This window comes from Mya arenaria, chromosome 15 (genome assembly GCF_026914265.1).
Source record: "Mya arenaria isolate MELC-2E11 chromosome 15, ASM2691426v1".
Lineage (NCBI taxonomy): Eukaryota > Metazoa > Mollusca > Bivalvia > Myida > Myidae > Mya > Mya arenaria.
This window is the reverse complement of record NC_069136.1, coordinates 51,087,814-51,231,992: the sequence shown is the minus strand read 5'-3', so window position 1 is coordinate 51,231,992 and position 144,179 is coordinate 51,087,814. Positions and strand designations below refer to the sequence as shown.

Below are 144,179 nucleotides of genomic sequence, written 5' to 3'. Positions count from 1 at the left end.
TAACCAAAGCGTAATTTAACATGAAACCTGCTGATAAATAACAAACTCGAAAGCACGTGGCAGAAACCAAGCAACCACCTCGGCCGAAGTGACTATCAAATTCGCGAGGTGTTTATGTGGTATTCATCATGAGTTTTATGACGTAAAATGAGTTGTTAAGCTTTGATTATAACATTATAAATTATTAAGACTGTGAAAGAATGAATGAAAAAGTGAAATTGCCATATGACGAATTATAAATTAAGTGGACAATTATGTCAAATAACAGAAGGTGGGTGATATATAATAGGAATTTTAGTTATTGTGAAAACAATTTGATACGAGTATCCGGATAGTATTCGAATACTTGATACGAATATCCGGATACCGATTTGGTATCCGGTTTCCATCCCTAGAACAGATGCATATTGAAGTGTAAATGCTGACTGCTCTAAAAGCTTTCAGGCCTGAATATGACTTTTGCATTAATTGTTCAAAAACAATATATATTTTCTCTAGTAGAGCTCAAAGCTTCAAATAATATCTTCATCAGAAAATTTCTTATGTGCTTGTAACATGAAATACTGTTATGATGAACACTAGGTTTTGCTGATCTTTTTTAGTTTTTACATTGTTATTTAATGAGTCATGGCGACTACATTTCACTTTGAATTGGCTAAAGAAGAGTTTTGCGCATAACTGTTAATTATTCTGTAGTTTCCTTATCAACTTCATAAAGCTGTCTGGCCTTGGCGTAATGTCATTCATAAAGCTGTCTGGCTTTGGCATAATGTCATCCAATATAGATTCTGCAGTGCAATAAATTCAAAAGGATATTAAAGAATTCCAGATTCAATCATAGTTGTGCATTGAATTTGTGTCTGTAGTGCTCACGATGCAAAACGGCATTTGATGTAGAGATATTTTCTCACCAACTCTGACACTCTATTGGCCTACGCTACTTTAATTTCGTTAAAGCTAGTCATGCAGGGCAATAAACATATTGAATGTGTCGTTGATTGCCTCATAAGGACCAAGTCTGTATATCTTGGGAACCTCATTTGCAGCTTTTTCTCATAGATCGCTGAGGTATTTTATAAACGGAGACAGGCTGGCATATTATAACTTATATTCAGTTATTTATGTATACTTGTTATCTGTAAATCTGTAGATAAATATATTATATGCATTCAGCAAATTAATTTAGATATTCCGTTTGCGTATCTTAGAAATGTATTCAAATCTGAATTAAGCGTGAATGTTGTTTATATATTTATTTGATTGCATATTATCAGATTATAATCGTGTATGTTGTATATTCATAAACTGCCTCTATTGCTCGTCATAGCATTATTGAGGAAATAAAAGTATATATACTTCTATTTCCTCCATTATGCATATTTACTTATATGGGGGTGAGTACGGGCGTGTGTGCGTGTGTGGGTGCGTTCGTGCGTTCGTGCGTGCGTGCATGCGTGCGTGCGTGCGTATGCGTGTGCTTGTGCGCGTGTGTGCGTGCGTGCGTGCGTGCGTGCGTGCGTGCGTGCGTGCGTGTGTGTGTGTGTTCAAAGACGTTAAAACATATTGAATATACTTATTTATTTCATACCTTTTTATATTGTATGATTTCAACATAAAATAACGACAACGGAAATACCGCCTGTGTTCCACACTGTGTATGGTTTCGAATCATAAGGAAAACTAGTGCGCATGCGCTGCTTTACTTCCGCAAAACCACTCACAAAAAATAACACGTTTGCTTTGGAATTTAACGCTTTTATAAAGTATTTTATTTGATTATTTTGATTTAAGTACACACACATCCTTAAAAATATGACATGAATTCACTATTATGTCAGTAATTGTTCCACTTCTCTTTGCTTGTGTAGAGAAACATCGCTCTCGACTTTGGTCCCGTGCAATAGGGTGCAACATATTTTGTTATATATGACTGTTTGCACCCTTCTCTCAATAACGCTGAACTTTGCGAGTAATTAACAATGCGCTTTAGTGTCATTGTTCTGTAGAGAAAACAATCTACTGTGGGCTCTTTTTCCCCAAATCAATCAGTCTCATTTCAATATGTATAAGCATACTTTGACAATTTGTTCTGAAAAAAAGTTTCTTCGATTTGTTCAACTCTGCCTGCTGTATACATTAAGGTGAAGATTTCTTGGCTTCCTTTATTTACCTGCATTTGCAAATCAGCTTTTATCGATTAATCACTTGTTTTATCTTGCTTAAGGTGAGGGGAAATCCTTTGATTACGTGAGGGACAAATGTCTGTTCAATCTTCGTGCACGTGAAAGAAGCATTTCCGCATCCTTGTTGTTGTGGATTACAGATTCCCACAGGGAAGGAAAGCAATGCGTTGTTCTGTCTGGAACTAATACAGATTCCTTGACAATATAAGCTAGGGTCTCTAAAGGATCAATTCTAGAGTAGTTTATTTCCTAAAATATATATAAATGATATTGTTCGTGTAAGACAATCAACCATTCGTGATTTGTGGATGTCAATACGTTATATATTGTTGTCGATGACCCCTCCGTTGCTGCCAGGCAACTCAATGAATGAATAGAAAGGATTTACGCGTTGGGCGAAAGTGGCTTGTATCATTTATACAATAAAACAGAGACTCTTGTAAAGCTAATAGACTTGTGCATCCACCTATTTTCGGGAATGACCTTTAAATTTCAGACGTAACAACACACAATCATTTTGATGTCACGCTTCCTAGTTATTGGTCATGGCATGAACATATTTAGTCGGTCAAACGGAAGGCATGGCAGTGTAACTACTTAATGCAATACTTTAAATAAGTCATAGATCGCAATTCAACAGACCATTGTTTAAATATGGTAACGAAGACGACCTCGAGAAAGTGCAATATTAGGCTGCACGAATTATCTCCGGTTTAGCACGATTTGTCTCCACATACAACATGTATACTTATACGGGGCCTACATCTCTGACCGAAAAAAGACATTAACTAATCTTTATTCTACAAGATGTTTCAATCTCTTACGCGCACGTATCTTACATTTCTTATTCCATTCCCAGTTGGAGATACTCTTAGAAACCCTCTTAACCTTCGGAATATCACAATTCCTATCGATCTCCTTTATGCCACCTACCATATCAATACTTTGAATGCCCTATCAAAGATGACAGTTCTTCTTCTTAGTTGCCTTTATTTAAGTATAACCTTCACAGCAACAGAACTTCGTGTACCCACGTTCTATCATGATGATGATCGCAATTCTAGTGTTGCTTACACAACACTGCGTATATCCTGAAGCAGTCCTAACAAACATCTATTCTCGAAAACCTTTGTCGATAACCCCCGCTGCCAACGCGGAGATACAGAGGGTAAATACCATTTCTTCACCTGTCCACTATACTATGCTGAACGACATTATCTCTTTGACCAGCTATCCGATACCAGGCTTTTGTCTCTACAAATACAATGTATTACTATTTTGATCAAAAGAAGCCATTCTTCAGACAAACATAATGATATTCAGACGAGTTTAGCGCTCTATTCAACTAACTAAACGTTTCTGATCTCCGAAATATTGAACACACTACATGAGCACCTTTATTTCCAACAATACTTTTTAAATTATTACCACAAGAAATATAATCCACAGAAAATAATTATAAATTTTCTAGCGCTGGTGAAATGTTTATAGAAACTTTAATTTTGCTGGCCTATATGATCATAGAAGTTTGCTCGTATGTTACAAATTAAGATCTTTCAGGACATATTACAAAATCCTCGAAATTTCTCTCAAATTCCATAAGAATGTATTTTTTTCTGAAGCGTCTATACACGGGCTAAATAGAATTTTCAGAACTTTCTAAACAACTCCTGAGTAATGCATTCTAAAAATACTCGAAACTTTATTGCAAAAGGGTACTAAACAGTTTTTTGACCAAAATTAACTTATTCATTATTTTTAGCGAGAAATTACTATTTCCGACCTTTTTTGAACAATGGCTGTGACATGGGTTCATGTAGTCTAGTACCAACTTCCTTTCTGCATTAAACCAATTTTACATATTATGGTCCATGTGGTTCCTACTTCCATAAACTAATTTTAACTGATTTTAATAAAATACGTTTAAAAAAGTGTGCATTAAGTGCCATCGTTGCATATGGTTTTTGCACATGTGGTTTAGACAAGAATGTTAACATCTTACAATATAACAGATGTTTACATGGTACCTTTATTTACTGAGAGTAATACACCTACAATACACCTATCTACGAATTAACACCGATTACTGTTGTATCAACTGTAATAAGTATCAGAGATGTAGTTATCATTTTCTGTGAGATTAGATTACACCAGATGTTGTTAACTTCACATTCGGCAAGTGTATTTTGTTCATCGACTGAGACGATTAAGCAGGAAAATATAATTACAAAAACAAAATTGAATGTAAGTAGTATATAAGTTACACTCTACTGAGTAAATAAATATTTTTCAATCAAATGATATAATTCTTTTGACGGAAACCTGGACTAATGACTTGAAATCCGGTTTCTTTACATACAGTACCTAAAATTATTCTCACCAAAGGTAGTCCAAACGTTCGTCTTAGTAAAATATAGATGAAGTTTGCACTTGCTTAAAGGTCACTGAGATTTAAATTATCCCAACCATAATAGTTCTTAAAACACATAGCAAGACTGAAGAAGTCGTATTTTACACACACTCTTCCCAAAAAATATTCAGATAACTAGTTATATTGCTTAAAATAATCATTGGACCACTGAAAACATATTTATATATGTGTTTGAAACTACATGTGAGTCTGATATTTTCGATATTCGGATATAATTAAAACAAATGAAATAATTATTTAGAAAAAATCTGAATAATTTTTATTTATTTTTATGTATATCAATTTCTTCTAAACTTTTTTCCTAAAAAGGATTGTCATTGGCGCAACAATAGACATTAAAAGTATTTTAACATATAAATTGAAGTCCGGGAATGATCTTCCCCAATCGATATTAAATGCCCCCAAAAAAGTGGTTTTATTAGTGCGAAGCCTCAAAAGTCTGGATACGAGAAATTAAAAAGGTTTGAAACCAAGATCATGATTTTATGTTTTTGTAAGGCCATATAAAAAAATAGGTCTGTTTCAGGTTACCCGACCGACCCTATTTTTTCCCGCCGACCCTAACCTATTTTCCCCTGAAAAAAAATGTGATTTGGGTACGAAAAGCATTTGTTACGAAATAAATACGAAAAGTTGACAATATTAGAGTTGGATTTCTGATTGTATTTACTCCGTAATTCACAATAGAGTTCGGACACCTAAAATATTTTTTTTCGCTGTCCGAATTCATAGAAAATAACCATTTTTACATTTTATCTACATGTATGTTAAACCTGCCTTTTTCTTCATGTCTGCATTTTACCACTTATTAATTTATCCGTAGTTATCAATAGTTATAACGCCTATAAGTGTTACTCCTTCAGCAAGTTATTTAAAATCCCATTCAAAACCATTTTATACATGCATTGAAATGAATAAACACCTTTTATCGGCTTCAGATCAAACAGTCACATCGTGTGACGTCACACAACTCACAGTTATACCCACGAGGATCTCATGGAAAACATGGATATTGTTATGCAGGATTAATGTGTCTGGGTGGTGTTTTCGATTGTAACTTTAGTATTGCATATCTAACTTTAATTCATCACATTAAATAGTTACCTGCATCATTGAATGTGTTGAGTTTTATTGTTCTATTGATGTTTCAATGAGTGTTATTGTACGATTATTGCTTCATAAAGTCTATATTAAAAGTGTGTTTCAAGTTTCAAAGTTTATTGGCGGATCGTTTTACAAACATGTCATGTCTGTGTTTTCTTAATCCCTTGATTGCCCTTGTTGTTTCTTTAAATCTCCATTAAATATACCACACTTCCTTTTCAACAGGCAATAAATCGTTTAGGATGAGTAGTAACTATTTAACTTGCCACAGTGATGTTATGCACCAGTCAATTGTAACCTCGCCCCCCCCCCCCCTGGTGGTATACCTGGGATAGCCGGGGAAAAGGGCCGTGTTTTTACTTTCCAAGTGGCCCCGCAGGGCCGGGTGACTGCGGTGGTTTTGTCATAGCGCAAAATTTAGCGGAGATTGGGCCTTATATAGAGTCTCTGGGGTGCGGGGGCATTTGGTCGGGGTTTAACCATCAGTTCGGGGATTTTACCCGAGGTTGGCTAGACCGTAAGTCAAAGTCCCGGCTATTCCCCGGACCTGGCGGGGGGGGGGGGGGGTACAATTGACTGGTGCATTATACGGTAAGGTAATCAAGCCAGGCAAATACATTGTAAGGATAAAGATCTATAATATTTGTCTGTGAGACTTAGTAACTGTGAAAGTTATAATCGATGTCCTTTGGGCGTCTGAAAATTAGGTGAAATTTAGGTACGCTAAATAAATTATTTTTGAAAATAATAATGGGTGTCCGAATTCTAAGGTGACTTACGGGTAGTTTGTGCTTGTGTGGCAGGTAGTGGCTGGTATATTTCAATTCTTGAAATATATTTTCTTGTCAGATACAAATGTGTCAGATACTGACTTTCGGATTGATATGTCAGACTTAAGTGCAATTTTGGCAATAAAACCTGCATGTTACTTGTTCTTCAAACCTGAACCCCCATGTTCTCTTGACAGCAATGAGGTTCCCTTGGCTGATGGCTTATATGGTAAATTTGCTGCCCCACTCTCCATGTAATTATGTAACAGGAAGTTTAGCATACTACAGAGGGTGATTGAAAGCAAAAGGGTGCATAAAGAAAAGTAAAACCGTTCCTGGAAAGTCTTTAATAATAGCACAGTGGTGTACCATAACTTAGAAATCCAACCATCATTGTCAAAGTATTTAACCAGAGAAATAAAGCATGTTTCCTTTGAAGCATGGAAGATGTTTAAAAACTGCTGATAAACCTGAAAATTGATGAATTTTATTTTTGTTACAGTGTGAGTCAACAGTTACTGAAATCAATATATCAAAACAAAATAAATAAAAAAATATTCCAACCTACCTACCCTATTTTTGGCAGCGTTACCTGAAACGCACCTATTTTTTATTTGGCCTAAGAGATAAAGCAGGAGCATTAATTAGAAAATATGTGAACGTGTTAACTGATACTTTTTAGCATACAGAACATAAAGAACATAAAAGGCGGAAACATTTTGCGTCGAAACTCAAATAACAGGGGCAAACTAAACTTGACCTTAAATGCAACAATTGTTTAGCTCCTGTTGCTTAATTTATGTTACTCACACCTTAACGCAAATATATTCATTGAAATGTAAGCTATAAGTCGATGTAAACAGAACTGGAAGCCTGCACAAATTGTAAGTTAAACATTCAAAACTACAGTGACAAGCCCAGTCGCCTAACTATCACTTAGATCCTGTTTAAATGCACATATTAGACACATAATGGCCTGACGTCCAGCGCATAACGTTAGGCTCATACGGTTCATGTGTGAAAGAGACTTTTCCATTTTTATGTTTTGGTTCAGCTAATGGGAGCCAGAAAAGCAGGTTATTCATTGTTAATATAAGGCGCGTGCAGGCCGGTAAGCAAATTATACATGTTCTGGACGGGGTCTGACCTCCGTAAACCAATAGCAATCAATACGGAAATACTTAAGGTACATTGTACTTTTTAGATCGTCAATGTCCTTAAATAGATATATACGATCGCTTATGCGTTTGAAAAAGTCCACTATTTAATTCATTAATGTATGATAGAGTATTAAGCGAACTTACTTTTGTCTTTTAAACTGCTTCTGCTACTGACGAGTTCACGAAGTATCGTTGAGACAAAATACTTATGAAATAAGATGTATGTGTAATTATCAGCAGTATATGTAACTAGTCGACATTATTCAATGAAAATATACGCTCATCCGCCATTTTCCTCCATCAACTTCACCTGCATTTTCTAGATTTGTGATTTTATTTTGTGGTTTTTCGTCTATATGGTTTTAAGATGCCACAGACAACGCGAATGTTCGTCGAACTTTCAGACATGTTCGGTATAATTCCATTTTGACCGACGAAGCCTCTGTTTTAGTCGGTCACAATTTTCGATGTTACATTACAGTCCACACCGTTAAAAAATCAGCAAATTTACTTTCTATTTGATAGTTTTTCAATGAGTGTGTTATTATTTATACCTATTATATCGTGGTTAATCAGCGCGTAAATCACCCCGTTTCGCACATTAATATCCGAAAATACTCGTAACGGAACGTTTTCATGTCGTTACTAAAAGGCTATATACACATTGGTGGAAGGAATTTTACCGAAATGTTTGGAAAAAAATACATGTCACACTCTTTCCGCTCTGTTTAACCTTGTCAGTAACATTGCACGCGTTATTCCTTCAAAGTCAAAGGTTGTATTTTCCTACTTAACTATTGTCTGTCCATACCTTTTGTGTTTGATTTTGACTTGTATCCCAGATCGTCATATTTTAACCAGTTCTTTAATTAAAAATATTGTTTATAACAGTTTGATATCAGTTGCTAGTGATTTTTCAAGATATTCGAAGGGAGCCATATGCCAGGTGAAAGGTCGCTGCTGTTTCTACTCGAAGCAACGACCCAAAGAAGAGACCTTCAATAGAAAGGATATTTACAAATTCTTGGAAAGCAGGGGTTGGGGGGCAAAGCTTTAGTTTAATGCCGAAAAGTCATGTTTTGTTCAACATGTGTACCATCCTATTGTTCAAACACACCAACAAACCCCAATTTAAAGGCCAAAATATATTTATAATGGGTTGCAGTAACATGAGAGTAAGTGCTGTAGTTGAACACAAAAATACAACTCGCACCAAGATGCTTGCATTCGATTGGCCATCAGTCAAAAGCAGGCAAACTCATTACTAAAGGCATATTTAAGAGCCACACTGGCCATGCTCTTTCGAAATGGTAATGCCATCGTGAAAACAACATACCTCTTAGAGACAATATGTCTGGATGTATGATCTTAATGTAACAAAATGACCTTTTTATTGGGGAAACGTATCGATCAGGAAAAAAATCCTGTTTAACTTTTAGTTCAGATACTGAACGACAGAAGACAGCTGAAACGGTGAAAGGGTAAACTTCCTCTCAATCCTCATGGACGGCTCTTCCGATATCTCAGGAGATAAATAGGAAGCCATTAACATCAGAGTTGCAGAAAATGGCGTAGTTAAGAAGCGGTTTCTGGCGATTTTCTCACCAGAAAGTACTTCCTCACATGACCTCTATGACTTCACTCGAGAAATATTCACAAGTAAAAATATTGCTACTGGTTATATTTAAACCCATTCATGTATACCTTTAAGACAACAGTTAGGTCTGTCTAGTAGCTTAGAATTAAGTTATCCATAACTAATTTATTTTGATCTCCATCACTCAAACATTCACATTACCTCATTCATATGGTTCATTGATTATCAACTGTTTGAAACTGAATATACCAGTAGCACTTAGCCCTTTACAATATATGTGTTGTCAACAGCAAATGCTGTATGAAAACTTGTTGGAATGGGGTCGGATGGGACACCAAACATGACTGCAAAGAACAAGGGTCTAGCGGCATTATATCGGCACAATATCAATCAAGATTTTGTAAATGGCCACTGTTTCGCCCTCAGTTTAGAATTATCATTTAGACATGTGGTGAAAACTTTTAAATTGCATAACAAACTTATGACCCTGTTGATTGAACTTCACTATTTATACATCAAACAATACAAAAACAAGCATGGCCTAATGGAATCAGTCAGTGCCCTCAACATCGAAGGAACACCCCACCTAAAGTAGCAGGAACAAGATGGATGGCCCATTTTGACAGGCAGAATAACATCTCTGACACGAATGTTTCAAGCCAGTGAGACCCACGTTTCTAGTTTGTCTCACACAATCCTAAAGGCTGAAGGCCTTTACAAGATCACGGTTGACAAAAGTCTTCAATCCTGTCACTTGCAGGTGCCGTACAAATTTAAGTTTATTAGTTGACCACGTGATGTTTATCTACAATCAGTTGGTTATGTGACCGCGAAAACGGACTTCTTTTCTATTCTGATATGTAAGAAGAAAAGTACAAGTAATGCTTCAGAATCTTGTCAACAGTCCGCATGCAACCGACCTCACCAATCACTAGCACAGAAAGTTTCGTCATTCTGCGTGACAATGACTCTTGCCAATAAAATCGGCCAGAAAATATACATTTGCACTTACCCCACCAGCAAATCATGAAAAATGTGCAGCATTCAACAATAGTTCATTCCATTTCTGTGGTGAACGACAAAATCCCACTTACAACAGAAATGATATCTCTCTTTGTTGGTGCAGTTCTGAACATCCAACACTTTATTCTTTTATACCAACATGAATTAAATCAATTAAGACACAAAATGACCTCCTTGTTGTTCGCCTCGCCTCGCCTCGCCATCCATATAGGACTTCAATCCTGATCAAGCGATTGACCACTGGGTGACAAGATGAACACTAAATTTCATTTAATTTCTATAATTTCAGCAACAACTGTATCAATAATGAGTGTTTAAGTATGACTTTAATATTTGTATGTTGCAGAATTCATCATTTGGAGGCAGGCGTTTGACTTACAAGCTGCGACGAATACCATAGTCACAGACTCAGGCTCTGATATTGAAATCATTGAATCTTCTCCAGAGCTGGAAGCACTGGATGATTGTGAATTAAGCGAGATTTTCGGGGATGCCGCGGAGGAAAATGACTTCCAGGAAGAAGAAGAAAATTTCCGGAATATTGAAAACATTTTTGTCGTGATGTCTAGTTTCGTGTTTGTTAAATAGTCGGAAATAATAAATTTTAGATTACTAGTATCCTATGTTACATATATATATTTGAAACATCAAATTGTTAAAGGAAAAACAGCATTTTAATTAACTTGTAAAATAAAATATCGACTTAAACCATGATTTAGTTTGTTTTTACTTGATACTATTTAAAACCTTGCAACAGGTAAGGAATTGCTGCGACAGATAAACTGTTTTGATTAACCTGTGGCAATGTCCTGTGAAGAAAAATAGTGTTTTTCGCGTTGTCTGCAATGCCATTTGGGTTGGGTTATTTGGATCTGGGATAACCAGATCGATTGGTAGGTTGGATGGGATTTGTTCCTTTCCCGAATCGTAAAAGAAAACTTGAGAAATGAAGGCGGTGTATCAGAATGTACAGAACAGTTCGTGTAAACTAATCCTTGACAGTGTCCTAGGTACGTATAAGGTTCAGTTTGTTATATAAATGACAATCTTAGCAGATGCTTGACATTTAATTTAAGAGTACTCAGGCTCTTAAGGAACCATTAAAAGCCAGCTTCGTCCTTCGACATGTAGTGTACTTTCAAATATGGTAGTATGTAAACAATTTTCGGCACATATATTTTAGACTTGTATCCGAAATCAGTGGATCTCACACGGTGCATTTATGTAATTTTATTAATTTAAATAGTTATTGATATTCATACTCGATGCCGACATATTTATTAAATTATATTGTTCGCGCTTCATACTTATTTCTGTTTCTACTATATTGTTAAAGAAACCGGCGGGAAATGTTTTATGCGGGAATGTTCTTATGCTCGGTGCTTTAAGCTCCGTATATAGGTAGCTTACGGGTCGTGGACCGCCACTCGAGGTTTTATTGGCAGCGTGATAGTTAGTTGATCCACCCACTCTCTCATTGTGATTGTTGTTTTATTGCTTCAAGGCTGCGAAAGATTCTCAGATGCTTTGTGCTAACATAAAACAGAAATAATTTTCAATTATCTTTTCAGAATCACTTACGTGTCTTGCAATGCAGTTTTATTGACTTAAGAATGGTTACAATGCAAAACATATCAGATAATTTAATTCAGATCTAAATATAGTGGCCTTTCAGTATCGGAATAACACCGTACCGGTGTCGTAAGTGACAAGATTTATCTCCATATCGGATTCCGAAGGGACAGGATGCGACAGGCGCCTGCTCAACATACGACAGGTCTGGAAACGTTAACAAAACAACAAAGAAGACACATATTCAATCTATTTATCTTTCAAATGTGAAAATAGCTGTCGATAATACAGCCTATTCCTAGTTTTGTGTTGGTTGATAATTTGGGCGTTGGAAAGAATTTTGAGAAGTGATTTTTTTTGTTCTCTAAAAAAGTATTAACTGCAAAAAAAAGGTTTGCAAATAATACCGTTTCATCTTATCGTATTTATCGATATCTGATATTTTATCGATATTAGTCCGTTATTTAAGTTATTTCCATAGTTCAGCACTTTCCAGAAAGACGGCCAACCGGATAAGTAAATGAAGTGTCCTGATCATGTTCTTGCTACCACGGCAACGGTTGGTACCTGTCATTATTTGCCCGTCTGAAAGTCGCCCTCTTACGTCAAACTTATGATGAACGATCAAAGGAAATTGCAATTTTTGCTTCAAAAATCTTAATTATAAGGGAGTTAACTCTTGTACCTCTAATCCCTTTCATTCTTTTTCGGTAATTCTACGCTTGATTACCTGTATTTGGCGCTCACATTCATTGTTAAAATTTAAGTCGCGGGGACGGTCGTCTAATATTTGGGATTCGGGAGCTCGGCCGAAAATTTCGCGTTCGAAGAGGCCCTCGTCGCTGGACGAACAAATTTCGGAGTTGGAACGTGAGGAGGATATTTTAAAAAGGGACTTGGAATTGTTGAGCCCCAGACAGAAGCCTATTCCGCAGGACATTGAATCTCTGAAGGTAGAAAGGGCTACCCTCCAACGTTTGGTTGAGGATCGTCGTAAATCTTCTGAGGCCAGGCGATTAAGGCGTGACATTGAAGAACTAAAAGGTCAACTTTCAGCGTTGGAAATTTCAGATACACGTGACCCCATCTCCCCATCCCGACCCATGTTTGGACATAGGGTTGCAGAAAATATTCAGCTGCTGCGTGCTTCAGAATCGCTCAACCGCAAGGTGGATTCAAAAATGCCGCTTGAAGTTTTGAACATTGTGGAAGGTAATGTTAAACCAAAGAAATTTAAATCAGGAAATGTACTGATATACAAGTTAAACGACCCCAATTGTGGCCTCATGCATTTGTACCTAGCCAGTTATGTAAACAGTCCGAGATCGAGTACAATGACTTATCCATGACTCAATTTATTGCGGGGTATTGTTCAATTTTAATCCATTTATTGCATGAAGGCTCGAGGATTTCTTTGGATAAAATAAACCGCAGGATTACACATTTACGATCTATGATGTGCTTTGCACATGTTTATCAATGGAAGTGCATTTTAAACATTCATCAAGAAATATTGCTGGACATTGAAAGAGGCAATCGTACATGGCAGGATAGTTTTGCAGACATTGAAAGCCTGAATCTGCTACTTGACCGGGGACCTGCCGTTCCCGCGACGCGCGCTTCCGGTCAGTCTGGTTTGTCACTTGGATCGTCGGGAAAGCGATCATGGTTCTGCTCCTTGTATCAGAAGGGTGAGTGCAAGAAATCTTCACCTCACGCAGCTCGTATTGGGTCGGATTTACGAACGGTAAAACATGTGTGTGCTATTTGCTACATGAAGGATCGTGAACTGCGGGAACACCCGGAATGTTCCAGTTGCTGTCCGCACAAGCAGGACTGACTAGATAACTTGTGTCTTACGTCTGAGTTTTCCAGTGCATTTTCGTCTGATTCGTCTATTAATCATTTGCTAGCGTCTGATGTTTACAATTCTGAGGTCTCTAGTTCGTCGCCGGACCCCGAGCCGAACTTTTTTCATCGTTTTAAGAAGTCGGCTGTAGTAAATATCATGGAAAACTCAGCAGTTGAAAACAGTGTATCCAAGACTGTTGACGTCTCTGATTCCGTTGATCGTTGTCCTGAATCGGAGGCTTCTACCTTGTGTGATGTCACGTCGTTCACATGTGATGCTAAGGCATTAAAGATTGTGCAAATACATGACATAGTGTAAAAATCAGGTGTGCCAAATTTTAAAGGTGCAAGGATTTCTTTAAAAACTGGTTGGAATATTGCTTATTTACGTGAAGTTTTATTTGAGTATGACGATTATGAAATATGTGATTTGCTTGAATACGGATTCCCTATTGGCTATTGCAAAACTGATCTACCGGTTTCTGACCCTATCAATCATAAAGGTGCGTTTCGTTTTTCTGATCACGTCGATAAACATATTGTCACGGAAATGCAGCATGGGGCTATGATAGGACCATTTAAGGAGAATCCATTGTGCTGTGATCTGTGCTTTTCTCCTCTTAACACTGTGGGGAAGGATGAACTTTCTAGAAGAGTTATTGTGGACTTAAGCTGGCCAGATTTGACATCTGTCAATAGTGGAATTTTTAAAGACTTTTATCTCGGCGAAGAGGTTGCGTTAACGTACCCGACTGTGGATTCTTTAGTTAACATTGTGCTAGATTGCGGACGCGGTGCTCTTATGTTCAAGTCAGACTTATCTCGTGCATATAGGCAAATATTTGTTGACCCTGGAGATATTCATTTTCTAGCAGTACATTGGCGTGATAAGATATATATTGACTGTGCATTACCTTTTGGATTGCGTTCGGCAGCGTATATTTGCCAACGTGTAACCAACATGATACGTTACATCTTGACGTTACAGCAAGTCACTACGGTCAACCATCTGGACGATTTCGGTGGCGCTGAAACTTCTAAACGTGCCGCTCGGTCATTTGCTGTTTTGTCCGAGACATTGGAACGCGTCGGCGCCCAGGAGAACATCAAGAAGGCATGTTTCCCTTCGACAATCATAGTATTTCTTGGAATCCTGCTGGATTCTGAGCTCATGGAGCTTCGCATCACCAAGGAAAGGTTATACGAGATCCGCAACCTACTTCCGGTTTGGATGCATCTGAAATACGCCTCCAAGTGCCAACTGCAATCTTTGTTAGGGAAATTGCAATTCGTCGGTAAATGTGTTAAGCCTAGTCGTGTGTTTATTTCACGCATACTTATGCTTTTACGTGGTCTCAACTTGAAAACTCATAAAGTGAGATTAAATTCGGAATTCAGAAAGGATATAGTGTGGTGGATAAATTTCATGGAAATATACAATGGTGTTTCTATGATAAAAACCGAAGACTGGTCTGATCCTGATGTTGTGTTTACAAGTGATGCGTGTTTGTCAGGATGTGGTGCCTTTCATGAGAGCGGAGAGTATTTTCATAGCATGTTCCCTGAATTCGTGTTAAAGATGTGCTCTAACATAGCCCAGTTCGAAATGTACTGCATAGTTGTTGCGTTAAAATTGTGGTCGAGTAAATTGATGGGTAGAAAGATTTCTATCTTTTGTGATAATGAAGCAGTGTGTTGTGTGTTGAATTCTGGTAAAACAAAAGATCCAGTGTTACTTCAATGTTTGCGAGAGGTGGCTTTCCTCGCTTGTACTCGCGAGTTCGAGATTCGTGCCATTCACCTGACTTCTGCGGACAACAGACTCGCGGATCTCCTAAGCCGTTGGCACATTGATGCACACTATAAGGCTCAGTTTCTTAAAGAAACTTCCACTTGAATACAACGGATATTAACGTGAATGAATCATTGTTCATATTTGAGAATAGATGGTGATGCGTGTATTGCATCTATAGACTTTATTCACTTGTACAGGTGTATGAGACAACTGTTGATTTTAGTTTGTTTACATTATCAGTATAGCTTATTTCTATTTGAAATCTTGTATTTGTCAAATATAGCTACATTACATTTGATAGACTTAATACATTTCTCGTTTTATGTATTTAGTTATTTAATTTGTTTGTTTTTTGTTCCTTGTGAATCCCAAAACGTTTTTTTAATAGTACTTTTTGTCATTATTAGATGTTGCTGACGAAGATACAAGTGGCCTTAGTTGTCTCCGTCGTCAGTTCAAAGTTACTCAGATTCAGCTTTTGCTATTGGAACTTACAAAAATCTTAAAACGCAAATTCGTTCCTTTTTATTGTTTTGTGAATATTATGACCAAAAAGACTGTCCTGTATCTGTAGAAACATTGTGCTTGTACGCTCAATTTTTAAGTAGAAGTATGAAGTCTGTACAATCTATCAAAAATTATATTAATGGTGTACGTTTATATCACATTTTCAGGGGATTTGTATTTCCCGATATTTCTAATATTTCTTTACAGATGACTTTTAGAGGTCTAGCTAAGCTTTTGTTTCATTCTCCGCATCAGGCACCTCCGATTACGCCTGGTATATTGCTAAAAATCAGAGACGTTATTGATATAGAAATTCCTTTTTACGCCACAGTTTGGTGTGTTCTTTTATTTGCTTTTTATATGATGTGTAGAAAATCGAGTATTGTGCCCCCTACAAAATTGTCTTTTGATGGCACTAAATATTTATGTCGCAATGATGTGACCTTGTCCGATTTTGATATTTTTGTTAGCCTTAAATACGCCAAGACAAATCAATTTGGAGACAAGAATGTTGTTTTACCGATGTATAAGAATGACAAATCTCCGCTATGTCCAGTTGCCGCTTATAGTAATATGTGTAATCTAAATCCAGCAAACTCTTTAGATCCTTTGTTTTGTGTCGAAGAGTCTCATTCTTTAGTTCCGCTTGACGCAAGCAAGCTTGACAGAACTTTTAAACGCATCATGAAACTCACTTCGGTGTGTGGATCCTCTGAGTATACCTTACATTCTATTAGAAGAGGAGGTGCTTCTTTTTACTTTAAGTGTGGAGTTCCTGGTGAACTTGTTCAATTATTTGGCAACTGGAAGTCGGACTGCTATTTACGTTATTTACGTTTTTCTGACGAATCTTTGATTCAGGCCGCTAGACATGTAGCTCTGTCAATTTAATTATTTATTTTTTTGGCAGAGTTTTTTGTTTTGGGTGATTTGGCTGCTATTGTTCTGTATCATATGTGTGAAATAATTATGCAGCCTTTTTTCGGCCAAATAAAATATGTTTTCCTATCATGTGTTTTAAATATTCCCGACATAATTTGCAATTTTTGCTTCAAAAATCTTAATTATAAGGGAGTTAACTCTTGTACCTCTAATCCCTTTCATTCCTTTTCGGTTATTCTACGCTTGATTACCTGTATTTGGCGCTCACATTCATTGTTAAAATTTAAGTCGCGGGGACGGTCGTCTAATATTTTTACCCTCCCTCCCGCCCTTCATGTACTGTATTAATTTTGTAATTTATTTGTAATTACATGTATTGTGTTTATTCATATTTCCCCGATTTAAGGGTGATTTGGCTGCTATTGTTCTGTATCATATGTGTGAAATAATTATGCAGCCTTTTTTCGGCCAAATAAAATATGTTTTCATATCATGTGTTTTAAATATTCCCGACATAATTAAGACGAATATGGGCAAATATAGCCACATTGTCAGTGACTAAACTATTGACAGCTACATATTTATTTTCTCATCTCAGGACTGTTCATAATAATAATCAAACATGTTTTGGCACTAGCAGCAGAAAACAGAAGGAAATTAGAAAATGTGGAACTGAGAATAAATAACTAAATATTAAAGAAAGCTAACGAACAGAGGACAGTAACATTTAGGGTATAGAGGTAATTTTTGAAGGTGTGACTTATTTAAGACTGTTATGAATACGAAAATTATGCAGATACAGTATCTGGTTTAAATTTTGCCAGTTGGCATTGTTTAACCGTAAAATATTGATGTTTAATGTTGATATTAGTAAATTGAATATTATATTAAATGAATTAATAATATTATATTCTTATATATTTTGGACAATTTAAAAAAAAATACATTCACTTTAAAAGTTATGATTGGAAATAGTTCAAAGGCTTGTAACTTTGGTAAAAAAGCCTTAATTTCAATTCAAAAGTAAAAATGGAGGGTTTTCTTTTTTACAACAAGCTTGAATTCAAAAATAAAGTAGGCACGGTCAAATGCCAATGGGTGCCACATATGCGCCGTTCTTAATATTATGCGTTTGTCAACGCCAAATTTTCTGACAGCAACAAGTGGCATTATCTTCATGTTCACACGATGCGGTACTTGGCTCATCACCAAGTTCTGACTTTTGAGACAGGTTTGGAGGTACCGGACTTGTGGCATGAGCCACTTTGTGTCACGTTGGAACACTTTAGTGTTGAGCTCCATTAGTTGAAGTTGGAATGTCAGAGATTTTTAAACTGGGTCTGTAGCATAGGCAGTGTGAGTATGTTCGGCTCTTTAACTTAATTGATAATGTTTGTTTTATTCCTAAAAGAGTTTGTCGGTCGTTTGCGGCAGCGGCTTTGAGATGATCATTTTCTTACAAAACTGATGAAAACAACCTCTTAGTAATAAAGGTATAGGCCATTAGTCTGTGTTGTGAATCGATTTACACATTTCGTTTGCTCGTTTACGCGAGCATTACATTCAATGGAACTTATATAAGCAATACAACAAAACTTCATATATATGTATGATACAGAATGCTACTTTATTTACTGTTCATTTGATTTTAGCTTAATGACAACACAAACAATTCATATTTAAAAAATGCTACCTTTCATTCATTAACTCATGCATACATATTCTATCGTTCATACATTCTTTCATTCAGGGCTTTTTTTAATTGTTATTTTTCTGAAATTTCTCAATGCAAAGGAGATAAAAAGTGTGCCGGTTACATGAAGAGTAGTGCATTTTCCCTCAATACACCCTAATTACACCAAAACACACTAAAAATGCCTTAACGACACAAATGTAGTCTTTATTTATTTTATTTTATTTTAATCTTTCAGCCTGGTTGCTGAAGCTTTAAATGAACTTTCAAGAATAAGAATCTCGGCTGGTCAAAGAATGGTCTTGTACAGTATCGCTGCAAGGTAAATGGTTTCTTAGTAAGGAGCAATCTTATGCAATCGCAGATTTGACTCCTCCAAAATGCTTTTTTTGTATTAAATTAGTGAAGTTTAACTTTGGAATTGTTAAAAACGTATTGCAATACGTCCAATATATTAGATACTTCATGATTTTCGTCTTTAAAATCTTTGAATATATTTACTTTTCTGCAATATTTGTCAAATTTATGACTACAGATCGAGTTTTGTATTCCTCAAATGATCGTTTACAAGCATTTTTCATACAGTAGTAGATGGTAGATTTTGTCTGTGTAAACATTACTTTTGCGTTCTATGCATATTATGATGAAACAAGAAGCCTCGGCATGGTACCGCAAGTGGTCAGGCAATCTGAAACCAGTAGATGAAGCTCTAAATCCCATATTTCTGAAAAATGAACATGTTAGTCACACCTGCTGGGTTTGTTTATGTGTTAGTTATTGTTTGGATAAGATTAAAGATTAAAGATTCAAACATATTTATTAAGTAACGTTAACATATTGTTTCTTGTTACATGATAATTGTAATTTACATTATATATCACGTGACATAATCATTTCTAATCAATTAAATGCATATTAAGATGTATATAAATGAGAGAAAATTAATTAACATATGCATGCATAAATAACAATATCAGATAAGAGTGAGGTTTGTGCACATAAACTGGTTTAAACCCCCAATAAATTTACTTTTTACTGACCTTTCCAAGGCGGTACCTAACAATCCTTGATAAACACACCTAGCTGTAATACATAACTTGAAAATTAAAGAATTCAATTTAAAACGAGATTATGGCAAAATCTAGAGAAGCCAATGTTTAAGATACACCTGAAAATTTGATGACGTTCAGGCATTTTCTTTATTACTTTATTCGGGATTGTTCGGATAAGAGTGAGGCTGTGCACATACTGGTTTAAACCCCCTGTAAATTTACATTTTACTGACCGTTCCATTTCAAATCGCGTTTTATTTCTTAGAAATGCGAGGTACCATTTACCAAGAAACATATAAAAACGTATAGACTTGAAATGCCAATCAATGCTCTTGCACATAGACATTAAAACAGTGAAGTTTCTAAGATTTTGACTCTCTATATACCAAATATCCAAGGAAGTGGCATTAAGCAGTTTATGCTTCACCAAAGACAATAATTAATCCCTAAACATAGAACATGCGAAAGCTATCGATGTTATCTGTGAAGAACGAAGACACTCATTTGTACAAAATGGACTAATATGGCAACATTAGTCGAAAGATTAAATAAACAATTTTATGTTTAATTCTAAAAGATATCGACACTTAAATTTGATTTTGTTCTGGCATTGGTTTAGGCGTTTAACATATATTTTACACTCAACTAGGCATCGACCGATGATTTTACTTCTGGGTCACATTTTATCACGTCTCCAGAATTTGCCATTATATTTTCAGATAATGTATATGTAGCAAACATGTCAAACTGAATCCCAACCCGAGTGTGGGGTGTTTTGTGAAAACAGATTTCTCCCATCTCAGTTAAACAATTTAAAGCTAAAATGTATTATTTGCTGGAACTCTTTTGTGCGTAGTGAAAATCATTCGTGTATAGATATGTGATAATTTGTTGTTGTCATAGATATACGAGAAGGGTTAAAATTATGCAATTAGTCACATCGTTCTTCAAAAAGTTCTGAAGAGAATGCAGCATCATTTCTTGAATGCAGTGTGAACACCGTGTAGGTGCCATTTGAAGCGAGAAGCAATTAATTTGGAGTTTAAATAATGCTACAAGACAAGGTATCAATGGTGATACAGACGACGATATTCAACAAGGAAGGTAATTGCAACATTAACAAAGTAGTTCAAAATGGGTATTGTCTTTGCCCTTGAGCAAGATACGGGTTTTCAGCATTGCCAAATATTTGGATCTACTTATCTGAGGGTGTCGTCATAAGATGGATACTGCCTGGATTTAAATTGCACAAAGCTGATAAAAAATAGCAAAATATTTACAAGTGATCACCGAAATGAAATATACCTAATGTATATATATGCTAGATGTAATTTCCATTTTTAAAAAATATTATCAGTTTTAGAAAAACGCAATCCAAAGTCGGCTTGCCCCGTAGGGATTTTAGCAAACCCTGTTTTGAAATGGCAACCAAAGGGCAGGCAACGGGCATATCCCCCGGTAAATGTCCGTACCGTGAATTGAAAAGCATTTCATTTATATACAAGAAAGACCATTGATGCAAAGCATCAAAGGGCGCCGTTTAATAGTTTATGCACTTGTTATATGTTGAAAAACAAGGAATGTCAAGGCCAACAAGCATATTATGGTGCATTGAACCGCATCTATGAAATTCTAAAAATGTTTGTAGTTTTCTGCATAACAACATAGGCAAAAGCATTGAAATTGAAGATTTTCAAGTTGAACATTTCATTAGGGGTGGGGTACATTAATGAACAAGACAGAATTAGGGTGCTTGTGCACTGTACTTTTTGTCACTGCCACATACCCATATACCAAGTTTTATTTCAATACCATAAGTAGTTTTAAAGTAATGCTCTGGTCAAGAAAAAGCGGCAAAGGGCAATAATTATGTAATTAGCTTAAAAACAGCTATAGTCATTGTGCACTGCACTTCCTCTCGTTGTGCTAAATACCATTGAATGATGTTTAATGAAATTCCAAAAAAGTAGTTTTCTAGTTATGCTCCGGACAGGAAAAGATACAAAGGTAATAACTCTTGCAATACGCTGAAATAGAGTTATTGTTCATGTACACTGCAGTTCTAATCATATAGGGGGAGGGGGCAACGTCACCATGCTGGAATGACAACTTGTAGGGAACAATAAGTTACCTCATTCATCATAAAGAAGTGATATGAAATAACAATTTAACAATTTGTGTAGTACTTTAATAAATATTATCATTTCGTCCGAAAGTTGCAAACATAAATAGAACATAATTATTGAACTGTAAAGTTGCAAACATAAATAGAACATAATTATTGAACTGTCATATAAAAAGTGAACATTGTTTACTAGATGAAATGCATTTACAACATAGCATGCCTTGTTTTTAGCTGTTTAATAATACTAATGTTAACTTCTTCATTTACATAGTAAAGAAGAGTAGAAAATGGATGTTTTAGTTGATATTAACACAAAAACAGCATGTGTCTTATTGGACAATGGCATTTTTTCAAATATAATAAAAATAACGCATTCAAACTGAATATGTATCAGACTATGTATGAAGGAAATAATACTGTTTCTATATTTCACAAAGGTTTTGAAATACAACAATACACATATAAGCATAAATAGGCATAATATGCAAAAAAAAAAATAATAGTAAACAATGTGTGAAAGTGATACTGAACACTTAAAATAATTTCTTTGTGCATTAAATGAATATATACCAGAAAAGCAATACTAAATCAAGTCCAAAATGTATAATAACATGAAGAACACCCCTTTATGAATATCTTCATAACAAATCAGAGTACATGTAAACAATAATCATTTATATCATTAGTATCAAATGTGTCCAGTTTAAAGTGTGTTTTCATTTGCATTAAATTACATTGTAATATATACCAGAAAAGCAATTATAAAAATCCTTAAATGTATAAGAAACTGAAGACAATAAAGAATAACACCCATTTATGAATATCTCCAAAACAAATCAGAGGTCACCTATATATAAAACAATAATCATTCGTATAATTAGTATCGAATGTGTCTAGTTTTTGTGTGTCTGTTCATTATCTTTAAATGAGCATCTTTAAAGTGAAACTCGTATTTGAAATCAATACATAAAATTGTATATATAACACACATCAAATTGAATGAAAAAACAATAACTACTTACTAAAAAATGCATTTACTGAAATATCGTTTACTGATAACAAACTTGTCACCCTGTTTATAATAGCAGAATGCATGACAAATATTAAATGATCAATTGTGATTGCTATAAGATTTACTGTGGTCTACTATAGTATCACAGGGCAGAAATACCATGTTTAAAGTTCATTCTTATTAGCAAATTGAACTCAAGATCCTTCATTAGAAACATTGTTGTTGACATCTATCAACCCATTTTGAAAAATGAAAACAATAATATTAATTATCATAAGTCTTATTGGGGAGTAAGAGTGCATCTTTAAAAATAGTGTGTGTGTTTTTTTCACTTAAATATGTAACAATTCAATTTGACAAATGAGACAAAAGTTAGGAAATAGAAGTAGTAATTGTACATAAAACAAAACATCAACACAAATTGACAAAGCTCAATATAACAGGAAATCTATATTATGAAAACACAAATCCTTAAAGGCCATAATTATTTGAACTGAATTAAGGTATAAGTAATACACACTTTTATAAAGCTTTTACGGACAACATAGTTATTATCATGGTACGTTATGGGACTTTTATCCAAATTTTGAAGAATTTTTACTGTTAATTAAAAATATTTTGTCTTTATTTGATTTTTTTTCACATTATCAGAGATTATGAAATAAACACAACAGTTTCTGGTAAAATAAACTTCAGTTAACAGAAAAATTACGTTCAACCGAACATATTATTGATACACATGGAAAAATTCATTTTGATTGATCTTGTGAGTCTTCGGAACAGAGCAGTATTTCGATGTTTGAAAATATATAGCAGTTTTATAAATTCATAAAAAATAGTTAATAATAAGACAACCTGGTGAAATCATTTAAATATTTTCTATGATGTCTAATGAACAATTCAAAAGACAATTTATGATAGTTTACCGTTCAGTTTTGAAGAAAATATACATAATGTCATGTAACTATACATTTTTATAACTAATAAAATGCTTAAAAATCAACCTTTTCCTTGTAAAAACCTCAATTGGACTTATTTATAAAATGTAATCATTCAAATAAATAAATTTTACTTATGATACTAACTCAGAATTCAGATTTAAAAACAATGAATGTACTTTTAAATTAAAATATGTAAAGAAACAAGAACACTAAGTAGGCGGTAATGCCCCTCCAAAAATGTCAGAGTGAAAGTTCTCAACTAATGTCTTTTGAATATTATAACATGTAAACAGTCTCCGTTGGTAATCGATGTCTATTTGTTTTATTTAGTCAATGGTATTCTAACATTTAGAACTTTTCACAATAATTCTTCACTCTTCAACATTTGAAGTTTGGTTTGTTCCCATGCGTTTGTACTTGTAGTGTATGCACAGATGAAAATTACTCCATGCTGAGTCAATGCTGATTTAACAGGTCTTTACCCATCTAGAATGTTTAGTGCTGTAAAAGAAAAAAAATACTTTCTAACTAATTTGTATAGATAATAATACTGCCATACATATACAAAATAAAATATAAACAGTTTAATATTTCTCAACATTATTTAAAAACAACAACAATAAGCTGATACATACGTGTATATAATATAAAGAAAATTACTAAATTTATCAATAAAATTCATCATCACCACCACCATCACCACCACCACAACCACTGGATTATTGAAAACAGTGAGTTTATAAAACAACAAACACCAACTCAAATATGTTTTATATGAAATACTCACATCATCTCTATCAGATTTGGATAGACATGGATGTCAAATCTGTCTCAATGATCCAACAAAGTATTTAATGCAGGCTGGAATTCTTCATATAATAGTAATATTCAGTCCTTTTCCTGCCTGAAAGAAATTAGACTTCTGATTATCAACCAACAGAAACTACAACCGTAAAATACAAATGCACATGTATTAATTATACATTCTGCACTAATATCCGTTTTAGCCAAGAGTAAGGGTTGGTAGGCACAAATGTGTAGATGTTGTGCATATGGTTGATAATGATTCACAACAGTATGGCGTTCAACGAGACCTACACCAAGCAAATGAATGTCGCTTGTGTCCAAGCTGTTGTGGCTTCCAGCCCGAAACCATGTACATCTTTTAATACAGGTTTATTTTGAAAATATGCAGTTTGTCAACAAATAATGGGTATTTTTAAGTCTAATATTTTTCTTTGTAAACAAATAATGGGTATTTTTAAGTCTAATATTTTTCTAAGATAAAACAATCAAATAAAAGATTACATACTCATATCATATACATAAATGATGTACATAAGTACATTTAGAAATATGTAACATGTACATAATTCACCAGTCAATTGTCACCACGGCCCTCCAGGTCTGGGGATATGCCGTGGATATGCCGGGGAAATGGGCTGTGTTTTTAACTTTCAGGTGGCCTCGCAGTGCCGGGTGAATACGGTGGTTTTGTCTTTGAGCCAGATATAGCAGGGAATATGCCTTACCTAGGCTCCCTGGGGTACGGGGCATATGGCGAGGATTTGACCATCAGTTCGTCCCCGCAGGACGAGGATTTTACCCGGGGTTGGCTGGACAGAAAGTCAAAGTCCCAGCTATTCCTCGGACCTGGTGGGGCTTTGGTTACAATTGACTGGTGCATTATAAGTAGATGTAAAGTATGTAACATGTATATTTATAGTACATGTAGAAATATTAAAACGCTGTCTTAACGTTTAGCAAATAAAAATGATTTAAGAATTCCAAAGAAATTAAAAAACAAACATTTTTGAACACATAAACTTACACAACTACTCAAGGATACTTACATGAATAGCCCTTTGATACGAATATCCCAATTCCATGCTGATTGTTGACATTAGTTTTTTCGACAGAAAATCTTCTCTTACGCGTATAATTCACTTATAATCCATGTTTTACTGTAATGACTCAAATTGTTAGATGTATCGTAATCAACTGTCAGTGTGCACTTTAGTGTTTACTTATTTTAAACGTATATTCATGACAAACCGAGTTTCCAACTATTAATCGACGATGTAGAAATTCCATTATTGACCTATGAATAGCGGGGAAATACCTTCTGGTTCTAAAAATAGCAACATCCGGATATGTGTAGTGTTCTAAAAAATAAAACAACTCGGGGGCAATCGTAATACAATTTTACTAATGTCACCTTCAACACATTAAAAAATAAAGTTAGGTGATGATTTATTCCAATATCGATTAAATTAAAGAAAACAGCTTAACTCATTGTTTATTAATGCAGTAAACATAACAAAACAACATAAAACATAATTATTCCCATTCACATAATTACCGGTCCACACATTTTACATTTCATTCGGAACTCCTCCGAATATTTACATTTCCGGCACATGATATTACAGTTAACCAATCGGAAAACGTAAACGAAACGGGAACAGTTATTAAACTTATTTGTCGTTCTTCAAATATAATGTTTTGAAGATAAATTGAAGACAATCTATTCAACCACAAATAGCATTTTTAACACCCATGCAATCGCCATCCATTTGCATTTTTTAATCATAATAAAATAACAGAAAAACCCAACTGTCAATCAACTTAAAAACCGCTCCTACCACTAACTAAAATAAATTCCCATTCCATAATAGGCGCGCTCTGCAGAGCGGCGCCAATAATTAGAATATGTATGACAATATCTTCACACAATAGTTAATATTTTGGAATCTGAAAGTAGCTTTTCGGTCATTTCATTTTATTTTTTTACATTATTTACTTTGGGATTTATAAAACATGCCTAAAGGTATTGTTAAAGGTAAAGCACGTGTAGTAAAATTACATACTATAATTGGAAATTGGCATCTTCAAATATCGCGGTTTCACTTTCCTTCAATTCTTGATCAGATGGGTTATTCCAGATTATAGTCCAAAAACAGCTAAGTAAGGTCAAATATTTTTTTGGATTCAACTAGTGAAAACTAAAAACACAAAAAAAAACATTTATTGGTTATTATTACTTAAACAGAAATTCTTTAATTGAGGACTTAAATTAACCAGTTTCTTCTTCGATATGAGCAATCGTCCGTTAATTTAGAGGCCCAACTTTGGATTTGTGCCGCATCCCCATGTGTCCGATTCATATAGTCATCTTGCCGATGTCCACTTCACTTAAATTGTTACTTATCTAACCGATATTGCCATGAAAGAGTGCTAGGAAAGAGTGTAGTTTGTTTTATTCCTTTTGTAGAAGAAAATATATAGTATTTCATGTTAAGAATTCCCTATTGTTGTCATGCTTCTGTTCGAGCGGTATATTTCTTTAACTTAATTGATGAGTAAAAAGATAATACAAGGACGTTTTACGCAAGGCACCGCTGGATAACTTCTAAAGTTTACCTATAACTTTGAAGTCATAAAATATAGTCATGTCGCCATGCACAACGAAACAACGCTTGCCAATGGAATTCTCATATAAGTTGTTTGGGGTGTTCAAGGAGTACAAATATTCAAGAAATAATTCACTGTGGCGAGCATATCACATCCTAAGTATGGAAATAGCGAACACAAGCAGAGGCTCATTTCACCTGTTGGATTTGAATGCAAAAAAAAGGTTAAATGATTTGGAGGAACCAAACATAATAACTATGCTGTAAACTTCACGCGAACTTAAAGCTGATTACTCCGCTTGAATTTAGTCTGTGGTTTTAGAAAATAATGACTAGAATACGGTTGTTCAGAAGTTCTTTCAAGCAAGCAAAGTTAATGTCGGCACAAGGGATCACTCTTGCTCATTCTCATCGATAAATAAAATCACTGGTAAAGAAAATATTGTTAAATATTGATGTGAATCCAGGTTCACCCAGAAAATTATACGATGTTCTGAGGACATCTCATATAATATTGCAGGAACACTCATGCATAAACATGTTATTTCCAAGAAAAAAACTAACTGTGTGTTTCTAATGTCCATGCACACTTAAGATTTGTCATTTGTATTCCAATCAATCCATAAATGTCCGTAAAATGCTCTAAAAGTACAAAGGGACAAACCAATGGTTATAAAGATTTACATGAATAGCACCTTGTTTAGTGGCATTAATATCAATGACTAGAATACCAGCGGAAACTTCAGATTGTTTAAAGCCTCAGTGTCACTCAGAAGGAATAATAAGAGAAAAAAGTAAATAACTATTATAGAGTCTTATATAATGTCTGATAATGCCAGTACAATTGATGGCAGTCATATTCAATACAGGATATTGCGTACGTATATATGTCGCTATATTAATATATTTTGTATTACATTATCATTTCGATTTCTCTTTTGGTCGTTTGTACATTCGTCGTTTATTACTTCCAAAGCTACTTATTTCAATATGGCTGTTGATACTCAAGATAATTAAAAATTCAACATCACCAAAGGATGACTATTAACCGTAGTTTATTTGAATAAAACATTCATTCGACGCTCATCCAATACATGTGTGCTTGTTTTAATTGGCGGTGGTCGTTTGATGTCTTTGACTATTGCCAATCAGTAGTTTGCGTCATATTGTAAATTCATTAGCAATAATGAAGAGCTTATCATTTAACAAAACGCCTTAAGATATACAAATGAGAAATAATTCCTTGGACGGAGTGACCCTTGACTAAAGAACAAATTAAAACAGTTAAATCAACGGAGCACAAGTAAATGTTGTACATGTTTCACCAGAGTATGAAGCGCTCACAATTATCTGATACGGACACTATTCAGCCTTTACACCAGAGCATACAGTGATTGCTATCCAGTGCCTAGGGATGAATAGCTGTGGTACTCAATCGTAGACTAATCCGGGTTTATGTTCTAATATGGCATTCAGTACATACATATATAAAAGAAACTTGAGTACACTTGAAACCCCGATAAAATAAACGACGGGTCATCTCAGCATGCCAAATGTTTGACCATTTGTGTATACCAACTACCTAAGCAATAGGAAAATACTGTCAAGAATAGAATTATCGTTTAAATCAGTTCTATTTACGAAAATCAAGTATCATATCTCTCATCTCTAGTTGGTATGTTAAATACTTTCAAATCTGTAAGTTTCGTAATTGGAATCTAATTATATAGTCTATTGAAGCCATTATATCGTACGTGTATAACGATATCAAATCTCCTACACATAATGATGTGTCTGGGATCTGCATTACCTTCCAGAATCGCCTCGATTTATGTATTTTTATCCTTTAACCGTGAATTGTCAAGGATACATGACAATTTAAGTTCCATAATGCCTGTTTGTCGAGGCAAACCGTTACGAATTTGACAACATTGGTATCTCTTAATTGGCCTTATCAAACAAACGGTTATAAAGATTTACATGAATAGTATGTGTAAAGTCGTGTATTATATTATCAATATCAGATCCATTTTGTATATTTATATTTTCCACTTATTGTTAAACACAGGTAATTAAGATATTATTTCCGCTCTATATTGATATTTTAATTCATCACATCATACCTGCTGAACAAAATTGCTCTGTGTTTGTCGCAGAAAGCATTATTATTGGTGTACTTGGTGACGTAGTTCGTCCTCTAAGTATTTGTTGCATTTGCTAGCTTTTATTTCGTCTTCTCTTTATTTGAATTTGTTTTCTAAAATTACATTTTGTTCTCGAGGAATTTCAATATTTTCTATTTGCTTTGTACTACACAATTGTAATTTCAGTCGAATGCGGACATTGTGTATTATGTATTTGAAATAGCAAATCACACTAAGGGCTTCAAAGTATAATTCAGGATTCATTGTTTTTGTGCGCTAATATGGCCATTGTAGTTAACGGGGAATAACTGGTAAAATGTAAAAATAATAACTGCTCCCTGAGTTAGCAGCCAATAAGAAACAACCAAAAGCAAATTAGTAAACTAAATACAGCTATTTCAGCCGTGCCTGCAAGGTATAAAATCTTCACATAAGCTAATATTTATGTGTAAAAATATATTTAATTACTTTTTAATGAAAATACAATATTAACTTTTGTAAAAAAAAATGTTAGCTAATGAAAACAAAGAAGAAAAAAATATATTTGCTTCTGGCTGGATTCGAACCACTATTTTGAAACCCTGAAAAGATTTGTAGTCCTGTGCTTAACAACATAGGCTAAAGCATTAAAACTGAAGAGTTTCAAGTGGAGGTTTTCATTAGGGGTGTGCTACCTTAAATGGTTTGTTGCTAAATTACGACCACACTTTATTTCAGAAATAGCGATAAGGGTAACAGAAAGGGACAGGGGGTCAACTTATACATAATTAAACAAAATAGGGGATCATGCCAACTTAATTAAGGGTTAATACTACTAGACAGAGGTGATGTGACGCCGGAAGACCAGGTTCTGGGGCGTAGGGGACATCTAGGTCTAACATTCTTTTCATTCATTACAAAAACACAATAGGTTTTCACTGCTGTGATTCTTGAATAACATTTCATTAACTTCCGTGATGGATTGTTTATGAAAAACACTTTTACAGAACAAACTGAACTTGAACAGTAAATAGGTAAACTTATTCATAGCTTAATCTGTACTAGGATGTTGTAAATATCATATTTCAACGATTGATTGACTGTCTGATTGATTGTTCGCTTGACTGATTAATAAATTGATTGATTAATAGATTTGAGTGCAGATGGAGTCATGTTATAACACACCCAATTTACACTTTCTTTTATACAAAAGACAGTATAATGAATGTCAACATTAAAACATATTAAATGACTGCAAAAGCGAGGGGCGGCAGCTTAGGGTGAAATGCGGTGCTCGGTCGCAAATGATGTGCGTTAACCGTATGGGCACTATCCACATTGCTGCAGATTGCCAATGCGTGTGTATTGGCGGTGTTATCCGGAATAAAAAAATGGCGGGTGGGGTAAGCGGGGGGCGGCAGCTTAGCACCGGGCCTTGTGATACTGCATACTTAGAAATAGTGATTATTATGAACATGTATGTATGTATTTCTTTAGACTTTGCGGTCAAGGATAACCCGTGAAAGTGCAAGCACTTATTTCCAACGTGGTCCTTTGTTTTTGCTGAAGGGACAGCACGCGGAAGAGACAGTGGTGGGATACAAGGAAGTCCGGGTGCGATATCCTAGCTCTTTTTTGAAGAGACCCCTTGGTTCTTTTACGTGCTCGGTGTAAAGCACCGATGCACGGGGTACAACTTTCCTGGGTTAAACCAGTACTGAGTACACCACTTTTCCTAGCACTGCCCTTTAAATGCCGAGCGCCAGGCAAGTGAGCGAGATGGTTATATATATATATATATATACGGCTATATTGCGTTAGATAGTGGTGGTATCTTGGAATTATGGTCATTTCGTAACCTTTCCATTTTGTACCCGCTCAATGTTGGTCATTTCGTAACCATTGAGGTAGTCAATTCGTATCCGTTAAGAAATCGAATGGTCATATCGTAACCGTTGGCTCATATATGAGGAATTAATTTAATACCATTTGAGTTTACAGAAATAAGTATACTGTAAGTATGAAACACAGAAAATGGAGTTAAATCTAGTAGTTTTATTCCTGCCAAATTCTTAATAGTGTAGTACGATTCGCCAATAAACTCTGAAACTATGACAAATTATAGAAACATTCAAACTAGCTAGTTTTTTATGTTGCAAATGAAGTATTATAAGTAGGTTGAGTATTAAATGTAATATTCTTTTTAATTCATAAATGTTTTACCATTGAGACGAGTTGTGATGCAACCTTAAGTCATTATTTTTAAATATATTGACCATATAACTTTAGATTTCTATTTAGTGTGTGTATTTAACATGTTTTATTGATCAAAGAACCCACGCTTTGGTCAATGATGCCATTTTTTTTAATTGCGTAGAAGTATTGTAAAATGTAATGAGTTTGCCGAATGAGAGTATGCGCTTTTTATATGCTTATTGTATTAAAAATGTGTTGATATGTTTAATTTCGTATTGTGTAATTGGAAATTAATACCATAACTAATCATTTTAGGCTGTTTTTGTCGGTTTCGGTTATAAAGTATGTAGAATGGAATATGGCTCGATTGAGAAAAGAACAGAACAAAATTGTGTTCGTTTTAAACAATTCAAACAAATACAGTCAATGAAATAGGTCAAAAATGACCCTTGATCATATGTAAACGTATACTCATAATACATCGCGATCAATCACAAATTATTGTTTATAAGTAAACATAATGTAAGAAAATAATCAACATATTTTAGTAGTTTAACAATTCATTTCGAATTTACCATGATATATATAATTACTATTGAATAACGTAAATTATTGGCTTGTTATTTAATAGCGAGAATTTGAGTAATGTCTCCCAATTGGTGTCTTGGTTGCTGTGCCATATACATTCAAGTTCGAACAATACACTTAACGAGGTGCTAATTAAGTGTATCATTTATCACCTCGTTAACTGATGGTTACCATATGACCAATTGATTACTTGACGGTTACGAATTGACTAACAGAATGGTTACGAAATAACCAAGATTTAGCGGTTACGAAATGACCAGATCCCGTATCTTAGACCAATAACATTCCTACTCCCAGGTGGTATTTTGCTCATTAAACAGTGTATATCGGAGAATTCCTCCTTTTTCTATGTTCAACCACTGCTCAGATTCATTGATTGTGTAAATTTGTAAGTGAGAAGTTCACACCGGTTTTAATTTGGCCGTTTTTACATATGCCGTTTACATTTCAGCAAAATGGCCGACACGTTGCTTCCGGGTATTGACCAACGTAAACTAAGAGAACGTCTGTCCCATTGGGATTCTTCAAGCGACCCTAAAGCACCATTGACAACATCGCAGAAAGATGCTCTTATCGAACTTGCGAAATTTTCAAACGAAAGACCAATGCCAGCTGAGGTACTTAGTTTGTCTCTGAAATAGTGACAAGTGTACCAGTAGCAGTTTTCCCGAAATTGTTAAGTTGTGCCTTAAAAAGGTCCATTAGGATGGCTGCCATATAATATGCTGATTGTCATCAAGAGCCTTTTCCCTGTTTTCAGTAAATATAAGGAGGGCACTTTGAGCCATATCGGGGAGGTTGGGTAGGGTAGAAGTGGTTGGGGGGGGGGGGGCGTGGGGCGAATACTGCTTCTAACAGTTAATTCAAACTCATCTGCATTGTAAGCGAAGTGGCGTCTAAAAAGTCTTCATACTAATTCTGATTGATATAAAAGCAGAGTAAAATTAAAATAGGCGTAAGCAATATATTTTAAAGTAAAAGGTTTGATATCTGCTGCAATATTATTTTTTGTTTTGATGACATGCCCATAGTCATAATTTATTCTTTTATTCCATTATAAAGATTAATGCTTAATGGCACAATGTTAAAATGATTTCAGCTCCCTGCTGACGAAGGATCACAATCAATGCTCCAAACCCGCACATCAGGGAATGAAACAGAGGATAAGGCCCAAAGCATCGTGCACAAGTACATGCAGGCTACAGATCTTGATGGGTCAGGCAGGATTGATAATTCACAACAGGTGTGTCTAGGTTTATAAGAAGATTCCCTGGTTTTCCTTATGATCGTTTTGCTTGCAAAATAGAGCAGTCATGGTTTATTTGTTTCAGGTATTCTGACAGATGTTAGCATAATGTTTAATACATGCTAGACATAATTCCCCAAATCTGATTATCGATAAAAAGATATTGACACTTGTACTTATGATAATATATTATGAGTTTCTACATCACTTTGCTACAAGTTTTAAGTTTTTCAGCCCATGTGAAGTTGTGTACTGTACCTTTCAATTACATTTCATATTTCAGTTTTTCTCCTGGTTTGCTGAGGTTGAGAATGAAATTGAGGAGGAAGAAGAGCTGCCTTTCAGGTAATTTCAAAGGCTTTCCTTTTTAAGGTTGAGTGCAGAGGTTAAGTTGTTTTAGATAATGATTTTAACAAATCCTTACTGAATGAAACATACCTGATAGTACATGCAAATATATCTGTACATCCCTGCTGAAGGATTGTGTTTTAACAATTATTAAAAATGTTTGATTTGTTTTGGTCTTTGGGTTTGTTGTTGATCTTAAGATACAAAACAGTTACATTATTAGAGAGGAGGATCGAAATGAAAAACTGTCTAAAATATTAAATTCAATATATGCATGCAACATTATCAATGAAAGTCACAATTTCTCTTTAATATTGTCCATGTATCACATTTAGGAACGACTAGGCCACTGTTGGACCAAGTCTCCACTGGGCTGGAGCATCCCAAAAATAATACACACTAAAGTTGAGCTATTATAATCTTGTCGCAAATACCGCATTGAAGAACTGTATATAGTTGGCTACCGTTGCCAGTGTGATTGAGTGTTGAACGAATTTTCCGCAGGACCGAAGCCTTTCATGAATAATACGGTACATGCTAATGTTCAACTATCTCGTCTCAGATACCACATGGAAGAACTAGCAGGCAACCATAGCCAGTGTGATTAAGTGTTGGACAATTCTCCGAGGGACTGGAGCCTTTCATGGTAACAAATGCAATAATTATACGCACTAAAGTTCAACTATCTTGTCTCAGATACCACATGGAAGAACTAGCGGGCCACCGGAGCCAGTGTGACCGCGTGTTGGATGAAGTCTCTGCAGGGCTGCAACACCTCATGGAGCTACAGAGTCAGTACATCAACGTATCAACGAAAACCAACGCCCTTCATGAGGCCTGTGAGCACCTCCTGGATGAACAGGTGAAATGTCAGATGAAACTGTAATGTCTTTTGCTGTGTTGACAGAGTACATTTGATGCACATGTATCCATTATGCTTACTTAGTTCCTAGGTCAGTGAACAATTTGGCTCTACATTTAGATTTTTTAATTTGGGCTTATAATTATAATTTTTCAAATTAACATACATGTACCTGTAGTTTGATTAAGTATTAGCGTCACTTCCCGAATGATTAAACATTTATTTCCTTTGTTAAATATTTGTATTAAAATTATTAGACTTAGAGGCGTATGGTTTTGTACAGGGGTGAAATGGAATAAAAATATTTTCTTTTTCTTTATGTTAGAAAAAAGTGTAGGTATTGCACTGTCTTTGTGTCATCATTGTCATTCTGGTGCAATCTTTGGCCATAACTAAAAAACATTCAAGCTTTTCAACTGAAACTTTGTACACTGTAACACATGTTGCCAGAGACAATACACAAACATAAGGCAATGTCCAAAACTCTTGCTTTGAAATATGTTTTATATTTGTTATATGATTATACGGAAAGAAGCATTTTAAAACCTTGGTATTTTTACATTGATGTTGATACACTTCAGACTCAGCTGATGAACACAGCGGAGAGTATCAGCAATAAGTTGTCCTACTTCAATGAGCTGGAGAGCATATCTAGTGTAAGTTTGGTCTTAAGGTGTTAACATTGAGTTTTAGGAGAAAATGGTGTTGCCAATTCAAATTAAACTGTTGCTTTTTGTCTGGAGACAATGGGCTGATGGTTCAGAACTTCATTAAAGTTAACAACATTGTTAACATCTTCATTGTTTACTTTCAAACCTTTACTGCTCTGAAAGGTTAATTGATACACTTCTGATCTGCTGTATTTCTAACAAGATTTGAGGCAACCTTTCACCTTTTCTTGTTTATATAAAGATATAAACAAGCATCCACTACGAGGATGTTAAGCACTTAATTGTTCCTCAGATTAGATACCCAATGATGTTCCTCAGATAAACATAAAATACTGCATTCTAAAACTTTACTTGCAGAAACTTGGATCGCCAACACTGACCGTGACCAATGAATCGTTCGTCCCAATGTTGTCAAGAATGGATGAGTGCATACTCTATATTAAAAACAATGTAAGTAGGTACACAGGAGTTTCTTGTATTTGCCTTTTTCTGCTTCACTTTTAAACATATCTATGGATACTAGACCTTATATATGTATGTTCTTTTGTTTGTGTTTATGGTTCGGACCTTGGTGGCCTTGCGTACAATACACTTTAAACTTTCAGCTCATTTTCTTATTTATGTATCTCACTGGTCATTTGATATAATCTCTTGAGAATTGTTAAAATACTTTTCATCGGCACAATTTTAATGTTAAAAACGTTTTTGATTTGACACTAATATTAAATAAAAAAATGACTTAAGATGTATATTATCAGATATGTAACCTGTCACAGTATTTGAAACACTCAATAAGACACGGATCACATGTTATATTATTATATTTTTTATCATACTACAGCCTCGCTACAAAGAGTCGGACATGTACCTTGCCCGGTTTAAGCAGTGCTTGTCCAGGGCCCTGAACCTTATGAAGACACATGTGACCAACATTCTTCAGGCTTCAACACAGCATGTTAAGCATACCAAGGTAGGGGAAGGACAAGAACTCACTGGGACAAAATTTCCTGGGGACAAAATCCCTCCTTGCAATTTTAGCTGAGACGGACAGAGTCTCATCTGTATGATAGTGAACTAGTCTATTATTGCAATTTTCAAAGATCAAAAAGGTTTTCAAAGATTGTTTACCATGTTTATTATAAAGGTATTGTATTTTATGTTATTACATTTTACAACATTTCTACTCCGAAAAGTGAGGGGCTGCGTTGTTGGTTGGGTTCTTTGTCTGTGTTTGAAATGTTGGTGGGAGGATTTTGTCTGGGAGAGAATTTGTCCAACAGTGTTCCAAGGTATAACTGATGGCTGAAGACTTTTCAACAACAAAATGAATACAGCACACAGTTCACATAAACAGTATGTCCCTACTGTCATCCATATCCTTTTTTCATTATAAAGATGTTGGGGCAGAAAGGTGAAAACGTTTAAAACTGCGAATGTGATATGCTTTCAAATCAGTAAGTCAAGAGTTTACTTATTGAATACATTTTTTACCTCAGGTGGTGCTCTTCTTTACATTTCTAGTGGAAGCATTTTGTAATTGGCAGGAAAGTATCAACTTTCATGCTAGTCTCACTACAGGAAACATATCTGTTTATATATCTCTTCCAGCAGTCCCAGCAGTCAGCCAATGAGAATGCCTTCACCTTATTTTATGGGAAGTTCCGAGCGAATGCTCCGAGGGTGAAATCGCTGATGGAACAGCTTGAAATCAGGATTGAGAAGGCACCGGAGTATGTTGAAATATTAAGCATAAGAATGAATATTGAATTGATTAGTAACAGTAATTTCAGTTTAAATGGGGTTCTACTTTGTATAATGGTTAGGAGACATAGTTTTAACACAGAAGAAACCAGGTCATGTGTCCAGCATTTCACATACATTTCATTGGTGCCAATTCACACAAAGGGTAACGTTATAAAGTTACCTGTATCATTGAAGATAATAACCAGAGTATTTGTGAAAGAGGAAACAGTTCTAGCCCCCAGTATCACATCCACTATCAACGACCTGGCCTTAAATATCTTACACTATATGTCCCCTGTTTTAGGTATGAGCAGATTCTGTCAGACTGTCATCAGTGTTACTTCTCTCAGAGGGAACAGCTTCTGGCCCCCAGTATCACATCCACTATCAACGACCTGGCCTCCAAACATGTCAGAGACCATTGCTCGCTGGTACGTATTATGTTCTCATTATCTTTGTGAATGGTCAAAGCATCCACTTATTGATTTTATACGGTCTCAGACATGTTCTGCATGCGTTTGCATCAGCTTGCTGTGCTTCTGGCCACAATTTCTCGAAACTTCTTAAGCTTAATACACTAAGTAGCTTATTTCAATCAATCAGCCAAAATGTATACTTCAATTGACTTTTGATAAATGAAAAGCGGTTTATTGTGATTATCATATATATAATTCCTGTCTAAAGTTTAAAAACTCTTATAGAGGTAAATATAATGCAAATTATTGAAGAATAAAGATAGTGAGATAAGCATAATTCTGTTATAAGGGACTTAAGAAGTTTCAAAACATTTGGGCCTGTTGTTGTTTTTTACTATATTTAAGTGCACACATGTGATTGGTTTAAAATATTTGATATTAAAGGAATCTGTTTTTATAATTGGCAAGCCGTATGAGGCACAATTTAAGCATTAAAATACTGATAGATTTGGATCAAGCTTATCAATGGTGTGTGTGTTATTATATATGATTTTTTTTATTCATTACAGATGCGAAGTGGTTGTGCATTCATGGTACATGTGTGTGAAGATGAATATCAACTTTACTTTAACTTCTTCTCAAAACCAACATCCCAGCTTGAGTAAGTTATTACCTCTTCATTTCTGGCACAAATTTGAGATGGTCGGGTAAAGCTTTCTGAAAAAAAACACTCCAAAACTGGGTAGACACAGTAAAGTACATGGTACTTGTTAAATTGCATGAAAAACCAATTAAAAACAATGGTACTGTTCCAGTTTGACTATAGTCTGACTATCCAGCTTATCTGGTTTATTTTTTGTCCTTTTTCCAACACCTTCATATTACTTTCTATCCTCCGACTTGCAGGATGGGACCAAACATAAACGACTATTGCGAAAACTATTCTGTGATTTAGGGTTGATCATAGTTTTCATAGGAGTTAGCACCAAAACTTTGATTTAATTATAAATGACCTGTATTTTTCCACTGAATGACCTATAGTGTTATAGTGATTTATCTGGAATTGTCCAGTAAATGACCTGTATTTTTCCACTGAATGACCTATAGTGTTTTAGTGAATGACCTGGAATTGTCAAGTAAATGACCTGTTATTTTCCGGTGAATGAACTATAGTGTTTTAGTGAATGACCTGGAATTGTCCAGTGAATGACCTGTTATTTTCCAATCAATGACCTGTCTTTCCAATCAATGCTGTTATTTTCCAATCAATGACATGTAATATTGTAGTGAGATGCTGGAGCGGCTGTGTGGATGTCTGTATGATGTGTTCCGACCCCTGATCATCCATATCAACCACCTGGAGACTCTTGCCGAACTCTGCAGCATCATCAACATTGAAATGATAGAAGAACATGTCCAGAACAATCGTGAGTTGAACCGGTTATTGAAAGTTCCAAAGACTGATGCTTTCTTAATGTAATTTAACTTTTTATTAAGCTTGCATGTTTATATAAACATTGTAGCATATTTCTAAAATTGTAGCATATTTCTGTTTTTCAGTCATAAATACATGTAAACAACTTACAATGTCATTTATACATGAAATAACTAACAATGTCAATTATAAATGTAAATAACTAACAATGTCATTTATACTTTAATACAATGTTACTTTAAAAAATAACATTTCCCACTAGTATAAGATCTGATTTTGACAGTCAGAAAAAAGCCTTTAATAAATTATAATAGTGAAACATTTGTATTTTTGAGAAGCACTAACAAGTACATCACTTGAATCTCATTTGGTATTCTGGCACAAGAACAGGGATGATAAAGGATTGAGTTCTTTAAAATTTAAGGATGCTGAGTTTTTTGTTTATAAAGTTTTTGTTTTTTTGCCTTATAGGAAGTAACCATTTTAATTTGAGTCTAAGCCCCTTACCCAACCTAAATCCCTCATACTCGTACTAAATGTTCAGGATTGGGATTTTTGGTCTGTTGTCATCACTTCTTAACCAACCTAAATCCCTCATACTCGTACTAAATGTTCAGGATCGGGATTTTTGGTCTGTTGTCATCACTTCTTAACCAACCTAAATCCCTCATACTCGTACTAAATGTTCAGGATCAGGATTTTTGGTCTGTTGTCATCACTTCTTAACCAACCTAAATCCCTCATACTCATACTAAATGTTCAGGATCGGGATTTTTGGTCTGTTGTCATCACTTCTTAACCAACCTAAATCCCTCATACTCGTACTAAATGTTCAGGATCGGGATTTTTGGTCTGTTGTCATCACTTCTTAACCAACCTAAATCCCTCATACTCGTACTAAATGTTCAGGATCAGGATTTTTGGTCTGTTGTCATCACTTCTTAACCAACCTAAATCCCTCATACTCGTACTAAATGTTCAGGATCAGGATTTTTGGTCTTTTGTCATCACTTCTTAACCAACCTAAATCCCTCATACTCGTACTAAATGTTCAGGATCGGGATTTTTGGTCTGTTGTCATCACTTCTTAACCAACCTAAATCCCTCATACTCGTACTAAATGTTCAGGATCGGGATTTTTGGTCTGTTGTCATCACTTCTTAACCAACCTAAATCCCTCATACTCATACTAAATGTTCAGGATCGGGATTGTTGGTCTGTTGTCATCACTTCTTAACCAACCTAAATCCCTCATAATCGTACTAAATGTTCAGGATCGGGATTTTTGGTCTGTTGTCATCACTTCTTAACCAACCTAAATCCCTCATACTCGTACTAAATGTTCAGGATCGGGATTTTTGGTCTGTTGTCATCACTTCTTAACCAACCTAAATCCCTCATACTCGTACTAAATGTTCAGGATCGGGATTTTTGGTCTGTTGTCATCACTTCTTAACCAACCTAAATCCCTCATACTCGTACTAAATGTTCAGGATTGGGATTTTTGGTCTGTTGTCATCACTTATATATGTATTTCTTCCCTATTCCAGCCCAAGAGTTGCGTGCATTTGAGAATGTGACACGGCAACTCTTGATGGACGTTCAGGAACGACTTGTGTACCGCACATACATATATATAAGGTCTGATATCCTACAGTACTCTGCAGCACAGGGCGACCTGGCATACCCAGAGAAATTGGAGATGATGGAGGTATATAATGAACAAGCACACAGTGGTTGCAATTAGCACAATTTTGCAAGCCCAGGGCCCATATTAACTAATGTCTTAAGTTTGAGAGTCTGGCTCAGAAAAGCTTCAACACAGTTATTCATGAAAAAATATGTGTATATGAGGATGACACATGTCATCTGTAGCATGTGTAATAATGTTAACCATTATTGCACTCCAAGTAGCAATGATATTAAGATTTGCAGCTCTGAGTATTGATTTTCAAACTTACACTCCAGATGGAAGCGATGCAATGGTAAAATGTTTGGGAGGACATTTTTTTTAATTTCATTTAGAGGGGCTTCTTTACAATTTTTTAATGACGAATAGTAATGTAATAGTTCATGCTTTTTCATCCGCCAGACTGATGTCGAAGACTGTGTGCACATAAAGCCTAATTGAATAAACTTCTGCATTGATTTTTCGTTGATATCATCACATCAAATTCATTGACAGTCTTTGGAGGCACGTTTTCTTAATCTGCTTCAACAGAACCTCTATGTCAATGAACTTGACACAACTGATTAAAACGTTTGTTTGCATTATGAGCTGTTCAATAGCCACATATATTCTTAAAATGGGTTTGAGGTTTGAGGGGGAATGTCTTTAATAATAAGATCATCATTTTCTTTTCTTTTTATGAAATTCTTCACCCAAGGAATAACTTTGTTGTCCAAATTGAAATTCTCCATGCAAAAATCAGACTTTACATTTGGTTGAATTAAAGACAACTGGCTATAGAAACATTAAACATTTAAGATGGAAAATGTTGTCTCTCTTTCTTTGAAGTTTTATTTTAATCAAATGGTTAAATTCGGATTGGAGGGATTACAAAAATTCCGGCGAGTTTGTTAAACAATCAAAATATAGTGGCCTTGCTGTATTTGATGAATTAAGATCATAGTATCATTTTCCTTTCCAGAGTATAGCGGAGAGCATCAAGAAAGGCCAACTGAAAGGTCACTCTCGGACGCCCTCTAATGCCTCAAGCACAAGTGCAGAGGTTGCACGCCTCACCGGGGCAACAGGGGGAGAAAATGAGGGGGAGACAACCTCGCTGGAGAACGTGCCGCTACAGGAGGACCCCGCATCAGGCTGGCAGGATGTCTCTGCAGGGCCTAGTATGAAGTTGATTAGTGTACCAGTGTTCGTAATTAAGATTGTGAATCTGTTTTCTACAACCTTTGCAAAAGATGGTCTACCCTGTAGAATGACTTGAATGAGACTAATCTAATAAAAAGATCAAGCTAGATAAATAAGAATAAACTTGTATATACTTATAAATAATTAAAAAGTATGCCTCACTAATTCTGAAGCCTTTCAGCATGCTGCAGAAATTTGCTATTATCAGCAATTTTTCATTCTCAAGGCAAAATAATTGATCATTTTTCAAGTGTTTGATGAAAAGAAATTAGTTATTTCAAATTTCAAATGTTGAAGATTGTAATATTAATAATTTTCACACATAATTATAATCATGTCCATATTTCTAGATAAAGAACCTTCATCCTAATGAGTTGGTGTCCGTTCACATTGTCACACTTTTTTTGTGCTCTCTTAATGAAAAAAAAATCTTTGTCCAGTTTTCCCCACAACACAAGACCACACTCTCGCTTAATATCTTGCCAAGGGGAGTGATTAATGTTGCAATAATTTGTTTCGCAATTGAATGACTGTTTATTTTATTTCAGGCACAAACCTGACCACCTCAATGCCGATGTCGCCTGCTGACCTACATGGAATGTGGTACCCTACAGTACGGAGAACCCTCGTTACCCTGTCCAAATTGTACAGGTGTATTGATGTGAGTATGCTAAAATTAGGCCAGAGAAAAATATACATTCTCATCCCCAGCCCTAGAAGAAATCCCTTCCCCAATATCTTTTGTTTGACAAAATTTGTCTGTACTAAGAAATGGTCAGGTAAAGTCAAGTTAGTTTTTGTTTGTTGTCGGATGTTATATGCACAACAAATGGGTAAACATAAGGTTTTTACTGTTATTCTAATGAATGGAGAAAATATGAGATTTAAATGTACCAGCATATCCAACTGTAAAAAATACATACACAAATGTGAGATATTGCTTATGAGGAATACAGAGCTAAGAGCTAAGTTAAAAACCTACTAGGTGGTTCCGTCAGCTAAATTATAAATATCCCTTGTATAGGTGAACTTTTGGTGCTTGTTAAAATTAAATTATAATATCATCAGAGAGAATTGACAAACATTGTCTTGAGTTTGAAACATATTTTGGCACCACACCATAAAATACTTGTCATGGTAGAGCAATGATTCAATAATTACCTATAGAAATATATATCAGATATTGAGATGTTGTGTTAAGGTGACGACATGTTAAAGATGCACTCTTACTCCCAAATTAGCTGTACCACAGTTAATACAATTGTTTAAATTTCCGAAAAGGATGAATAAAAACAATGGTTCTTATGAAGGATGCCATGTTTAATTTGAAAGAAACGTGCAAAAAACATGGTATTTCCACCTTATGAGAAGATTGTTGATTACTGTAAATCTTTAAGGACTAACCAGTCATTTAATATTTGTGCATTTTCAGCTATTAAATACTCAGTTACAATCTTGTTATCAGTGATAAATATTTTCCAGAAATGCATTATTTAGTAAGTAGTTAAAGGTTTATCAATCAAATTTTATGGATGTTATACATTACATGTGTATGTATTGTATTTAAATATTAGACTCTCTTTAATATGCATGTACATTTTCAGAAAACGACATTCCAAGGCCTATCCCAGGAGGCACTACAGATGTGTATACAGTCCCTACTGAATGCCAAGGAGGGAATCACTAAGAGAAAGGTACTCTTGCAGTGTAGAATGTCTCAGTATGTCATATTATATTGACTGCCTTGAGGGTGACAGTGCATATAATCCACCTGAGGTTGACCAATACTGTTGACGAAAGCAAAGCCAAAATTGACAGTATTTTCCGAATGTTGACAATATACACCATCACACTCAAGGCCGTCAATATCTATTTTATTATACCGATCAAAAACTAAAATTGTTAGTTTCATGACGTCAGACGGTAACAGTGTGGCAGAGGGTGTTAGTGCGAGGTGAAAGTCGAAAATTTTGCAATTTTATTATATGTTTTATAGAAGTGAGGTCTTATAATTGAAAATATTGCCCCTGGCGTTTTTACTATTTGCTTTATACAAGTGAGGTATAATAAAATATTATACAAACCTTTGCTGAACAGTAATCTCTACCATATTACATGATCATATCAGATGATCATGTGACCACTTTCAAAATCATGTAACGTTATTTTAGATATGAACCATTCATTTTTAAAACAAATAAAATAAACACAACAATACAGAAATGAGATAAAAATGAAATGCTTTTTCTAAAAACTTAAGATGCAGAACTCTAAGTACTTAAAATATAATAACAAGATATTTTAAGCTTGTCAAGGGAGATCACTTCATAGAAGATTGCAGAAAGATGTGTATAAAGCATCCAATACTAAAACAAAACAATTTGAAACTACGAATTGTAATTTCAGACGGCCCTTGATGGCCAGCTTTTCATGATAAAACACCTCCTGATTCTTAGAGAGCAAATAGCTCCGTTCCAGGCCGACTTTTCCATTCGTGAAACTACACTAGACTTCAGTAAGCTTAAAGGTAAGCTAAGCATTTAAGTTTGTAGTTGAGACTTTCATTAATAGTTTTTAAAATCAGAGAGTTTTGATATAATATTTTTTTAATTTTTAGAGAAAATATTTTTTAGAATCTAAGTATGAAATGGTTTTGCTTTTCTAATGTCACAAAACCTGCAATTATAATGATTTTTAGCTCGACTATTCGAAGAATAAGGAGAGCTATCCTAATCACCCGAGCGTCGGCTTATGTTAAAGTTTTTGTAAGAGTTTGTGTACCACCTAAAATATTGACATATGGCTTTGAAACTTCACACACTTGTTCAACATCATTCCCCCAACCTGCACACAGGAGGAGTTAACTCTCAAGAACTTTGACAAAATTATGCCCCTTTTTTACTTAGAATTTACGTTAAAGTTTGCGATGCACCTCAAATATTTTCAAAGTCCATTGACATCTGGCTTTGAAACTTTGCACACTTGTTCACCATCATGCCCCCAACCTGTACACAGGAGGAGGTAACTCTATCAAGCATTTTGACAAAATTATGCCCCTTTTTCAACTTAGAATTTATGTTAAAGTTTGCGTACCACCTCAAAATATTTTCAAAGTCCATTGACATCTGGCTTTGAAACTTTGCACACTTCTTCACCATCATGCCCCAAACCTGTACACAGGAGAAGATAACTCTATGAAGCATTTTGACAAAATGATGCCCATTTTTTTACTTAGAATTTACGTTAAAGTTTGCGTACTACCTCAAATATTTTCCATTCAATTTATGTAAATATCTCAGCACATCATGTTTTGCATTGAAATCTAATCTTACAGTGATCCATGCATGTTTCACCAAACTTTTTCAATTCATACAGCGAAAAGTGGCGAAATAGTTGAGCGCGCTGTCTCTGTGACAGCTCTTGTTTTAAAACTGAATGTCTTCCAATCATTTAATTTGTTGATGTTATTTCTGAAGTGTTTCTAGTTAAAAAGTTATACTTACTTTGCTGTTCGGCTTCTTAAAGATATGCTTTTTTTCTTTGATTTTATCCACGATGTTTTTTCACTGGCTGTGTTTTAACGCTTCTACCCATAAAACTTTCTTTCTAGGCTTACACCATCATGTTCATTCCAGCCAGGGTTGGGGTCCGTTAGAAATGAAATCAAACAGCTTGATTCTGTTATAATGAAATGATAATTTATTTCAACTTTAACCTCATAAAACAAGTCCATTCCTCAAAGTAAAATGGTCAAGGTTTTGTGATACCTTTGTGTTGTTAGTCCCCGTTGGTATGGGTGCCGGTGTTATCAGTGTGCACAAACTTTAGCTTTGGCCATATCAACAAATCAACAAGAACATTACAAGATATTCAAATGTAAATTGGTTTAAATGTTTTCAGAGCCTACAATTCTGACAATAATAATAGTTAGTCCCTTTTTGACTAAACTAACCGGCAAGCGATGGCATTCACTTGCAGAACGCTTGTTACTCGTCTTGTAATTTAACATATTATAAATGTTTCTTGCCATGTTAAATCTCTCTTTACAGTACACTACTGTTTCTCCCTTTTATGCCTATATCATAGGCATAGAGTCATCATAGCATACAATTGAATAAAGATATTTAACTCAAGGCAGAACCCATCTTTTCATTATGCCATTTCATTTCATGTGCATAGAGCTGAAACTCAACAATTTAGTGGGTACGTTAACCATCGCTTTACTTTGCAGCCCTTAAAATCTAATGGTGCTATGGGCATGATTTCCACTTAGTGACAGCATTTAGGGGCCATCTTATTATCAAGGGTATAACAAAATATCTTCAAGAAATGTAATGATTATTGCAGATGAATTTATAAAATAATATTTCAGCTTACTTCACAGAAAAACTATTATTTGAAATATTTCTCATAACAACCTAGAGTGGAGGTTTAGAATATTGATTTTACGATGCCGTTCTTGACAAGATGGCCCCAAAATCTATAGAAATGAAATGTGCATTCACAGAATGTGCTGCTCTTTCTTACTGTTCTTCATGTTGTTGTTGTTGTTGTTGTTGTCATTGTCACCGTCGTAGTAGTGGTTGCATATGGCCCAGTTAAATGGAGATATAACAAAGCTTTTCATCTTGGTTTATTTTAATTCATAGCGCAGTACTGTTTACCTGTGCAGGTGGCTTACATTTCAAAACACATACTGGTGAATGTATGTTCAAAACATTATATATTGCCATTTATTATTTTTTAAATTATTTATTTTTTATGCGGGGGTGGGGGTAGGTATTGTTATAGCCTTAGTTTAAACTTATTTATTTTACAATGATTGGGAAACAAGAAATAACAACATTACGATATATTAATCACTCTGTTGGCACGATGTTACGAGTGTGGTCTTGTTTTGTGGGGAAATTGGCTCTATTGCTGGAAAAAACAACTTAATAAATGTTGAGTTACCCTATTCGACTGGAAAAAAACACACCAAAAACAAGCATTGGTATCCATTTGTAGCCATCTTGTTTTACTGTATATGCGATGCTTAAAGGTGGCAAATAAAACAGCATAGTTGAAATGTTAGGACGGTCATGCTGGAGAAGGTATAAACCATTATGATCTGTTAGGTACGGCGTCATGCATGTATAGTTTGGAAATTAGTTGGCACAAATATATTAATAACACCTGTGTTGGTAGTGGTAGTATCTGTTATGAGTTATCTCCCTTTTGTTGTGTAGTTATCATTATCTTCAAGATTTCACTCCATTTCTCTAACGAACTGGATCCTGAAATCATTGATTAAAACACTTCTTTTGTTGTGAGAGTTTGAGATTAATTTCAACTGGTGTCCCGTAATTTTTTTGTTTAATTACTCATTTTTTAATTAAGCAATTTAATCAAAAGTTCTTCAAAGTTTTCCAAAGCTGCATCTGTAGACACAATTTGGACAGTTAACTCAATAGATACTTGTAGTTTGCAATGTAACTTGCAATGTGGTTAATGAACTTCACATTCAACTTCATTTATTGCTATTAGATTAATTTCTCAGGAGCATAGATATATAACATTTGTCACACAACGACACCATGAAATGATATTGACTGGATATCATAATAACATTCAGTTCCATTATCAATAAGATGTTAATATAATATCTACATAAATTCATTTTGGTACTATTTGTCTGTTAATTTTGATATAAAATAGTTGGTCCACTGAAAGCATATATAGCTTAATGCCCTGCTCATTGATTGTAGTGCTTTATCGAACTCTTGTTTTCTCATTAAATTGATAGATTCAACCAGGAATAGACACATAGAACTGATGTCATATTCATGAGTATGTACATCTGTGTTGCATTCTACGTCCCAGGTGCATTTTTACTTTCCAGATGCTGCTTACGGCCTCATGAACCGGAAGTCCCAGATATTTTCTCTAAGTTCCAGCAACTCCCTTCTGCAATTTATAGCTGAGGTGAGTTACTTCCCTTTGGTTGTATTGTAAAAGTTACTCAACTTGGATGTAAAAGTTATTTCCCTTGATTCTATAAAAGCAGTTACTTCCCCTTTATTCTCAAATAAGAGTTGCCCCCTTTTGACTTTAAGCTTAAGATACTCGGTGATACTCCCCTTGACTTACAGGTAAGTGTTTCTCCCCTTTAACTTTTGGGTAAGAGTTTCTCCCATTTGACATTTGGGTAAGAGTTTCTTGCTTTGACATTTGGGTAAAAAGTTTCTTCCCTTTGATATTAAGATAATGCTTATTCCCCTTTGATATAAAGGTAATAGCTACTCCACTTTCTCACTGCTTCCTTTCCATCCTTTAAAGTAAGAGTTTCTCCCCTTTGACTCTTAATTTATAAAAAAATAATTCACTTCATACATCAGCTTTGAAACACATGCCAGTGCTGTATTGTTGATAGGTTGATATGGCAATAAATTATGTAGAAGATGTTAAAATTTAAGTGGAATTGTAAAATGCTTGTATCAGCATCTATTTGCATAATGTAAAATGATTAATAAAAAGTATACCATTTATCATTAGGCTATAGAATATATAATTGAACAATATATTTAATATTTTTGTCATTTACTGTTACATTGTAACAGGAATAATTTTTCTGATCATTTCTCTCTGTTATGTTTTTAAAAAATTATATGCAAAAAGGTCTAAGCAGGTCTATTCTTTAGAGAAAAAAATGAGATGAAGTTATTTGAACAGATAAACCACCTATACTCACTGTTTTAAGCATTTCTTATTTTACATTTTTAATCATTACCAAACTTGGTAGCAATAGTTGAATATTTATAGTCATGATATCGGGGGCAAGTTTGATAGCCTGACACATACACTTTTGATTAATGGCCATTGATTTTAAGGCTGTGGGCCACTGGCCTACAGACTTAAGTACCCCTCATTGAAGTCAGGTATGGTCAAATCCACTTTTTGGCATGACATGTTAAAAATATTATATTGCCAAAAGTCCTCAGTCAATAATCGGTTCTTTAAATTAACCTTACACTAGCAATTAACATGCTAGAAAGCAATTTTCATATATCTTATTCATATATGTTTATCAGTTTCTGTTGTGAAACTACCTGGGTAGCTCATTGTAATAAAAATTCATCAATTTACATTACTACATTTACATTAACATAACTATTCTTAGATTATAACTGGCACTTTTTGGTTTCAGTTTGGGGCCACTCTAAATATTATTTCGGATTCATTTTTTTTTTTTTGCCTGTGAACAGAATTATAAAGAATTATTAAATTTCAGATCACCTTTGTTGAGCCTACAGCCTTTTAAAGCTTTCAGAGCTTTTGTTCAAAACTTTACCATCATTTTGTGGAATATCATATATTTCAAGTAACTCGATGAAGTTTGATAGTGAAACATCTTACTACAGTGAGATCAATTGTACATAAATAATTAATGCCTTCAGCATCATCCATTTTCCATTCATTCCAGCAGGCGACATAGAGGAATTCTAGTTAATTAATCTAACAATGATATTTATTTTAAGCTTGTCTGGTTTTTGAAGAAAAAATCAAGGTATTGTCCTAGCCTTGGCATTGTCTTTTTGTCAGCCTTGTTGTTGGTGTGTAAATACTTTAACCTTGGTGTCTGTTCAAGATATTAAAGCTGCACTCTCACAGATTGACCGTTCTGTCACCTTTCTTATTTTTTGTCTGGGAATGAATCAATCTTTGTGTAAATATCTGGAACAAAGTATATAAGACTGATGACAAAATATTAGATCACAGTTTTTAATAAGTTTTGTGGCTAAAAGCATTACAAACACTTTAAGAAAAATGAGTTTTTCAGCATAAAACATCAATTTTCGAATGTAAATATGAAATCTGCCATCTGATCCGTTGTCAGCAGTCTAATATCACTGGTTCTCAGACATTTATGCAGATATTGGATTATTCCAAGTCAAAAATAAAAAAGTTGTCAAAACGGTCCATCTGTGAGGGAGCAGCTTAAAATGAAACTTGGTACCCTTCAGCCAGAGACCAGTACCCCAGCAAGCACTTTTTTAGTGGGTGCTGCGTCCATGCCATACTTCTAACACCTTTCATTTTTAGTTGTTTTCCCGTTGATGTGGGAAAATATAGACTTGATTGCTTTGGGAATGGGGCCTATATCCGCTCTTACAAAAAAGGCAGAAAAACCTGTATTATGCTCAATTTATTTAAAAAAAATCCTTATATTCTAAAATTTCAAAATAAAAATACCAATGAATGATTGCCTACATCTGTTAAAATCAAAGGGAAAGAATTTGTCCATTTTTTTAGAGTCGTTAAGTTCCATTCATTTTTGAGATGTAGACCCTCTACAAAATGAAACAAAATATATTGTAGGAGGAGGTAAATCCCTCTCACACTCCCCCAACTTGCCACTACACGGGTCAAAGTGCCTGTCCTTTTTTGATATACACCATGTCCTTATCAACCCATAGCTGGAGCTCATATATGGTCAGCAAGGCATATAACTCTGGCTTTAATTATTGTCCAGTTATGCCCCTTTTTCAACTGAAAAACAACAGAAAGCATTGGTGGACATGCGGCAGACTCTTGTTGAACTAATTTTGTTCAAGTGTATTGGTAAGTGACCAATGATCTGTTTAGTTGAGTTAATTAATACATCATTTGTATACCTCTCTATTCTAGGGTACTCCCCAGGTTCAGGAGCACTTTGTGGATTCAAAGCGGGATGTAGATGGACAATTGAAGCGAACATGTGAAGAGTTCATTCACCATGTTTCTGACATGATGACCGAACCACTCAAGACTTTCCTATCAAGGGTAAGCTATATATAGTTTAAAAGTTTGTTTTAATCTTAAATAAAAGAACAAAAACACATACAAACGGATTATCATTACAGGTACAAACAAAGCTTTAAAGTGACACTCTTATTCAAAATCAGTACAAACATGTGTATAACAAACATCAATCATGAATGATAAACCTTTTACTACTTACTATACATTGCATTTATGGAATATATTAATTACTGATAACAAGATTGTAACTGTGAATTTAATAGGCCTAAAAAAAAAAATTGTTTGGTTAGGGTTACATCCTTAAAAAAAATAGGTAGGGTAGGTAGACTTTTTATTTTTTTTTATTTATTTTTTTTATTAGGTTTTATATAAGAATATAATTTTCATCATTGGAGAATGGTGTTAAAGCTATCTTCTGTACAAGCATTTAAGGTTTAAACTTAATATTAAAAAGCAATTTAAAAAAAAAACGAAATATATATTTTTTTTTTTTTTTTTTAGTTTTTCATTTTTTTTTCAAACTGACTATAAAAACGGTAGGGTCGGCGCCTATTCCGTAGGTAGGGTCGGGTAACCCGAACCAAATTTTTTTTTTTTTTTAGACCATAGCATAAAGCAAAAAAAATAATTTAATGATTAGTGAATGCTAAAAGATTAACTGTGGTCTACTATAGTCTCATAAGGTAGAAATACTGTGTTTAATGTTCATTTTACAATTCAAACTAGATATCCTTCATAAGAACCATTGTTTTCAATGTTTAATCTCCTTTTTTGGAATATTTAAACAATATTATTAATTGTGGTAAATCTTATTTGGGAGTAAAAGTGCATCTTTAGTTTTTAGAATGTTTAGTGTGTCAAATTAACGTTGAACATCTAAATATTTAAATTATTCAAGAAATAGATTGGTTTTTAAAAATTTGCATTTATCTATTAAAAAAGAGCCAATAATTCAGCTTACATTAAGATATGGAGTGTTGATAAGACAGACCCATATACAAATAAATTATACTTTTATAATGGACTTACATGAAAATTTCTGTAGCAAAATATCTACCTATACACCAAAATTGTCACAAGATATTGATAAAAATGCAACATGGCATCCAAAAATTTAACGCTAATGAAATGGTAAGTTATGCATCTGCAACCAGTAGACATTAGGGTACCGCTTCTGTACAGTGATCTATTCATGTTGCCTGCATTGCTTCAATAAGATCTCTGTCTGACATGCCATGATGAGTTGATGGTGTGCATTTTGAAATGGATGTTCAGCAATGTCTCTTTTGAAGAAGTAGAAAGTCACGGATTGCTATAGCTTTAGTGTTGTCATGAATTGTGATCATTTTAATGTTAGCTAGAAGTCATTCAAGTTATTGATATTAATCTTAAAACATATTCATTATAAGTGACAGTGCTACACATTTGTAACAAGTCCATAACTCTGGCTTACAATATTATTAGTGATGTCCCTTTATTTAGAATAACGAAACAGCATTATCACACTTTTCGGCTCTCTTTCTATTCATGTTCTTTTTCTCATAAAATGCGGTTTATTCATACAGTAAAACTGCGATCGCTCGAGGTCGCCAGGGACCGAAGCAAAACCTCGAGGGAACCAATGTTTCGAGCGACCCGATTTTCAATTTTCCAGTTTGATATGAAATATCTTTCAGTGTATATTAAGTTTGAAGTCGTCAAACAGACTGTTTACTAAGACACCGATTCTTTCCTGTAAAGGACGTGAGTGGGCGTGTTGGTGTCTTGGTATAAGTAATGGGTCCTTCATTAGATTTCTTAGGTGTTTGACAATTATTTTCTTTCATTTGGGTGTGACATTTTGAAAGTAAGGAACCCGATCTAGCTATCCCCCCAGTCATGGGTCCTTCACGAGATTGCTCAGGTGTTCGACAATTTGTAAGTTCTTTCTCATTTGCCATATTGCAAAACAAAGTGACAAGAAAGAATTCTTTTCAGAGATTCCAATGTTGGATCGATATGGTAGTGTTTTAATCATATTTTTATTACTCATTTAAATTTCTCACAATTAACTTCTCTTCATTAACTTGTCATAATTATCATCTAAAATGCCCATATCAACTAATATTGGTCATGCGTTAACAGTGATAAACGGTATTTCACACCTTATCAAATTGCCTTTTAACTGTCATTGCAATTTTTACAAATTGCGAAAATTTTAACACCTGGCAATTGTTTGTTTATTTTGGAACACGCGTTCGGGAAAAAGTGTGAAATTATTACCTCGAGGGAGCCATAAGGTTTTGTGCACGATTTGTGTACTTGGGACCGAGGATATTGCTCGACTGCTCGACATAATTAGGTTTCGAGGCAGCGTGGGTATATTTTATATGAAAATAGAAGGAAAAAAGTTCGGGACCAAGCTCCGACCTCGAGGGAACGGCGGTTCTCGAGCGACCGCTTGTTCGAGGGAACGCAGTTTCACTGTAGTTTCATATGAAATGTTCACTGTAAATTACTTGAGAACTAAGTATGATGAATACTGGGTCACTGACCTATGCCTCACACACCATGTAATGTATACATTCACGGAGACCATAATTAATATGTCTTGTCATTTGTCATACCAAATTTAAAACAAATTGCCTACTGGTCTAGTGGTTCAGGTGACCTCTCACCCAAGAAGTTAGGGTGTTAGATTTCCACTTGTGGTACATTTTCTATGCCTCTCAAAATGGACATCATTATCGGTTTTTACCCAGGAATCTGATGCAAGATTGATTCTGAAAGCTTTTATCACACCTTAGCACAAAGTGCTAAGCATGAGATATTGTGGTTGTGTGATTGTTCATCCTCTGTCCATCTTTTATCAACATTTTCTATCAAACTACTTTCCTCCTAAACCTCTGGGACAATTTCAATCAAACCTAACAGTAGTCTTCCTTCCATGGTCCTCTTCCAGATTTACTTATAAAAGTGGTTCCATGCAGAAATCTGATTGCCATGGAAACCAAAATGAAAACTTTTCAAAAACTCTAGAGCCCTTTTCAATAATTATAGAACCCTTTGTCCAATCAGGTTAGCAATATAAGGCTTTCTTGGCTCTCTTGTTAATGAAAAGCATCTGCATATTTAGTCATGTAACATAAATGGTAAAAATTGAACAACAGCATTTAGATCAGGAATAGAACAGATCATGATTTATGTATAATGGAAGTGAATATTCTTGTTACCAGTCAGCTGGAAAATACGCTGTAATTAAAACATGCTTGATGGGAAACTGTCTGGATATTGTCAGACTGTGTGCAGCTACTTGTGGAGAATAAATGGCTAAAAATGTTTTGAATATTTTATAAAATAAACAACGCATATTGTTAATCGATTTTTTTCATAATTATGACAACGTCTAGAAAAACAATGCTTACAAATTTTAGCCTGATTATGTTCATAGCTCAAAATGTTTGTGAAAAATATTTTAGTCTGTGTTAAAGTTATTAAAGTATACCGGTAGTTTCCTAGCTTCATTAAATTAAGGCCGACGTTTCTTATATCATTACAATTTTATGCACTTATAAAGAAGTTATACAGCAATGAAAATTGGCTGGTAAAAAAGTTAAACCTCTGCCTTTGATTTGCTCAAATTTTACAATGATAAGAAAGTCGGTTGTGTAGCTTATTATACGTAATTGTGACATTTTCCTGTGATTTTTACTATTTCTGTACAAATGTGGTTTCATAAATAATTTATCTATGACAAGAGGAGTGAATTAATCCACCATTATACAGACGTTCTTTCATTATACAGACGTTCGTTTATGAATGACGCAAGTCAGCAGTTTGCGGCTTTGTACTCAGAAGAACACATTCAAAATTGTATCACAATTTATTCTGTCAACTACAAGTCCATTAATTAACTACAGTTCGCCTGTTGCTGACGATTCATTATTGTTTTATAAAGTATGAAACATATACTTCCTTCATTAATTTTGTCTTCATCTATTTCCGATTTCCTGTAGACAGCTTAAGTTTGAGGAGGATTTTATTTTGTTTGTATGCCAGGTTCAATTACATTTTAAATACAATACAAAAAGTCCTACAAATTAAAAGTAGTACTGTAATTGAAATGATTGGTTCATTAATATTTATGATCAGGTCTTCTTTTGGTGCAATGTACTCAGAGAGACATTGATTAAGATTATACTGCAGCTGTAATATGACCTTTTTTGGATGTTTGTAATAGGTTAATGATACTACGATAGAATGGTATAAAACCTGTGTTTTTGATTAGGCCAAGAACATAAAAAATCAATGTTTTAGCTAATCATTTACTTGACATTGCAATTAGTATATTTTCAATGAGTTGTCCATTGAAAAAGAAGTTAAGCTTTTATTTGTTGTTTTATAACCAACCCTGTAGTACGGGTGAAATAGAAGACAAGCATCCATTGGCCCAAAGCAGCAGGTTAAGCTCCAGTTGGCCCCGTCAGCAGGTCAAGCACCCATTGCCCTCCACCAGCAGGTCAAGCACCCATTGCCCTCCACCAGCAAGTCAAGCACCCATTGGCCCCCATCAGCAAGTCAAGTAACCATTGGCCCCCATCAGCAAGTCAAGCACCCATTGCCCCCCCCCCATCAGCAAGTCAAGCAACCATTGGGCCCCATCAGCAAGTCAAGCACCCATTGCCCTCCATCAGCAAGTCAAGCACCCATTGGCCCCCATCAGCAAGTCAAGCAACCATTGCCCTCCATCAGCTAGTCAAGCACCCATTGCCCCCCACCAGCAAGTCAAGCACCCATTGCCCTCCATCAGCTAGTCAAGAACCCATTGGCCCCCACCAGCAAGTCAAGCACCCATTGCCCTCCATCAGCAAGTCAAGCACCTATTGGCCCCCATTAGCAAGTCAAGCACCCATTGGCCCCCACCAGCAAGTCAATCACCAATTGGCCACCACCAGCATGTCAAGCATCCATTGGCCCCCACCAGCAAGTCAATCACCAATTGGCCACCACCAGCAAGTCAAGCACCCATTGGCCCCCATCAGCAAGTCAAGCAACCATTGCCCTCCATCAGCTAGTCAAGCACCCATTGGCCCCCACCAGCAAGTCAAGCACCCATTGCCCTCCATCAGCTAGTCAAGAACCCATTGGCCCCCACCAGCAAGTCAAGCACCCATTGCCCTCCATCAGCAAGTCAAGCACCTATTGGCCCCCATTAGCAAGTCAAGCACCCATTGGCCCCCACCAGCAAGTCAATCACCAATTGGCCACCACCAGCATGTCAAGCATCCATTGGCCCCCACCAGCAAGTCAAGCACCCATTGGCCCCCACCAGCTAGTCAAGCACCCATTGCCCTCCACCAGTAAGTCAAGCATCCATTGGCCCCCACCAGCAAGTCAAGAACCCATCGGCCCCCACCAGCAAGTCAATCACCCATTGGCCCCCACCAGCTAGTCAAGCACCCATTGCCCTCCACCAGTAAGTCAAGCATCCATTGGCCCTCACCAGCTAGTCAAGCACCCATTGGCCCCCACCAGCAAGTCAAGCACCCATTGGCCCCCACCAGCAAGTCAAGCACCCATTGGCCCCCACCAGCAAGTTAAGCACCCATCGGCCCCCACCAGCAAGTCAAGCACCCATCGGCCCCCACCAACAAGTCAAGCAACCATTGGCCCTCAGCAGCTAGTCAAGCACCCATTGCCCTCCACCAGCAAGTCAAGCATCCATTGGCCCCCATCAGCAGGTCAAGCACTCATTGGCCCCCATCAGCAAGTTAAGCACTCATTGGCCCCCATCAGCAAGTCAAGCACTCATTGGCCCCAATCAGCAAGTAAAGCATTCATTGGCCCCAACCAGCAAGTCAGGCACCCACTGGCCCCCACCAGCAAGTCAGGCACCTATTGCCCCCCACCAGCAAGTCAGGCAACCATAGGCTCCCACCAGCAAGTCAAGCACCTATTGGCCCCCACCAGCAAGTCAAGCACCCATTGCCCCCCACCAGCAAATCAGGCAACCATAGGCTCCCACCAGCAAATCAAGCTCCCATTGTCCCCCATTAGCAAGTCAAGCAAACATTGGCTCCCACCAGCGAGTTAAACATCCATTGGCCCCCACCTCTTTTGTAGAATGGCTTGCTTACCACAAACCTAACTCACATGGCTCAAGGCTAGGATTTGAACCTGGGTTGCTCAGGTGAGAAGCAAGACTAAGTGGGCAAGCCATACAACTACACCAATAATTAGCCAGTCAATAAATCAATGATCGCATCTATTTGTAGAAGGTTAATCATTCTGAGGAGGTTTTCCAGGTAATCCATTTCAAAATGCAAACATATGCTGTTATTTATTTACAAAATGAAATCCTCTTTATGAGTAACATAATGTTAAATTGACAACTAATGACTAGCCAACTCTGTCTCTTCATTTCAGGCGTCAATCATCATCAATATGGGCGAGGATGAGAATATCAAACATGTTAGCCTGAGGACCCAGCCCTTCGCTGCGCCCGAGAAACTTCATGACATCGTTGCCGAGACATACAAACTTGTGAAAAAATCCATCCCGAATGTTCATAGGAGCATGGCCCTCTACCTTGCGAATAGAGAGACAGAAATTATCCTCTTCAAACCTATAAAGGTAATGCATGGAAATTAACTTGATTGTGTTACGGTATGTATTTTTTCTTTACAATAAAAAATAAATATATTTTACAATAATATCAAGGATCTCCAGCCTGAGTTACAGTTATGTTTTAAATATATATTTAAGTGAAGCTTGTGAGAGGTAATGTAACATTTTTCATCTTCAAGGTTCAAGACAATTTTCAGTCTTGTCTGTCCTTTTCAGGTGAATGTGCAGCAGCGTTTCCAGCGCCTTGGTGAGATTCTCTCACAGCACTTCACCGAGGAGGATCAGCAAATAGTAGCCTGCCCAAGACAGGAACAGGTGACATATTTATCTCCCTTTATTGATCACTCTCCTCTAACTACATATTTACCTCCCTTTGTCTTCCCAGACCAGAACAGGTGACATATTTATCTCCCTTTATTGATCACTCTTCTAACTACATATTTACCTCCCTTTGTCTACCCAGACCAGAACAGGTGACATATTTATCCCCCTTTATTGATCACTCTCCTCTAACTACATATTTACCTCCCTTTGTCTACCCAGACCAGAACAGGTGACATATTTATCTCCCTTTATTGATCACTCTCCTCTAACTACATATTTACCTCCCTTTGTCTACCCAGACCAGAACAGGTGACATATTTATCCCCCTTTATTGATCACTCGCCTCTAACTACATATTTACCTCCCTTTGTCAAACCAGACCAGAACAGGTGACATATTTATTCCCCTTTATTGATCTTTCTCCTCTTATTACATATTGACCTCCCATCGTCTACCCAGACAGGAAAAGGTGACAAATTTATCTCCCTATTGATCCCTACTCTAATACTTATTTACCTCCCTTTGTCTACCCAGACAGAAACAGGTGACATATTTATGGTCCCTTTATTTACTTCCCCAATCTAGCATAGTCTAACCAGCCAGAAACTAGGCCCAGATTCACTCTATTAACTTGAGACTCAACTCAGAAAACTTTATTCTTAATGTTTCAAAATATCTAGAATATAACTAATTTTGACAAAAGATAATTAGTGTGCCTTACAATTATATGTAATAGATACAGCAACTTTTCCCATCTTTGCCTTTGTAATAACAGTTCTACAATAAATTGAACTGCTGAGTCTTAAATTAATTCAAGCAGTGAGTGACTACATGCCCAGGTGACATATTTATATGATTATGTAAAATTTATTTACCTGAAGTCTTATAGATAATTAGTTATAAACCATTCTTCATATACCCAGGCAAAGAAAAAGATCATTAAGTGTAATGGGAACATGTCACTTAATATATTCTCATACAGCATTCAGACAAGCTCATCTGTTTTTTGCAGGAAAAGAAATTGATGTATTATATGCTTGCCGGTATTTATAATGATTTATCAGTGAAATGAAAATGATGTTTGAAAGAGTAAAATAACATTTTGATATTTTTCACTGTTTTGAAATATTGGGGGCTCTCAATTCCAAATCAAACGTCAGCGCGCACAGGGCTAGGACACAAATTCAACAACATCATTTCCAAAATTATTTATATTTAATTTGGTGTGCTTTTCTTAAAAACTACAATAAACTCATAAAAAAATCCTCTTTAGGCTAATAATTATGTAAAAATTGTTTCTTTCAGTGTAAGATCGCAATATATTTCACCTCATGATAGCCAAAAGTAATAATTCCCTCCTGGCTATGCCACTCATGACATATAGCTATTGGTGCTCACAGGGTGAAATATATTACGATCTTACACTAAAACAAACAATTAACCTCTATGTATTATCATAGCATTGGTGTCTTCTTCATCAGCATTGTCATGTGTGTTGCTGCTATGTGAAAAATGTTATTTAATTAAATGTAAAGATGTTTTAATAACATGAAATTTGGTACCCGGTACACATATTGACAATGTATATGTATAAAGTCTACAATATGTATGTGTATGAAGACTACAATGTATCTGTATATGAAGTTTCATCTCTGGCTAAAATAAATGCACGAGTCATTCCCAAGAATTAACTGAGAAAATGTTGGCATCCACTGGTGGTGCTCCTGTTATTCTGTATTTTATGAGGTAATTTCAAGGCAAATTTTAATACTTAAGCATATATATACATGGAACAATTTCCATACTGTAGCTACAGCATTTTATTTGATGGTTTTCAAACATGTACAAAAAAGTTCATATGAATTGAACCATGTACCAAATAAAGAAAATGTTTAACCTAATTTTGAAGCCTTTTTTTAAAAAAAAGCTGCTATAGCGTTTTATTATGTAAAGTTTTAAACAAGTCACCATATTTTGTAATGTTACTGTTAATTAATTTTACCACAAATTTATTCTGTCTTTGTTTGTCATAAATCATTTTGAAAGCATTCAGTGATCACTTTCCTTCACCATGCAAAACAATGACCTATAAAATCTTGTCAGAACAGAACATTGTTTCAGCTGTACCACAAGACATGAAATCATATATCATGTGAATTACGTAACAAATCTGGACACTTGAGATCTTATCCTCAGGTTCTTCATGTCCTTATATTTCATCGTCTGTCCTCCTGTCTTCATTCCTGGGGGCAATGAAACCCAGTTACCTCCCATTCGGTGTCAGTATCATATCTTTTTATTATCAATTAAATTTATGACATTTTGTGACTTTTGTGTTTGCAGATCAATCTACTTTTGATGTCTGCCAGGCCATAAATAACTCCCAACTGCTTTAGACCAGATAAGATGGGTTATCATCCGGACAGATGTTTGAATCTTCATGTTATAATGATTAATTGGTTTATCTGAGGTTTACTTACTTATTTGTCACAGTTTCATTTCTATGATTTTTTTTGTGGTTTTATGGTAAAATCATGTTTAAGGTGTGTTTAACTGCTTTTTATACTTGTGGTTAAAAAAATATCCAAAGCCATTTTTTTTCTCTGACGCATACTGAAATCAATCAAACGATTGCATCAATTTAAAATTTGAAGCCTTATTTTAAATCATTGAAACTTAAAATTGCCCTGTATCCAAATTTCTGTATGACAATAAGCTCATTAAACACTTTTCTTAAAATAGTATTTACAATTGTAATTGTTTGTTTAACAATTATGTAAATTTGAATTGTAAGGATATTTAGCCTGCTAAGATAAACAAATTGAATTTAACATTTTACAAAAAAAATTGTATGTACAAAATGAGGACATTTTCAGGGGTTCTTAAGTTGAGCATTAATCCTGAAAATCAAGATTGAAAGCTTTTAACTTCAGACCAGTGTCTGGGACCTATAACGACACTCCCAGCTAATTGTTCAGTTGTAAGGATTGTTTCTTTGCTCGGTCATCTGCATCAAAAACAGAAGAAAGAACATTGAAATGAATATAAATTACATTGAAAACAATTTTAAAAGGGGGACTCTAAGCCCCAAGCCCTTGAATCCTGCTTTGGGCATGATAATGATCTCTCCTATTCTATCTGATTCTCAGCTATTTTTTCAGGATTGACAATTATCAGCTGTTAGAATCTCAGCATCTACTGAGGCAATACTGAGGGATATTATAATTGTTTAGTCTGTTATGTATAAAATGTATAAATTATGTGGTCATTAAATTGAGAAATTCAGAAAAGTATTATAAGCAAACATATCAACATTGGAAAAATTGTCAGAATTGTTGAGGAGGTATATTGCTGTTAGCAACAAAGATGGCATTTTTCTATATTACATTTAAAGATTATAAAAGTGGTTAGAGGTGAGCAAAATGATAAGAATTTTAAACTGATCTGCTGTTCATTTTTTTTCAAAAAAATAAGACCAGGTACTGCCATAATAAAGGCATTCCATAAAAAGAAAATGAATGGTGTCTTTTTTGCTGCTGATACCATTTTTGTTGAAACACGCCTTGCAATGGATCCAAACTAGTCCAAATAAAATGGCTTGATTTATTTTAAGATCGTTAGATCTATATTTGGCTCTAAATGTTGATTTAGAATCAATGTATTTAGTTAAGGTTCTTGTTGAGTTGCTTTTGTTATTTATTGTGTTAAAACATTTTAGACAGGAACTTCAATGTGCTAAGAGGGTTCTGTTATATTTTATTCATCTACATAAAATGTTAAATACGACCACAGTTTAACTTAAATTGCTCTTTTTATGACCATTATGGGAAAGAAATAAAACATGGAAATATGTATGTGTCTCATCTTGTCTTTTCATTTTCCTGTTAACGCAGGTTAAAGTAATGAATTACGACTGTCATGAGGAGAGGATGCATGAATCTGTTTGCCTCGAGGCCCTGATATTCATGGTGCATGTCAACAGCATTTTAAGCAGGTCAACTCACACAAACACTTTCATTGTATTGTACTTGTTAATTAGTTTCATCTTCAACGGAGGATGGTAATTTTCAAACAGAGGGATATTGAAATTATTCATTTGCATGATAATTAAGCTAATGCTATTGTAATTAAAGTCGTGGTACAAAAGTAAAGTTTTCACCAGCCTAGACGCATTGATTGGCCACTAGGCAGGACTTTTTGGGCCATGCTTACGACCAGTCTTGATTCCGAGTCAAGACTCGGACTCAAAAAAGCACTATTATTTAATTACAAAGAATGTTCTTCATTCCTTTTCATTTACAAAAAATAAAGGTTCACGATTTATCAATTTCAAATAGAAATATAATTAAGCAAATGTCATAATCAATACTCAACTTGAAGGAAAGCCTCTTGAGTCTAAACTCAGATTTGAGACTGCTTGTTATCATCGCCCCAGGGTTTTGTCCGAGTATTCAAGTTTCACATAATGCATAAGACCACATTCTCATGTTAGGCTATGCCAATAAGCATGACAAAAACAAGGTTGTTATAACTTGGGCTCAATTTCACGAACAATCTGAAGTCCTTTAGAACAGGACCACTATAAGCTCATCATTTTTGTTTTTGAGAGTTTATTTTGAAGATAAGAAGAACTTTTTTAGGTCTCTTAAATCAAATTTAAGTAAGTTATTTACCTTTCAGGTGAAATATGGTACTAAAACCTGTTATAATTAAGTTATCCGGGTTTGCAATTATCGTAGAATTCATGTTTCCCCGCTTAAGTTATGAAAAGTGTTGGAAATCTATCGTTTTCAGTTTGTCCTCAAAAGTTACATCGGTTTCTCTCCGTCATTCATGAATTCTGAAGCCTCTCTGTACATACACACAATTTTCACATTCTTGGTCCCTTCAGTTTTATGGTGCTTCATAATTTTGGCATTTATAAATTGTTATACCTATACAGATTTGACTGACATGTTTATTAAGTAGGAAATTAGGTCAAAAGTCACTAGGAGGTTTCATGATATATATTGCCTGAACTAATATATTGATTCAAAAACGACTGCCATCTTTCATTGAAGATTTTTAACTGTTTTTTTTTCTTCAAATAAAAGAAGTGGAGGCTATATTGTCATTGCCTTGGTGTTGTTGCCATTTGGGGATGTCACTCTGGCAAAAACTGTAAATTCGGCCATAACTCTTACCAAGATATTCAGATGAAACATGGTACACATGTTGACAGATTAGACACTCACACCTATATCAAGACCTGGTAGTCCAGATTTAATTATTGCGGAGTTATTTTCCCATGTTTGACTGAAACACAAACAACAAGAGAAGTATTGGCGTGCACTCCTCAGTGCTTTTGTTATGCTTTGAAATTTATTCTGAATGAAATTAATGAAAGGCATATCTACTAGGCAGTGTTGCACATTGCACAGTATTGACGGCACTTAGACAAATGACTCTGAGATTGTTTTATCTTGATGTCACTTAGACAAATAACACTGAAATTGTTGTTTCTTCTAAATCTAATGAAAATGTATATTCATTGTTTTTGCTGTTGGGTGCCAAATGTCTGTGATCATAATTGCTGCACACTTTATGAAAACCCTATGGAATTCCTTTATTGATAAACTATTTTCAAAATCAAACTGTTGATTACAAATAAATAAAATCTTGACCAAACTGTGAAACCACATGGGGTCTCAAATAAGAGGGTGAAAGGAAAATAAACAGGCCATTAGGACATCATTATTTCTTGTTACAACATGAGGATTGTCTTCAAATGAATTACAAAAAGAATTCTTGTTGCTGTAATTTAAATAAGTATTTTGCCTAATAAGCAGATTTCTACACAGTGACATTGCATAAGTCGTATCTGGTAATTATTTGTGATAGGGTATATTATAATAAACTTGTTACCTACATGGCACAAATTCTGTAATTATTGTACTATTTTATGTATACATACTATCAGTAATAATTACAGATATTGTTGGGGGGGAGGGGTTATGGGGGTTATGGGAGATAGTTTGACGGCCTCGACTGATTGAGATTTAAAACCTTTAGAAACCTTGCACACTGATTATTCTAACCTTATGCCATAGTGTGTAGACCACAGCATAAGGTCATATTTTATTATACTTAGGTGCTACTAAATAAAGTTGAAATACATAGAGAAAGAGGGAGTTTTATCTTCTGGTTAGGATATATATCCAAACCTTCCTCAAGAATTATGAAGAATTAATTCTCATCCAGTCTATGTATTCACACCCTCATCTACTTTCTCCATGTTTTTGGCCACTCGAATGACATGGGAATGTGCTTGAATTAATAAGTAGGCGACAATTACAGCTCTGACCGACTAAAACAGAAAGGGGGGGCCCACAGGGTGATCATTTTTTAGGTTGCATGCAAGAACGTTTCATGTTTGATTAAGTTAGACAACAGATAGCAGCTTTATGCTTACACCTCCATACAGTTACTTTGACCATTAACAAGGCACAGTGGTAAGGCAACTGTCATTTCTGTACCTATTTCAGACACAAACTGTCAGACGCTGGAGAAGGTGAGAGCCCTTAGGCAATACATTTGAAGAGAAATATGACTTCTATTTTTGTTAGTGACGGACATATTTTATCTGATCAAACAAAAAAAGAAAATTGCACAATATTGAACATGGAAAGATTTCAACATCTGACATGAAGTAATGACAAAAAATCTTGTACATTGTACATGGATGGATCATACATCTGATGTTTAACACAATGGATAGCTGTAACATACTATCTCTCAGGTTAATGTGTTATTTCGCAATGAATGCATGCACTGGGGAAGTGTTCAGCTGAAACATGCAACCTAACTGTACATCAAACAGCTATCAATTTAAGCAAGCCGAGCTATCTTTCCTATTTTTTGACCAAGCAGAAAATGGTTTAATTGATGTACACTTTGAATTAAGATAACAAGGTTAGGCCAAAGTTAAAAATAGTTTGTTCTGGCCTTATCTGACCAACTCAAAAAATACCCGCCACTCAAAAGTAAGTTTCTTTGGACTTTCCAGTGCTTATCTCGTCAATCCAAGTCACTAATAGATGACAGGGGCGGCATTCATAAAACTTCTCAAGTCATTTCCTAACTTAAGTATCTCTTTAGTCATATGAAGAGTTTCCAAAATACATTATGTTCATTGACCTAATTGAAAAACATACTTTAATGTTCAAAACACTTGCACATTTCTTTTAATTTGACAATGAAAATTTAAAGAAATTGACTTAAGATAGGAAATGACTAGAAGTTTGAATCCAGTCCCAGGGCAATGGGCGACATTAAGAGATTTTCGTTAGAACTTAAAACAGAAATGTTCAAAAATCAAATAATATTTCAGGTTAAAAGTATGATAATGTGTTGTTGACCAGTTGTATGCTACACTTTATATGAACTACATACCTGGTAGATTTCTTGGTGTGAGACGCCATAAATAAGTTCAGATGTCTGGAGTCTTGACTCCTGACAAAGTTACACCAAAAGCAGAGTTATCATGTTTAAATATGAACATGTTTGGTACACACATCGGACAGTACTGCAAACACATGAGCTCATATTTAAAATTGTCTAGACATGTGAAAAAAAAATAACAAGCATTAAATTTATTTTTTATTTGCTGTTTCCGAGTTATTTAAAGTTTAGTTTAACTTTATTTCCTGCATAAACCTTGTCAAAACTAATACTCAGTGGTATATTTTTTTCATAACAGTTAGGAATTATGAAAAAATTAAGGACAATGAAGTCAAGGAAGATGATGTATACTTCTAACCAGTTGTGAAACACCTGGAGTTTAGAAGTTCTTAACGTTACCTTTAAAACGACCTCTACATTTCCTTGTTAGAATTAGGATGTCAACACTGATCATGCTGTCTAGAAACCAGACCTTCACATTGTGGGTTAATAATTATGGCAATTAGAAGAGACCTTTTACGGAGATGTTTATTCCTTCTCGTTGATGTATTTCACCAGTTTTATACTGGGTTTACTGAATAATCACAGCAGTTCATGGTGGGATGTTACATATATAGTCTAACACAATTATCCTAAGATTTTCAGCTATTCTTCGCCAGAGTGATCTTTTATTCCATTATTTGCAACAGAGCCCATCAAGAGCCTGTGACAAATCTACAACAACAACCAAACAACATGTACATAAAAACAATAACAAGCATTTTTTACTAATCATTCTTTATTGTAGATAAAACTGTAAATATACATGTTTACATTCACTCAGGTGTTTTCCGACAATACAACCAACTTATTTAGCTGGCAATGAAAATTTTTACTACTTTTCTTTGAACACACCAGGCTATGCATAACCATGTATAACCCGGCACCACTCTTATCTGATTACCGTAGCTCTAACTTTGTATTAAACCTTTCTTACTACTCGATAATTATCCAGGGACATTATGTTTATTATACGCTGAGATTCATATTTCACATTATGTTAAGAAAAGTATCACTATCAATTTAAGGTAAAAACGTTACAATTAGGTTCACAACTAAGATGAATTTACAAAAATGTGACATAACCTACCCACACCATTTAATTAATAATAATTAATATACAATTCAAAATGTTTTGCGCATTATTTGTACATCAATTAAACATTTACCCATGAATTTAATGATATACAATTCTTACACAAAGCATCTGATATATTGCATTAGTACGATGAAGATGCACAGAATTGACAAACGACATTCCACCATTTACAGTAAACTGATGACTAACAGCTGATTAATGTTTATAAATAATGCACAGACCTTGTAATCAAGTAGTGTTTACAATAGATTGAAAGCACGAATTATATCAATACAGATATGCATATTTCAGAACTCAATGTAAAGATGTTTCAATTTGTTGATAAATATGCGTATATTCTAAGGATAGGCACAGATGTTATATGGGGTTGTCTGCTCGATATGATGTTACAATCGATGCTATATATGTCGCTCCTAAGTCATGCATCAAATGCAATCCTCCCCAGTACAAATCCTAAGCACAGTGCTATATATATCCACAATGAAACATATCAACAAAAAGTTCTGAATCACAACAGATCTTTACTGATATGAGTCAAAACCTAGGGATCAGTAACTGTAAAAAACTCAAACAACAATCTCGGTGGCTTGTGTGTGCGAAAAAAACAAGGACATGTACATTTCCCCTACTTTTGTAACTGCTGACAGTAGCAGTTGAAAGTCTTGATCATGTGGCTGTATAAAAGGTTAAAAATCAAAACAACACTCCCCTCAATGGCTAAAAATTGAAATTGATACATGGAATAAAAGAAATACAACACTAAGTAAGACCCGACACCACAACAAAGAGAAAATCACTCCTGCTAAAATTCTATGAATAAACGTGTGATTAAATGATAAAAACTACTTTATTGCATAAAATCGTTGGTGACCGTTAAAGGGCTAAAACAAATCCATCTGAGGTAAAACATATATAGTTCCACACAAAAAATATTACATTTGTTCAAGAAAAAAGACATTTCAATGAATGAAAAATTAGCAAATTTTAAACCCAGACTCTGCCTTAAATGAATTTATCTGTTATCAATAATCAGAATTTTAAAAGTAACCATGGCCTTTACTAACATGACTGATCTTTCTTATTACCAATGTGGAAACCTACAGTACAGACGTTGTTAAAACGTAACATTATGTATGTAGCGCAGGTTCCCACAATTGCTAGTTACATGATGAAAAGCTTGCTATAACGAGCAGTAAAGTGACTTATGTTTATTTCTGCGAGTCCATATGTCCATAACTATCACCTACAGGTTATTGTAGAAAGCTCATCAATTCGTAACATTTGAACATTTAAAAAAAATTTGCAACCACATAGAATCATCAAACATTATTCTGTGATGTTTGGGGTTATCATAAAACATGACATGGCTATTTGGCAGATGGATGTGAACTTTGACCATAAAATTTAACTCTTAATTTTCGTTTTTCTCAACTTTGAATAATTCGGGGGGGAATAAAACTGCCGACAAATTACATATACTGATATGTGTGTTAACAATGATATACAAAAAGTAAACGAAAGGTTTTGAAGAGATACATATTTTGAAAGGTGTTTTGTAGACTTGGAAATAAAAATGACTAAGGAATACAGCCCTATACTTACTTATTGCATGAGTATATTTGCCTCTAAGTCTAGTCTATGTGCAAAATATTTATTTTCAATCGATACCTGTGGAAACTACTATGACTAAGGTAAAACACACAATGAAATAAAACTATAAAACTCTAGGATACACATATCTATGTAATTCTGATTATGCATCACAACTACAGAATGCCACAAGGTAGGGAAAAAAATGTACATGTCCTCAATAAATGTTACGCAAGACTTAGCCTGTCCATACCTTTTACATGATGGGAGATTTCTCCCGTGGGAGATTACTCCCATGTAAAAAGTAGTGCGGAAGGACAAACCAAGTTATTTATACCACAAAATAAGATTTTGCTCTATACTGAACTGAACTAGGAGGATCAGACAGCTAAGTGTAGAGCACAACCTTTCAAAATATATTTTTTCATATCATATGCAGAGAAAGTCGTTTCAAATCTACAGTCACTGATCCCACTATAGGCCTGCCTAAAATCTTAGCAAACATTACTAGAGATTCGCCGGCCAACATTTTTATAGCCATTGACAATTGGATTTGTTGAAAACATCAAACATTTTGCAAATAAGCCTTTATTTAAAAAAAAAATCTTAATTAATGAATGTAAACAGGAACATTTGTGTCTTGAGATTTTTTGATTGTTTTTTATCTAATCTAGTAATGAGATTCTATGTCATCCTACCAGAAGTTCTAGATGTGAACAATTCATTATTGACCTACTATATAGACTACAATTTAAAGCATCAACTGTGATCATTGCACGGGGCTAACAAACATCTTTGAACAAGGACAAATTCAACAAGCCGTGGAATTTAAACGTATCAAAACCTACTTACACAAGTGAAAGTTTTAGACAAAATGGTGTGGTGTACATTAATTATCTGTTTAAAAGATGCAAATGCTATGTACAATACTTCATGCAAACGCAAGAGTGAAAAACGAGAGTAAAATGCATTGTTTAACATAAAATAAACTTGGACATGTAAACTTGTACGAATAAAAATTTGTATCTACTGACATTTTCCCATAGAATACAGTGCTCAATAATATTTTCCAGTTACAATTGCCATACAAATTTATATTATGGTCATATTGGTGTTATAATCATTAGCATACTTTAAAGACTAAAACATGGAGCATGAATAATACATATAATATGCAAATGATATGTTAATTTTGCCATACATCCTTTCACTTTTTAAAAAAAAAATCAGCCTGGATTTTTACTTATTTATCAAAAGCATTGAAGAAGTCAGACGATGATTTCCAAAACAAATCAAATTTCTTGTATCAAAAAATAAAATTTGTTGACATGCACCAATAATCCAGAAATTTGTGTGGAAACAAAAAAACAATTTTACATTCAATGCTTAAGTTTGAGAAAGCAAAAGAAAACAATTTCAAGCACGATATCTACTCTATAAGTTTTGGTTTACATGAGGTGATAAAAAACACAATGGTAATATGTATGTACAAGGAATGTACAGGCTCAACAATTCAACATTGAAATCACATTGCAATCCAGACCAGAGTCACGAAATACACTCGCACACTCTCACTAAGTTTTTCTTTGCCAGCTATCTAACAGAGTTCAGAACAGTGCACTCACACGTTGTGTAATCACGCGACCGCTACCTGATTAAGAGTTCAGGATAATTCACTCACATTCTGTGTAACCACGCGAGCGCCAGCTGACTGCTGATAAGCGCTAACACACTAAGGTTCCCCCATGACTTCTAGCTGACTACTTTATTGTGCTTGCAACTTGTAAAGAGCAAAATACATTGTTCCCTCTGCAAGTATGACCTTGCAAAGCCTGAGTTATGTCAGGAACAAGCGTTAAACTCTGTGAAAGCATCTCTGAGCCATTATAAATGCCTTAGGACCCAGCCCCGCAATATATTAGAACATGTTTTTGTGTGATAATTTTTTTCTTTTTCCTGATTCTTTCATTCTATCAGTGTTTAGCAATTAATAAGACCCCTGACTGTAAGAGAAAAATGAAAGAATCAATCTGATTTAGAATGAAGCATTTTATAACCATTTTTTCAAAGCTCCAAAGTCTCGAATATATTAATTGTTTATAATGATCTGGATACACAAGTTTTAACTCTTTTGTCACACAATATCCGTGCATAGAATTACAACAAATATAAACACATAGCCTAACAATTACATTAGAAGTTATAATAATGGACAACCATGAAAATCACTATCACTAGAACTACAATAGCATATAACTGTGGTTTGCATTTCAAAAATAATCAAATATATTTTACTACATTAATTAGTTTACCACATATGCCCTTTGAAAATGATGAATTTAGCTACCAATGAAACTTGTTCTAGACAAAGTTATCAGGAATATCAATAATAGGCTATATTTACCAGGAAAATTTGTTGTCTTATTTCAATCAGAATAATATTTTTCAAGGACGGACTTCAGACAAGCTCATTATATCATGGAATAATTCAATTTTTTAACATGTCGGTAAAAATATATAAATTTAAATAAATTTTAACATCAAAATAATAAATATTTTTGTGACCACAAAATTATTATTTTCAAAAAAAACAAAAAACTCCACAATAAAATATTAAATATTGATGAAGAAAAAAGTGAGCAAGATTTGAAAACAATACAATAGAAGCATTTAATATTTCATATCAATTTGTTTTAAAATGTAAGCTACCACACAAACAGTTCTAATGCCAGGACACACGTTTTACAAACAAATACATAACATTGTTTCCTACAGAATGAAATACTTCCTGAAGTTCTGTTCGTATTTCAAAGTAAACCTACCAAAACCACGTTTCAAATTCCATCAATAGTCTCTCAAAATAATTTTCACAGCGTCATGTGGTTTTTCAGATAATATATTATATAATGTTAACAAGACGATGTATTTATTTCATAAAATGTCCTAATTTAATGGTCTATTAATCCACCATCAGCTCAAAATGCACCAAGCCAGATCTATCCATGAAATCGTATTCAATATTCTTGGCATACACCTTGCAGGTAATCATAAAGAGCTGCGCGGGTTCTGGGTTGTCAAACCTGACAAACACGAGGGGGGACCTATATCCCTGCTGGTTCCTGTATGGGAAATACTTGAAGTGGAATCCATGGGGTGGGTAGTACAGGATGTCGCCCAGCTTATCATTGTCTGCGGGGTTCTGAAAACAGAAGAGGGTACATGTTACGAAAACTTCATATTCATACTTTGAAATAGAATACATTAAACATGACACAGGTTGTCATTCAAACATTCGATTGACCAATATCGGGATTACGTAATGTTTAAAAATTTAAGGGTATTGTTGTATAATCCAATCAATAACTTAGACCATCTTAGACAATCAACCTCAGACAAACAATGAGCTTGAACTACACTTCTATTTGTGTCATGTTAATTTAAGGTCAACTTGAGGCCAATCTGCCACAACTTTCAAATGAGCCACTAACAAATTCAAATTCTTGCTCAACAATTTGTTTACAACTTTTATGAGCTACAATTATGTAAGTTAAAGCTACCACTTAAAATCTTTCAAACTCCACCCAGTTAAGCTTTGGCATAGAACATAATTTAAATACTGACTGACATTTTATGCTTTCTTAAAAAAAATAAAGTTGCAAATAGAACACAAAAAACTGCAAGACCATATAATTAAATTTCAGTGAAAATCTGGGAGAAATTCTAATCAATCAGCTGATACAATCAAAACAAAGGTCATAGTAGCAATTACAGTTAACATAAGAACCTCATGGCACCACAATTGACTGATTTGTGCAGACAAATGAAGAGTGATTATAGTCTCTCTCAGTTTCACCAACATACAATTTTGCAGAGTTGAGAAGAAAAAAAAACAAGCCCATTAAATTGGAGATAATAATTTTCTTCTTTATTCCTAGGATTTTGTTTGTCTTTAAAAGTTCTTATGTATCTGTAATAAACAAACACTTCCACTTAAGATGCACCAACAGATAAAAGCACAATTAATCTCCTTCAATAAAAAATCATCTCCATGAAAGGAAATGCTAAGTCAGCCTTTCAGCATGATTATAATCGAATCCTGTATATAAAAGTACAAATAAAGTGAAGCGAAAGTTTTCTGTACCATGAAAAAATCTTCAAAAGGAGATAATTTCTCATTACGCTCTTCATATTATGCAGTTGGAAAGTTAATCACGGTAATGGTCTTACTTTCCTATACCCAAATGCATGTTGCATGTTGGATGTTGCTTCAAATACTATGTTTAACTTTACTTTGATATTTGATTACAGTCGAAGCCCGTTGGCTCCACATCCCCGGGACCTGCCGAAATATTTCAAGCCTCGCAAATACAAAGCTAAGCAGGAATGCTTGCATGGAGTTACCTTAAGTGGTCCTTTACATTTATTTTCAAGTCAGGGAGGAAATCGACTTAAGAGATATTGAGAAAATGTTTTAACTGTTTATGTACTAAAAAAAGACTATTAAATTTTATGGCCTTACATCTTAATTTTGTCTTTACTTTTCTACTAATCCACTCATAGCAATTTTGTACTAAATCAATCAATATTCATTAAGTTTTAGTTAAATTTACATAAGAGAGGTTCCCAGTCACTGTTGAGTATTTTAATAAGTGTTTTAGCCCAATATTTATCACATTGTGTCTTTTATGTACAATTTATATAGATCCATTTCAAACTGGTAAACATAAGCGTACAATTTAAACCATTGAGGTATTGCATATCGGCATCAGCAGTCTGCATTATTGATGAAAACAGTTTTTAAGTCTTAACTTAAGTGAGCTGGCTCCAAATATGAAGAACATTGATTACACAATCAGACATCAATGATCATGCTCATGAACCAATATTCAGCAAAATGCAATACATAGGCAGACACTGCCAATGGCTATATCTTTTACCAGACAAACAATGTGTTTTTACATAAATGTTGTTTCTTGTCTTTTATTTTCACCAGATCACTTAAATTTCACCACATTGGGCAAGTGAGTCAGACAAATTTCATAACCTCTAAACAGAAGCAGATACACATTTTGCCTTAAATCACTGGATAAACCCATCAAGTATCATTAAATTCCACATCAGACTCTTAAATAAGATCCCTTTCCTCACTTGGACTAGGTTGATTCAAAGAGGGTTTCCTTCATTTGTGTTATGAGGTAGCTATGATGAAAGGACTTTATTACAAAATATGAATGCCATTGAAAGATCAGGATAGGATGAGGATTAATCAGTCTTTGAACATGTTGATGACCACATGTGTAATCTTAGGGATGTGATTGATCTGGCAGCTAAGGGCTGAAACCATTTTGATGATGGGTTTTGATTAAGGCCACCTTATGGGTTTAAGAGCTACAGAAGCATCACTTGCTTTTAAGAAACCCTTTTGAGGTCTCTCCTGACTTCAAAGTTGAAGTTAACTCGAGTGTTAATACTAACAAAAAAAGTAACAACCAAAAGCAACCAACAAATGAATATGTATTTCTTTAGGTCCATGGAGCCATATAAGCAGTGTTCTCAAAAAGAACCAGCAGCTGGCCAAAATAGATGGTTCAAATGGCAATTTGACCGGTTTAAATAAGAGAAATTAATGAATTCTAAGAAGAATAAGTAGAAGGTGGTGATTACTTACTATTTGAGACGATTCAACCAAAACCTATTGAGAACCATGCATTAGATCTGCTCACATATACACATAACATATACATGGTATTACACAACTCACCTCGCCTTCACACTTGACGGTAATGGAGTACTGCTGCCAGATATCGGAGCCCTGCAGTTCGCTTGGAATGGAGGAGTTGGACTCAAAGGGCTCGGGCAACCAGTCAAAGATCTGAAAAATTACATCAACGCTGTGTTAGACTTGAACGAAAAAGAAACACACACTCTTGCCTTTAATATGTTTTCAAGTATTTTTCATGCTCATTTGCAAACTATCATAAAAGATACATTTTTTTAGCTTTCATTAGAACTTGTTACATATATTGAAAAAAATCAGCGATAAATATCACCACAAGAACAGTTGTATTTACAATCATTTCAGTTTTGTTTTATCCTTTTTTAATTATTCTGACATCTTCAAGACAAGTGCAAATCAAAGTAAACATTATCAAATCAAATAACTGTACACTTCAAAGGACCTCCTTTTCACATTTTTTTAAAATTCCACCAATAACATACCCTGTTCAGCTTGAGAAGCACACATGGCTGTCCATCTTCATAGCCAAAAGACTGCTGTTTCACACATACATCACCTAGCTCGTTGGTGATATCAAATCGGCAGGCCTTGTCCCATTGATCTTCGTCACGGAGTTTAGTGTAGGTGTCACAATCCACAATAGTTCCGGTTTCTGCTGTCTGGAGTTCGTTCTCATAGTCTGAAACAGTACATACCTATGTGTTAACCTATTTCAAAGTCTTTAATGCTAATGAACTAAAGCAATCATCAGTAAGATTCCCTTTTGTATACAATAGGACTGAATCAATAGCTTTAGCACTAGAGCTCCAGATGTATTTAGTGTACTGTCACCAATTAGCAACGGGAATTTGAAATTTGGCCCTATTTCCAAAGCTAAAACATTCATTTTTTTTAGAATGTGAAAACAACATTTCCCTATTTTATGTTTTGAAAAAGAAATTGAGCCCCTGTACTGTTCTTGTATGGTAGAGTTGCATGGGTGAAAGTTTGAATTTTCAAAATACTGAAAAAAGGGGGTGTTTACATAGGGAAATGCCATTTTTACAATACATTATATAGGATAAATATTTTCCAAAATACTGAATTCAGTATCAATACTGAAAACTTTCACCCATGGAGTTGGTGTATTTTCTGGATCAAGAATCAAAGGATCTAACATTACATTGTATTGTCTTTTCTGTCCATTATTCTTATTCATTTCTTAGCACAATTGAAATTCCTAATTTTAGTCAAAATGACTCATGTATGTGGTTTCCTTATTCAATAAGCATATTGTTATATATTCATATTGTTACATATTTATAATTCATACTAATAAACTTACACTATTAGCTTACTAAACATCATGATGGCAAGCACTTTAGACTCTTGAGTTGAGGAATGAGAATTTAAGTGTTTGAATATTTCATACAAAAGTTCAAGATGCTAGTGTTGAGCACAAGGGCTGTGGCTACAATTGAGTATTGATTGGTGATGTGATGATGACACTTACACTGAAGGAAGGCTGCGATGTGGTCGACATATGGAGTATATGTGGAGGCGCGGGCCTTGTTAAAGCGGATCAGCGTTGTAGACACATCAGGCAATGGCCGGAATGCAAGTCCTGTAACAGAAGATTGAACAAACTGTAACCCCATGACAACAGCAATGTGATACAATGAGTGGGAGCAATGCTGGACTGCCACTGACAAAAAATAAACATCGCTAAGAGAGTAGCAATTCAAGACTACACGTATGACTATACTACATTCAGTGTGGAATACTTAGACACTTCCTCGTTTACTTATGAACTTAATCATGAATTATAAATACTTTATTTCGTACAACTGGAAGTTAAAATTAGTCGACCATATGTAATGTTTCATCAAGTTTGAATACCCATTAGAAAAAAAACATTGAACATATATATACAAATAGTGCAGTTTGATATGAGTGAGTCCATAACACTATACAGGGCCTTTTCTGCCCATTTTGGGAAAAAGACCCTAGACATTTTGGGAAATTTTGCGTCGTGAAAATAAGGAAATTGGGAAATTTTACAGTGAAAAGAAAAAGCTGTCTAGTCTCCTGTGAATTAGGAAATGATTAGGATATTAGTTTATTTTCCCTTTAAAAGACCCACAATGGCTGAAATATCAATCCTTGGGGTGTAAATATCTATTGCAATAAAATCATGACAGATAATATTTCATATCTCTGAATGTGATGAAAACAATGATTTCTGAGTTCAATTACTAAAAAAACTTCAATAAAAAAATATTATTTTTTTTGGATTGGGATTTTTTTCTGAAGATTGGGAAAAATATCTTATATTTAGCTTTGGGAATGGGTCCGATAGTCAGACCCGTGGGTACTATAGAAAAAGCCCTGCTATATAATTATGTATAATGGTGATACTAAAACAAACAATTGAAGACTTGTTTAACTATGAAATAACGAAATACCCATTCATGGACTTTTTTGTTTTTCTCATCAATAACAACCTTTATTTAACAAACAACTGATCTTTTATTGCGGAATGCAATAAACATTCATACACCATTTCAAATAAGTTAAATTGATCACATTTATTGGACGTCATACTAGACCATAAAGCATGCTTTAATTTATCAAAAGTGCAAGTAAATATCATCTTACGCTGCTGCGTATTTTTTGTTCAACAGCAGTACATTTATGTAACATTTTTAGCGCCTTGCGTAAAATATCATTGAGCATGTTATGGACTCACTCATATGGAACTGCACTATTTGTTCAACAGGCATTACATTTACTACTTTCATATCTATCAAATAACAAATTTAAATCTTACCTTTAACTTAAAAGGTATAAATGGGCAATAAATTAGTAGCATAAGCACTCAGTAATCAGTTTAAGTCTAGTGCTTCCAAATATGGGAACAAATCCAATCCAAAATTAGCTATGGCTGTTAACGCCATCTGACATCTAGACAGAAGAATTCAATTATACAGGGAGTTAAGTACTAGTTAGATTTGGCAAAATGTTTTGTCACGGATTGCACTGAAGTAGGTCCCAGTGCACTTGAACATAAATTCCGAGTCAAGCTATGACATATACAATGACACAAATATTTTTTATCGCATTGTTTTAAGTATAGGTTAATACTAATTGTATTGGCTCCATTTTGACGTAAGCCGCCAGCTTATAGAATCATAATCAAGTCTATTTCCTTGCTACAAATCAGGACTGGTGATCGTTGTGAGAGGCCATAAGAAAATAACCTGCTGGGGACCTATACCATTAGACCAGACCCTTGATTTTAGTATGTTATAGCCGCTGACATATTTATGAAACACAAGTCACTGAAAAAAAAAATCATTCAGTCATAATTAGCACAAGCCCCTAACACTGTAGTGTACTGCATGTTTGCAATCCTTTCTCAAAATAAATTTGAAATAGCTGGGCTTATAAATTATGTTTTCACAGCCAAATAACAGTGTCAGATTTATGGCTTGTTCATTTGAAAACCTTAACTTCAATGTCTTTTCTATCGAACATGTCCCTTACCCATCAACAAAGCTGCTTTCTAACACACACTTTCAAAAAGAATGAAACTGTTATCGGGGTAGTAAAAAATAGTCCTCTAAAATGTTGAATCGATTTTTATTGTTTGTGTGTACTTTACATTAGAAAAGAAGTGTGGGTTTGCACTTAAAGATAAGAAGTTGTAAGGCTGCTTCTTTACCTGGGTTCTGCTTGAGCAATGAGTCTGAGCCCTGGAGTCTGGGCTTGTTCCAGTCTAGGGTGGTGTAGAACACAGCCAACATGCCAGCGAAGAACCCAGCAAGGCATATGTAGTAGATCGTGTAGAATACTCCAATTCCAGCTGGAAACAGACAAAAGTACAATTTTAATAATAAATATTCTGATGTATGTATAATACTTTTTTTCAAAATTGGTTGATTTTGTATGAGCAAGAAATCAGATTTGATTTATAATTATTGGACAAAATACTGATTTAAAAACACAATGTATGCTGATTTACTTCAGCTGCGGTGAAAATGAATTTTTGACCCATCATGAATCTACTGGTAGAAACCAGTCTAAAATTATTTTATTTTTTTTTATTTTTTTTGGGGGGGGGATCATTAAAATGGACACAAGCCTCAAACTCAACACCTCTTTGGCAGACACTAATACCACTATACCACTCTTTCCAAACCAAAATCTAACTTGTAAAAGAACAACATAATTAATAACATTGGTACTGGTATGTACTTTAATCAGTGTAATCCATAGTTGCTAATGCCACTAGAAATAAAAACAATGGGGTAAGAAATAAATCTTTGACAAGCCCTAAATTCCAAAGTCGTAGTTAATCACAAGAAGGTTCTTTGTACAGGTGCCTCCTTTTAAACCTTTAAGAAGAAGCCTCAACTACTACTGCTAGTATATTTCCATGAATGAAAGCTCATGCATGCACCACTCACCAACAAAACCCTGACTACCACTGATATAAATCATAATGTGTATCATTTACCCCAAATGAGAAGAGTCCGATTTCACAGCCGAGTTGATTTTTATCTTTATGCCCTACTTTGGGCAATGAAACTGCAGTATCATATCTAACCAGCTAAAACAGTCAGCTATCAATACCAAATATCCACAAAATTATATCCCATAGGCCGTAGAGAGATTGATATAGACCTCATTCTTGATTCTGATCTACATGTATACAAGACAGGGGGGCAATACACCTCCACAAATAATAAGCATATATTTTTGCCAAAAAATAATGCCACTATGATCATTTGTTATTGTTACTTAATGGCATATGAGGCATGACAAAACTAACAATATACTGGTCCAGCATTTCTTCCAATAATCAAATTTGTCCTCTATGCAAAGCTGCATCTAACAACAAAACAGCACCAAAATTAAAAGGTAAATAAACTTCATTAATATGAATAGCCAAGGCCCAAATAATCTGTTTACTGAACTTGAAGAGTAACTAGATAGCCTGCTATTATATACAAATAACATAGAATGCTCCATTTCTTTCTTGTTATCAAATAATTTAAAACATGCACTTATGTTACAACAATTGTAACTCTTGAATGTAAACATGCGAAGATCAAATTTCACCCAAAATTGCTACAGAGTGAATGTCATGGCCGCTCTCGACATAACATAAGTAATTCCCACAGTATAATCATTCTATATAACATGCACCTTCCCATTTATGTTTATAAGATAATATTTGTAACATCTGTATAATACAAATGGTTTTAATTCAAATTGAAGAAAAATATTGCCTTTAATAGTACATTCTCTGATGTTCGTGTAATACTAGTGCAACTGTATCACAAGCAGTCCTATTGTGTTTTGACACATTCTTGCAACTTAAAACAATGTGTTAAATTAAATTAAAATAACTTTTCAAATGCTGGTAATTCTAGATATGATTCCCTGCTCTGGAGGCATGAAACCTAACAAAATCAAATAAGAAGCTTTTTCATCCTAAGAAGTCATTAGCACCAGCGCAGTTCATTTATTGAATTAAATATTTAATGATGCTGCAGGGTACTTACAATTTACTTTATGAAAGACATTAAGAACTACATGTAATACAAAAGGCATTTCTATTGTAAGAAAATAATGAGAAAGATATGTGATATGCCATAACTGCTGACTTTGCTCAAATCAATCAAAGATCTCAAAGAAAGACAAAAGCCATTATCGTGTTCATGAGCCATAATAAACTTCATTACTGTCTATTTAAGGCAATGTAATTGGCTGCATTGTTATTACAATGGCACCAGTGTCTCCTCCTCTAAACCTCGCCAGCAAGCTAGATGCATATCACCTGTCCGACTTTGAAGTATATCTCTCAGAAACATACTTCTGTATGAATAATTGCCACAATGAATGCAAGAAACATCTTTTATCTTCATGTATTTGGTATGAAAGTACCGCTGATATTTCCAGAACTACTTCCAACTAGGCTTTCCTTCCAAAAAATGTGAAAGTACAATCTGGTCAAGGCATTCTCTGTCATCAGACTTCTTACACAGTTAATCTTCAAGCAACAGTGTTACCGGGGAGTACCCTTATTTCATCAATGAAAGCCAGACAAGAGTCCAGAACAAATAGCATTCCGTTGAATTAAACATTATTAGGAGACTTCTCCGAACAGGAAGCAGTACAAGGGTTCCAGCAAATATACTGCTAAAATCGGTCCAGCAATACCTTTTCTAGCTCTGGTTTAAACATTGTTAATGTCTGTTCTTTAAAAAAAATCATAGAAAACAATTAAGCATCAAAAATAGACTCGGATAAACAAGATGGAAAAATCAAACACTTATTGGCATCATTACTTCAACAAGGCTTTATTTATAATATCTAGAATTCAGCAAGCCACTAACATTTTACCAGTGCAAGACTTATCCGCACTACAAAATTGAATGAGAGGTTTCAATATTGAAAAAAAAAAATCAAGGGGAGTTCAGTTCCTGTCATCTGGTGTTTTCTTAATTTATCTCTTGCCAAGCAGAATGTAGCATAATGCTGTGAACATCCAGCAACATTTCATTAATTAAGTAACCAAGCCATCTTGATTGAGCACACAATCAATTAGTGGAAATGAACCTTTCATTAAAAAGCCTCCCTCGGCAATACTAAAATGAAAATGTCCTCGTCAGCTTGAGTACTGCATACTTTGATTCATCACACATATCATAACATATTTTTTCAGTGTTTTTTTCTGCCCAATATTGGGCCAAAATTCAGCTACCACATTCTTTTATCTACAATGTGAAAATACAAATCCCAATTTCATATGTTGAAAGTTAGAATTGCTTTTGCTAGTTAATTATTTTTTTTTAGAAAAATGGAAACATGATGGTCATATTGACAAAACTTTTAATCTCTAACTGGCTCAAGAGTACATATTTTCTTGTAATAATCCTTACACAATAAGATATCATTATGAACAAAAACTATGTTTAACTGAAAAATAGCAACAGGCACAAATTCCAATCAATTGGATTGATTTTCACTTGGCCAGTTGTGCAGTAAATCGTTTCACCTGATATCCCTGGTAAACTAACTGCATGGGAAAGTATTGACCTACAGCCATTCCCCCACAAGTGTTTGACATCTCCATAAATGTACGCAATACATACTTCGGCCAGAGAATAATTATTTTTAGAATCTCATCCTTACCAACCCCTACCATACATCATTTTTTTACCATTAAAAGTTTTGATAATGTGATTACAGCTATTTCCTTAACGCATCTAGACCCTAGACACCATTTTAGGCAAAGGACCCCCATTGACAACCTACTGTGCATCACTAGGACCTTTCATCCAGGACGCATACGGAAACCTGTAGACAAAATTGCAGCCACAGCAGGACTATTGAAAATCAGGAAATTTTAACACTTCACTTCAATATTCAATAATTAAAATCCATTCACTGCCACATTTTTATAAATACGAGAAGCGCATAACTATTTACCTCTGGTCCTATATTTACTTTCACATTCTGGGAAAGGCACATTCACTTAGTGCATGCCAGAGCAAGGTACTCAATTGCTCAGCAACTGGCTCGGGGAAATTCAATAACCGTAAACTTTTATTGAAATAGCTGTTCAATTATTTGTTAAAATTTATCGACAATTTCAGGTGATAAAAGAGATAAAATGGACTGCAATAAGCACATTATGCCACTTCACCTGGTCAGGCCTCCCATAAAATATTATAAACTGAGAACGGCATTCCTATTCATAATCAAATTCTATCAATGCAAAAAAAAAATATGCATATATTTTGCTCACTAAAATCTACATGAATATGATATCGTAATACACCCAGAAGATGATGAAACAAAACAAAAGAGAATGCCGTTTAGCCCAAGACTCTTAAATTTTGGCTGAGGCATGCTAGTCAGTCAGACTCCAAGCTTATGCAAATACATGTAAGAATGTAATTAAAGTAAGAACATATTATGTAAAACCTTAATGATTTAAAAGGATCATGGATGAAGCGAGTGATGAGCCCTTTATAGTCGTTGATATTTTACTATGTATGTATCCGGCAGGGAACCATGTCATGACATAAATATTGCTTACTGAATAAATTCTATTTAATCATTTCACATGTTCTGTATAATCATTTATTGATCTGTAACTCCTGGGCTCCATTATGTCTCTGACTCCTTAAATGTGTAAATAGGTAGTTTGACAGACTCCAGTTCAAAATACAGTTAGTGTCTAACACTGCAAAGCCTTAGGGTAAATGAATCTAAATAGCTGTCACATTGACCTTAAATAAATGAAGGTATACCTTAAGGACAAGCTTAATTAGGAGTAGAAGTACTGAATACAATTATTCAGGAATAAGGAAAACAGTCATTTCCCCATGTCATATCTGGCAGTATATTATGTATGCAGTTACCATTTAAAACACAAGCTAGAAAGGAAATATCTGTCATGGCAATGAAAAAGAACAAGCTAGATGCAGCTAAGCATAGAATATTTATTAGTGGTAATTTAAAATATCAAACTGACTGAAATCTTCACCACCTTATAATGACATTATTTCATAGAAAGCATCCATGTTAAATAGACAAAATGAATGATTAGAATCATACTACTGAAAGAATCATAACATTAAACTTCTTTTTTAATACAATTTTGAAATTGACAAAAAGAACTGAAGCAGAAATTGGGTTATCATGTATTACATCTTCATTCAACTAGCTGTTTACAACAGGTCATACATGAATACTCTTTATCTAATTCAGAATCAATAACAAATAAGGACTGGTTTTAATAAGTATTTGATAATTTGAATAGAATGTTTAGCTATCCATCCACCATAGAAAAAGTTGTGTACTTTAATCACTTTAAGGTACAAAGGTTTTTGATTTATTGAAAGGGAAACCTTTAAGCATATAAATTTGTATTTAGTTATTGAACACATTCAAATGTGACATAAAACCATACAATCAAGTTATAAGATTAATTAATTTAACATTGCTGAGATGTTTTTTGTTAAATTGTTGCATAAGGTTATCACCAAATCCTTATTTCTCAAGTCTGAATACTTGACAGCACATCAATAACTGCAAACACAGGTTACTTAAAAGGTATTAGCAAATAATGTGCAACATATTAGGTAACCAGTCAATGACAAGGTCAACAGTTTTGACAGCCTTTTATCCATTTGCCCCTATGGGGCAACTATCATTAGATAATGTTATGTCATCTTTACTCTAGCAGAACACTTATCTACCTAATACAGTGACCTCAAGCGGAAAGATAAACAATTGGCCCAACACAAAGGATCAGAAATATTTCTTGCAAAATTTTCAAATTTTTGGGTGAATGGTATTTGGGGTATGACTAAAATACGAAAATAAGGTTATTTTTTTATGAAAATTAAGTTATTTTCGCGAAAGTAAGATTTTGATAAAAAAAATCTGGCAAATTTGACGAAAATAACATTTGACAAAAATGTAGTTAGTTGTTGGATAAAATAAAAAAAGTCGGGGGAGGGGGGTAAAACTCTGAAAATAGGGAAAGTTTTGACGAAAATAACATTTTTGACCAAAAAGTAGTTAGTTTTAGGATAAAATATTTTTTGGGGGTGAAATAAGTTTGGTAAAATTCGCCAAAACTAACCATATGTTCAGATTTTTTATCAAAATCTTATTTCTGCGAAAATAACTTAATTTAGCCCAAATTTACTAAATTTTTGTCACATTGTTATTTTCGCCAAAACTTATCCTATTTTCATATTTATATCAGAATCTTATTTTCGCCCAAAAGTATTTTAGTCATACCGGTATTTTGTTCAATAACTTGTCACATGTTTTTATATTTATTTTGTTCATTATGCCAGAGTCAACATGTCTGAGATCAAGAATTTTTGACAGCATATCATGAGCAGGTTTATCCTTGGATCTTTAATTTCAAAATGGCCAACTGAATTAAAGTCCTTCAGATACATAAAAATAACATCATCTTTTAAGCACCCTGCACTGAAAAAATAGCCTTGTTGTTCACAATCCCTAAACTTATATGAATGTTTAAAGTGGTAGTAAAAAAGCAGGTACAGTTTCTTGATCAAAAAGTTTGTATTTTGATAACTGATAATAGTTATACTGAGCCTTAAAAGATGACCCCAAGTATGTAGTCAAAATTAGCACGAGTCAGAAAGTCATGCCCTTGTACAATGCTTTCCTGGTCATCTCAATTACTGGACATTAATTTAGAAGGACAAATTTTTCATTCTATAATCATAAGTTTTATTATTTGAACACCTCAATGTAGCGAAATATGAATGCAGGCTCCCTTAATCATAACTGCATTTTAATAAATGTTCTTAAAGCTAGTCACCAAACCATTTAAATCCCTTGTGTTGTCTATGTGCATCCACAGAACCAAATTTCAATCTCTAGTCATAAAGTAACCTCAAAGTGAAGACACGCTTGATATTAAGAGCTCACCTTTACTTACAACACTAAATGCTTCAGGGCATCAACTCAAGGTGACCTAGCTAGCTCCATTTTCCTAACTAGGCAAACAACCAAAAGTGAAACTAACTTTTCTAACTGAATTAATATAAATTCAGAGCCTAAGCAACCAAACAGTGTCATCAAAAACAGTTCAACGCTTTAAGAGACACTAAACCACAATAAAGGAACATGAACAGTTGAATTCGAACTTCTAAAACAACAATTTATGAACAGAAATTCCGAATATTCTGGTTTGTGGTGGGGTAATTTTTTGACGAAAGGTGTATAATAATGATAGAGCTATGGAATGCCTCCAATAGCGACACTTATAGTATAGTAAGTGTAGTTTAAATTGTGTATGATCATTTGCAAAGATTTCAATTAACAGGTAATCCAAGCGTGGCCAAAAACATTGACCGGCAAAAGGTTAAATTAATTATAGCCGCGAAAACTGTTTAAACTTACCCCAACTTTTCCCTGTACGTCCAAGAACTTTCCCTTCTTCAGAATTGTATAAGAAGGTACAAAAATCACTGAATCTTTGCGATATTCCTCCATTCTGTGGTCCAGAAACTTGAGTATCAACGGCCGTGCTGCCTGCTGTGGACGCCATCTTTCCAGCAAAGAACTAAATTGCCCGTATGCTTTACCTTTGACCTTAAATCTATTCCATAAATAAAATCAGACGAGTGCTCGTGACGTCACGCTGTTGAATGGGGGCGCCCATGGGGAACAAACTGTCAAAACGGTCAAAGTATGGGGTTATGGGTATTTAAATTAATATCAGGACTTAAAATCACCAATGTATATATTGTTTAAAACTATTTCGTAATGCATGGATTTTGTTCAATATTTACTGTACAAGAGCTTAAAGTTAAATTTCCATGTACATAACTATTTCAAAATATTTTTCACATATAGATATATGTATATATAGCAGTACATATTGCCAAATAACAAAGAAATTTAGTATTGCGAAATATCGCTGTAATTAATTAAGGCTGAACAAATAATCTGCGTTTCTGTTGTTCTTGCTATTATTGTGATGAAAAAATACGCAGCGTCCGAAGCACTGTGGACCAGGATTTAAGGTGATTTCCTGAAATTAATTTGTATTAAACTAAAACATTCAAAAATGATTAAATTGTGTCTCTTTTTATGCATAAAACAACAGCATCAGAACATTTGTCGTAGTATCTTTACGCCATATATATCAACCATATTTCTGGAGACCATTCCTGGAGATTTGTTCAGAAAGGCTGAAAATTCGGGGGAATTTTGGTCGTATTCAGGGAGACTTTTTAGACGCAAGTACGAAAAATGCATTCACATATATTTATTGCTACTTAAAGCCTTTACCTTTTTGAACATATAAACGTGGTATTTTATAAATCATCATATTCTTATAAGACGTACATTGTCATGTGATACAGTCATGCACTTTAATTGGCCAGCCTTCCTCCAAAGTCGATTAAAACATACTCTGCTTGTGACTAGATCAGCAATCCGGGATGACTTTCAGACAAAATGAGAATAGAATAAATATTATTTATTTATCTCATTTCCCAAATAGTACTAATATTTGTTAGCCTTTAACCATTTATAAAAATAAATTAACCATTTCTTGCAAAAGTAACCTTTTGCTTTTGGTATTTGGTATCAAACAAATAAAAATATTCATTGTAATGCATGAAGTCATTTTCTCCCATGTGGAGTTTCTTTTTTGTCATTATTGTCTGGCGGGGGAAGGGGGGGGGGGGGGGCTAAAGCCGAGAGACCGCGGGGGGGGGGGTCAAAATTCTAGGGGATTTTTCTCCTGTCGGGGGATATGGTATGTATGTGTACGGGTGTACTGAGCACTCTTTAAAAACGTAAGGCAGTTTAAGTTTAAGCAAAAATATGTTATTGAAACGGTCCCGGCCGATGCTTGTGAGTTATACCCCTTGAATTAGTTTGTATCATGTCCCGTATGTCTCCCAAGGTATATAAGACAGAATGATGTTACTTAACATGAATGCAGCCCTTGTTTATTGCCGCGACTGGTGTAACAAAAGGGTTCCAATTTTCTGTGTATTTGTTTATTGGCCCAGGGCCATTTAGAGTTGACACTTTAGGAGTAGATATGTAATCTCATTGCCTAGCTAAAATATATACAAATATGCAAAGCTAATTTTTTTTTTTTTTTTGACCGATTGGAAATCAATAATTAACAAATAATAGCGATAATTAAGTGCATTAATAGTTATTTAACTGATTTATTTCAAACACATGGTCAACATCATGCTTAAATCATATTAACGGGCTATTGTAAATGAAATATAACATTACTCTTTTTCTCATTATAAGGCTTTGTTTATAATATAATTTTATTATTATTTTAAACAGTAACACAAAACTATTTCTAAGATAAAACCTCCAGAACTGCACAGCAGGACACTCAGATCTGAGATCTGATGGCAATAAAAATTAAGTTGTTTCATTTTATTATTTTTTGTTATTTTGGGAGGGGTGTGGGTCACTTATAGAAGGCTTGACCACTGACCAGGCATGTGAAGTTGTCCGCCTGTTGCAAATTATACAGGACATATTTTTGCTTGATTGAAGTTTTGAATGATTTAATTGGCTGAAGGTAATTATTGGATAAATATCGACCATGCAAAAACATTTTGGCAAATTTTGACCAAACCAAATTTGAAGTTGTGGGTTCGAATAAAAAAGTGTCGAGTTATATCCCGTTACTTAGTTAATACTAGACTATTGCGGATCATGCACTCTCTTGTGGCGCGCGTATCTTCAAAAGTATATGAGCCAGGGTCACACAATATTTACATGAATGTTAACCAACATGAACATTTGGGCACCTTCGGATTTGTGTGTTGCCCCGCCTAAAGAGTGCAGAGTTATAGACATTGCTTTAATTAAAGAAAAAATTGTCTAATAGAGCATACGATATTTGTCGCGCGTATATGATCATCATGATATATGTACCTTATTTAGACTTTTCCTTTTAAGAATATGAGCTGGAATCACAAAACTTGACAGAAGTGTTATGCAAAAGAGGGAAGTGATGAGCAAAAGTGTTCGAGTTGTTAAGCAGTATTTGAAATTGTGCATCTAGGGTTGGTTTTGTCCAGCCCACCAGAGTTATGGCCCTTGATACTATTATAACTAGGTGCATAAAGCATTGCATTAAGTGTATCTAAAAACGTCTTTGAATTAGAGAAATAGAACCTTTACAGAGATGATAGTCTGCATGCTGTGTAAGTCTTCATGTATACTTTTGTGCATCTTGGGTCAAGGTCAACGTCGCCGTTACACAACTAGAAAATAAGGTCCTTTTTCATATCTATATATCAAACGTATCTTTAGTGTTATGATATGGTATGTATGTATAGTTCGAGGTAGATATCCAACTTTGCAACCGATACTTTTGATGCACATTCATCGAATTTAGGCGGAGTAACGGCCCTTGTTTTTTTGTGACAAGGGCGGGAAGTGGTGGAATCTCACTTCATGCTATTTTTTCTGGAGAGGTCTTTCCAAAATGGTATAGCGTGGTTTCTTCGTTTTAACGTAGTAGGTGTTGTTGTTGTTGTTGTTGTTGTTGTTGGATCTCGCTTGTTTGAACTGAGCAGACAGCTGGTCTTCCCAAACATCTGTTTTCGATCATTCCATTTTCGTTTTTATAGTTATTGATTAGTTAACATAGCAATAACTTTCAATTCGCCACGCATCTATTTTTATGGATGAAATTGTAAACATAAAAATCAGATCCGCCCGTTGTCTTCTGTACTCAAGAGCTGGGAGTCGTACTTGCTTATTTCTTTCGACGTAGTTTAGGCCCGCCATTTCTTTGACCATTCTTGATGCTCATCTGTCTACATTTTCAATTGCTCTTTGGTCATTCTTATATTTTGGAGCCCATACAGGCAAAGCATACTCAAAGTATGGTCTTACCATCGCCTTGTACAGCGTGAGGAACACATTTCCTTTTAATAAGATAGTAAAAATACTGAGGCCCAGACTTTTATAAGCTATGTTTATTTTCTTGCTGGTATGGTCAATGAATTTCAGATCTGTGTCAAAGGTGACGACAAAACCCTTTAAATTTTAGCCCTTGTAATTTCACCAATATTTCCATCCCAATCTTTCATGTCATATTTATTTGGTTCGTGGTTGCCGATGTGTAATTCTTATATGTTTTTCGTAGAACATAAGGTGCCACTCACCTGACCTTGCAATCGCAATAAATTATCATATTGGAGTATTCATTTTCAAGAGTTTGTAAATATTAGTGTCGTCTTCGAATTGTTTAGTTCTTGATACCAGGCAGGTCATTTATGAAAATAAGAAAGAGGACATGACCAATGCAGAACACTCCATTGAGGAATTCCACTCACTAGATCTTGCCATTGAGAGAGACTCAACCTAGATGGAAAGTCTTCGTTTCCTGTTTAAAAAATGTTTAATAAAAATGTATGCCGTCAAGTGAAGTAGAGCTGTTTCTGGCATTTCTTTGCAAATTGTTATGATACACTAATTTGTTATTCCAATAACAGACTCCGTATAATATGTTTTGTAATAGCATGTATCAAAAACTTGAACACCCACATTGCATTGACCGCCAAGAAGTAGACAATTGCCAAGGATGGTCCCAAAAAGGGCTCGGGGATGTGCGGAATATGCTGTTCGAGGACGGAGGAAAGCCCACTCGAAATCACTTCCGGCTCGACAAGCCCATGTTAGAAAGTTGTGCACTCGCCAGCAAAATCGAATGTATTACTTTTGACACCGCCATGTGTTTAAATGCCATTAATTAGTGATATGAGATATATATTTGAGCAAAGTTGAAGAAACCAAATGGAACACAAGTGCATGGATCTAGGTGCTATACTCTTTGATTCTTTTTTCAAAGATACATCTCAGTTCGTTTAGACAAATTTCTCATCACTTCCCTCGTTTGCCCAACGAAATGCATATATGGAGCTACTGGTACAAATTATTAACGACTTTAGGTCACGGTCGGGGATTGAACCGGAGTTCTTCCGCACCTGAAGCGGAAACTCTGCAACTGATCGAACTACCAGGGCGGTGTCAGATAGTTGTGTTTAAATTATATCGCTTAATATGGGTCTTGTTAATTCCCAGTGCCCTGTGGCTCTTGGTTAAGTTCAGGTATTCTGTCAAAAGCAGTATAGCAGTCCCTTGTATTTCCTTACAAATTGTTCTTTTTGATATCGTCTACCCATTTATTATTTCAGTATAGACTCTGTATATGATCTGTAATATCATGCATATTTTTTAAGCACCCGAATTTAATGTAATTTGCAATATACCGGCACTCTGCTTTTCGTTACAGTGTGTTTGCATTAAATATGAAATTCATTTTCTTAACTAGATTATATATTTGTATCTTTTGATATTTCTGTGATGGTTTTATAACATATCATTATTATTATTATACCAACCAGAATGACTTTGTCTATTGTTTGTTTATTTATTTATTTAATATGAATATGATGTACAGTATATGTCTATTTTATGTCTTGTAAATGCATATGACCCTAGTTCCAGTACAAGTATCTTAATATTTGTATTCCTGTTTCTAACTGTTACACATCATTGTTTATCTATCTTCTACACATTATGTTGATTATAATCGGTTACGAAAACTTTTAGACAAAGCTTTTAGAGCTTGTGTTTAATTTATCTTGCCGACTTTAAATACATGTATCTTTTCTTATCCTCTATTATCATATTTTATCTTATAAGACGGACTTCAGACCCGGATTACAGGGGGTAGTCCGGGGTCGCGACTAGACGCAATGATGGGCGTTAAGCAAACTTTGTTTTAATATTTTGGACATTCTACTGCTCTCCGTTACAGATCATCAACATACTCTGATGGATGCTAGCTATATAATTACGGTGTCGACTAGCCCCATGCCAGTACTATGTCTATTAGATCCGTGTACCCCTGCAACCGCGATTGACATCGTTAATCCTTGACGGGTACAGAAGAAGTGGTACCTACACGAAGTTACGTGCCAGATTTTGAGAAGTCGTCCGATGTATTAGGTTAAGATGAAGTGTGAAGTTTATGAAACAATATGTTCATATTTTTATACCAATGCCTAAATAGCGCTGTCTCAGTTAGTGTCGAGTGCCTCCGAAATGCCATCTAGTAAAATCCATTACTAGTATGAGATTACTAATACATATGCAAAATTCAATGATGGGTAACCTTAATTGCAGAGAAGTCATCAAGCTAGTGGGAGGGAAGTGGGTCTTGCACGCCGGTACGTCATCTTTATGTACCAAAACATGCGTCAATAAGTTTTAAACCTCTCCCGTGCATGACGAAGTAACAGCACGAACACGACCAACTTTACTATATCCATGTGCGTATATGCAGCATTCCATTGTCATTGCATTTTATGTGTGACCTTGAGGTTTGAGGTAGGGTGTTGGCTCTTGCACGCGACACGTCGTGTTTATGTACAAATTGCACGTGTCAAGAAAGTTAAAACCCCTCCCGTGCATGAGCACGACCTTGTTGGTCTTGCAATCGATACACCACCTTTACTTATGTACCATGCAAATCTTACATCCCTCTGTGCATAACAAAGTAACAGCTCGGACACGACCTAACCAATGGCACCGGATTTTCAAACTCAATCATTTTTCAAAAATAAAATAAAATATATACATATAATTCCAAACTTAAAATTATAATACCGAAAATGTGAAAAAATATTGAAAACTATTTTTTCACATTTCCGGTATTATGATTTTCAGTTTCAAATTATAAGCTTCTTTTTTAAATGATTGAGTTTGAAAAACGGGGGTTCTGTGCGGCAGTGCTTTACACTTGGGCACGTTAATACAGGGTAGTTCTGACCAGTGATAAATTCTGTATGTGTCCAACAACACACCACAACAGAACGTATGCTCTGAATCGGGCCGACGCCATGGACAGGTCAATCACTAGAGTCTTTAACAGTCACGGCTATTATCCAAAGAAATAGAAAAAAGTCTTCCAAGCTCGCCGGAGATGGTCGGGTAGATACAATTGGACATACTGTTTAGAGACGGATCGTGCAGAATCTGTACCGATCACTTGAACTGGGGTACCAACAATCTTGTGCCATCGACAAAAGGGGGAAAATACGCTGACCTTCGACATAAGCGCTAAACAACGTAAACAAATCAAATGGCGCTAGATACTTTATTACGAACGACGAAGATTCGCACTCAAAGCGCGGCTATGTCCGTAAACAATAAAGGAAAGAAAAACAGCTCAGGGGCGACAAGCAACAATGCTAGCTGTCAACTGTAATATGCACGATGACGGGACTTCAACAAAAAACTATTTTACCGTTTTGCATCCCGCCGACCGCCAGGTAGGAGACACATTCCAAGGATATGTACATAATACTAGTATACTAAGCGACTTGGGGACGTGCGGGATATTCTGTTCGAGGACTGAGTAAAGCCCGTTCGAAGTCACCTTGGGTTCGGCAAACCCATCGAAAAAAAAACGCCGAAATGTGTTGCATGCATTAGTCCGAAAATTCGTCGAAAACTCGTGCGAACCCGCACTGCATGGTGTGCGTTGTTCACTGTTTCGCAAGATGTTGATGAAACAAGGCCCGTAAAAAACCCTTAGGCCTCATCTAACATGGACATTGTCCCTGTCGTCTTGGTGTTTTTTTTATCATGTTTGCTAACATATGTCTGTCTTTTATACGCCCGACTAGCTTGTATTTTTGTCAATCGGATTTCAACACAGCTTCTTCGTATGTCTGTCTGTCCGCCTGTCTCTCTTTGGGTATACTTCCGTAATTCATATGCCTGTCTTCTGTCACTTACAATTATGCCTATCTGTCCCGGGCTGTGCACGATGTTTATTTTTACAAGAGTTAAAGAAGTAAATAAAACCGTGCTTACTGTTTTTGGTCGTTCGTTATTTGATATCTTAACAAATGTAGATGTCTTTGTTTACAGATAGAATGATTTTATTAGATTTTTTTATTCGATTTCTTTCATTGAATTCAACTAATAATTGTATTTAACAATGGTGGCATCACGGTGTATTCAGTAAGTGGATATTAGTATGGTTTGAAGGGGATTGATAACTTTCCGCTGAACATTTGGCTGCATTATGTCTGGCATTATATTTGATTTTTGGTCTAATGGGTTTGTGCCTGTAGTGTTCCCTGTATTACTCACCAATCGCATCCATATATAGGTGGCAGTATGAGGGAGAGATGGAAGTCGGCCAGGTTCAATACAAGTCGTCGCAGCCTTGGTTCTGCTACACGTCGCCGCGGCCTTGATTCTGCTGCACCTCGCCGCGGCCATGGTTCTGATGTCCCTCGCCGCAGCCTTTGTTCTGCTACACGTCGTCGCGGCCTTGGTTCTGCTGCACCTCGCCGCGGCCTTTGTTCTGATGTCCCTCGCCGCGGCCTTAGTTCTGCTGCACCACGCCGCGGCCTTGATTCTGCTGCACCTCGCCGCGGCCTTGGTTCTAATGTCCCTCGCCGCGGCCTTTGTTCTGCTACACGTCGTCGCGGCCTTGGTTCTGCTGCATCTCGCCGCGGCCTTGGTTCTGCTGCACCTCGTCGCGGCCTTGCTTCTGCTGCACCTCGTCGCGGCCATGGTTCTGATGTACGTCGTCGCGGCCTTAGTTCTGCTGCACCTCGTCGCGGCCTTGGTTCTGCTGCACCTCGCCGCGGCCTTGTGTTCTAATGTTCACCTGCAACTTATTGTCCCCATAGAAATCTCAAATTCTAAGATGAGGGCCCGTAATTGGGAAGCTCATATTTGATGATGAAACGTGGCTGGTATTCCATGTGCGAGCATGCAGACTGCATCCATGCTACACATCCGCATTTTAAATTGGAAGCCAAAAGGTTAAAACTCATTTTGTATTGTTTTGTAGAAGTAGCGTATGACAGACAGGACTAGAATTTATTATTTTTATTTTAATTAGTGCGATTATTTTTCACGTTTAAAGGCACTTTCGTCTTATGTGAAATCATGAAGTATGCTTTTGTAAGATGTGCCATTTACATGCAGAAACAATTCATCATGTATTGCATTATTTTTGCCGCATTTTAGAGAATTAGTTCATTAATTATTGGTAAATTAGAGTTTAAAGACCAAAGTTTAAAAAATAAAAAGTAACCAAGCCAAACTATATTCCTCAACAAACAAATCGCCTACAACGACCGGACTGCGTGCGGTTGCGGCTTGAATGAGTTCAGAAATACATGTAGACATACTGTCCATGTACTATGCCCCACATTTTGAAACATAACTTAAATATACATTTATGTAAACATGTGCAAAAATGATAATTGTAAATTACAAAGTTTTTATTTTTTGGGGGTAATATGTATATATTATGTTTAATTATTAAGAAATAAATATAAAAACTCATTTTCAAACTTTGCGTGTCTATAAATCATGTAAACATATTAATGCCTGCAGCCCGTATAACATTTTTCGCAGTGAATAAATATCTTTTGAGATTCTGAACTTGTTTTTAAGTTCAATAAATTGGTCACCTTAGGCTGAGTGATTTCCCTTTAATTACATTTTCTGGTGTCAACCTATCATACATGTTTCTTCAAAACAGTAACACAATTCCTCAGGCTATGCCAGCTTCAGTTTTAGAACTTTTGTAGTGACAAGTTAATGATTTAATGATGCTTATCAAAATTGAGATCTGTATCATATTGTTGAAAACTTAGTATTTAAGATTAAGCTTGTGTTCTGAAAAACATATACGTTTTTGCTTTCAAAATTCAAAATAAAAGGACTTGATCATTAAACAAGCTTTATCTGCATTATATAGTCAGCTCCCATTCCTCAACGACCCGACAACTCTCGCAACCTCCTATTAATGTGTGTGCGTGCGTGCGTACGTGCGTACGTGCGTGCGTGTGTGCGTGCGTGCGTGTGCGTGCGTGTGCGTGCGTGTGTTGGCAAGAGATCAATGCAATATTTATAATATACAGAACATATATGACATCGCATAGAATACAAAAGTAATAACTATTGTATACATGTAGAGTAAAATCAATACTTGAACATTTATGACAGCGAGGGATCAGATTGAAAGACATATAGGCTATCAATAATAATAATAATAATAATCATAATGATGCTTGTCTCTTAAACTAAATGCATAATTAACATACATGGCTAAATTTCTTTTCGATTTCACATTTTCGGATTGCATTAATTCAACAAATTTTGGTACGTTTGGTCTATTTCGATTACACTTAATTAGTGATATCATTATAACTTTTTTAATTCGTTATACAGAGGACATTCAAGAATAAAATGAATTTCATCTTCCAATACATCACACAAAAAACCCTTTTCTATTTTACATAGGTCTTTTCTAAATGAGAAACATGCACACGGAATAGACCTTGCTCGTTTGTTTACTACGCGGACGCGGACTGCGGATGCGAAGTACTTGCATAACTCATGGAATACCGGTATAACATGTCTATAGAATAGAAATTATATTGTGCGTCAAATAATTAAAGTAGTTCTACAGACAGTTGTTGAAAAGGGAAAACAATGTTAAAGACATAAACAAAAAATCTGTAGCGGTTGTCTCTACAGAATTAACATTTTTGAAGTAAGCATGGAACATTTATGGAAATACAAAACTCTCGGTTAAATATGATTGGGCAATTGTAAGAAATTTGTTCTTGTACTACACTTCTCAGATTTTTTTCTTCCCTTTTTTCAGTCATTTTTGGTTCATATTTACATTCGTAGTATTTCAATTATTACTGGTACATAAATTAACTGATTTCTTATATCATGCATGTAAGTTTTTATTATGTAATGCCATACTATGATATGTAAAATGCATAAATATTGTTGAATAAATATTTAAATAAAAATAAATAAATTTGAAGTTAATATGCGGCCCCTGACTCATGACTGGGATACACCTCAGCAGCGACGTACGTTCCGAATGCAGCGACGTACTGATGCCAAACTGGTAATGCACTGGATCACTATAGACACTATTGGTGCAAAATTTACAGCAGTCGGTATACAGGGCCATGGTGGTGTTCCACTTGCTACCGGCTTAATAAATGCAAATAGTAATATTGTTAAGGGTATAATTGTGTATAAACATGATGATGAAGTTCGTTTGATAGATTTTTTAAAGTTATTTGTATTGCTCTATGCAGATGACACAGTCATATTGGCAGAATCATATACAGATCTGCAAAATGCTCTAAACATATATGAAAATTATTGTAAAAGATGGCAACTTACTGTTAACACCACTAAAACAAAAGTGCTTATTTTTTCGAAGGGAAGACGTGTTGAACACGAATTCCTTCTATGTGATGATAAATTAGAAATAGTAAACGAATATAAATATTTAGGTGTGTTATTTAGTAGAAGTGGTTCGGTTTTCAAAGCAAAAGAATATATCGCAAAGCAAGCCACTAAAGCTATGTTTGTTTTGTTGAAGAAAGCTAGATATCATTGTCTTTCTATTGAATTGCAAATTGATTTATTTCACAAAGTTGTCAAACCTATTTTGTTGTATGGATGTGAATGTTGGGGTTATGGTAATATTAATATTCTCGAGAAAGTGCAACTAAAGTATTTGAAATATGTGTTAGGTGTCAAGAGCAGTACACCAAACTGTATTGTATATGGCGAAACTGGTGTTAAACCTCTAAATATTGACATTAATACACGTTTGATTGACTTTTGGTCAAAATTAATAACCCCGCCGTTACCTAAACTTACTATATCTTTATATAATATTGTCCTAAGTAGATTTATGTTTTCCGAAAATCCACGACAGTCCCATTTCCAGTGGATTCGTAATATTAAGGAAATATTGATTAAACGCGGGCATATTAACATTTGGCAGAGTCATGACTTTTTAAACAGATCATGGTTAAAGAAAACTGTTTATCAAAAATTGTCCGATCTCTTTATTAATGAATGGTTTTCTACTATAAATACTTCTAGAAAATGTATAAATTATAGATTGTATAAAGAAAAGTTTGAATTTGAAAATTATCTTGTACAGACACCTTACAAACTCTTGCGATATATGATAAAATTTAGAACTAGAAATAACAAATTACCTATGGAAATTGGAAGCTGGAATAATGCAGAATACAACGACAGAAAATGTTTATTTTGTAACGATAATAGCATAGGAGATGAATATCATTATTTGTTGGAATGTCAAGAATTTGTTGGTAAAAGAAAAAGTTTTCTTCATAATAAATATATTAGACATCCAAATATTATTAGATTTAAACAAGTAATGCCAATAAGACCTGATTCAGGTATACATTTTGAAAACCTCTGTAAGCTTATTAAAGAGATAATGGTTAGATTCTCATAATGATACATACATTGATGCATTTTGTTTCCCTTTAAATGCCTCCTCCATTATAAAGATATAATGTTAATATTGGATGACACTGATTGAATTTATTTATTCTTATAGATTATGTCTTAAAATGTTGAGACTATTCTCGTTCTTTACATAGTTGTATATATATATATATATATTTAAATACTCTTTTTGTCATGTTTTGTGACATGAGTTATACGAAATAAACTTGGAAACTAAACTTGGCTTAATATACCGCCGACAAAGAAATTGTTATGCTGTACGTCATGCCATACTTTGGATAAAATTGTTTTGTTAATTGAAACCATTTTTCATAATTTCAGCGTTGGGTTATTTACAAATTATTTGTTAGATGTTTTTACACCTGTTATTTGAAATATGCAACTGTGTTTGTAACAGGTTGGCAAACGCCAACGATTTAGGATGTTGCTTATTGCCAAACAAAGGAGGTATCATTCGAAGCCATATTGACTTAAGCTAACTGTTTTATTGTTCCTTTGTATCCAATTTAGCACCTTGACATATGTTTTAATTAAGAACTATTTGAAATCAGAAGTAATTAGTTTGAGCTGAGCTGACAGTCTTTATGAAGTATTTCCTGTTTTTCTATTGGTTTAATTTATGGTAGGCATGACCGGGCTGCACAATATAAAGTAACAGATTTTTTAATTGTAAAGAAAGAGAGGAGAAAAAAAGGTAGTTCTTCATAGAAAACAGACTCTTGAAATTTGTCTGAGCTCGAAGGTGGTTTTACCACAGTCCAGCAAACTATAGCGTTGTCGCTGTTGTACAATATATTTGGTGTTAATTTTTGGACTACACACACTGTGTTATTACATCAAGTATTTGTTAATGAAAGAACAACATAATAAAATCGTGAAAAGAACTTGGTGTCGTGAAAAGGATTTTGTTTTGGACTTCAATAGCTAATTCCCCATAGGTGTCAAATAACGGGTTTATAGTTAAAAACGCACGGCACAACACAATAAACAAAATGTTAAAACCTGATGTAGGTCCACAGTTCACCTACCCAAACTCCTTAACACTATAGATAACAGGTGTTGCCAAACTGCCAAATATCAACTGGAAAACAGACACAATCACCAGTCAGCCAGTTAAAGCGAACATTTTTTTGCTTTGAAACATATATTGAAACAAGAATATATTTGACTTATCCATGACAAAACAGTTCAGTGCTGATTGAAAGATGTAAAGTCATACCGGGCGCCAGTGAAACTTGAAACTTGTTTATTTGATTAAACGCCTAATTTTATAAATATACTCAATGGCGTTGTACACAGTATGTTAACAAATATAAAATCGACATCACACACGAATATTACTTAAGACAGGTAAAAGCGACATTATAAAAATAAAATGCGATTGTGTGAAAATAAAAAAGAATAAGTTAAATTAAAACTTATATGTGTCTACTATAAAACATGAAATCGTCATACCCAAAAGCGTCATATACCACAACGTGAGTACTGTGTGGCCCATATTTAAAAGTATCGTAGAATATATTTTTTAAATATACATGAAGGAATTAAATAATATAAAAATAAATGTTGAACAAAACAGAAAATGATTTGGGTCAAAACAGTTCGCCCACCAACACTGTGTTTATTTAGAATAATGCATAGTAGTCCCTGAAGTAATGCGTTTTCAAGTTTTTCTTAAAGCATTCTGAAGATACCGAGTTCCTGATGTTACTTGGAAGCTCGTTCCCGAGCTTCGGACTAACGGTACTGAAACTCCTATCGGCGAAAGTCTTTCTTTTATTGAATGATATTTTATAACATCCTGAAGATTGTGTTGAGCGTAGATTGCGCTTGTGTCGTTGTTCTTCAAGAAGTTCGGTAAGGTACTCTGGAGCGTTTCCAACTGAGCAGCTGTACATAAAAGTTACAATTTTGAACGGGATTCTCGCTTTCACAGGTAACCAATGCAGATCGTATAAAGCTTGTTTGGAACTATCATATCGAGAGCGAGATAGAACGAGTTTTGCGCACATATTTTGTATACGCTGCATTTTCTGTATGTCGCACTGGGCTATCCCATAGAGAATGACGTTGCAATAGTCAAGGTGGGACATGACTAGGGATAACACTAGAATTTCTGTTGCTTCTTTCGTCAAATATTGTCTAATGCTCTTTATTCTCATGTAATTCAAAATAGCAGTGCGGCATTTTCAGTGACCGTGCTGGAGTCTTACAGGGCTAAAACAAGGACCAACTCGTAGAAAAAATACTACCAAGGACTTTGTAGAGGACGTTCCTCGAGAAATACATCAGAAACCAATGGTTATATTCTTTGGGGTCCTTCAGAGATTTTACAACTTCTGTCATCACTTAATATGTACCAACAATGACAAGTACCACCCACTTAACCAACCATGGACTCCGAGAAACGCATATCCTGAAAACAGAAAAAGAGCACACTGAAAGACACAAAAGAAACTTACAATGTCCAAGATTATTATTCATTATAGATTCAAATCAATAAATCAAATCAATAAAGAAATTCAGAAAAGAAATGCAGAAAAGCCTGTCATGACTTCGTCAAAGATATACTTATAGTCGGCTATGATAAAAAAATCCCAAAAGGCTCTACACCTGTAAAAGGCAAAACATGTAACATTTGTTCTAATGTATCACTTAAAACAGAAGGGATAACTTAAACATATTATGATCCTATAACCAAATCAAAAGACAAAGCCGCTATTCTCAAAAACCAGGTCACGATAGTCCATGCGACTGCAGATAAGACATTTCAAGGGTGAATCTAAATCCGACATACAAAACTTCAAAGTAGGAGTCAACGGGGTCAGGATGTCGGAACTAGATGTAAACAAGGCAGCTTGCCCGGATCAAATTATGAGGTAACGTTAGATATCCGTAACATTGGTTTACAAATAATCTCTTGGCCCATATCCCTATATAGCTATATATTGCTGCCAGACCCCCAAGCATGTCATCAATAGCCAGGTCGTTGAATATCACAAAAAAACTTGAATCAAATGTAAATCTCAGTCTAAACTCACATACTAGCATTACAAATATTATAAATCATGGATGTTTTTTTCACCTTTTAAAAGCGAATTATTTCGTTGCATACCTTGATGAAAACCTTTGGTCAAGATTCCAAGTTAAAATATTTCACAGCCATAAATGTACTTGAGTACAATTATTATTATTTTACAATAACTCAATTATATTTTGGCTCTAGAATTAGTTTTCTTTGAAATATTGACAAAATCTTTTTATCAACACATTCTACGAGAAAATACATTTTCAAAAAGTATAAAACATACAAGATTTTGCATCAAACTTTGCTTTCATGTGGTGAATTTAGTTGAGATTAAGATTAAGATTTAACTTGAGTATTTTTGTGATGTTTGGGCCATGTCATGGAAGACTTCGACCGACACAAAATCCACAAGTGATACACAGCATTGGTTTAAGAAATAAAAGTACAAAGATATACAGCTACATGTACTTCAGCGCTCTATAGCTACGTCAACAATCTAGTTTCTGCAACGCTTCTGGATTTTACTCTGGAATATGACGATGTCGATCAGGTCAACGCGCCATACTTCTAGACTTCAGCAAACCGTTCGGTATGGATACAAAAACTTTTAGCTGCAGAGCTACATCATTACGGAATCCAAGGTAACTTCTTCAACCGATATGGAGTTATCTGAATAACAGAACACAGTACGTCTTGGTAAAAGGTAAAATGTCTCACGCATCACCGGTCTACTCCGGTGTACCTCAGGGGTCTGTCTCGGGTCATCTGCTTTTCCTGACCTACATTAAAGACACCAGCATGTCACCCGACTTCTCGGTTGATGATAGTCTACTATATCAAAACGATACATTCTGCATTAGAGACCGCTGTCTTTCTTGGATACTTTGATAGGCTGCAGAAGCTATGCCTTTCAACCCAAGCACGTGCAAGGTAATCCGCAGAACAAAAAAGAAAAATCGAATGAAGTCCATTTACTCAATTTGTAAAAAAGGTTTCACGAAATTGATGAAACTGAAGGACAATGAGGGACCACTGCCCTATCTAACATCAACCAGATTGAGGCTGTGTCAACGGAGTGCTGCACGCATTAGCCGATTTAGGGGGGGGGGGGGTGTAACGGCTTCTCGAACCCTCACTCCAACATACCAACAAGTATACCATAAATGCGTGTAGTTCGGTTTAAGGGAGGGTCCGATTGTCGAAAGTTGCGCACCCAAGTCGTGCCTCTTCTCTTACGCTTAATCAAGGCTTAATCAAGGTTTCGTCCAGCACAGTTTATCAAGGGCGACTACAGGACAAACAGCAGCACCAGCCAGATTCTTATTGATCTTGGCTGACAAACTCTCCAAGACTGTCGCTCACACTCGAAGCTGGTGATGTTCTACAAGGTAGACCATATAGTGGTAGACATTCCTTGTATGTTTTTCACGCTCTTAACCATGAGCACCAGCACCAGTTGACCCCTTTTGCAAGTTGACCCCTTTTCCTCGGCCAAACAATTGTGTGTTACGGAGCACATCGCAACAGCCGACTCGTTGAGGTATTCAACGGAGCGCTTGTCAACCGACACTGACTGTATTGTTTTATGCTGTGTCACACTTTAAACATTAAGAGGTATACGATAATGCCCGAGCGTGAGATTTTGCACGGTGACATATTAAAAACAAAAGGGCCATGATGGCCCTAAAACGCTCACCTAAGCAAAGGGCCACAACTCTTTGATAAAGCATTAATAAAAATGTTGCAATTTAAACATGTCTTTACTGATGACGTTGCCTTGTTTTATATTTGTAAATGCAATGCAATGAAGCTACCTGTAAAGTTTCATTGAATTTGGCCTGGGAGTTTCAGAGATGTTTTTAAAACAAAACAGTAAATCGGCCATTGTGTTGTAGTTTCAGAGGAGATGTTTTTTTTAAAGCAAAACAGGAAGTCAGCTATTTTGTTGTTGTTGCTGTTATTGCTGTTGTTGTTAATCAATCGTGACCCCTTGTTGTATTTTTGTAGAGGGTCATCCAAGGAAGCTTCCGGTAAAGTTTCATTGAATTTGAAGTGGTAGTTTCAAATGAGATGTTTTTTTAGAGCAAAACAGTAAGTCGGCCATTTTGTTGTTGTTGTTGTTGATCAATCGTGACCCCTTGTTGTATTTTTGTAGAGGGTCACCCAAGGAAGCTTCCTGTAAACTTTCATTGAATTTGGAGTGGTAGTTTCAGAGGAGATGTTTTTTAAAGCAAAACAGGAAGTCAGCCATTTTGTTGTTGTTGCTGCTGTTGTTGTTGTTGTTGATCAATCGTGACCCCTTGTTGTTTTTTTTGTAGAGGGTCACCCAAAGAAGCTTCCTGTAAAGTTTCATTGAATTTGGAGTAGTAGTTTCAGATGAGATGTCTTTTAAAGCAAAACAGAGAGTCGGCCATTTTGTTGTTGTTGTTGTTGTTGTTGTTGTTAATCAATCGTGACTCCTTGTTGTATTTTTGTAGAGGGTCATCCAAAGAAGCTTCCTGTAAAGTTTAATTGAATTTGGAGTGGTAGTTTCAAATGAGATGTTTTTTTAAAGCAAAACAGGACGTCAGCCATTTTGTTGTTGTTGCTGTTGTTGTTGATCAATCGTGACCCCTTGTTGTATTTTTGTATGGGGTCACCCAAGGCAGCTTACTGTAAAGTTTCATTGAATTTGGAGTGGTAGTTTCAAAGCAGGTGCATTTTAAAGCAAAACAGGAAAACGGCCATTTTGTTGTTGTTGTTGTTGTTAAACAATCGTGACCCCTTGTTGTATTTTTGTAGAGGGCACAACATAATTTTAACTCAATTGTAATGTACTATTTCATGTTCGACTTTTTTCAACTAACTATGTTAAAATAGAAATATGTTTCCAGTCACACCGCCAGAAATCATGCTAGCCTCGGACTCTTTTACTTATATGGCGTATAGGGGCTCAGGTTGGTTCACAGTGCCCTGCGGGTTGATCAAGTTTCCCACTAATTGTATTTTAGTATAAATTGGCACAAATCATTTGGCGTTGTAATAGCAATGTTTTTACTACCGTAGCCTTCATTTTTGTAATCCTAATAGTTATTTTATGCCATTTAGTATTAAATTATGGTCGATGTCAATGGCTGGTACGTGTCCTTCCATCACGTTGTACAAGAAAGTCAGCCTCGGTGCCAGCGCCTCTGCTGTAAGCTTTGAAGTTCAATGTTTTGTGTGATTTCGGAGACGCAGCCTTGATATTTGAAGTCGTTTGTGATCAATCCAGCCCCTATGTCATGCGTTGAATGCGTTCTAGGCGTTCGATGTCACATATTATGTAAGGGTCCCAGTTGGCGCTTCAATACTGCGTAGACTAGATGTTTCGCTTGTTCCGGATGCTTTAATAGTACCCTAGCTGTTTCATGGTTGGGACGGCGAGCTCCAAAACCGATGATAAAATCGTCCACACTTACCCGTTTTATGTCAATGTCAGAGTAATAAGAACGCTCAAAATGCACCCGATTTTGGGCCAGTTTTAATTTCGCTTCAGTCGCTGAGGAGGGGCGAATGTCAAGAGGTTGCCCTTACTCTAACATCATTTCATGGAACCGCCACTGTACATAGTGTCTCAGTGGGAGTAGTATAAAAGTTATTGATCCCAGATAGTATGTAGCGGATGCGTGGTCTAGTGGTAACACAGTTGACTGTCAATCCAGAGGATACAGGTTCGATTCCGCGCCGCAACCGTGACAACAAAAATACCAATTAATGCGGTCTTCGGGAGGAGGATCCCGTGTGATAGTGCTCATGATACACTGGTGCACGTTAAAATACCAGGGTAGGTCTAACCAGAGTAACATTCTGCCTGTGCAATATGCTCCAAAAAAACTTAAATGACTAACAATCTTTTTCGGAGCACTCGCCAAATCAGTGTGGACATACCACGTGGTTTGTGACGTCACATTTAGTTATAACGTGAAGTAAAATACCGCTCGACTCAAAAGGGATTATCGCTGTAAGTGCGTTATTTTTATATCAATTTTTATAAAACCTAGCGGAGGCTAAGCGGAAAAATGTACACTGCGCTCGGTTATTAAGCGACATGTTGAGTAATTTATAGTTTTTTAAAAAATCGTGGGCAAATGCTGAAAATGGACAAAATATTGTAACCGATGCTCATTGCAAAACAGGTTCAAAGTGGGCTCATTGCAAGATGGAGAGAGGTCGGCAATTGTTCCCAAAAACTGCTTTTCGTTATAACCAAATAGGTTTTGCTTTTCGTCATAACAAAATACAAACATTTGATATTTCTATATACTGTATGCCTTATTTGTAGGTATGTATACATCCTGAGGATAGAAATATGCATTCCGAGACTTCCGTTTTATGGCAAACATGGTGAATATATATATAAACAACTTTTTGGACCAGAAACGTAATTTGCTTCTCGTCATAACAAACACTATTTTGTCCATTTTCAGCATTTGCCCACGATTTTTAAAAAAAACTATAAATTCGTCAACATGTCGCTAAGTAACCGAGTGTAGTGTACATTTTTCCGCTTAGCCTCCGCTAGGTTTTATAAAAAAAATGATATAAAAATAACGCACTAACAGCGATAATCCTTTTTGAGTCGAGCGGTATTTTACTTCACGTTATAACTAAATGTGACGTCACAAACCACGTGGTATGTCCACACTGCAAATGGGACTTGTCCGAGTGCGAGTATAAATTAGCGTTCAAAGTTATAAATTAAAGTTACACACTGCATCATGCGGCGTCAGTCGTCGACCCAAGATTGCATTTTTCTAATGTCTTGTTGTAGTTAGTTGTACTCAGTAATGTTGTTGATGGCTTTGTAGATGTGGCAGCCGTCTGCAGACAATCTTACAAATGGGACTTGGCTCTATCTGGTAAGTCGTCGATGTGGCAGGGGAAGAGAATTAAGTGGCCCGAATTCCACTTGTGCATGTTGGTATTGCTCTCCTTCACCACAACACATATACTTATATCTCTTTGTAAGGAAGTTGGCGATCCTGCAAACGATTAATCATCAATATATCACCAGTCATCATTTCTTATCTTGGGTATCTATTAAATAATGAGATAAATCTTTATTTTACTTGATTATAAATTTGCCGGCGTTCTGCTTGTCAAGGGAAATCACTGCGTAGGAGATTGAGTATTCTCCCGCGATTATACCACTACATCGGATGACGTCATTTTGAGACGGGTTACCGTGATACGTCCACGCAATAAGAAAGAGTTCGCAATAGTTATGCATTCCATAAATTACGTATAATAGGAGTATTTCAGAAATGTACAAATTGTTAGTCATAATAGCCTGTTTTACAATACGAAATATAATTATAACAATTAAATAATTTATTCGACTACTTCCGTTCCGTGATTCGATCCGTGTCTCTTTCCTTTATTCGCGCTACTTTTAGCAAGAACATGTCGAACTATACCGCTGAATCAGAACGGTAAGTTTTTTTTGCAATCGTGTGTAAATAAAACGTTGTTCCTGTGTTTGTTTCAAAGATTAAGTCTGTATGAACAATCGTAGCTGATTACCATTCATGAATTTTGTGTTAATCCCTTTATTTTCTACATTTTCAATCCGTCTCATTTAGCCGGTGTCATGGCGGACATAACTCATGGCACGTGTGAAAGATTTTTCCTTAAAAGAAAGACGCTTGGACATGTATAATCACTGAACACTATCTGTTTTGTTGTCGTTGGTTTAGATGAGTTAAATTGCTGTCTTTCTATGCTTTGGAACTGTGTGAAACTGGCTAAATGATAGTCCGTATGTGGTAGTCACTAGTGATAAGGAAAATTACTAAAATGTTACGATCACATGATTGTTGACAGTCTAGTCTAATGACACTGATTTTCTCATTTGTGGTATTATGATTAAAATATACATCCTGATATGTTGTAGAACAAATTGTCACATTTTTAAATTTAAATCAGGATGTTGTCTATGAGATGAGTGCAAGCACATCCAACGCCCCTTGCATTACGCACCACGCCCCTCGCCTACAAAATTTATACAACATTTTTTAAAATGTTCAACATACCGCTCAATTGTTTTCTGCTTATTGTTTTCTGCTTCTCTGCATGTCTGCCTTGCCTCAAGTTGTGTACATCGTCTTCTCGGAAAAAATTAGGCATCCCAACCGTTTGCCAAATACATACTAGATTAACACAGATCTCTATTCAAATCATCCATACCTCACATTTCTGTGCTGCAGCTTTGTATGTCTGCTAGACAAATACTTAACTTTATTCCACGACAACCACCTTGCACAACAACTACTGAATTTAATTATTGCTCAGCTTAAATATTATTATCATTTAAGTTTGAATGACCCTCTTCAAAGACCAAGTTCTGTACTGAGTTTTCATTGAGATCTTTATTTGCAGGCCTCAAGAGAATCCTCAGGAAGGGATTCAGGAGGTCGCCGATGGCATCATTGAGGTGAGAACATAATACTAATGATTTATAAGATGATGTTGAACTTTAAAACTCGGTCAGAAAGTGTACATACAGTGAGTTTTTTGTCTACACCATTGATGTAAGTTGCGGTTGAGTGTATTTTTTTTCCTGGTTTGATTTTTCCAATGTAATATTGCATGAATGAAATATTAAAAGGTTTTTCCTTAATCAATGCATTCATTTTATTTTGAAACACTAATTTATTAGAAATCTCAACACTTTGTGGTTATCGAAATCTGTGAAAACTCCCTATTCTGATTATGTCGGAGTTAGATACGAAAGCTTATTATTGCATGTTTTTGGGTTGCTTCTCTTTCAGAGTAACTGGGATCAGGTGGTGGATAACTTTGATGACATGAGTCTGCGCGAGGAACTCCTGAGAGGAATCTATGCCTATGGCTTCGAAAAACCCTCGGCTATTCAGGCCCGAGCCATTCTACCCTGCATTAAAGGTTTGTACATGAAATGAGTTTTTTATTATTAATGAATGAATTGTCTTTTTGACATTCATCTTTCTAAAACTGGAGTTTTGAGTTATGTAAAAGGATCAAGATCAAATCATATTCATAAGAATGTATGGTAAATTTAGATATAATGTCCTGCATTTAAGATAAAGTGATTTGAACTGTATAGTACCTATAAAAATTGTGTTTTCTATTTTCATTTTCCAAACAAGGAAACACTATATTATACTAGTACACTATAGTTATCACAGGACAAATCCAGATTTTGATTGAACAAAGAAATTGTAACAAAAATGATTCATATCTGATACTGAATAAGTTTTAACAAAATTTTAATATTAAGCAAAATCTTAAAAACCATTTTTTTTAGGCCGGGATGTGATAGCCCAAGCCCAGTCTGGTACAGGAAAGACTGCGACATTCTCCATAGCAATCCTGGAACAACTCAAGGTTGACTTTCCTGAGTGCCAGGCGCTGGTACTTGCACCTACCAGAGAACTTGCACAGCAGGTAAAAAGTGGTTTGTCGATGTTTATAATTTATTACTAGAGATTAGATTGTGCTTGCATATGAGTGATTAGAGATTATTAAGAATTCCTTGAACCTCACACTTCAATGATGAAGATAATGCAGCTTTTAAAGTAAAGGAATCGAACAAGTGGTTTTAACTCGCTTTGTCTATTGTAAATCTGATAAAATGCGAAGTTTGTAGTGTAGTTTCAAGTACATGTAGATTAAATTCATAGCAACCATGGCAATATTTAAATTAAAAAGTCTTCCTAAAAAGCACCAGTTTTGTCTTTTGACTCTTTTGGCCGTCAACGGGAAGTAGAGAAACTGATGCCAGCTTGGGTGAGGTGTGGACAGTAATGGGTGTTCTCACCTCAATAGGCTGACATACAATATTGTTATTATATATGTAACATATGATCTACTACTTCCTTTTTTTTGAATGATTAAAACACCTTCTATTGGCAATAATTTTCATACCAATTATTCTGCCATTAACAGCATATACTGTTTTCTTCGGAGTGGTAACCAAGGGAATGAACGAAGTATATATATCAGGGGTCGACACTAACCATTTTTCCAAGGGATCCCGAAGGGACACCAACATTTGAAATCAGGTGTCCCTTCCTGAAATTATGAGTCCCTTCCACTTTTTAACTTTTTTTATCATTGTTGAGCCTGTTTTAATATTTAATTCAACATACAGTGTCTTTTACTTTTCAATTTGTAATTCAAGTATACACCCTATTATACATGTTTTTAATAGCATGTAATGACAAGTTAGTAGCACTGAATGTCAGACATGTGAACCTCGGGCAATGGCAGTGAGGTGTATTTGGGTCTCTAGAAGTCGGTGGATTGGGTTCAAAAGCGGTAGAATGTCCCAGTCAAAAACAAAGATGAATACAATGTAAACAAAAACTTGATGTTACTATTTTTAGATTTTCGGGAAATACGCATAAAATACATCATGGTCGTCTTGTCATATGTCGGTGCCTTTTATTGAGAAACAGTAGGAATATTACATCTGGCTTGTGAAAACTCAAGTCAATATTTAGTAGAGCTGCTGATAAATCAATCAGACTGCCCAACAGGTGTCGTGCATACTGGAAGAGCAGACTACCAAAAATTGTGTATGTTAATTTTTGGTGCCAAAAAGTCGTAAAATTTTATAAATTGATTCTAGATAATTAATTAAACTTTGCAAATTTTATTACTATTTTGTTTTGATCAAAGCATTAAAATAAATGTCTTTAAAATTAACAAATAATACTGACAAGTTGAATGCCAATTAACAAAGAATGTTGAATGTAGGATGTCGGTCTTTTGTGCCGTAAATGTTACTGTAACTACTGTAAGGTCTCATCATTAAGGCATCAAAGTCAGCTTTGTTGGCATCTTTTTTGGGCGGTTCTGACACATACGCATAATAATTCCACATAAGTTGTTTGCCGATAATAAATCTCTGTCACCTCTGACCTTGTTAATAATGTAAACAACAAAACGGAAGCGTTAACCCGCATGCGCACTGTGACATGACCTGTTTATTTATAGATTCATGATGTAACTATAGTAAAAAAGTCAGCTATACTTTTGCTTTGGTGTGTGCGATAATAATAATATAATATCATTTTGTCATGCACTGTCGAGGAATTTAGGGGGACCTGAATATAGGTAATAGAGTAATGAAATGCTGCTTATTTATTGATATTTAGCGTTTATGGGTCAGAAATTTAAGTGTTCCGACGGAATACCGCACTTCGAAGTTTAGGTGTCCCTCCCGAAAAATTGGTGTCCTCGTCGAACACTGTATATGAACATTGAAAATGAAATTTTTCATAGGCACTGACTACATAACAATGAGTTGCATTTTGAATAACAATTCAAATATTGTAGGTCAATGATGAACACTGCTCCCTCTGTTTGCTAGCAAAATTAATGAAATATTTATTTACCGAACTGATTTTACCTCCCAGATCCAGAAGGTGATGATCGCCCTAGGAGACTACATGGGGGCCCAGTGCCATGCCTGTATTGGAGGAACTGCTGTGCGTGACGATATACAGAAACTGCAGAGCAGTACCGTCCATGTGGTCGTCGGAACTCCTGGCCGTGTCCATGACATGATCAACAGGAGAGCTCTTGGTAATTACTATTAAAATAAATTTGGAATGATGTGAAATGGTTTGGGGTTGCATCATTTTCCAAAACAGGTAGGAAAGGTAGGCTTTTTTTGAAGAACGTTATTGTCATCACTGGGGAATGACATTTAATTTATCTTCTGTATACATTTTTTAAGGTTTTAAACGACATATTGAAACATATTAAAAAAAATAATTATCAGCTGATTTTAAAAACAGTAGGGTCGGCATCTTTTTCGTAGGTATGTTGGGGTAACTCAACTAAAGTATATTTAGTAGGCTTTAGAAGTACTGTTTCATTCAGTATAATTGAAAATGCATGTTTGTTTCAGATCCCCGAAGCATCAAGATGTTTGTGCTTGATGAAGCTGACGAGATGTTGTCTCGGGGATTCAAGGATCAGATCTATGATGTGTTCAGATATATGCCACAGGATATACAGGTAAATACTGCCTCAACCACTGTTCACTTTATTTTCCAAACGCCCGCTATTTTGGCCAGTTAAAAAATTCATAAGGCCTAAAAAAAAGAATTTGGTTCGGGTTACCCGACCCTACCTACGGAATAGGCGCCGACCCTACCGTTTTTATAGTCAGTTTTTTCGTTGTTTTTTTTTAATTGATTTTCAATATGTAGTTTAAACCTTAAATGCTTATACAGAAGATAGCTTTAACACCATTCTCCAATGATGAAAATGATATTCTTATATAAAACCTAATAATAAAAACTAGAAATGTGTCCATAGGACACGGATGCCCCCACTTCGATTTTTTGTCACAGAAAATAAGCCATAATGATTATTCAGGATAATCTGCACATATAGGATAAGTTGAGTTGAGTTGGGTTTTACGGCATCGCAAGACTGTATAGGTTATATGGCGCCATTCAGGCAGGAAAAAACTTGTTGGATCCACATTGGACACATACTTTTCAAGAATTAGATTGGAAACAAATTTTATATTTTTGGCAAAAAAGGGCCGTAACTCCTAAATGACTTAAGCGATTTCCATGACTATCGAACTTGATCAAGATATTATGGTCACAAACATGTGTTTAAAGTTTGGTGAGGATTGGACAAACAGTTTTCAAGAATTAGATTGGAAACATATATTTTTGAAGTATTTTTGGCAAAAAAGGGCCGTAACTCCTAAATGACTAAAGCGATTTCCATGACTATCGAACTTGATCAAGATATTAAATAATTATGGTCACAAACATGTGTTTAAAGTTTGGTGAGGATTGGACAAAAGGTTTTCAAGAATTAGATCGGAAACAATCTTCGGGACGTACGTACGTACAGACAGACAGACGTACGTACGGACAAGGGCAACCCTATATGCCGCCACTTTGTGGGGGCATAAAAAGCCTACCTATTTTTGAGAAGGATGTAACCCTAACCAAACAATTTTATTTTTTTAGGCCTAAGCCCAATTAAGAATTTGAGGGCCAAATATGGAGATAGGTCCTCAGGCATGCCTCAGTGATGCCATCTTTTTATGATATAATGAAGAAGATTTTAAAACAATATTTTAAGCAGTTAGGAAATAATATTGGTATGCAATCTTCCTAAAAAGCACCAGTTTTGTCTGTTGACTCTTTTGGCCGTCAACTGGAAGTAGAGAAATTGATGCCAGCTTGGGTGAGGTGTGGACAGTATGGGTGTTCTCACCTCAATAGGCTGTCGTACAGTCCAATATTCAGATGTCAAATGATTCAGCATATGGTTTCAGAATTACTTAAGAAGTACCTATATTAATAATTCTATGCTTGTTTCATTAGAAAATTTACCAAACAAGACTCTTCATTTTGTGAGCCAGCAGCTGCTGTAATAAAATGGTATATTCTTGCAATTCCTAATCAATATTGCTAATCAAATGTCACTAAATATTGATGATTCTTGAACCAGTTATGAAAAACAATAATTGGTTTGTACATTCCAATAGATTTTATAAAAAAATATTGCTTCAAGTTGTTTTTTCACGATGTTTGAAACATGCAAGGAATAGTTCATTCTTACATTATGGCATTGAAGGAAAAGGGAAACCTAGTTAGTGTCAATATGTGTATATAAAGGGAATAACTAAATAGGGTTTGGTCAACATAACTTAAGATGGGATGCAATCTTCCTAAAAAGCACCAGTTTGTCTATTGACCCTCCTGGCCGTCAACGGGAAGTAGAGAAACTGATGCCAGCTTGGGTGAGGTGTGGACAGGAATGGGTGTTCTCACCTCAATAGGCTGACATACAGTCCAATATTCAGATGTCAAATGCATCAGCATATGGTTTAAGAATCACTTTTAGTGGTTGCACAAAGATTTGCTCTTGTTCTTTTATTCTGAAAATGAGGCTGTCCTAGTTTGATTTAGGATCATCAATTAGACCAGAGTTATTGCCCTTGTTTAAGACGCTGATTAAAACATCATTTAAGCATGAACAAGTATTTACATTTGTTATTATAAATTGAATGAATGCAATCTTCCTAAAAAGCACCAGTTTTGTCTGTTGACTCTTTTGGCCGTCAACTGGAAGTAGAGAAATTGATGCCAGCTTGGGTGAGGTGTGGACAGTATGGGTGTTCTCACCTCAATAGGCTGTCGTACAGTCCAATATTCAGATGTCAAATAAATTGGCATAAGATTTAAAAATTACTTATGAATTACTTCTATTTAAGGGGCTGTATGTACATTTTCCCTGTCCATCTTTCTGAAAATAAGCCTTCATAATCTGATTGAGGATAGTATAGATTAGACCCAAGTTCTTGCCCTCACTGATAAATGTATCGGCTAGCAACATATTAAATTGAATGAATGTAATCTTCCTAAAAAGCACCAGTTTTGTCTTTTGACTCTTTTGGCCGTCAACGGGAAGTAGAGAAACTGATGCCAGCTTGGGTGAGGTGTGGACAGGAATGGGTGTTCTCACCTCAATAGGCTGACATACAGTCCAATATTCAGATGTCAAATGCATCAGCATATGGTTTAAGAATCACTTTTAGTGGTTGCACAAAGATTTGCTCTTGTTCTTTTTTCTGAAAATGAGGCTGTCCTAGTTTGATTTAGGATCATCAATTAGACCAGAGTTATTGCCCTTGTTTAAGACGCTGATTAAAACATCATTTAAGCATGAACAAGTATTTACATTTGTTATTATAAATTGAATGAATGCAATCTTCCTAAAAAGCACCAGTTTTGTCTGTTGACTCTTTTGGCCGTCAACTGGAAGTAGAGAAATTGATGCCAGCTTGGGTGAGGTGTGGACAGTATGGGTGTTCTCACCTCAATAGGCTGTCGTACAGACTTGTAATTCAAAAAATTGTCCTTTTCGTTTCAGTCATTGAAATAATCTCACGATCCTATCTGGTCAATCTTTGATGGTATTTAATTTGGAACTATTGACACATTCCCAGTAGCAGAGCTGTTTGATTTATGGCAATTTCATCTGAATTTAGTTGAAAGATATCCCTCTCCCCAATAATTGTGTGACACCATATTAATATATTTGTTGAACATTATACTGTACTTTCTGCATAAGGCTTAGTTTCAAGGCAAGCATTCATCGCTGCATTTATAGAAAAAGCATATTTTTCCATTTCATTATTGATCATCATTAATTTAAGCACTTGATTTAAAAGACAAATAATCAGTTTGTATATTCAATGAATTAATCATCACTTTAAATTAATTTTTGATGAGGTTTAGAATATGGCATTTATTTTATCTGTATATATTTAAGCATAGCAGGAAAAATGAATCACAAATGTCACGAGTCATGAACTTTCTTAAAAACTTTATTTAAGATGAATTACAATCTTCCTAAAAAGCACCAGTTTTGTCTACTGACCCTTCTGGTCGTCAACGGGAAGGAGAGAAAATTATGCCAGCTTGGGTGAGGTGTGGGCAGTAATGGGTGTTCTCACCTCAATAGGCTGACATACAAACAAATACTCGTTTATTAAAAAATGTTGAATTGAGAATTCCTTCCTTGCTCCAAATTTCTGTCCTCAGTGGAAGGGCTGCAGCTCTTATCCCCACTGATGTTTTAGGCCCCTGCCCTCTGATAACTTGGAGCCAGTTGGGATCCTAGTAAATTGAAGTTTGCTTTTGATGAAGTGAACACTCTAATAACATTAACTCTGTAATATCATAGTGATGAGCCTTGTATATCTTGCCGCAGGTTATCCTGTTGTCAGCCACGATGCCTGATGAAGTGTTGGAAGTGACGAAGAGATTCATGCGTGAGCCAATCCGTATTCTTGTAAAGAAAGAAGAGCTTACCCTTGAGGGTATCAGGCAGTTCTACATCCAAGTGGAGAAGGAGGTATGGTAGCCTTCTGTTTCATTGTACATGATGTTTATGATTTGCTTGAAGCTCAATCTGGATCACTTGAGCACGGTATCTACTAGTGTTGTCTTTTTTAATTCTATAGTGTTTCAAGGAGTTGGACCACAGTTCGCTACCGAAAACAGTACCAATTAATGTATGTATAGTATCATGTTTAACAGTGTCACACTTGATGTCTTTATTCAGGAATGGAAGTTGGACACACTGTGCGACTTGTACGAGACTCTGACCATCACCCAGGCTGTGATATTCTGTAACACACGTAGGAAGGTCGACTGGCTCACAGAGAAAATGCTGTCCCGAGACTTCACCGTGTCTGCCATGGTAATGAATATTTTAATGTTTTACTTCTCACTAATATGTGCCTGCCATTGTGAAGGGTTAAACAGTGGTTGAAATTAGCATAAGCCCAAAAGCCCTAACTTCTACAATGCTTTTTGGGCCTGCTAAAGTTCTGGGTTTTATACTGGTTCAAAAAATATTATATGCCAAGCACTTGTGTATTAATTCGAGCATGTACATCCAAACTTGAATTTCGATGACTGGTTCTGCTGACTTTTAAACTTGAGTATTTGCCTTAATTCTTACATTAATTAATGTGGTTTGTGTAATTTTATATTACTATAATTTTGTGGCTGTCTTATTGTATCCAATATTAAAAAACTTCTCTTTTCACACCTCCCAGCACGGTGATATGGACCAGAAGGAGCGAGATGTGATCATGCGTGAGTTCCGTACCGGCTCCAGCCGTGTGCTCATCACCACCGACCTGTTGGCTCGTGGGATTGATGTACAGCAGGTCTCCCTTGTCATCAACTACGATCTGCCCGCTAACAGGGAAAATTACATTCATAGGTGAGATGCAAGCATGTTGAGTTGGGATTCGTGTGTAGTTGTACTATGCATGTCTGATTGTTGCCATCAATTTAAGCGTTTGATAACATTATTATATATGATGACTATTTAACAACATTGAGATATGTAGTCATTTTCAAGCCTGTTAAACTTAAGAAGTTTCGAGAAATTGGGGCAAGTGCATTTTAAAGTGTCATGGCAGTTCAATCTTATTGCTGTGTCTCATTCAAATGCTATATTAAAATGGCAGTTTTGTTCCCATGGTGCCTTGTGTAGTTAATGTATCGACTACAAGACTGTCCACAATTAAAAATATAGAGAGTATGTTAATTTGAGTCTACTCCCTGATGAGCCTTGTGGTACTTGTTCCTTCATTATTGCAAACTTCTTGGCAAGAATAACTTGAACCAAATAATTTATTTTTATTAAAAGAAATTAGAATTAGTATTATCTGGTTGAAATTTCACAAGAGGCCATTTTGGTTGGCGGCTATTTCTGATTGAGAATGCTGGTATGTTCTCTATTGGACTAAGAGAAAACAGGACTAGTTCCATATGAGTCGGAAGACTTGTAAATACAGTCAAACCTGTATTATTAAGTGGCCACCTTTGGGAAAAGGTCAAAGTGGCTGCTTAAGACAGGCGGCCACTTGTCCAGGTTGGAAATTTATGCCATTTTATCTTTGTTAAAACAGAAGTCGATTAAAAATTCTCAAGATTTCTCATTCTTATTCATTAAATGTTTTTCAGAATCGGTCGAGGAGGGCGATTTGGTAGGAAGGGAGTAGCCATTAACTTTATCACGAGGGATGATGAGAGAACTCTACGTGACATAGAGCAGTTCTATAACACTCAAATCGAAGAGATGCCCATGAATGTTGCAGATCTCATTTAGGACAATTGGATTGTTATCGTTGTTACCGCGCTTCACTGAGACTACTACCACGACGGATTATCGACTGCGACATATATTGCGATATTGCGTCATTTGTACTGAGATTGAGTCGGTACACGTGACATTTCAATTTTTATCAAAACTGCGATTATTCTAGTTTTCTGCAAGCAGAGGATTTTACCAATTGATTAACTGTGACATTATATTGACTGCGTTGGATAAGTTACCTTACAGCGATTGTTTTTAGCCTGTGAAAAGTTGAACCATTGGACTCCCTTTTCATAGCTTCTAAGCTGTTTTTGGGAACTTAAGATTGTTTTGCATTCATGTTGATGTTATAGTACTTGTATATACAACATTTATCTTTATAATTGTTTGAAATTTCATTATTTGTCTAATGTAATGTGAACTATCGTGCTTTGAAAGGTCACGTGGTAAGGGAGTGTTTCCCATTTTTTGGGTTCACCCGTAAGGGGCCCTTTAGGGATCCTTTTAAGATCCTTAGGGTCTCTCGCCCCCTTATTTTGCTGTAAATATATATTATTAAGTGCTTCTGTAATATTGGCAGTATTTGTCTCCTTCAAAATCGTTGAGTACCAAAAGTTTCTTTCTCTTTTATTTAATTTATTGAAATCAAGTTTAAAACTTTTTTTGTAGTTATTTGTATTTGTTAGCTGTAGTCCAATTATGGATGTGATAAAATCAAGTGTTTCTGGCTGTGAAGGCTGTTCTGAGAATAGGGTGCATGACTCTATATATCATTGTTATCAAACTGGGGCTACAGATATTCAGCGGTATCAATTGAAAACTGTCATCAAACAAAGCCATAGGTGTATTAAAAAATTACACAATTTCATATCTTGTTTTGTCGTTTCCTTCCCATTTGGTTTGCTACAGGAGAAGAACCAACACAAAATATTGGAATTTTTGGAGAAGTCGCATACCTTGCATAGTAAACATTACCCAAGTATCTTGAAATTATAATGTAAAAAAAACTTCACTAGAAGTCTAAAAATATCACCTATGTTGAACTTACAGTACTGAAGCTCACGCTGTATGTTAAGGATAGATAATACATTGGACAACCTCTCCAAATCTGACATTGTGTTGGTATGACTTAGCCTGTACCCAGGTCACTCTGACCATTCTGCTCAGACCACTAGATTAAATGTTATTAAACGTAAGTAATTTTGGTCAAGTTTTGACAATTCTAATGACGCTACAGGCCACTAGTTTTTGAACCTTGATAAATTATACCCACAAACAATGCTACCAAGTTTGGTGAAGTTAAAAAGAACAACTTGTGCGATCTGCCCAGATCAGAATGGTACACCTGGTATAGATTAAGGCTCCAAACTCTCTTGCTTCAGTAAGATGGCAGACTTTCAATTCTATCAAATTTTAAAAATTAAGTGACAATACCGATGCAAGCTACATAAAAGTCGGAAGATATCCGCTTCAGCCCATATTTACAGAACAAAAATTTCAGAATCTTTAATGATTTTTATTGGATTATGGGATTTGGTTAAAATCTAGGTCACTAGGTCAAATCTTACAGAGTTAACAATCAACGTCATAAATTCACTGGTTATATCCAATTGTAATTAAAATTGATCAAAATACTAGTGAACCAAAGTTTCTCCGAAATTCAATATTATTTATCCCAATTTGTATGATGCTGGGTCAGAATACAAGTCTGATGAATATGGGTCACCTCTGGTCAAAATCTAGGTCACAATGTAAAAAATTGGAGAGAATTCATTGTGTCAACGAGAGTGATTAATATAAGTTGCAATAACTTGTTTCACAATCGCTGTAAAAATTAAATAAGTTTAAACAAAATTCAAGTTGAATTATGAATGCTCGAATAAGTTCAACCTTTTTATCCTATCTTCATGACTTATGGTCAGAATATTTGAATCCAACAGTTGTTCTCAACACAATTAGTGGTAATTAAAACAATTTTTATTTACTGCCCCCTAACCATGCATACATCCTTTTGATATAACGCCATTGTCTAAATGAAAAAGCCGGATATAATACGGCGTTCCGCATTGCTCTTCTACTTGCTATATAAAATTAAATGGCAAAATGAGTACATTAAATCCGTGGCCTTGTGGTTAAGGCGTCCGCCTACGGAGCGGGAGGTCGAAGGTTCGAGTCTCACAAGGGGCTTGTTCTAACATGGCCGGTTGCCGACCCAGCAGCTAGTTAAATCGAGGGGTACCGATTGCCTTCCGGCCAGGCGCCTGGCATTTGGGATAAGGAATCGGGGTAAAGATGTTCACGAATGTAGGTGTCTCATAAGCCCAACGGGCTGGCCCTTAACTGAGAGGGGTGACACTATAATAAACAAACACTTTACTTCACATGACTGCTATAATTGCCCCCCCCCCCCCCCCACCGATTCGAAGGTTTTGAGAAGGGTGTATAATTATTTCGGCGTTGTCAAACCGTCCTTCCGCCTGTCCGTTGGTTTCTCTACGGAACCATATGAATATTGATAGGGAATGGTCAGATAATGTTCATACTTGGCCAGAATGTGCTCCTTGATGAAACCTCTACCTCTTGTAAAAGGGATCCACATGAGGTCAAAATCTAGGTCACTAAGTCAAATCCATGGAAGACACTAAAGACAATATATCCGCTCCAATCTTCAAAAAAAAATCAGAATGATTGCCTTGATGAAATCTTGGCTTACCTATACCGCTTGTAAAAGGGATTCACATTGGGCAAAAAACTAGGTCACTAGGCCAAATCTTAAAAAAAAAACATTGGGGAACACTCAAGTGGCTTTATTTTTGCAATAATTCTGGACCATTCTTCATGAGCCATATTAAATGAGAATGTTTGCCTCGATGAAATCTTCTCTTAGTTTGAAACTGGGTAATGAGGGTCAAAAACTAGGCAACTAGGTTAAATCTAAATGCTACACAACATACAATATTCTTTTATTTCAACCAATTGCAAACAAACTCATACATCATATCCAATGTTCATAAAAGTTCATCCCTCTGTTTCGGTAAGAATATTTCACTCGCATGTGATTTCCCTGCCGTCTACTTTGCATTATCTAGCGGGTACGTGATATCAAGATAACGATTTTGCTTGTTTTAAATATACGTACCTAAGGCTTTGAATATGCGTTATGCCTTGCTGACAAAGTATATGTTTACACCCTTGTTCTTGGTTATCAAGAAGTAACAACATTCAACGTACAGTTTTAATTATATTATTTTAGCTTACTAGGCACTTTATATTTGTATGCTCTGTAACGATGCTTCTACATTAATATCGTGCTGAGTTTGTACCGTATATACGTCTACAAGTTTCAGTTTTAAACTATACCTCGATGGAATGAAATTATCAGCATATGCCGGGTTACTGCTAAGTGTAAGATGCCACTTCAAATGTGATAAAATATTGCAGTATTGCAAGAAACTACATTATAATACACGGTTTATTGTGAAATAAAACGCAGCCCTGTGTTTGGAGAAAATTGATGTGAACAATGATTTACATATCTTACACCAATATAAAAATATAATTATATTTTGAATGAAAATCAAACTCGGAGACGATGGTGAATATGGGCCCAGAATTGTACTTTCTCGAAAAAAAATAACCCTTGTGTATCAGCATATGATGTTAGTGTTGATAACAGTGTGAAGACGAAAACTGGGTTGATTTATAATAATTTAATATACCTACTATGATATGAAGACAAATACAGAACAACAACAACTCTGGATAAATACAAGTATTATTTTGTATAAAACACAGCAGAAAAATTGTATAGCAGATCAGTACAGAAACATTCCAATATAATATTAAATAACAATTGGTGTATTTGCTACAAAAATGAAACTATATAAACACCACAAAGCTAAGATTTTAGCATAAAGAATTAAGCCATGTAAACTTGAAATGATAGCGTAATATTTCAAGTTTCAAACCAACAGAGGCTGTTGAACAAGAACAGATGTAGCGAGAATGCTGTATTTACATTTGTATTCGATTGGAATCCATTCATTTTGAACTCCAAGAATAACTCTTCTATGGTCTTAAATAGAACACAATTGGGCCGATGTGTTCAGAACTTTGTTAAAGTTAACAACGTTGTTAACGTCATCGTTGTTAACTTTCAAATAATTACTGGTCTGGGCGTGTAATGGATACATTTGTGATTTGCTGTATTTTTAACAAGTTTGAAACAACTGTTTCAGATTGTACTTCATATTTCAATATGTGAACGTCTCATCAATATTTAGTTCAACAAGGAGGTCGTTAGTCACTTTGTTAACTTTAACAAAGTTCTGGTCAAGCGGCCAAATGTTTTGTAAAAGCATAAACATGAACAAGTAGATCCATTGGATGAAGCGTTCGGAATCATTTCTTCTGATAATACTCTCAACTTATTGCCATCCAGTCAGATTAACCAAACAGAATTTTCCAGAAGTTTTCAAAAACAAACCCCAAGTTTAGTTAATATATTTTCACATAAAACGTGAATGGGAGACAAATTCCTGAGTTCACATTTAATATAACAATGCAAAAGCAAAAACTAATATAAATCTACATTAAAAACTTCAAATAAAAGTGTTTAGGTTTACCAGTTTTCAGGGTAATCACAGAAAAATCCATTTTGATCAAACAACAAATGTCCTTTGCAATCAACCTACCGACCATTTTACACGTTGATGCAAAAAATGTGTATGTCAAACAACAGTTTCATTCAAATTATTACGTTGTGAAAATGTGACCATAAGTCCTTAAATAACAACAGAAATTTGTTTTATGGCTTTGGCCTTTTTAATATTAATTTCTTAGGCACCCATGTCAGTTTGTCCGCTTTGCGCCAATCATAAATTGCGTGCTCGCATCGGTTGATGTACCGATATCCATAAATCATACTTTTTTTAGACAAAGAGTGGGAATGTTTACAACAAAGTGGGGGTATAGGACTGGATATACAAAGAGACAGCATTGTTCAGCTTTGATACGATCTATCTCATCGTGACGAGCTCCTCGCTGGATGTCGGGTGGATGGCGACGGTTTCGTCAAACTGCGCCTTGGTGGCACCCATCTTGATGGCGACGGAGAAACCCTGAAGCATCTCGTCACAGCCCTGACCAAGCATGTGCAGGCCGATTACCTGTGAAGGAGGAATAAGTTATTCCATATGGTACAGGTATTGCGCATATAATCCACAGACGGTTCCAAATTTACAAAATGAAATTACTATATTTTAAAGGGGCTTTCAGCATTTAAACTGAACCGGGACACCTTTTCCTTCAATATGCGACTCGAAATGCTAATCTTTTTAAATCAACACAGTAATAAGCTTTAAGCAAAACGAGAATCACAAGTAGTGGTCGCAAGAACAAAACTATTTGATCTCAAGATGATTGTGCTAACAACAGCCCATAAAATCATAAAGATGAAACTTAAATCGACACCAATAAATAAACGTCGAACAAAACACAGAAAATATTGTACCTTTTCGTCAGGCAGTAGACAGATGAGTTTCATTGAGCACATGACCTTAGTCTCCGTCATGGCGTAGTACATGGGTGTAAATGTAGACCTATACACCTTGATCTTGTCTGCTCCGTACTCTTTCTCAGCCTCCGCTAAAAAAGCGACATAAACGTTATTAGTAAGTTATGCTTGGAAATAGTTCTCAGTCATTGCGTAGTATATGAGTGTAAAGGTTGACCAATACAATTCGATCTTGTCTGACTCATACTGTTTCTAGGTAAGTACCAAGTAATCTAGTAAAATGTTCTATTGATCAAGGCGGATTCCAAGAGCGTTGCGAAGCGGACGCCAAAGTTGTTGATCTAAGTGCCTTATTATACGCATGCATATTTCTCTGGCAACATATGTACTAAGTTGCGTTTGCATGTATATAACGGTTTATAAGTTATGGCCAATATTGATTTTTTTTGTCAATAGTTTTTGTTTATAGAAAAATAATCATAACTCGACACTTATTAAATTCGAAGTTATGCCCCTTGCTATACATATGCGCATTGACCCTGGCTACATGTTTACCAGGTTTCATTTGAATTTCTTGGACCTTTTTTGAGTTATGGACAAGGATTAAGTATTAAGATGCACGACGACGACGTCGCGAAGGCTATGACAATAACTCAGACATTTTCTTTTTAAAAAAACAAACAAGCTAAAAATAACATTAGTTCATTCTATTTTATCTAAAATCGTCTGTTCTTAAAAAAATAGCGATGAGATTTTCGTCCAACTACTTTAGATTGGCACACATGCTTCCAGTAAAAATACACTTAACGTAAAGAAATGCCCACAACTTTGGTTTCAATAATTGTGCGTTTGATCGACTTAGATGAAGGGTAATGCGCTAGCTTTGATTATTACGACAAAACTATCATTTCTCTCACATAAACGCAGGAAAACTTAGAAACAGGTCAATGCAAAGGCCTCAATTTTGTTAAGTGCTCGAAAAGGATAAATTTTGATAATTATATAGGCCCACCTTGTGTCATTCCAATGGTACCAATGGGCGGGTGTGAGAACACTACGGTAGGGATATTGTTGTAGTCGAGTTTCAGGTCTTTCTTGTTGTCAAACAGACGGTGTGCGAGACGCCGGCCAGCCGCAATGGCCACTAGAAAACAAAAAATATATATAGAAATGTTGACCAGGAATGGAAATCAACTGGGTTTGTTTGGAGTGGTCCTAAATACAAGGTGATTTCAAAAATGAAAGGTTATAATTACTTGTTGTACGTATGTAAAATAAATAAGTATAAACAAAAACTGATGTGCCAGTAAAAACTATTATCTTCAATTGCAGTATTGACTTGACATGAGTAGACACTATATAAAAGCGAACGTTGAACTAATAAACTTTGATCATCGGACGATGCAATAATCACTTCATTATTTTTCATTGACGACTCAACACATACCCGGTGTAAGAAGGGCCCGTCCACACACGTCTCCCAGGGCGTACACTCCTGGCCGGGAAGTGTTCTGGTACTCGTCAACTACGACGTTACCCCTACTGTCCATCTTCACGCCCTGAATGGTACACACATGAAACTTCTCTTTATGTACAGAGAAATATGAAGATCAAGCTGTATCAAGGCGAACAACTCGAAATGACAATATGATCATAAACAATACGGAATCCGAGTTGCCTTGACGAAAAATTACACCTCTAACTATTTTACAAATGAACATATTGCACTAGCGAATCTAACCTCCCCTTAAACGTCCTTTTTTTTTTTTAATTTCTTAAACGTCTATTTTTTTTTAATTTTGACTGTATTAAACTAAAAGCAACTGCATCAATGGAGAAAGAACGCTTTAACATAGCAGTGCACATGAATTTAGCCACACATCTTCAAGTTATATTATTATATGATGGCATTATCTTTACAAATGTATTCAGAGTATTCTATGAACTTGAACTTTTATATTGTAAACGTATGTCAGAGTAAAAAGGACAGCATAGTTAAAAGTGGTATTCAGATTCTACCATACTAGTATCAAATAGCTTACGATTCATACGTGTTATATTATTATATCTTCCAGCCGCAGATTCCAGCTAGTTTGAATCAAATCGTAGTTTGGATAATGCAATTTTATCTATATCTATAATTCATATTGATTTCAAGATATTTCTCGAATTTAAAATGTTTCTTAAATTGTTCAAAATATTGCAACTCGGATTGCGAATTAATAGTATCTGACCATTGTTGTACAAATTGATCATATATACGTTGCCTTAGAAATACACGGCAATATTTATCAATATTTTTGCAATACAAAAAGCTAAATCCCAAAATGTCTTAAAATAATTAATATTTAGACCAGCTACCATTGGCATTTCTTTAAGGAAAAGTAGCATCATTGACTTGTTCATTAAACATGTGATTTATAAGCGAGTTTGGGGAAATATTTATCTTGCATAGAAAATTAAGTGCTCTGTATAGATAAAGGTTAAGGAAAATGGTCACTAAGAATTAAACTTTTGTGTTAAAACGAATAAATAAATAAAATAGCAAGCACAGGATAACTTTAAATACCAGGATTTCAATACGATTTACATGATCATGCAACTAAACTACACCATTTACTTAAAAGTTATCCAGTGCTTGTTATTTTGTGTGTTCATTTTCTTTAACATAGACGTGTTATACTTTCTTTTTGAAATCCTGGTGTTCATGATAAATAGGGGCCATCCGTTGGTAATGTGCAAACGGGTCAGTGAGTATAAGGTTCTAAGGAAAATATGTTCATCAGTTATTGGCCTTAACCTTTAATCTATTGAAATCAAATTCAATAGGGACCATATGCTGATCACGACCAACCTGCCCACTTTCTGCGATATCTGGGCTTCAGCGTTCATCAGTTGTTGATCGAAAACTTTGTTTGAGCTCAATATTCTTTAAGGGCATATCAATATTAATATGAAAAAACTACGGAAACAAGTACAGTTATCGAAAGTTTAAACAAACACCCCGTTTAATGACACAGGGTCATTACCAAAGACAAAGAACACAGAAAACAAACAATCACAAACAATAAACATGGAACAACAGTACAAAGCTCCACAAAAAACACACTACATACATAATATATATATATATAAGCTAGGGTTGTTTATCATGGATTTTAGGTACCGCCTTGGAAGGTCAGTAAAATGTCAATTTACTGGGGGATTCATCTTGATTTATGTGCACAACCTCACTCTTGTCCTAAGACTCCCGAATAAAGTAAAAAGTAAATGTTAAATCTTATCAAAGTATGCATTAACTTGAGAAAACTTGATAATAACACAAATATTAATAAACTAATAGGTGAACCCCATGTACTTCTATGATAAGGAATCCCGACTCTATCTGCAGACGAAGGAAAACAATTCAGAGTACCTAATGAAAATGCTTTCCAAAATTATAATGCAGATATTGTTTGAAACTATAAATATCCCACACAGTCTGACTTCGCAAACAAAAGGTTTAAAACTGTGTGCTCATAATGAAAAGCATCATTGTTCCAAATCTAAGAACAAACAAAGCAGACATTTGTAAAAATTAAAATAAAATATCTATATTTGCTAAAATCTTTTTCAAAATGATTGCCCTCGGTAAAGTTTTGAGAAAAGAAACGTCACACGCTAAACATTCCAAGCGAGCCAAACGAATGAAAAACAGTATTAAAGATAACACGAATCTTTTTTTTAATTAACTCGTAAGACTGAAAGCTTAGTAATGTAAGGACGCCATATTCAACTATATTTTTTTATAAGGAATTCATCCTCAAAACCCAGAAGGCAAGTACTCTTATATAGTATTGCCACTATATACACGGCTTAAATAAGATGCATTGAGTCTATCTGACCAACTAGCTGCTTGAAACATTTAAATTTCAAGGAACCCCTATTTCCGATTGAAAGTCATATTGTTTCATATGATGACAAGTTTGAGGCAAAGGGATCTCAGTAGATAGTAATATTATGAATTAAAATACAAATGAAACATGGAGTCTTCTTTTTCGTGTTGTGTCGTATGTCTTTAAGCAAAGTAGTCGTTAACGTTTGGCTAATGGTCGTGTCCCTAGAGTTTCATATGCTTTACTGATAACGTTTAGGAAGTGTGTCGTTCACACTTAATATTCGTGGAAAACAAATACTCGCATACTAATGCTACTGATGACTGGGATATAACACCATTCTTGTTTTCTTAACGGTCATTTAAATAAGATTTGGTTGTGTTTTAGGTTTTAGCAAAAATACAACGGCATATGTACTCTCATACATATGAGTAGCATATATCCTGATCTAAATAACAATCTGTCCATAAACAAACATAGTGCTTTTTAATGGTTCAATGTTTATTGTGTATCTCACGCACTACTTATTTAGAAAAGGTTTTGGAAAGCGATGTAATTTTAGAAACATCAAACATTTGATACTGTTATGATATCTCAAATGCAAGTTAAATACACAATTAGAGATAACAGAGGTGGTACTGGTTATTGCTAGGTAGTTTGTTTACGCAGATAGTCAAGCTTCTGACCGCTTCCCATAAACCGCCGTTCATTTCATTTGGTTTTCAAAATGGATTTTACTCACTTTTTCCATTGACCTTTGTATGTCTTCGTGTTATATGCCACACAGGGAATTTATATTTCTATCATGTCCGGATTTATCTATGGGAAAGTGTCACAAGTATTAACTCTAAACTGCAAAAACACACGTACAGAAATGTTGTCGAGGGTCTCCAAGGCAAATGAAGTATTTCTCGTATATACCTATGATGATGATTTTTCAATTGATTAGCTTTATTTCATGATGGATTTACAATATCACACCATTTACTGATTAACGTACCCAATGACATTAAAAGAATGCTTCCAATTATAACAAAAACTCATGCATTGGATATTAACGTTGTTGGACGTTGTATAAACAAGGAGTATAGCGTATACAAGACCAACCACCCTAACGTTTCACCGTGTATGGTTTATTTAAGGTTTGTAAAATAGTACTTATATTTCTTTTCTGTATAGTGAAACGACTTTCTGTCGTCTGTATTTCTAAGGCATTTTCAGTTTAACGTTGACACGTTACAAAGAAGCCATTTAGAGTCACATTAAACAATTTGAATTTCTATTGAGAAGTAAAATTGACTCGTAAATAACACGAGCCATCACCAGATGTTGGAAAACGCATGTGCTTATTCAGCGGTATTTCGTCTTCGGCTTTTGCATTTCCGAAATTTCTTTTTTTAATATTTCTTTATTTACTCCTTCACCTGTCGAAGATTTTTTATTTTTTCCCTGCCTTGTTTTCCCTGAGAGTGCGAAAACACGAAGTGATTGAAACCATTCACCATTGGTTTGCTTTATTAATAAGTAAGCAGCATAAGTTCTAGTAAATCATATGGCCGATTGTTTTGTAAAACAATTGGTCACTTTGGTTTGTCACCCTACATTTCTCTCAATCCCTTTACTGATTTACAGTCATTTTAGCCGTGCAAAAATGTTAATTACAGTATCTGTTTTTACTTGACAAATAGAGTAACTTACAACTTCATGGCCAGACTTTTTTTAAGTAGGATTTCATAATTCGATAGAGAGACACCGGAAACGAATGAGGTTATACGTGATAAATGATCCGTTGTTTATTCTACGATAAACAATATTCGATACATTCTATAGTTGAGATCATTATATGTTATTCGATGTTTATTTAATAACTATTGTGATAGAAGTTATACCAGCATTTTACTAACATCTCGCGTTGGCAATATGCTTCGCGAGAGTGTTGTCAGGTGTTTTTTGGGGAAAACCGGGGTTCTTGCAGTATACCTACTTGTCGTTCGTCTTGCTTAACACAAACACGTGTGCTTTCAGACCGAGTTACCTTTGTCGCAAGGCAATTTATGGACCGACCCAAAGATTTGCTAACTAGTCACCTATCGGTCCTATCCAGTTTTTTTACCCATCATCGTGTTTGCAATAAAGAGTTGCCGATACGTTGCCAATCAATTACTGACAAATTTCATAACTACCCAAATGAAGGTTCAGGCAATCAGGCCCTAATTCCAAATATGGAAAGATGTGGCTATCAGATGTCTCAGCGGCCACCTCGGTTGCGATTAGATAGGTGGTGTAGAGATGTTGATGTAACCAGGAATGATGGGCCGATCAAAAATGAATTTATTCAACTAACGATTGTTAATTGCCAACTTATTTCGCACCTGTTGATATTTTCTGCGTGTTATCATTTGTATGATAGGATGTGATTGCTCAGGAATATAAGATAATGCAAACGATCAAAATTGAGTTCATGCTATCTTCTCATTTTGATATTAATAATATTTTGTAAAGATAAACATTTCTATTAATTCATTTATTGATATTTCTTTTACATTTAGTATACGACAGCCTTTGAACATATGAGCGATTTCCACAACGCAACACATAATCGGTGTCTTAGTAAACAGACAGTTTGACGACTTTAAACTTAAAATACACGGAAAGATATTTCATAATAGACTGGACAATTGAAATTCTAGTCGTTCAAAACATCGGTTTCCTCGAGGTTTTGGCTCGGTCCCCGGCGTCCCCGAGCGATCGCAGTGTAACTGTTATACAGAACAGAACAAAAAATTAATTTTTGACTTAAGCATAAACAGCTCATCGTCACATTACACACATATAAAACAGAAATATAGAATACACACACATAAACAATCAAGAATATATATAGTTTCATTTATAACGCGTTTTAAATGATTTTTGTATCATTGACATATTTTTTTAAGAAATTACTCAAAAATGGAAAGAACAAAAGAAAAAAGGAAACCTCATGCAAGTTACACACAAATCAGCGTGTATGATGGTTGATATGAAAGTGAGAATGTTAAATATATTATTTAACACATTAACCTTGCAAATTGCGGAAAGAAATATAATGAACATGAAATAGAAGCAATATTGCCGTTTATAAAGGAACCTAATACAAATGGAGTGGAGATACATCACTTGTGATAAAACAGCAACATATAAACAAAACAAAAAACATGTAAAAAGGAAATACAAAGACATATACAGCTCGTCTTGTTTTTGGTGACAATTCATGAATAAAACAATTAGGCAGTGTTTAGTTTAAACATATTTATTTTACAACGATTGTGAAACAAGTTATAGCAACATTATATTAATCACTCTCGTTGGCATGGTTTTACGCGAGAGTTGGTCTTGTGTTGATGGGGAAACCGGAGAACCCGGAGGAAACCCACTTGTCCGGCTTGGTGACCACAAACCACATGCGCCCAAGCCTGGAATTGAACCCGGGTCGCCTAGGTGAGATGCGAGTGCGATAACTACTGCGCTAACCGGACAACCAGACAGTGGGCTTTCTTATTTCAAAGGCTTTTAGACATAAAAAATGCTAATTTAACAAGAAGTGATTTATTATCAGTTTGCAGTAGAGCAATAAACTTAGCCATACTAGGATGTTCTGAAAAGTATCTGGGTATATAATTTCTACGAACATCAGAATACACTGGGCATTTTAAGACAAAGTGGTACTCGTCTTCCAGATCGTTTAATTTACATAATGTACACTTTCTTTAATTTCTAACAATGTTATTATGTCTCCCAACTTAAATATTTAATCTATGGGACGATAGTCTTAATTTTGCATGTACTTGTCTGTACTTAATGTTGTCTAATTTATAAATATAGCTTGAAACTTCGAATGTGTCTTTTAGTTCTTTGTATATGAATACTGAGCTACAACTTTCCATACCCACTCTCCAGTCTGAAATATAAATATCTCGTAGCCTATTTCTAATCAAAGGTACAAAGGCAGTCATATTTACTGATTCTGGATAAAGCCACACGTCATGAAATCCCGAATGTTGTAAAACATCTCGAACATTTGAGGCCCAATTTCTAACAGTATGGGTTGCATCTATCTCTCTTAATTATTTTACCGATAGTTGTCCTTAAAATACAATTATCACTTTTGCTAGTGAAAAGTTTGATAAAATATTTAATAATCCGAACATATCGTTCGATATATAGCGGAAACCGACCTAGTTCACTGTATAAAGACAATGTATTTGTAGACCGTTTTACTTTAAGTATCCATTTACAAAATCGTTTTTGCACTCTTTCCAAACACTCATATTTCTCAAATCCCCAAACCTCCGATCCATAATTAAGTATAGACACAACATATAAGTCAAACAGATTAAACATAATTTTAACTGGAACAATTGTATTTTTTACAATAGAAAATAAGCCATTCATTGATCGAATATATATAATAAATAATTTTATAATAAATAAAAGTGAAATTGTTGTCCTTGTTAATTTACAAATGTGTAAAGAGTTTCGATATACGGCCTCATGAAACGTACTTAAATAATAATCGTGAAATGGGATGTTATTAAAAATGGTTAATTATGCCTTCGAAACGGGTTATAAAATAATTAAGACAGTGAATAGATGCGCATGTAATGCATGCTAAAACTGCTTTTTGCAGTATGATTTCGGACCGATTGTTCTGGGACAGTTTGTACCATACGGACATTCACATTGGGTGTTCCCTAGCCACTTGGATGAATACCATGAACAATCCGTTCTGCTTTACCTTAAATGCATGCTCTGTCTTTCAGTGTGTTAATTGTGTATTCTTTACAAAAGGCCAGACAATAGCTTGATTATTGATTATCCAATGATTATGACAGGAAAAATCGCGAAAGTAGGTTTATTTATTATGTAGACAATTCATTTCTTGATTATAATCCTGTCTGGATTCATCTTAGAGTCAGCGTTTGCAGGAATCGTGTATTTGTACAATTGTATAGTTATGTATTTTACTCAAGTTATCTTACAGTTACGGCCTTTGAACATTAATATCAGTTGTCTTACTATTTATTTAGGTATAGTAATCAAAGAAAGTTACCAACTTACCACAAAGTGTAGCTACTTTTACATTAACATTTGTTTCTTGATTGGTTTGACTACGATTGGCCCTCGTATGATTTAAATCTATTCATTGATGAAAAACCACACATTTTATTTAATGGGTTTCACAATAGAATCACTGTTCTTGTTTTGAAAGGTCGTCAAGCAAGCATATCATTAACTTGTATGTCCTTTACATTCATATTTCATGCACTAATAACAATCCAGAGGACTATGGGGTAGGCCTGCCAATATATCAGATATTACATATTGAATAAAAAATAAATTACACTCAAAGAAACAGCAACAAAGAAAGCATCATAATTATAGCAAGGAAATACCCTCCGATTCGATTAAAGACCAGTCCCTGTATTTATGTATTGATATTTTCGTTTTACGGTCAAACCATCAATAAGAATACTCAACTTGCTTCTTATTGTTCAATGCAACTTCCATTTTTCATTGAAAAACAGCCAATTACCTAGATTCGAATATATATTATTATTAACCGGAATTTAAATATTAAAGTCTAAATTGTATTCTTATATATATATATATATATATATATATATATATATATATATATATATTTGTTAGTAGATTCTGAAATAATAGTTGATACGCATCTTAATAGACCCAGTTTCAATCAAATTAAGCTTGCTTATTTCTTACTTTGGCTGTACTGTGCGCTTTCAAATGATGTACCGTCCTAATGTCTACTCACACGATAGTGTTGGTTAGCATGGAACCATTATAAAACGTTTGTAATGGGAAACTACAGTAGCGATTCCAAGGCTAAAAAGTTATTTCTCTGGTTTTGAGCTTTCTGCACATAGAGCATTCATTGTATTATATTGCTATTATTTCGCCCAATTATGTGTCCCTTCTATAAGTCATCAATCCATTCAATATTCATAAAATGTTAACTCCTTCTACTGAGTGTATGCTCTGACAATGTAGATTTATAGAAGATGCAACACCGCAATCAAAGAACAGATAGCCAGTTATCGTTTCCACACAAAACTCTTCAAACAATGTTTTTTGGTTCCAAATAACTTAGTACAAATATTCATCCTATCGGCTTAATGTGAAGTGCGCATGTCCAAACAGATTAATTACTTCGACATTAAGCGTAAGCGGTTGGATAAAAGGCCATATAGCCATCATATGTGCCCAAACTAATCGTTTTCCACCGACGAAAATAAATTAATTATGGTTTTTGTTCAGATAGATGTTCTTGTGCTCTCTCTCTCAACCGCTGAACTGACTTATTACATCAATTAGTACGGCATTTCAACCATTTTCAACATAAATGTAAACAATATAATGCAAATATTCAAATAAAAAGCCCTGATGACACACGACTAAGCATAAAAACAGACTTCAATGGTAAAAGCAAATTATGAAATGTTAGTCAATCTTAAGAAAACATAAAAATAAGTATGGTAGTATTGGTGTATAAATAACTTGAAATATAAAACAATCAGTTTATTACACACTATTTTACTTTTACAATCCATGTTATTATTCCATTGGAAAAAATATACTTCAATATACATGACTTTTTATGTTGAAAGTATCATTTCGACATTTTATAATAAAACAAAATATATATTTTTCATCATGTATAGGATAAAATTGTAATACCTAGGTCATTGGAAACTTTCTTGAAAGACTGTAGTTCTTTTTTTGTTATATAAGTATATTTGTCCGGGTGGGGGGATATGGGGTTGGCAGAGGAAGTAAAATTTCTCGAATCATGGCTTTATATCAAAGTCTAATAGCTCGTCATGGCCACCTCTAGATGGAAATATTAACGGATTGGTATTTAGAAAAAATGGTTGCAAGTATTCACTTTCAAATATTATATCTTCTTGAAAATAACTGTCAAAGTTGGATTCTAAAAGTCTCCTGCGCATGCGTTTTGCAATAGTGTGTTAAGCACAAACTGACAAATATTTTCCCTAGATTATGTATTGTATGTCCGTGAGAGGTTTTGATTGAGACGTTTATCACTGTCACTTTCCAGCATTTCAATTGATATATGTGGTATTGTTGCTATGTCCATTTTCGTTTGTTATGCAACTGAACAGACTGTCGTCGGTTTTTAAGATAATGTACAATCGGTGCACTGATTGATTTCTAAAAATGATCCGGTTTGTTGACTCCCTGTTTGTGACATGCGCGGACGGTGCTCAATAATTTATTCTTTATTCTTAAAATATCGGCTACAACACTTTGTTGACCATCCATTTATCGCCAAGGTCACATTTTAGTTTGATTTCAAGGTATGAAGTATCCGTTGGATTATTGAAGCTGTGACATTTACTCATATGTCACAAGGCGGCATATTTCAAGAGATTTTTGTTCATAATTCTACCAACAGCGTTAGGTAAGCGAGCGTTAGCCTTGACTTTCACTTCAAGGTTTATTTTTAAACTCTTGGGAATAAATCTTTAGCCGTGCATGTTTCCAGGAAATGTGTGTTGACGTTCATATTTGATTGTCCGCCATTTTCTTTACGTCTTGTATTGGCTTTTTCATATCGAAGGATCAGTCAATGATGCATATGTGTTCAACGTAAAAGTCATACGTGTCCAAACAAGAAGACAAATTCTTACTTCCACTAGGCGTTTCGACTTCATATAGTTTTCGGCAGGTCAACTATAATTATAATGCTGTAGTCAATGCCCATAAAATTATAGTTGCTGATATACTTTCCGACGAGAACGTAGTTTTGTAATGCTGCAATTTGATTTATTTTATGTTTCCAAAAAGAAGTGTTGATTCGTAGTTCCTATCACTAATTTGTATTTACCATGCTATCTTTCAACGACTAATATCTTGCTTGTGCATTGTATTTTTATATGTAAAATAACAACTTTCGATGAAATGGATTAGGATGATCACAATCCATTGTCACTGATTAGGCACCTATCAATCGGTTATATTCTCTCTCATTTCCAAATAAGTTTCTCAAACTAGTTCACTGTTCAGAAGTATATTGAAAAAAAAAGATCTTTATAAAGGCCGCATTATTTCAATGGTTTTATTCTGTTTCTCTACACTTTATTTCCTAATAAAAAGATAAATCCAAGGATTGAATTAGGATATTTAGATGTTTCATATTACAAGTTTAACATATAATGTTTATATCGATTTCGACCATATAAGCAACATAACCGCGCTTTACACTTAAAGCTAAACGCAATTATATAATAAGAAATATAAAGGTAACTGACGTTGATAAGACCGAAAAACTCGTGTCCGATTCATACGTCATCTTCAGAGCGTTGTTTGGTTATGTTTCACTGCTTAATTATATCAACGAAAATGCTTTGTATTATATCAGGCACATTCACATACATTCTTGTTAACGAAATAAAACTAAAGGTGATAAATATTCTTTTTATTTACCAGATTAAATAAGGTCACATTCAAAAATAAATAAAAGCCAACACCTCCACCGCTAAAAAGAAAATTACGATCATAATAAAATGATTTAATAAATATGCACTTGAAAAATGTTTAACGGCTATTTAGGTTCACTCTTTATTACGTGTCACTGTGCCTGGTTTTCACAGTTAAGCTCCTGGTGTAGGCGGCAGACATTTGGTAACGAACCATGGATCCTATTGGAGTCCTAGGTCTACCACAGTGGCAACATAGAGAGAGCCCAACTCGAAACTCCTTCCGGAATTTGTCTAAAGCAAAAATAAAGATTCTCGTGAAAACAAATTATGTCATTTTGTGTACATAAGTTATTACTTTATTTTACATTTGTACATTTAAAAGTTTAGTGTTATATTTTATAGGGGCCGTCGTGGAGAGTTGGAGAAAACTTTGTATATCAATAATTTCAGATTCACAGTTTAAAATGCATGTTCAGATTTTGCTATAAGCTATATGCTATATGTTAGAGTTAGTTTATCTCTTTGAAAAAACGTCTGAAGTGATTACACTTTTCTATAGAATCACAAGTAATGTACAAACTGAATGTTTGAATGGATAATTTTAAACATCTGAAAATAGGAGCAAAGAATACGAAAGAAAACTGGTGACATGTGATTTCTTAAACTTTCAAACAATGAGATCGCATTACAGAAGTCATGAAACATTATGCAAATGCCAAACCAAAATGTTAATATTCCATTGAGCATCAAACACACCAAAAACACGGAATAAAATTTGACGAAGAGTTAAAGTTTTTGCATTAGGTGCTCTGAATTGCATTCCTCCGTCTGCAGATAGAGTCGGGATCTCTCATCATTGAAGTACTTGAGGTTTACCTATTAGTATTATTATTTGTTTTATTTTTAAGTTTCATCAAGTTGATGCAAACTTTGATAATATTTCCCTTTTACGTTTTTTTTATTTATTCAGGATTGTTGAGATAAGAGTGAGGTTAGTGCACGTAAACTGGTTTAAACCCCCAGTAAATCTACATTTTACAGACCGTTCCAATGCGGTACCTAACTGTTGGTCGATGTTTCTTGTTTGTGATTTTTTGTGTTCTTTGTCTTTGGCGTTTTCTCAGAGCCATTAAACGGGGTTTATGTTTAAACCTTTGGCTACTGAGCTTGTTTCTGTAGTTTTTCACATATGTATTAAAACCATTTAGTGTGTCATTCTTCCTCAATTACTAGCATACAAATCATGATCCTGTAGGTTTTATTTTTACCAAGCATAGACTATAATTATTCCATTAAGGGTAAATTGAATCATGTTAATGAAGCATGTACTTAAATAAGCACGTGTAGAACCAGTTCGATAACCTTAACGATACATATCGAATAAATAATCTCATATGCATGTATGGACAACGGCAATAAACACTCGTTAAAACGTGATGCTTATAAAAAGATAACTGATTTGAAATGTCATACCATGGATATTAAGTTTGAACGTAGCTTTAAAGGACTGGATATATTTTATCAAAAGTATTTAAAAAATACATAAAATCAGACAGGTAATCCATATGTAATTTAAGAGTACAAGGACAAATCTAACTTTGTATTATTTTACCAAATATGAATTCCAATTATGGACGGACACATTTGATGTTTCAGTAAGCGATCATAATTCGGGATGCCGTTTTGTGATAGTAAATCGGCTTCCGCTATGTAATTTCTTGCGTTTTTTATAATGTTTCAAATTTCATTTTTTATTAAAATTGAGCGAAATGTTTGAAGTTACGACTTTGATTATTCTTCTGTATTATTACTGAACTTAATGTCATTTATTCATTAAACAATATGCCATCGTTACAAATCGAATTAAACACTTCTGTTGAGGATTGCTCAAATAGTTTCGTGCACACATGACGTATGAACGCAGAAGAGATCGCGAGCAAATTTCAAAAAGAACGTTTAGACCTCAGGAAATATTTGCATACGTGTCTTCCTTCGTTTATACAGCATAAACGCATCTCATTTTTGATAATTATTCCTAAAGAATACGAATTGAAAACAAAACAACTGAGCATCTATTGTGAAAAAATATTATCGACAACACTAGTGTGTAAACAATAATAAATAATAATAATAATATCGGTAAAATGAGGTTGCCTTAATTCCTCCAGAGCTACTGAAATAAATTCTTAATTTATAATGTAAAATATGCTTATAAAAATGTTCGTGTTAAAGTTATACAGATTCTACTTTGGATATCGAAACTAATGAAGCACTTTGACATACTTGCTATAAACTGCAGCTGTTGTATTTGAGATTATGATATCACATTTATATAATTATCTTTGAAATTATCACATTTATTCAGGATTCTTTTGCTGAAAATGAAAGGAACTGTTATGAATGTAACTTAAACAGAATTACTCTGATTCGAATTGCTAGAAGAATGTTTAGGGTTCTTAAGCTCATGAAGTTGTAGATGCAGCTGTTGAAGAATGTACACCAGTGATCGATGAGGGCAAAAATCCTCAGGTTTGGAACCTCCCTCAGTTGTTCCAGATATCTGAGACAAGGATAAAATTTATGAAATCAAATACCACAAAAACTGTGGAAGCCCTCGAGGATAAAGCTAATATAATAAATTAAATATCATTAAAACTGTTGCGGCGGAAAGTCTCAGCATAATAGTTTGCAATTTCTTTTACGTCAATTAAAGCTATGCTAGTATTTAAAGTATATTTTCTTTATGATAAGTTTTGTTAAAGCGATTCTTGTATTTGTTGGTAATGGATTGCATAGAGTATGAACATGCTCCGTTCGTCAAGCGCTGAGCGGTACCGCATGTTCTGACCACATTACGACGGCTGTCTACAACTGTAGTAGCTTTGTCTTCTTACATTCTTACATGGTAAGACTTAGCACAACCTTACGGCTCAAACGTCTCTTCAGATCACATGTGAAGCATATTGCTGGGTCAAGTTTGTAATAATGTGTTGATATTGATTTCAATATTTTAAAACAGTGCTATCATTGCATTGGAGTTTAATGGTTTAATTATCATAGTCTTATTCATAGTCGGATTGTATATGTGTCTCCTTATCTGAGATGAATGTATAAGTAGTTCGCCGTGTCAATTATACCGATTGCAGTCTAGTAATTTTATTGATCTTTTAAACGTGCGAGAAAACGTTTTTATAAAATGCGTTTACCTAAGGCCATATTTTCTTATGCAGACTGTTATTCTGCGTTTGTACCTTAGAATGTTGAGTGTGTGGTTAAGCAGGAAGCACATTGCAAACACCACCACAATCACCACCAACATCTTAACAGCCTTTCTGCGGCTAGACACCCGAGTGTCGCTGTCTGTATTTGCTCTCTTCGATAACTGCACTGGGCGAAGATCTCTATAATACCAAGTAACATCATGCACACTAACATAAGCGTACTACATTAATATATTTTTAACTCAGTTTTTATTAAGGAATCAAAATAACCAAACGTTGTACACGAAAGTCAATTCAGGTTGTAATAGAAAAATAATACGTTTAGTTGATCTAAAAGTCAAATACACGCACGTATTTCGGCTGTCCCCGGAACCCGTCTCTTCCAGAGCACGATCGCAATGTTCGTGTACAGGCAGGCTATGATGCAAAGCGGATGGAAATATAAAAATACCACGAGACAGATCTGGAAGTTCGCTACCAATCTTCGTTCCCACAGAGCCGGATAGCACATTGGTCCTAAAATGGAACGGTTGTTTCTCAGGCAGGTAACTTCCGGAAAAGCACAATTCTCATACAAAACACTAGTGCATCGGCAGCACCGGCTTACGAAACCAAACCATATAACACTATTAGTTTCAACCAATTTTGGAGTACTCAATATCTCACTAGTCTCTGAATTTATCAACAAAGTGTTTAAGATCTCATAGAAACAAACGCAGACGTCTCAAATTTTCATGAAATAATACGGACTGACTATTCATAAGTAGTTATAAACCTTTTAGGAAAACTGACGGCATTGAAAACTCACATAAGATTGGTTACTGATTAAATTAGCGATTGTTTATCGCATGTCAAATGATTTCACATCAAAGTCATACAATGTAATAAATGATAAATGACGAATTCAATGCTGCATTTTTTTTTTTGAATTTATAGTACATCTGCAAATATTTGCAATAAGACTAGATAATCAACCTTTAAAAACGTTTTTCACAAGTATTGATACCTGAATATTGTGTCTGGGCGATATGGTATTACGGTAGAGGCCAGGAACTCAGGCACGGCCATGCATATGGAGACTGCCCAAATGGCAGTAATGTTTGTTGCTATGGAAACTAAGAGGCCGACATATGGCGTAACATCGTTCTATTGAGATCGCACAAAGTGTCAAGATTGAAACGGCGATGCACATGGTCTGTGATAAAATGATAAATACTTCAAAAACTTTGATGGTTATTAAATATTAGTATAACTTATATAATGTGTGGTAGCTGTAAAACATACACGCATCTTTAAATAGAAACAAAACTAATGATTTTGAATAGAGAGATGGAAAGTCTTTGAAGCCCTTGTATCTTATGGCATATGACATATAACTGCTAAGATGAAACAAGTTGAATTGATTTTGAACATACATGACAACCCATGAGACCTTTTAATAAATGGTCTGGTTTTGGCGAGGACATTGCCTGTGTAAACTGAGTACTTCAACAGTTACTCACACTCATGAAAACAAAAGGTCATAATGTATCAGAATATTTTGAAATGCAATGTAACTGAATTGGATTTCCTTCACATTGCCATTAATTATCCGAGGTGTCGGGTTGAAGATGACCGGTCCTAACCGTTTCGGTAGGTTATGCATTCAGCCATTAAATGAGCCTGTGCACGTGCGTAATATGTCTGTTGGGAAATAATGTCGCAATGTCTCTTAGCAATTGTTTTATTCATAATCGTTTGCAGACGTGTGAAAAAAAGTTATTATTAGTAGATAATGTATTTATTAAAAAGTTATATCGTCCGTCGATGTATATTTCAATATTGAGTACTGAAATGGAAACCTTCAGGCAAGTGAAGAAAGCAGACTAAGACATGAGTTCGTACACAAGTGATCAGAAACGTTCCGATATGTCACATGAGTTAATCCACAAGTTATCAAAAACATTCCGGTATGTCACATGATAATTATGATTGATATGTTAATGAAACCCACTAGTTATATTACTCAAAACACGCGCCGTATGACCCAATATAACCCAATATATACTCTCTTTTTTCACTTTCAGAGATTGAGCAGTTAAATATATTAATATACATACGGTATGTCGTTTATTGTACATACAAAGATGTGACAAAATGTGAATTGAACATTAGTGAAAAAGAAATATAGAGTTGTAAAATGATATACGCACAAACAATCAAAACAGTGTGCAAAGTTGAGAATCGTATTAGCAAATTCAGAGTCCTAATAGCAAGTTAAATGTTTCTGTTAAAATCGAATAAAAATACTTATCATGTAAGTACTTGTTACTTTCGGTTGGTATCAATTAAAAAAAGTTTTGAAACAAAATCTTTCTTGCAGGGTTGTGTGATTACAATGTCTTTGTAACTGAGTGTGTTGTTCATGAATAAAGGTTACAATGCAACAAAGTGCAATAGCAAGTTTGGATGTTAAGCAAACGCTTTATTAATAAAAATATATAGGTTCAGATATCAAAGCTCTTACGTACTTTCAAGTACCGTGTCAAGTTACCCTTACATAGTATTTTGCGTTATTTGCGTTGTTTATTGTTTGGTGTCTATATAATAAACCTAATACGTACAATTAAACTAATAGGTACAGTTACAATTGTGTGTGAGTTAATAAGCATTGACATCATATATTACCGTGCATTGAAACGTGCAAGGAAATCACGTACCCCAAGAGCAATGCTGATTTTACACATTGCTCCTCCAAGCAACCATGTTTCTGTTACGTCGACTAGCAGAGACGAAGGCAACAAAACAAGTATAACATTTAGGTCAGCCACAGCCAAGTTCACCATAAATATGTTGGTAACTGTTCGCATATCCTTGTTTCTACAAACTGCAAAGCAAACGAGAATATTCCAAATAACACCGACAACAAACGTTATAACATAAGCCACAGCTAGTACCCATTCTTCTGGATCTGGAATAAAACATTCCAAGATATTGTTCAACTTTGAATTTCTGCTTAAGCATATTAGATTTTTATTATTTTTCGTAGCATTTTGCGTCAAATCACCGATTAAATAAACACTTGTATTCCATGCGTTGTGCGTCGTTTCGTTATTTTGAACTACCTCCATATTTTTTTAGTTTTAACGATTTCAGAGTTCTTCAACTGCCATACATCTACTTTTCTATGGACACTCAAATGAAACTCTAGTGCTCATTTAGCAGATGATATCATTCATTATATTGGAAAACTACGCTATCGGCCTTACTGCGACTGCAATAGCCCATTGTGATTGGAAATTTTGTCTATAGATGCCATATTCTTGGAGGCTAATCGTTGCTAAATGGTTAAAAAGTGTTCATTTCCAAAATCCGCTAAATGTCTCTCACTGTTGCCAATGTAGACGTGCTATTTGTACTTGCTGTGCCTCATATTTACCGTATTTATTTGACAATGGTCATTGTAGTATTCACAATGTACATCTGCTACATTTACATTGCAGTAAATCACTGACACACGTTTCAACAACGATGATGCTAGTTAGATGTATTTTTGAAATTGAACTCTTGCAGTTGAACAGTAGGCACTCTCACTCATAAAATGAACGAATGCTGTCCTGCAAGTCCATCTTTACAAAAGTCAGTTTACAAGTTCTAAAATACAAGGATAAATGATTTCGCCAATACCTTATTTGATAAATGTAACGGAAAACAAACGAAAAGAAATGGGCAAAGTTAACGAATCGAAACTTCTCCCGTTCATTTCTGTCGAATCAAGCAAGGTTGGTGACATCGAAATAAGGCCATGGCGCGAAGAGGATTGGTTTCTATATCCGAAAACGTTTGAAGGCATTTCGAACAATAGCAATTACGGATCAGACAATTCGTACCTTGCGCAGGAAAATCTTGGACAATGATGTATAATTTTAGATTAGGTCTTTTTTGTTTTGTAACTATTCACTTCATAATTTAAAAACCAAAATAAGTATTTTTTATAATGTATGGGTTAAATGAAGTTGTTACCTTTATACCCAAGAAGTTGAACAACTTGTATACATATTATTTGGCGTCCAAAGAATATTGTTGTTTTTAAGTACAAATTCAAAATAAGTTCAATTAATATATGAATCGAAACCAATCTCTGAAACATTGTTCGAACATGGTAGTTTGTTTTATTACAATACGGATTATTGACCGTTAATAGTTTTAGCAATGGTAGAATTTGATTGTTTATTGTAATTTAAAAGAACAAATATACAATTGGACTTTTCTTTCCTTAAATATATGTTAATGGTACTTACATGCATTTTGCCCTGTTTGAAATATCACCATTTTGCACACAGATGAATTCATGTGTTATATGCGCATTCAATTGTACAGTATAGATTAACATTGTATTAATATCATACACAATCAACATATAGCAATGTAGCGATATACTAACCTACTGACCGTGGATCAGAATCTTTGTCTCGGATTATTTCCTATCCCAGAGGCGTTGAACACCGTAATATTTGAGTGGCAACAACCAGCTTTGCTGCCCAAGGCGCCTTCGGTTTCACGCACAGTAAACGTGTCGCCGGCCTCTGTTCAAACGTTCTGCAAAGTTACACAAGTGCGTTCGGAACTGTAACCTCCCCGACATTCAAATACTACTGCTTCCTGTTATGCCGGTAATCCGATCGAAGTTACTGAACACCCGTCTAGCAGAGCGTCTGACACGAACGTATTTACACTTTATGAACCACGACACTGAAAAATAGTTTATCTCTGGATATAAAAAAGGTGTTTATACAGATGAAATTGCTCAGTTTGTCAATAAACATGTGACCAATATTAATGTGTTTGATATGATAATGTCAAAAATGAGATGTATTATTCCTCTAAATCGCCAGGTGGACCAACCAGTCTGTGAACCTTGTACTCAAAGAAGGGATCTGGCCGCCATTCGATATTTGCAAACTATGGAACGCTTTGAAATACGACAACAACGCCAGACACCAAGGTTTAAACGGACGTTTGGCAACACACATGACAATCGGTATGTCCGGCCGTCTCCCCGACAGGTCTGTGTGCATCAGAATGGAGGCCTACAACAACATCAGCCGCCCAGTTTTCAGCGAGCGGCTTCGATCGGTAATAGAGACACTAGTCTAACAGACGCGTACAGCTCCCCTACATGACCATGCACAACCTTATTTGATGTATTCTGATAAAGTGTTATTTGACACGCTAGTTTAAACTTAATATACAGTTTACAGTTTATTTCATAATGCATTAGACAATTTTTCCAGGAGTATACACATTATAATAGTTCCACTGTAATACACATGAGTCCTAAGTCGCACATAAGACAGGAATTATTAACAGCTAAAAGAGGATATATATTCTTCTCGTTATACATATGAAAGAAGTTTCGTAATTCAAACGCTTTAACACATACATAGCTAAAGTTCTATTAACAATTTTTGGAGGTCTTCAACTCAATAAAATTAAACATGTTCGGTTTTTTAAGTAATTTCATTTGATATACATATTTCTTAGTTCGTGATACAATGTGTTTCAAGTAAAAAGTGACATTCGTCTTCGAGTGTTACAAAATAGACATTTTGGCTAATAAGTTGGCTTATGTCATCTACCAGTGTCAATGCTCAACGTTTTACTTGCTATTCTTAACCTAGACGATGCTTAGCTATATTTGCTTATATTTACCTTACACAAATACGGTTGAAATTCAAATAAGGATAGATGTACATGTACACAAGTTCTAGCTCTACAAAAGTCTTTGAACTCGGACTGCCAAATTTGTATAAAAAAATCAGAAGCTTTTATTTTTTAATGTGACACTCTTATTCAAACACAATACATTCACATGTATAACAAACATAAATTTTGACTGATAAACCTTCAACTGCTTAATAAATAATCATTTATGGAAAATATTAATAACTGATAACAAGAATGTCACTGTGTATTTAATAGCAGAAAGCGCACAAATATTAAATGATTGGTGAATGTTAAAGGATTTAATGTGGTCTACTAAAGTCTCATAAGGTAGAAATACCGTGTTTTATGCTCATTTCTTTTTAATTTAACTCGGTATCTCTCATAAGAACCATTCTTTTCGACATTTATTCATCCTTTTTGGAATATCAAAACAATATTAATAATTGTGGTGAATCTTATTGGGAAGTAAGAATGCATCTTTAAAATACGTAGGAATAAATTTATGTCACCAACACCTTGACTTAGCCATACATCATTACTATATAAATCTTGTAACATATGTCTTACCGTGTAAGCCCCGGACTTACAGTTTGGGTTGTCCTCTAAGTGCATACAAAGTGGATCATACATAAGTTTAATATATTTAACAGTGTCCATTGTTACAATCTTTAAACAATATGTTATGACAGTAACTAACCTTGTACATAATAATGAGGTTCTTCGAAATTCACTATTCACAAAATTATTAAAGGTCTGTAATCTTACTCCTAACAATTCTGTACAAAAAATAAGCGTACGTTTACTTTCAATTTGGGGTTATTTCTGAGACCCCATATTCCTGACGCACGCACACACACTCACACATACATATATATATAATGATTGTACAAATAACGGTCCGTAGACTTGGACAGATAAAGCCATATTTCCTTTAAGTGTCAGCCATCGCTGGCACACTATCCAAAACGCCATTTCTGTTGCCAAGGCGCTGCATAATCCCATCTTTAAAAAGGATACGACCAAATCCTTTTCCGCGTGAGTCCACGCGCATGATAAAGTGACTCACGTATACAAGGTCATTTGGACAGGCTATGGCACTTCAAAATCCTAAACACAAACGAATGTATTTTATTTTGCAAGAAACAGTTTTAAAATGATTGGCAACCGCCCAGTAACACATTTTTCATACATTGTTAACATTTATCTCTTTTTCATTACAAAATTGTCAAGAAAAAAAATCTTTTTAATGAGCAGTCGGTCACGTTCTGTCAATAACAATAACTGGAACAAAACTTGTTTTCAATCTTGATGCCAATGTTGAGGCTGTATCCCCTTTAAAATCAACATCAACAATCCGCTCTCCTTATTGCTTAGTTGAATAAAGTATTCAAACTGTTTAGAACTTGTTGTGTTATAAAGAGTCTTAATATGCTATACAGTCACGTTAAAATCAAAAGGCGACTAAAATTAATTTCTAGATTTTAATTCCCTTTTCATTTCTCTTTTTTCTGCCGCCACTTAGTTGTTTTTATGTCTGAAAAGAAAATCTTAAAATAGTCTGTATTCGCATATCGGTCCGGTACTGTCTGGAAACGGCGTTTATTAATACTTACGGTGTCAACGTTTAACATTCACATGCAAAAAGTAGAACTGTTTGAATCGCGTTCGTGGTTCCTCGAGAAACACATGTATATGCATGAGCACATATTGAACGGTTAACCAGTCTTCTTAAAAAAAAGAAAAAAATGCCCCCACAACCATTTAAAAAGAAATGGGTGAAAATCTAGTAGTTATTTTTATTTGCCTAATTACAAGCTAAAACGATGTGTTCAATTATTTTATTCCGCTACTACGTCGATTATTCGAACGCATACTATCCTGGTAATAGATGCATTATATGACATGACCTCACACAAATTGCAACAATATTTCTTTCAACTGGTTAAGTCTAAATATTTCCTGTATATCATATCAAAAGTCCTATGAAATCCAAGTGATGTAAAGTATTGAAAAGTACGGAAATCGGTGATGGCATGTTTACCCCGTTGCCACCCATGTTGAAAAAAGTGATTTTGCTTGTCTGATGTCCACATAAATGATTCAGTACTATCCACAATCTATGAGAAATCTACGAGAAACTTTGGTTAACATGAAACATGAGATTGGATGCATGCCTTACTATAATAGAACAAAATGGAACGTGTATGCCATGATTTTCTTAACGACAGGACGGTGCATTCGGTGGGAGTGATATGAGAGAAAAACCTAAAGCTGTAAACAATTTACCAATAATCACTTGACTTTGTTTATCAGCACAAAGGCTGACAGTAGTGTTTTCGTTGCAACGTTTGACTTACAGGATGTGCTTAAAACTTCATATTCATTAGGCCAAAAATAGTAGGCATAACTTTTTTTCTATATTTTTTGAGAACCGGCATTCTGTACCAAACCCCAAGACCTATATCAGGGTATATCACTATTGTAAAATAAATTAAATATAAAATGGTCAAATCTTAACATGTT

At 35.0% G+C, this 144,179-nt stretch overlaps 4 protein-coding genes across 5 annotated transcripts; 2 read left to right on the top strand and 2 right to left on the bottom strand.

Annotated features, from left to right (window-relative positions):
- The first annotated feature begins 32,473 nt into the window (after positions 1-32,473).
- Positions 32,474-61,174, top strand: LOC128220277 (conserved oligomeric Golgi complex subunit 3-like). 2 transcript variants are annotated; one of them, XM_052928615.1, is made up of 22 exons: positions 32,474-32,635; positions 33,118-33,261; positions 33,548-33,609; positions 34,309-34,474; positions 35,056-35,130; positions 35,503-35,595; positions 35,987-36,115; positions 36,754-36,875; positions 37,193-37,319; positions 37,874-37,965; positions 38,592-38,731; positions 40,290-40,450; positions 41,391-41,589; positions 42,160-42,272; positions 43,216-43,305; positions 44,018-44,138; positions 45,791-45,814; positions 47,493-47,575; positions 50,279-50,413; positions 56,798-57,004; positions 57,215-57,313; positions 59,666-61,174. In XM_052928615.1, the coding sequence occupies exons 1-22, from the start codon at positions 32,474-32,476 to the stop codon at positions 59,696-59,698; spliced, it is 2,577 nt and encodes an 858-aa protein (XP_052784575.1). In that variant the 3' UTR covers positions 59,699-61,174. The 2 variants fall into 2 exon arrangements, with proteins under 2 accessions (XP_052784575.1, XP_052784576.1); XM_052928616.1 differs by lacking the exon at positions 45,791-45,814.
- A 4,346-nt stretch (positions 61,175-65,520) lies between these two features.
- On the bottom strand, positions 65,521-84,351 carry LOC128219690 (sodium/potassium-transporting ATPase subunit beta-like). The gene is made up of 6 exons (XM_052927610.1): positions 84,175-84,351; positions 76,931-77,071; positions 74,720-74,830; positions 73,710-73,906; positions 73,252-73,362; positions 65,521-70,689 (listed from the first exon to the last, which is right to left on the bottom strand). Exons 1-6 carry the CDS (start codon positions 84,320-84,322, stop codon positions 70,450-70,452), a joined length of 948 nt encoding a protein of 315 aa, XP_052783570.1. The 5' UTR covers positions 84,323-84,351; the 3' UTR covers positions 65,521-70,449.
- A 20,154-nt stretch (positions 84,352-104,505) lies between these two features.
- On the top strand, positions 104,506-115,700 carry LOC128219752 (eukaryotic initiation factor 4A-I-like). Its single transcript, XM_052927710.1, has 10 exons — positions 104,506-104,619; positions 105,566-105,620; positions 105,958-106,090; positions 106,473-106,612; positions 108,589-108,757; positions 109,086-109,195; positions 112,928-113,071; positions 113,282-113,419; positions 113,781-113,950; positions 114,700-115,700. The coding sequence occupies exons 1-10, from the start codon at positions 104,591-104,593 to the stop codon at positions 114,842-114,844; spliced, it is 1,233 nt and encodes a 410-aa protein (XP_052783670.1). The 5' UTR covers positions 104,506-104,590; the 3' UTR covers positions 114,845-115,700.
- Positions 115,701-118,513: 2,813 nt separating this feature from the next.
- Positions 118,514-121,925, bottom strand: LOC128220050 (glutathione reductase, mitochondrial-like). The gene is made up of 4 exons (XM_052928300.1): positions 121,795-121,925; positions 121,360-121,491; positions 120,345-120,478; positions 118,514-120,000 (listed from the first exon to the last, which is right to left on the bottom strand). The coding sequence occupies exons 1-4, from the start codon at positions 121,895-121,897 to the stop codon at positions 119,851-119,853; spliced, it is 519 nt and encodes a 172-aa protein (XP_052784260.1). The 5' UTR covers positions 121,898-121,925; the 3' UTR covers positions 118,514-119,850.
- Between the last annotated feature and the right edge of the window lie 22,254 nt (positions 121,926-144,179).

Coding starts and splice junctions, on each gene's coding strand:
- LOC128219752 (XM_052927710.1), top strand. CDS start 104,591: ATGTCGAACTATACCGCTGAATCAGAACG. Junction 104,620..105,565: donor TATACCGCTGAATCAGAACG/GTAAGTTTTTTT, acceptor CTTTATTTGCAG/GCCTCAAGAGAATCCTCAGG. Junction 106,613..108,588: donor CCAGAGAACTTGCACAGCAG/GTAAAAAGTGGT, acceptor TTTACCTCCCAG/ATCCAGAAGGTGATGATCGC.
- LOC128220050 (XM_052928300.1), bottom strand. CDS start 121,897: ATGGACAGTAGGGGTAACGTCGTAGTTGACGAGTACCAGAACACTTCC. Junction 120,479..121,359: donor TACCATTGGAATGACACAAG/GTGGGCCTATAT, acceptor TCGCTTTTTTAG/CGGAGGCTGAGAAAGAGTAC. Junction 120,001..120,344: donor GTCTACTGCCTGACGAAAAG/GTACAATATTTT, acceptor CCTCCTTCACAG/GTAATCGGCCTGCACATGCT.
- LOC128219690 (XM_052927610.1), bottom strand. CDS start 84,322: ATGGCGTCCACAGCAGGCAGCACGGCCGTTGATACTCAAGTTTCTGGA. Junction 77,072..84,174: donor ACGTACAGGGAAAAGTTGGG/GTAAGTTTAAAC, acceptor GTCTGTTTCCAG/CTGGAATTGGAGTATTCTAC. Junction 73,907..74,719: donor CATCGCAGCCTTCCTTCAGT/GTAAGTGTCATC, acceptor GTACTGTTTCAG/ACTATGAGAACGAACTCCAG.
- LOC128220277 (XM_052928615.1), top strand. CDS start 32,474: ATGGCCGACACGTTGCTTCCGGGTATTGACCAACGTAAACTAAGAGAA. Junction 44,139..45,790: donor AGACTTCAGTAAGCTTAAAG/GTAAGCTAAGCA, acceptor TCATGTGCATAG/AGCTGAAACTCAACAATTTA. Junction 45,815..47,492: donor GAAACTCAACAATTTAGTGG/GTACGTTAACCA, acceptor TTTACTTTCCAG/ATGCTGCTTACGGCCTCATG.